Here is a 142,727-nt window from a genome sequence, read left to right as displayed (position 1 = left end):
CAAACTCTATCACTTTAACTTTGAGGATAATGATTCCGTTTTCCTCCTCTGATCTATTCATAGGTCGTTCAGATTTCCTAATATTGAACAACTCTCAGATGCTTGCAAAAACACTATCTGATTATGACGGACTATTCTTTCAAAGACACTACCAGTTTTTGTTAATACCTTATTTAGAATTTCTGTATTGCATATTTATAAGTGGGGTTGGAATGCAGTTTTCTTTTTTTGCTGTTTTGTGAAATTTTGGTGTAAAGGTTTTGCTAGTTTCATGAAACACGCTGAAAAAAATGTTATCTAAAACAGGGTCTGTTTTTGAAGCATTTGGAAGACTTGGTCTTGAAAACTTATTAAACAAACTCACTCATACAACCATCTGGGCCATGAATCTTTTTGATTAGCATATCATTTCCTAACATAAGCGAAAGCCAGTTTAGTTGTGTTCTTTCTGGTGCCTGTCCCCTCCAATCACAACTACCAGGGACCAAAAACATCACTCACGGAGGTGGTCCAGTTTCTGGCTGTGTGGTGTGGCCGAAGACGGGGAAGAAGGGAGAGAGTCAAAGGTCACGTCACTCATGTTCTCATCTCCAGAGTTTTCTGAAAGGCGAAGGAGCAGGGGGGGGCGACTCCCAGAGAGGGTCCTTACTCGGGGGCTCCCACACTTCTCCTCTGTCCCCCTCAAGATGGTCTTGGCTGATTGCTGGAGAATTAATGGACACCCATGTCACAAAGGAACCCTCTGGGGAGAGAAGGGCTCTTCCGGGAGCGTGCTGTTTACCCAAACCCTGAGGCCCTTTCAGTCAACGGCCCCCACACATGCCTGTTTAGGGACTGGCAGGAAATCTAAAAATAACCAGTGGGGGATTAACCCAAAGGCTTCTAAGAAGGGGCATCTGGTACAGGAGCTCAAAGCCAGCCAGCAATCTCAAAGTGTTAACCACACCCTACAGCCCTGAGCTGGGGCATACCTGCGGCCACACATCCAGAATCCCAAGCTGGTCTGTCCTGACAATCTCTTACATCTGGTCACGGTAAAAGCGGGGGGCCTATCCTGGACACAGCAAGGTGCCCGAAGAGCCAGGTCCAGGTCTAGTCCAGCCATTTATCAACATGCCACACAAATACATGTACCACACACCTCCCTCACTATCTCTACACACTTGGGCTCTTCACTCTGGTCAAAATAGGTCCAATCAAGCAGACCCTAGGTACTGGGTTAGTCGGGACACTCAGAAGGGCTTTGTGCACTGATCCTGGGAGGAATGAGGGCCACGGATGGGGCTGAGATCCTTCTGGCCCTGAAACTCTTCAAGTAAGCATTGCAGGACCTGGACTGCCATCACAGAGAAGCACGGCTCACTGCCTGGCAGAAGAAGGGCCCGGTCCCCCTGAGCAGGCTCTCATTGGGCACCTACCAGCAGCTTGGTGTTCTGATTCACAGTGTCCCTCTCTCTTGGTGAGAGGTCAAAGGCAGCGAGGCCCATGCTCTTGCAAATCCGGTTGCAGGCATGAGAGTAGAAGAAGAGCGCCATCCCCCGGACACCTGCGGGCAGAGCAGGGGAGTCTGGAGCAGCGCCTTGCTTTGTGACAGGGGCGGGGCAGTGCTGGGCACCAAAACCATGGCAAGGGCAGGCACTGAAGTGGCAGGGCTCAGGCTCCCAAGCTTCCACCCCCACCATCTTGGAAAGGCCCATCTACCACCTCAGCCAGTTTCCTCGTGTGCAGGGAGAGCTGAGAGATATGGGGGCACAGGGAGTGTGGTCTCCATGGAAACGGGCTGGCTTTCCCCACCTACCTAGGTTGCCATCTCCAAAGTCAGTGCCTTTCTCGGTGTGGATCTGCGGGTCGGTGTAGAGGTCGCCCACACCCTGGATGTCCACCACAATCAGCTGATGCCCGGAACGCTCAAATGTGAAGTGGCTGAAGGCCTGGGGGTCGGGTGCGGGGGAGACAGGAAGACTAAGGTGACCAACCACAAGAGACCAGGCTGTGGACTACGCATACACACGTCAGCCACCACTGCGGGGCTGCAACACCTCAGCTCTGCCCATGGTGGGGCCTTTCTCTGCAAGAAGAGGTTGCATATGGGGTGCCTGGGTGGCTCAGTCGGTTAAGCGTCCTACTTCGGCTCAGGTCATGATCTCACAGTTCATGGTTGAGCCCCACGTTAGGCTCTGTGCTGACAGCTCAGAACCTGGAGCCTGCTTCGGATTCTGTGTCTCCCTCCCTCTCTGCCCGCCCCCTGCTCATGGTCTTTCTCTCTCTCAAAAAATAAATAATAAACATTAAAAAAAAAAAAAAAAAAGAAGAAGAGGTTGCATAGAGGAAGAGATAAAGGAGGAGCCCTGTTTAATTCTGCAGGGACAGAAACTGGCTGGCATGTCTCGTTACAGAATCTACTTCGGGGCACTCCGGGAGGCTTGAGGGCCCCCTCGGGGTGAGACCTCATGCCCACAGGGACCCGCCCCTCCAGGGGCCTCACCTGTGGCGTCAGGCGCATGTTGTCATCACGGACAAAGCCCGAGTTGGAGTTGTACTTGATGTACTTGCCCTCGATATAGTGCTCCAGGTGGAAGAGAGGCTCGCCCGGTCTGTCCTTCAGCTCCACCACGCACATCTGCATGATGTCCACCTGGCGGGAGGGGAGCAGCTCAGGCAGGAGCCAGGTGGCAAGCGCCTCCGACACAGAATGCTTGGGAGGAGCCGCCTGCCTGGGCCCCAATCCTGGCTCCATCAGTCAGCAGCTCTCTGCAGGCCAAGTGTCCCCAGAATCCACTGTCCCCTTTTCTTTTGAGAATGAAAACCCCTGTGATGGCTTAACTGCGTCTCCCCCAAATTCATATGTTCAAGTCCTAACCCTCAAAGGTGATGCTATTCGGTGGGGCCCTTGGGAAGGGATCAGGTCATGAGTGAGAAGCCTTCATGAACGGGACTGGTGTCCCGATAAAAGTGACCACAGGGCTCCTTTGCTACTTCCACCATGTGAGGCCACAACAAGAAGGCACCGGCTATGAACCAGGAGAGGACTTCACCAGAATGTGACCAGGCTGGCATCTTGGTTTTGGACTTCCCAGCCTCCAAAATTGTAAGCAATAAATTTCTGTCATTTGTAAGTTGCCCAGTCCGGGGAAGCCTGGGCGGCTCAGTCAGTCAAGCAACCTCAGTCAGTTTCAGCTCAGGTCATGATCTCGAGGTTTGTGGGATCAAGCCCCATGTCCGCCTCCAAGCTGGCAGTGTGGAGCCTACTTAAGATTCTCTTTCTCCCTCTCTCTCTGCTCCTCCCCCCGCTCATGGTCTCTCAAAATAAATAAACTTAAAATAAAAAAGTTCTGTTAGAGCAGCACAAAGGGACTAAGACAGCCCCCAACTGAGTTCCAACACAATGCACAGCCGTCCAGGAGGAATGACATCACTTGGCTTCCCTTGCAGCTAGGTGTGGCCATGTGACCAAGCTCATCCAATGGGAATTGAGCATCAGTGATGATGTAACCCCAGCCTGCCCCTCCTCCTCTGGCCTTCCTGAGGCTATAGAGTGGACATCTCCCAGTGAGGCCGACCTGGCCATGTGCTCCAGGGCCACACTCTGGGGTAAGGCAGAAAAACAAGACAGAAGGAACCAGGCTTCTGGATGACTTAAAGAAGTGAGGCACCAGCCCACTCTGAGCCCCCCACCAAAATGGGACCATCAGATGAGAGAGAAAGAAACCATTTTGCCTTACTACACATTTGTGGGTCTGTATGCTAAGCAACTAAGCAGGTGTCTTACACTAATACTGTGAACATGGGCAAGTCAGTTCATCAACTCAGTTTTCTCACCTGTGGAATGGGATCTCATACGTTAGCGTGAGAATGAAATCTGCTGATACGTGAAAGAGTCTGTCAACGTTTGCTGATGTTATCATTACCAGTAGACATAACTCTAGAGCAATAAACACCAAACTATACCCAGTGGTTCTCTCCCTGCAATGGGGAATTATACACATTCCTTGCCGAATTTCTTTTAACAAGCACATGTCTAATATTGGGAAGGAAACGTTTAAGTCTTGTGAATTGTTTATAAAGTGAGGTTGGTAAGACCTGAGACACTGACTCCCCATGGCTCCCTGTCCCCCACAATGACACCCACTGTAGAAGGATCCAGGTCTGGGTTTCCCAAGGAAACAACCATCCAAGGAACCGTTTGGCTGAGTCGCTAGACAGGCAGACAACAGCTGCAGAGGCTGAAGAGGCCCTGAGCTGAGCGTTGCCCTAAACTTGGCCTCAGTTCTGAGAACCAGCCGAAAGGGAAGGAGCAGATGGTTCTCAGAGGTTCTCACCCCAAATGCTGGCTCCATCCCTACAAGGAAGTCTATGGCAAGGCCACCTGCTTGGCCAGTGGGCTCACTACAGGGATGTGGCCGGGAGGGAACAGCCTGTTCCTTCTCAAACAACTACATCCTTCTCCCTTATCATTTCAAACAACCACATTGTTTAGTGACCCCCTAGGGACTGTGATACAGAGTAAATAAGACAGGTAACATCCGTGTCCTTGGGGGAGAGAGGCAACCAAAATATTAACTACAGAAACAAGACTCTTTCAGATGGCGCCAACTGCTCCCAATAAAAGGAACCAAAACAAACAGAATGATGTGACAGAGGGAGACAGCAGAGGAAGGGCTACTTCATTCAGGATGTCCTGGGGCGGCCTCACTGAGCAGGTGACATATGAGCTGAGACTTGAACTAGGAGAAGGAGCTCATCATGCAAGGATGGAGGGGTGGGGGACACAATGATGCAGGCCGGGGGCACAGTCAGGGCAAAGGTCCTGAGGCAGGAACAAGCTTAGGAAGGAAGAGAAAGGAGGCCAGGATGGCATGCAGTGAGGTGGTCACAGCCCCGTGGGTGGGGACTGTGGTTTCTTGTGTCTACCCCAAGTGCGCTTAATCAAGGGCCCTGCAAACGGCAGGCACTCAATAAATTCTGCTGGATTCTTGGAAGTGCAGCTCTCCCAAAGCTCCCAGGAGATAGTGTCCTGTGTCTAGCAGGTGTTCAAACAACGGGAGAGCTAAGCTGCGAATTAGGCAGGGCAGAGGCACGGAGCGCTATTTCCTCAAATGCCCATAGGCAACAGGAAATTCTGCTAGGCCTGGGGTCAGTAAACACCCTGGGGGCTCCAGTGAAGGAGCCAAATGGGCAGGGGCTTGGAAAGCCTGGATTTGAGCCCTGGCTCCATTCCTGACCATTTGCACAGGTCACTTAACCTCTTTGAGCTTGGGGCTCCCCAGGGGCAGACATGCTATCCATTCTCCCCTCCTTCTACTTTTTCTTAGGAGCCACCAGTCTCAGTCTACATAGTCTAGGGGAAGGACCCACACTGCTGCCTCTATGGGTGAGCACATGGCTCATGCCTCCCCAGTCTGCATATTCCCTCCCCTGACTATTGTGATTGGCTCAGCAATAGGCACCTGACCTAATCAGAGCCAATGAAACCCAGTTCTGAGACTTAGTGGAACTTCTGCAAAAACAAGTGTTGTCATATCCCACCAAGGTTTCTGAGAAGACAGAAAGTGAGCCTGCAGCTGCTAGTGGCCGACACATCACTACAAACAGAAGCTGCCTGTGAGTGATGCCACACTGAAGAACACCAAGGCTAGAGATGGGGGAGATTCTCAATATCCTATTGGGTCCTGGATCCAGCCGCACCTGTGGCCAGCCCTATTTCTCAGTTACATAAAGCCAAAACTTCCTTTTTTGGATTAAACCCATTTGAGTGGGTTTCTAACACATGCAAACAAAAACCCTGACTAACAGATCCCATTTGTAAAGGGGATAAAAGCATTTTAATCTCAAATAGCCTCCACGCTCTGGTTTTAGGAATAAATGAGTCTGCATACAGTGTACTTGGCCCATCATGCTCAATAAATGATGATCATTATTAGCTACTGTTAAAACCATAAAGGGAGGGGCACCTGGATGGCTCAGTCGGTTGAGCCTCTGACTTCAGCTCAGGTCATGATCTCATAGTTCATGAGTTTAAGCCCCACGATGGGCTCTGCACTGACAGCTCAGAGCCTGCCTCGGATTTTGTGTCTCCCTCTCTCTCTCTCTCTGTCCCTCCCCTACTCATGCTCTGTCTCTCTCTCTCTCTCTCTCTCTCTCTCTCTCTCTCAAAAATAAATAAACATTAAAAAAATTTTTTAAAACAAAACAACACCACCACCAAAACCATGAAGGGAACCTGTGACTGGTACCACTGTTGCCCTGGTCTCCAGTCACTGTCTCCGGCTGCCTTGTGTGGGAAGGTGGCAGGTAGGGCTGTCACATACCTGCTTGGGGGGCTTGTGCCGATTATACTCCTCTCCCCAGAGCTTGGCCTCCATCTGTAGACGCACATCCTCGAAGTACACGTCCCTGTCCACAGACTCGATGTAGCGCTTTGCCACGTAGTTGGAGGCCCCCTTCCACTGCTGGGTGTGCAGGAAGTTGGAGAGCTTCTTCCTGGGAGGAAAGGCAGCAGAGGACCCACCTGGGCACCTGGGTTCACCAGGGACCCAGCCTGACTCACGGCACCCTTCAAAGAGCTGGGAAGGGGACCAAGGGACATTGTTAAAGGTCTCTTATCCCACATCTTTTGGCCTACAAACACCAGAGCAGAGGTTAGTGGGGTATTCCATGTCCTCCCCGAGACCATCCCCATAGCCAGGCCCATCATGTGGTCCAAGGGAGAGCAGAGAAGCTTGGCCTATAAAAAGCAGAGGCCACTGTCTCAGTTTCTCAACCAGAACAGTTGCATTGCCCCTGCTCTTAGGAGCCTGAGGGAATTCGGGCAGGGAGCCTGAGGGAATTCGGGCAGGGCCCCAAGAACCAGGCTGAGTCACTTACGTCCTGAAGCACTCCCTCATAGCTCCACGGCCAAAGGGCTGAAAGACACCACATAGAGGGTTATCAGTCCCCATGCCCCACCCAGAAGCAATCCTGAGTCAGGAAGAGATTTTCCCCTTGGACATCACCCACCAAATGAATGCCTGGACCTCATCTCAATCCTAAAATCCCTGGGCCCTCCCTCCTTCACCCCAGCACTAATGTCCGACTGAACTTTCAGCCTGGAGGCTTCGGGGGTGACAAGGCCTCCCTCCTCCTACCCTCACTGAGGGGAAGAACCCCCAGGGGGTGAAGACGTTATGCGGGAGACAATGCATGTTAAAGAATTTTTTGCAGCCCTGCTTTTCTGTTTTCTGTACCAGGAAAAGAGTGGAAACAACCTAAATATCCATTAACAGTGTAATGGATAAACCCATCAGGTCTACCCTACTTGATGGAATACTACAGGCGACGAGAATGAATATATTCTATTGTTCTCTTCTACTATTCTATGAAACATAGAGCTGGCCAAAACATGTATGAACATCACAGATGAAATGCTGAGCAGAAGAAGCCACACTCAAAAGAATACACCCTGCGTGGCTCCAATTATAGGAAATACACAAATATGTGAAACGAATCCAGGGAGATAGGTTCGGGATTGGTGCTCACTGTTGGGGTAAAGGAGTAGTGACTGGGGTGCAGGTGGGCTTCAGGGGGCTGCTCGTTATGTGCTGTGTTCACTTTGTGAAACTCATCAAGCCATACCCTTTCCTGAGTGTGTAATAGTCTAAAAACAGTTTTGCAAAACCATCCTCCCCCTGACAATGGAGGAAGTGCTCTATTTTCTAGTCTATTCCTTTTTTTTTACACACCCCCCCCGCCGCCAAAGGATGATTGCAAGCCACTTTTTACAGCTTAGGTTTAGGTGGTGGCCCGTAATTTCTGAAAACTGACATACACATCTACAGTCAACTGATTTTGACAAGAGTGCCAAGGATCGTCTTTTGATATATGATCAATATATAAAATGTCCAGAATAGGTTAATTCTACAGCGATGAGAGAAGATTAGTGGTTGCCCAGGGCTGGGGGAGCTGAAGAGATGGGGGGCTGGCTGCTGTTGGGTAAGCACAGGGTTTCTTTTAGAGATGGTGAAATGTTCTGGAATCGTGGTGATGGCTGGATAACTCTGTGACTATATTATATAAACCACTGAACCATACACTTTAAAGTGGGTATGCAGCATAGTGTGTGAATTCTATCTCAATAAAACTGTTATAAAAAATGAAATAAGTACACAACAATATAAAGAATGCCCCGAAGTAAAAACAATAGTGAGTGTAAAGGGGAGGGAACAGGGACAGAAGTCCGCTCACGAAGAATCCCCACTCAGCCCTGTCGTCACTGGGATGGGGACGGCTCACCTGAGATGCCATCTTGATCAGAACTTCATCTTGTAGCCACTCCCCAGTGACAGCATTGTACCTGCAGAGACAGCCACCCCAGGGCACAGCGTTTGTCACATGATCCTATTACTGGTCTTGGGATCAAGCCCACTTAACCCATAGGCCCAGCTGACCTCCTAGGTCGGGTCTGTGGACGCCCTCCCTTTGGCCTCCCTGTGGCCTCCTTCCCTTTTCTCTCCAATGTGTTGCTGGGCACTTTTTGTGCTGTGGGTGGGCTCGTTCCCCATCTGGCTCCCCTGCTGGACTGTAACTCCCCAAAGGCAGGTCCATGTCCGTTTTCTTTACTGCAGGGCCTGGTGCAGGTGGAGCCTTAATAAATGCATGTTGGATGAACTGACAGAAAAAATAAATATCCTTGTTTTAGCCCGTCTACACAACAAATGGCATGTTCCAGGACAGGAAGTGCCCTTGATCTTGACGACACCTGTGTGAGGCTCAGCCAGGTAGCTGGGCCTGTGTCCCGGTATAGGCAGGGGTAGGGGTGTGTGTGTGTGTGTGTGCGTGTTGGGGTGGGGAAGCTGCAGGAGGACACCCACGGCAGAGACAGAGAAGATTCTCGAACATTTTCATCTCTCCTTTTTCAGGAATCCTCTTTCCCGCAGCAAACCTGCCCCTGGGCCTGGCTGGGCCTCAAATAGATTTGCCTGGTAGAGAGCTCCTCAGCTCAGTAAACCCCCAAATTCTAAAACCTCCTCTTAGGGCTGAGGTGTTCTTAGCTCTAGCAGAGGCCTCCCTGGCCCACCCTTCATCAGGACAGACTCGGAGAGAACAGGCTTCTCAGAGCCTGAAACCTCCATGGGGAAAGACAAGCCTGGCAGGTAACCTCTCCTGGAGCTGGGGGAAGGGATGCTGTCTAGAGCTGCAACTTACTTGCAACACGTCCGCGGCAAGTACCGTGCCCAATAAATAACGATTATTACTACTACTGTGTAGAGACCAAGGTAAAGGAAACAGTCTACTCTCACTTCCAAATAAGACTGAAGACTGAGGGTGCCAGGGTGGCTCAGTCGGTTAAGCATCTGACTCTTGATTTCGGCTTTGGTCATGAGCTCACAGCTCGTGAGTTCGAGCCCCGCATGAGGGGGCTGTGTTCAGTGAGGGGCAGGCTTGGGATTCTCTCTCCCTCTCTCTCTGCCCTTCCCTGGCTCATACTCTCTCTTTCTCTCTCTCAAAAATAGATAAGTAGACTTAAAAAAAAAAACCAAAAAAACAAAACACTGAAGGCTGAGAGGCACCCAGAAGTTGAGGGAGAGGGGAGATATGGGATGTCAGAAGGATCTCATTTGTCCTTCACAACCATTGACGGCATAAAGGTCAGAGTTGCTCAAAGTTCACTGAGCATTCACTATCTGTGGGGCGTTTAAACAGATCTCTTCAATTAAACTCCGCAGCGCCTCTGTGAGATTGGCACAATTATTGTGCCCATTTTCCAGGTGGGGAAACCGAGGCTCAGAGAGGTGAGGAACTTGCCAGAGAGCCAGGATCAGACCCAGGTCAGTTTCAGCTGGAACCCTGCTCTTAACCGGCCTGAGTGAACAGGGAATCTGTCCCAATAAAGAGGTAGCCTGCACCAGTACTCTTGAAAAACCAGGAATAGAGGAGGAAGCCTTCCAGTTTAGAAACTGCCCAGAGACTCCAGCCATCAATGCCTGAGCTCCCTCTGCCGGCAGTCACTTCAGTTAGGAAACAAACAGTTTGGCCTGGTCCCTGGTCCCCAAGGAGCTCTGGGACACACAGAGCCGGCCCAGCATGTGCGGCCTGTGTTCCCAGGGGTTTCCCTGGGTCGCCTGGTGTCTTCAGCCTGGAGGCTATGTGTCACCAACCAGTCACCACTGGCCTTATAGGCAGGGAGGAACAGAGTCCATACCCTGCCCTACTAGGGTCCCCACAATGCTGACCTTGGCTGCCAGCACAGCCCCCAGTGCCTGATAGGAAGTGGGCCTCCAGTGGTGGGGAGGAAGGGCATGCCAGGCTCAGAGCCATCTCCTCACAAGGTGGGAGCAGGGACACGGGGCAGAAAGACATAAAGGGCTACGTTGTTTCTGCCTGCCTGTGTGGTATGTGATCTAGACATATCAGAATCAGAGCAAAGCTCCCTGGCACAAGACTGGTTCAGAGAAGGCCATATAACCAAAGCCAGGCCAATGGCATTCCATTATGGAACTTGTGTTTAAAAAAATTCACGAAAGAAAAGATGCTCTTCTGTTGGGTAAAATGAAATGTGAGGCTCTCAGGGAATATCTGTTCCACTGATATAAGAAAGTCTATCTGAGGTCAAAGTGCAACGCATCCTTGGAGCATCTGGAACCAGCCATGCCCGAAGTCCACATGCATGAGCCAAACATCCCCTTCCATGCTTAATGCTGTGAATTGGGTTTCTGTCACCTACATTTGAAACAGTGTTCTGACTAACTGAAAGACACTGAACTGAGAGTCAGAAAGTTAGCTCATTAACTACCTAGGTGACCCTGGGCAAACCTCTATTTCCCCTGGGAAAATTATGGGAAGTCAGGGTGTTGGCTTAGAGGATTCAGACTGGAGGGGTCCACAGAGGTCATGGGATGGGGTGGGGTGGGGAGCCGGGCTCCAGGGCAGGTCCAGGGCCCTCTAATATTATGAACAAAATTAGACATATGTGTGCAACTTTCTGAGATGGCTCTCATCAGATTCTCAGTGTAGTCCCAAATGCTTGACATGATTCATATTCCAGGCTTTTTTATAAGTAAATACATATAGAGGACTTCAACCAGTGCCTGTCACATGGATTCGATACATAAGGGCTACTGTTGTCATAGTTATCTGGTGGTAGTCTGTGGTTTTTGCTATTTTCTTTCTTCTTGATACCCCCAGAAATAACTCTTCTCTCCCCCTGACTTTTCAAATAGGAAATCTATATGCTCATAGCTCTATTTTGTTAATCTTCCTGGGACCAAGTCATCAAAAAGCTGGCGTGCTATTTCCATGCATTCTCCTTCCCTTTGGTGGCAACTGTAGGGACCACGTGCTGGGGCAGTGGAACCACAAGACGGGAGTCGCCTGGATCCCTGAGCAGCCCCAGGGTCCCGGAGCTCTCACCCAGCTTTACTCAAGTGAGAAGTACACCTTTGTTGCATTGAGCTCTGGACATATTTGTTACAGCAGCACGTTCAGCCTTGCCTGACGAATACATACATTGCGGGACCACACTGAAGAGGAGACGAGATAATGCACAGCGCCATAAGCACGCATAAATGCTCAAATATTGGCAGATACTATCATTATGTCCTTCTCCTTGACCTCCAAGGGTATGTAGGCCTCACTGATTATGAGCAGAAGCAGGACCCATACCCCCAAGGACTCCTTGAGGCCTGGGGCCATAGAACACACCCAGACGAGCTGCCAACCTGTGACGTGTGGCACATTCTGTGGCAATATCCTCCAGGTGGAACTCGGCCCAGGGGTCAGGCATGTGCTTGGCCTTCTCAATTGCATGCTTCCAAGCTTCCTGCAAAAGGCAAAGGGAAGTGTTAGACCAGGGCCTTCTGGGGCAGGGCTGTCTAGCCACCTCCCACCCTATGATTTCCTAGGTGTCTCCCACCTCTGGGGAGGCAGACAGCATCAGTAGTCTCAGAGAGAGACTGTACTCAGAGAAGTACTCCCAGCTATCATCCTTTGGGAACCAAGTTCCCAAAAGACCCTATTTTTTCTCAAGCGGGCATGGCCTTCCTGTGGGCAGAAGTGACATATCTTTTTTTTTTTTTAATTAAGTTTATTTATTTTGAGAGAGAGAGAGAGAGAATCCTAAGCAGGCACAGAGTCTGACACAGGGCTCAATCTCATGAACCATGAGATCATGACCTGAGCTGAAATCAAGAGTCAGATACTTAACCAACCGAGCCACCCAGGCACCCGAGAAGTAACATATCTTAACCATGAAACCAAAGAAGAAACACAATACACAGAGGAAAACACACACTGCTTCACCTGCAACCAAAAAGTTGAAAATAAAAATAAGACACCAATCCCCTTCTCCCCCCTTGTTCGGACTGGCAAGCATTTTAATGGCTGCTAATAATTAGTGCGGGCCAGTATGTAGGGGAAACAGGTGCTCTCGCATATGGTTAATGGTCTAAACGTCTTCTTAAGGCAACCTGGCAATGTACTGAGATGAAAAACTATGAATTCCTTTATTCTGACCCAGAAATTTTACATCGAGAAATGTGTCCTAGAGAAATACAAACACAAACCTGCAAACGTATATATACAAAGCGTCGCTGTGTGCAAAACCAAATCCAACCCAAATGTCCATCCGTGGGGACTGGTTAAATGTATTTTGGTTTTATCCACTTATAATGCTCAACAGCCCTTCCAAGTGACTGCACTTACCTACTGGTGGGAATCGTGGACCCTATCAGGGCCAACGTCACCTTTTTATAAATACTGTATAGGGCGCCTGGGTGGCGCAGTCGGTTAAGCGTCCGACTTCAGCCAGGTCACGATCTCGCGGTCCGTGAGTTCGAGCCCCGCGTCAGGCTCTGGGCTGATGGCTCGGAGCCTGGAGCCTGTTTCCGATTCTGTGTCTCCCTCTCTCTCTGCCCCTCCCCCATTCATGCTCTGTCTCTCTCTGTCCCAAAAATAAATAAACATTGAAAAAAAAAATTAAAAAAAAAAAATACTGTATAAATCATAAATATGCCCCATTTTACCACCCTAAATGAAAATCATAGACAACATAACCTTCCTAAACTCAGAATATCTCCAACCATGCCAAAGATATGTTGCCTTTATGTAAACACTGTGCTAAGTTCTGGGCTCAGAACAGATTCCCATGAGACATTCCAAGGTCCTGGGGATGCAGGAAAATTCATTGCACAGAACTGTTCTACCCATTTCAAACTTTTACCATCCATGCCCTCCACCTTTTCAATGCCTTAGTGCCCCTGAATCATTGTGGGGACCAAAAATGTCCCCCCAAACTTTTAAAACCTGTCGAGAAACAGGGCTTTTGGGTACTCACTGGGAAGGATGATATTATGGAGATAAGGCTGATTCTCAACAGTATCATGACACAACCCTGTTTTTTGTTTTATTTTTTTAATTAAAAAAACCCATTTACTTATTTTTTGAGAGAGAGAGAGAGAAAGAGTGCAAATGGGGGAGGGGCAGAGAGAGAGGGTCACACAGAATCCAAAGCAGGTTCCAGGCTCTGAGTTGTCAGCACAGAGCCTGACATGGGGTTCAAACCCACGAACTGTGAGATCATGACCTGTGCCAAAGTCAGACGCTTAACCAACTGAGCCACCCAGGCACCCCTTGTTTTTTGTTTTAAAAACCTCATTTTATGGGCACCTGGCTGGCTCAGTCAGTAGAGCGTGTGAGTCTTGATCTCAGGGGTTGTGGGTTTGAGCCCCACACTGGGTGCAGAGATTACTTTAAAAAATAATAGTAAAAAGCTCATTTTATTGCTTTTATAATCCCAAGGTGGAATCCTTTCCTGTCTCTTCCAAACACTCCTCCACCCACACTGGGTAGCAATCCCTTCTCCCTCTTTCTCTGAAGAAACTGAAGCTCTGCCCTGCAGCCTCTTTACGAATCGGTGAGACCAAAACTCCTTTCCAGGCCAGAGGCCTGAGCCACAGGGAGGGTGCTGGATGGTGGCCTGAACACTGGGTGTGGAACAGCAACTCTAGATTTCCTCACCCACCGTCAGTACCCCTCAGCCACTGGGACCAGCTCAGCATCCCATGGACTCAGGCCCAAACAGGACAACACCCCAAGCATGGCCCCGGCCTGAGCCTCATGGCTGGGATCCTGCTCTGAGGAGAAAGGCGCACACGCGCGCGCGCACACACACACACACACAGACACACACACGCGCGCACACACACGCACACACACACACACACACACACACACACACACGGGCCGAACAGGCCAGGGCTCCCTCTCTGCAAAGTCCAAAAATCAAGGCCAGAATTTCTTTCTTCCAATTTGGAAGCTAACTCATGCTTAACAAAAATGCTTAGAAAACAGAGAAGACAAAATTCCAATCTACCACATGTCGCCCACCCAGAGCAATGATCGTCAATGCTTCAGATGTGTTCTTTTCCAGATCCTTCCCATGCATGTTTTGTAAGACTGGAATCACACTGTAAATACAATTTACAGCCTTTCAGGAGAGTGGGCCAATGAGACATGGTACTTTATCTAGTGATCTGGATTATCTTCTGGATTCCAAATGTCTGATCTGCTTACTGTAAAAAACCGCAGGGACTACAGAATGTGAAGGAGAAAGTGGAAGTTCTTTCTGACCTGTTGCTCTGAAAACCACAGTTGACAGCTGATGTAGACAGTCTGCAAGTTTGTTCTGACGCATTTGTTAACACATGAATTTAGCATCGGGTCAGGGCCTCCTCTTCCGTTCTGCACCTTACTTTTCTCCACTTACCACAGGGCCTTGGACGTCTTTCCATGCCATGTGTACAGGCAGGCTCGGTTGACCCCATTTCCCTTCTATAGTTCTAAGACATATAATGTATAAATGTACCTTAAGATATTTCTCGAACCTCAGTGGATGGATATTTGTAATATTTGTATTCTCTCCAATAATTCCTAGTACAGACAGTCCTGAAGTGAACACCCTCGCATCTAAATCTTTATGCGATTGTGCAAGATCTCGGTAGGACATATTTCTTGGAAATGTAATTGCTGGATCACATTTAAAACGTACAAGTTTGGAGTTCTCCTCCAAAAAGTTTCTCCAAAATTATACTCCAAGAGGCTGAGGACACATCACTTACATTTAAAAAATTTTTTTTCATGTTTATTTTTTTCTGAGGCAGATAGTAAAAGACAGAGTGTGAGCAGGGGAGGGGCAGAGAGAGACACACACACACACACACAGACTCCGAAGCAGGCTCCAGGCTCTGAGCTGTCAGCACAGAGCCTGATGCAGGGCTGGAACTCATGAACCGCAAGATCATGACCTGAGCCAAAGTCCAACACCCAACCGACTAAGCCACCCAGGAGCCCCCGACACGTCACTTACATTTTTAAACACAAACGTGACATCATGAATTTACAAGTTAGCTGTAACAGCTAAGTAATCCATTGTATGGGTTTGTCATTATTGACTTAACCATTCACCTGTGGATCTCCGCTGTCAGACTTTGAGCTTGTTACTATTCTTCCCTGTTATAAATAACCCAGCAGCAGACATGTTTGTAATTAAAACAGTTCCTGAATCTCTGTAGTTAACAAAAAAGGGCCACTGTCCCTCTCATATTCCAGCTGCTGTGAATAGAAGAGATAGACTCTGACCCCTGCCTGTCAAGGAACCTACAGTGTTCTGAGCCTGTCTGGACAAGTGCCCCATTCCCTACCTGCGACACATACCTCTCCAACTGCTCCTCTCTTAACTGGTGACTCAAATGCTCCCCCAATTCCCCATTCAATGAGCAGTATCAACAGAAACTATCTCCTGGGGGCACCTTGGTGGCTCAGTTGGTTTAAGCGTCCAACTTTGGCACTTTGGCTCAGGTCAATGATCTTGTGGTTTGTGAGTTCAAGCCCCACATTGGGCTCTGCACTGATGGCTCGGAGCTGCTTTACATCCTCTGTCTCCCTGTCTCTCTGCCCCTCCTGCCGCTCTCAAAAATAAATAAGAATTAAAAAAAAATTTCCTCCTGGTTAGAGGCTATGTCTCCAACTGAAAAAATAGTCTAGAAAAAAAGTATTTCAGAATTTGAGGGCACGTTATTTCACAGGATCAAAACGACTTTTTTTTCCAAACCCAGAAAAGAATCACGCCACACCTTGTTGGCAACAGATGGGTTTAGTGCAACTAACTTTTTTTTTAAAAGCACAATATAGGGGCGCCTGGGTGGCGCAGTCGGTTAAGCGTCCGACTTCAGCCAGGTCACGATCTCGCGGTCCGTGAGTTCGAGCCCCGCGTCGGGCTCTGGGCTGATGGCTCAGAGCCTGGAGCCTGTTTCCCATTCTGTGTCTCCCTCTCTCTCTGGCCCTCCCCCGTTCATGCTCTGTCTCTCTCTCTGTCCCAAAAATAAATAAACGTTGAAAAAAAAAATTAAAAAAAAAAAAAAAGCACAATATAAAAGGTCTTGTACTAAGCTCTGTTCCCTGGACTCTGGTTCCTACCCATGGCTGACTAACTGGGGGAACCTCCATTTCCTTGTTTACAAAAGACAATGAAGAATGTTTTGACTCCTAGTGGCCAACTTTTTTCCTGGGGCAGACACATTCTCTTCAGAAATAGCAAGTGGCAGGGCGCCTGGGTGGCTCAGTCAGCTGGGCAACCAACTTCACTCAGATTGTGATCTCACAGATCGTGAGTTCAAGCCCCGCATCAGGCTGTGTGCTGACCGCTCAGAGCCTGGAGCCTGCTTCAGATTCTGTGTCTCCCTCTCTCTCTGCCCCTCCCCCATTCACTTTCTCTCTCCTTCAAGAACAAATAAACATTAAAAAAAATTTTTTTTTAATAAAAAAAAAAGAAATAGCAAGTGGCTCACTGGGGCACCTGGGTGGCTCAGTTGGTTAAGCCTCCGACTCTTGGTTTCGGCTCAGGTCATGATCTCATGGTTCAAGCGTTCAAACCCCACATCAGGCTCTCTTCTGTTAACGCAGAGCCCGCTTCAGATTCTCTGTTCCCCTCTCCCGCTGCCCCTCCCCCACGCGTGCACAGGCACACTCTCTCTTTCAAAAAAAAAAATCTTAAAAAAAAGAAAAGAAATAGGGGCTCACTGAGGTTGTAATGCTCATTACAGTTCAACAGCCCTGTAAATGAGCTGCAAATCACCGGTGTACTATTTTATCCGTCAGGCTAAGAAAAACAGGTGTTTATGGATGCCTGAGGAATGGGTACTCTCAGGCACTGAGGGGGTGGAAGCAGGTACTGCCACCTTTGAGAGGCATCTGCCAGTACCTTCACTGACTTGTGACCCAGCCATGCGGATCACCTACTCTGGTGTGCACAGGTGAGTACCCTAAAGATGGGTCCGTGCTTATAATGCTATTTAACGCTCAGGCATTGCCGACAACCTGCCTGTCCACAGGGGGATGATTCCATACACCTGGCAGACTAGTATGCAGCCATTAGGAAGATCAAGGTATTGGGATTGCCTGGCTCAGTCAGAAAAGCATGCAACTCTTGATCTCAGGGGTCGTGGGTTCAAGCTCCATGTTGGGTATAGGAATTACTAAAAAAAAAAATAAACTTAAAAAAAAACAGATTAAGATATTGAATGGACAAAATCTATGACTTATTGTTTAGAAGGTAAAAAGCAAGTTGCTGAATAATGCAAGCAGTATGACACCATTTACTGTGGAGGAAACCCACAAATCAGCACTATGGATTTTTTTTTTTAAGTTTATTTACTTACTTTGAGAGAGAGTGTGTGCGTGCAGAGGCGCAGAGAAATGGGGAGAGAGAGAATGTCAAGCAGGCTCAGCACTGTCAGCATAGGGCTCCGTCCCATGAACTGTGAGATCATGATCTGAGCCAAAATCAAGAGTCAGATGCTTAACCAACTGAGCCAACAAGGCTCCCCAGCATTATGGATTTCTAAGGATGTGTGTGTCTGTACATATACACATAAGTGTATCTTTATATATAAGTGCATAAAAGAGGTCTGAAAAGTGTTTTCTACCGAAATGATATAAAATGGTTATCTCTGGGAGATAGGTTTACCTATGTTGTTTGCATTTTCTTACTACGAGAATATTAACATATTGAATACCCTTCAGGTATTGCACTTACAAGTCAAAGTTAACAAAGATCACTGGGTTAGGTGATTCTTAAGGCCCTGCCAACTCTAGCATTCTCTAGTTCTAAAGATGCAAAAAAAATAAAATTAAAATAAAATAAAATAAAATAAAATACAATAAAACATCTGAATTCAGTTGTTGGTGCATGATCTTACACAGAATGGGCAGGCCAAGGGGATTTCCTAAAAAGGAAAATATAACCCTGCCTAGAGATCAGAAAAAACTTTGGTTCCTCAAAGACTGAGAGTACAAAATAAAAATAAATATAATCATAACAAAAGTAACAAACAACAACAACAAATTTCCTGGAAGATGCCAGGAGTGGGGCTGGGGTATGTGTTTGCAATTTCTTTGGCACATAGGATGTTATTACTGTTGGCCCTGTTTTTATATTGCTATTCTTATTATCACCAACACAGCAATCAAGGCCTCTGGATCTTACACGAGGAAGCATCTTGAAGCTGCCTAAATCCTCCCTGAAACATCAACTGTTTTTCCCCAAGTGGACATTATAAAATGTCTTTTCCCATGTCCCTTTCTGTAGACTCCAAGAAATGTCTGTAGCTCTGTGTCAGCCTGATTCGCCCCTCCTGGTTGACAGTAAAGGGTTAAGTTACACCCAAGAACATAGAAAAGAAGCAGGAAGAATTGGGGAAGTTTGCTTGCTTACTAGGGAAGAGGCCACTTCGCTAGGGAAGTGTTATGTGCCTGTCCCACTCTGAACCACATGCATTTAGAGGTTTCATGCAATTTCTGTGGATCTCAGCACTGGCTATGGCAGCAAAAAACTGGAAACCGTCTAAGTATCCCACAGGAGGAAATGTTTAAAGGAACTGGGGCACATCCAGGCTGCCATGGAGCCATTAAGAAAAAAAGATGAACTAGATCCACATTTACTAATATGGAAAGATATGCACCATCTCTTGTTTGCCAAGAAAAACTGGTTTCTGAAGACATAGATACATAATGCAATAAAAGTCCCTATTTATTTAGTCAAGTCTATATTTATAGTGAAATGCAGAAAAGACTAAAATACACACTAAGACCTTAACAGCAATTATATCTACACTTTCGCTGTTTTCTGCAAGGAACATGGATTACTTCCATAAGGAATCACACAAGTAACTGCCAAAGAAACATAGCTAAAAGTCCTAAACAAATCTCTCTGTCAAAAGGAATAGTTGCAGCTGGTCTCCCCCGACCAGTCGGATTGAGAGCCAGGGTTAGAGAAGAAAGGATGGGAAGGATGGAAATAATAATCAGCAATGCAGTAACATCCCCGAGGGTGGCATAATGCCCTTGCCCCCTGGAAGCTACCTTCCCAGACAGAATCCCAGCCTGCACCTCATGGCAGTCTTGTGAAGGGCAGCCAGGCAGGTAGGACAGTTCCCTAGTCCACTGGAGAAAAGCCCAAGGCTCCAAGAGCAAGGAGGTAACTTGCCTATAGACCTGCAGCAGCCAGGAACCGGCAGACCCCAAACTCAGACCAAGCCCGTCAAGCCCCAAGTTCCTTGCTCTTTTGTAAAAAGGAGAGCCAAACAGATTATGACCATGTGACCCAGCAATTCATTCCCAGGAGAAATGAACATGCATCTACACAGCAATTCATGTAGCATTATTTGCAAAAGCCAAAAGGGAGAAACCACCCCAAGGCACGTCAACAGATGAACAAATAAAATGTGGTAAGTCCGTGCACTGGGTAGTATTCGGCAATAAAAAAATGAGCACTGACACACGCTTCTGCATGCATGAATCTTGAAAACACTGCAGTGAGAAGCCAGACACAAGAGACCCCATGTCACAGAATCCTATTTATATGAAAGGTCCAGAAAAGGCAAATCCATAGAGACTGAAAGCAGATTACTGGTTGCAGGGGTTGGGTGGGATGGGGATGCTTGGGGGTTATGGCTGAGAGATAGATGCGGGGTTTCTTTTCAGGGCTAATGAAAACGGGCTAAAATTGATTGTGGTCATGTGGATGCAAAATTGAATAACTATACTTAAAGCTGGTGAATTGGACATTTTCAATGGTTAAACTGTATGTTATAAGAACTATATTTCAATGAAGCTGCTAAAAACATAAAGTAAAATTGAAGAAGGGAGCCCCTGTACCCCAGCACATTTCCATAAAGGATTTGAGCATTTTATATGTACATATATATATGTATTTAATGTTTATTTCTTTTCTTTTTTTTTTTTAATTTTTTTTTAACGTTTATTTATTTTTGAGACAGAGAGAGACACAGCATGAACGGGGGAAGGTCAGAAAGAGAGGGAGACACAGAATCGGAAGCAGGCTCCAGGCTCTGAGCCATCAGCCCAGAGCCCGACGCGGGGCTCGAACTCACGGACCGCGAGATCGTGACCTGAGCTGAAGTCGGACGCTCAACCGACTGAGCCACACAGGCGCCCCTGTTTACTTATTTTCAGAGAGACAGAGAGCACACAAGCAGGGAGGGGGCAGAGAGAAAGAGAGAGAGAGAATGAATCCCAAGCAGGCTCTACACTGCCAGTGCAGAGCCCAATGCGGGGCTCGAACCCATCAACCATGAGATCGTGACCTGAGCTGAAACCAAGAGTCAGACACTTAGCTGACTGAGTCACCCAGGCGCCCTGGATTTGAGCATTTTAGCCCATGCACAGACTTCAGAAAGAGGAGTCCCTGTGGTCAGGCTTGAATCTCCTCAGCCTCATCCTGTTTTTCAGACAGCAGGTCACTGGGTGGCCTCCTGCCCACTGCCAGTGTCACCCTCTTTTTCCTTCATCTGCCTAACAGGCCCTCATCTTGCTAGAAGTCCAAAGCTTTGTGGACACCGGATGCCTAACCTTCCCTGTCTGATTCTGCATTCTCAAAGCAGTGGGCAGAGCCCCAAAATGTTCATCACCTCTGGGTGTGCACAGAGCTTCCTGTGGTCACTAGTCAGGGACAGAAGCCCAAAGCTGCCAGGGTGGGGCTTCCTGGGGCTCAGATGGACAGGGATGCATCTCTTCCCAGTGAGTCATCAAAGGCTGGCATGTCCGTCTCATTCTGGGGTAATCGCTGCCTCTGACCAAGCTGTTAGAGCCACCTTGGTGGGCTGAAAAGATGTGTAATCACCAAAGTCCACCAACAAGGGCATGGGAAGCAGATGTGCCCATACAGCGTGGGGACAAACATTGGTGCAGACTCTTTGAAGGACAGCCGCCAATGTCCAGCTGTGTTCTTAAACATCCACCTCTGGGGATTTACCTGGCAGGTGCACCCTGCTTGGGCACAAGGACATATGCACAAAGATGTTTAAGGAAGAGATGTTTGTAGTAGCATAAGACTGGAAACGACCTTCCTACCCATCCATGAGGGACTGACTCAGTATATTATGGGGCGTCCAGACATGATATTCAGCCATTACAAAACAACAAAATAAGCTCCACCATGCTGCCGTCACGACGAGCATCAAGTGATTAAGATCTCAGAGCCTCAGGGGTGCCTAGGTACCTCAGTCGGCTGAATGTCCGACTTCGGCTCAAGTCATGATCTCGCAGTTCGTGAGTTCGAGTCCCACGTCAGGCTCTGTGCTGACAGCTCAGAGCCTGGAGCCTGCTTCAGATTCTGTGTTTCCCTCTCTCTCTACCCCTCCCCTGCTCATGCTCTGTCTCTCCCTCTCTCTCAAAAATAAATAAATATAAAAAAAATTTTTTTAATAAAAAAAAAAGATCTCAGAGCCTCAAGTTTACTGTCTGCAAAACGCCCATCCTTACAGGACTGCTGTGTAGATTAAATGAATAAAGAGTGCAGGGCAGTGCCTGCCCAGCCCAGAGTGGCTGTTACACAAGTACTAGCTGATGCCAGCTCATATGTGCCAATGTGGGAAGACAGCCACAAGAGCGCAAGACAGGTCTGCAGGCAGCTAACGATTCCATAAAAAACGGGGGGGGGCGGGGGGGAAGGGTCATATACATATAGATGTATATGTATATAGGCAAGGAACATTTCTGGAAGGACATCCCTAAGGGAAGCAAGTCTGAGGTGGGAGGCTGACTTTTCACTATTCCACTGATACAGTGTGAATTCTCTTTACCTTGTATACATATTATTTACATATTATAAAATATATGCATTTTATAGTAATTATTTTTTTAGTTTACTTATTTATTCTGAGACAGAGAGCACGAGTGGGAGAGGGGCTGAAAGAGAGGAAGAGAGAGAAAGAATCCCAAATCGATGTGCGGCTCAAAATCACAAACTATGAGATCATGACCTGAGCCGAAGTCTGACGCTCAACCTACTGAGCCACCCAGGCACTGCTGAAATATATGCATTTTAAAGTTTGCTTAGCTATACATACAAGGAGACTTATTACAGCACTGTTTGTAAGCAAAAAAAAGAGCGGGGGGCGGGGGTGGATAATGAAAGTGTCCCCAAGAGGCGGAGTGGCTAAATAAATCCATGAACATCATGTGATGGAACATAATTCACTTAAAAAAAAAAAAAAAAGAGGTGATCTATATGTGACTGATATAGACTGATCCCCAAGATACTCCCAGACCAGGAGAACAATTTCTTAAAATCAAATTTCCCCCTTTACTAAAAAATTAAAAACATATATGCTTATTCTAGAAAGTGGAGAAATGACAGAGCAGTAGAAAGGAAATACAATCACTCCTAGTATCCAAAGGCAATCCCGGCTGGTGTGTTGATATACTTCCTTCCACGCTTTTGTTCTGTGTGTGTATGTGTGTGCATGCACGTGCAAGTGTGTTTTAACAAAGCTATAACTGTACTCTATATTCTGCTATTTAAATTTAACTCCAGAGCAAAAGCACTTTCCCATGTTATAGTAAACTCTATAAATATCCTTGCTTGGCTGCCTGATATTCTATCAACAGGGTGGCCCCCTTAATGATTCCGCCACCATCCCCCCAACCCCCCACCCCCACCCCTCCGGGGAACTAGGCAGAAGGCAGTGACAGAACTGGACTGTTCACAATACATGCCCGGTACCTGCCAGGGTGGTGCCTCTCTGGAGGAACTCCAGGTGGCCATTTTGGTTGAACAAGCCAGGTTGCCATGTCAACAGTAAACAAAAAACACATTAGCTTTGAGGAGCGCCAGCACGAGTGAAGTTTGGAAAACTGAGCTGCTGTCCCCCTCTGAAGCTGCCACAGACCACAGGAACACCACAGAGCCTGCTTTCAGTTACCTAGGACGGTGGGCAACGAATGGGCACAGTCTTGTCCATAAATGGTCATTCTACCAAGTATAGGGAATGGGAAGTGCAATGAGACACAGTCCCTAGCCTTGGAGGCAGCGGCTGACTCAGAGGATAACAGACACACACAGAGGTCTCCTATGATCCCCAGGGAATGCACAAGAGATAGCCAGGGCAGGGTGTCTTAAGCCACACATCCTGAGGGAGCCAGGACAATCATTTTAACAGACCGGATCAACCATCAGTTTAAAGAGGTTTCAGGCCGAGGCGTGAAAAGGGAAGCCTATTCCAGGAGCAGGCAGAAGTGCGGGGTGAACAGAGCCCAGAAGGGTCCCTGGGGACCACAAGCACTCCCGTCCTCGGTGAGGATTTTGAACTATGCCTCGTAGAAGTTTTAAGGAGAGGCTATTTATTACTTTGTTTGTTTGAGGGAGGGAAGGTGAGCTGGATGTTTTGCTTTATTTTTCTTCTAAAAACACCTCTTCTGCACACAAGTAATACATATGTGTGGTTTAAACATTCCAAGTGTTTGGGGTGCCTGTGTGGCTCAGTCGGTTAAGTTTCTGACTCTTGATTTTGGCTCAGGTAATGATCTTACAGCTCGTGGGTTCAAGCCCCGCATCAGGCTCTGTGCTGACAGCACAGAGCCTGTTGGGGATTCTCTCTCTCCCCCCACTCTCTGCCCCTCCCCCTTGTGCTCGCTCGCTCTCTCTCTCAAAAATAAATAAACATTAAAAAAAAGTCCCAAATGTTTAAAAATATATATAACATAAAGTCCCCCACAGTGGCATCCTCTCCCCCAGAGAGAATCACCATTAACCGTTGGGTGCAAATTCCTCCAGCAGTTTTTGCGATGCAAATACTAAGATGTGTGTATAGTTTTTTGGATAAATGTGAGATTGTATTATATTTCAGCTTGCTTTTTTACGTAACAGTGTATAAAAATAAAAATAGCTAACATTTTTTGTGCTAATTATGGACCCATTACTATCCCTCTGCTTTTCATGGATTTTCCCTCCAAATATATATATATACATCTTGGCACAGTTTTCAAGTCAAATTACATATAAACATCATCTTTGTTTTAATGTAAATACACTATTCTCTTAGGACCATGGTTTATCATTTAAATAAGCCCCTCTTGATAGACCTCTGAGCTACGTCCATTTTTTCTTTATTACAAACAATACTGCAACATCTTTGAATATGTAAACTTGAACACTTGTACAAATACTTCTATACTGTTTTTTTAAATTTTTTTATTGTTTGAGAGAGAGAGGCAGACAGACAGAGACAGTGCAAGTGGGGGAAGGGCAGAGAGAGAATCCCAAGCAGGCTCCAAACGGTCAGTGCAGAGCCTGAAGCGGGGCTCAAACTCATGAAACTGAAATCATGACCTGAGCCAAAACCAAGAGTCAGATACTTCTCTGACTGAGCTACCCAGGCGTCCCTCTTCTATACTGGTTCTAAACTGAAGTGGGTACCTTCCCGTATGGGCTTTGCAAACACATAATGGGAAACATTTTGGATTGTCGTAAGGAACAGGGGGGAAATGCAGCTCTTAGTCGGCAGGGGTCAGACCTGCTGAATAACCTATAATAGAATGGACAGTCCCACCCAACAGAGAATTGTCCTTCCCCCAATGGCAACAGTACCCCAGTGGGAACACTTGGGCTGAGGAAGAGTCTCCAGAGATCAAATTGCCATCTGAGGTATATTTTTTATTTTAAGGACTATTGTCAAGTGGCCCACAGGGGTTTATGTTTTACATAAATACTGTCCTTTATCAAGAGGGCACCCACAGTGAAGTCAGTTGAGTAGTCTCCCACCCGTCCCCCCTGCCCAATTCTGAAGCAAGTACTTACTGTGTGCAGAGCATGGCCCCAGGTACTGGGGATGAGTGATAAACGCCACAGTGCCCTGCCCTCAAGAGGCTCACATCCTAAAGCCACAGGCAGACAGACAAACCTCCCGTCTGCACTTCCTTTAAAGGCTTTACCATACTACATTTTGTGGTCAGGGACTGGCCATCTGTGTCTGAGGCCTTTCAGTTCCTGGGCCCTCTCAGTGTCTTCCCAAAAGCCTCAACTGGGCTCATGGGGTCACTGCCAGGTCTGCCCCCTAAGGAAGCCACCAGGATCCTCCTTCCCTGAGGCAGTCCCCTCTTGTGCGACACCCCCACCCCCCCACCCCTCAATCCCATGCACTGGACAGAAGTGACTGAGTCAGAGAGAGAGAATGCCTGACCCAGGCTGGGCCAAGCAGATATTTGCCCCTTGCAATTGGGACGGAGAAGGTCAAGTCTGTCTTTGCACATGGCTCCATCTGTAATGAGGGGACACTGGGGCCATAGGGGTCTATCTTCCCACTGTCTAGAATGAGGCAGAGAAGAATAAAGGATAGGGAAAGAGAGACAGGGAGAGACAGTCCTGCTATCTCCTGGTTCCTAGACCTGTGCCCTGAGAGACCAGACATTACTTCTCTCCCTGGGTCCCCAGAAATACTCCTGGACTGTTATAATGGATATCCTTCCTCCCTTCAGCTGGCATGAGCTGGTTTCTGATTCACAAGCCCTGAGCCCTGCAGCCCCCGCTGGTTCCCGGATTCCCTCACATGTGGTACAGGATTCCTCAGGGATCCGTGTTTCCTCAAGCCTCCGTGACCCACAGTGAACAGACAGGAGTGCCAGACTGCTCTCCTGCCCTCCCTGTGCTGCCCTCCACGGGGCTGGGTGGGAGTTTCAGAGGCTGGCTCAGTACGGGAAAAGCAGGGCAAGCCTCAGTCTGACCCTTCGGGGGCCCCCAACCTCAGAGGGGACCCACAGGGCTATTTCTGGAGCTGCCTGTCCCACAGAGACTTAAGCTAGAACTCTGGCCCCGATAGGAAAAAAAAAAATCCAACTGTCCAAGAACTAGAATTATTAATTTTTTTTTTTTTTAAGAGAGCATGAGCAGGGGAGAGGGGCAGAGGGAGAGAGAGAATCTTAAGCAGGCTCCATGTTCAGTATAGAGCCTGAGGCGGGGCTCAATCCCATGACCCTGGGATCATGACATGAGCCAAAATCAAAAGTCAGATTGTTCAGCTGACTGAGCCACCCAGGAGTCACTAGAATCATTAATTTTCTAAAAACAGATTAATTTTGAAGTTACAGGAGAATGACTCCAATTCTAAATCCCAAAGTGGTAATTCGCATTTTGCTTATGGTACTAACAGATACCTTCTGTTGGTGGGCATTAAATTAAATCAGGATAACATTATTGCATTTAAAATTTGGGGGGGGAGGGGCGCCTGACTGGCTCAGCTGGGAGAGCATGTGACTCTTGATCGTGGGGTCATGAGTTTGAAATTTTTTTTTAACGTTTATTCGTTTCTGAAAGACAGAGCCCGAGCAGGGGAGGGGCAGAGAGAGAGGGAGACACAGAATCTGAAGCAGGCGCCAGGCTCCAAGCTGTCAGCACAGAGACTGATATGGGGCTCAAACCCACAAACCATGAGATCATGACCTCAGCCAAAGTGGGACGTTATACTGACTGAGCCATCCAGGCACCCCTCTGGGTCATGAGTTTGAGCCCCACATTGGGCATAGAGATTACTAATAAAATGAAATTTTTTTCATCACCAGTTATTATACAAAAGCCCGATGATGTTCATCTTTCCCCTACCCCTTTAGACCAGCTTTGCCCTGGCATGAAGACAAATCCTGAACAAAGTAAGTATGCTTTTCCTCAATCCAGAAGGTTGCCTAACCCCAAGCATGGTTTTTTAAAAAATTTTTATTAAGAGTTTTATTTTAATTCCAGTATAGTTAACATACAGTGTTATATTAAGGCAGTGGCATTTTTTTACTACAACCAACATGAAGAACTACATTTTACATCAGGTCCCTGGACCCACATACACACACATCAGGGATGAAATGCAAATATTTACATGATTAGAGCCTGGCCGACAACAACCAACTGGGTCACCACATCTACACATGTGAACATGTGTGAGCATAGGTACCAAAAAATAAGATCTTTACAATTTGCACTGGTCTTCAGGATGTCCTGGTCTATTCTCTTCTGTTGCAATTTTTTAAAAGTTGGTCAAGGTTTTCATGACCCAGCAGTGGGTCCGAAGCAGCTATTTGAAAAACACCTCTCTAGGGGTGCCTGGGTGGCTCAGTCGGTTGAGCGTCTGACTTTAGCTCAGGTCATGATCTCACGGTTCGTGAGTTCGAGCCCCGCGTCAGGCTCTGTGTTGACGGCTCAGAGCCTGGAGCCTGCTTCGGATTCTGTGTCTCCCTCTCTCTCTGCCCCTCCCCACTCATATTCTGTCTCTCTCTCTCTCTCTCTCAAAAATAAATAAACATTAAAAAAAATGTTTTTGGTTTTTTTTTTTTTTTAGAAAAACACCTCTAAAGTAATGAGACTTGTTTTAAGCCAACAAAAACCTCCCAGCCTTACAGGCGTATCTGCCAATCTCCAGGGCTCAGAGTGCTGCCCAGGGGAGGGAAACACAGAGACGACCCCAGTCAGTGACCCCACTTCCCCATCCCTTGCGGCAGGTGGGCCGGGGTGGAGTGGGTGGTCCACTCACCTTAAAGTGGAAGGAGCTTGCTGGGGACCCACTGGAGCCATACTGCTCGCTCTTCGTTAGGTTGCTGTAGTAGTTATTAACTTTGGAATTGACATTCTGGTGTGACCTAGGGTCATCAGTGATGGGGCAGATGAAGTAACTTTCCTCATCGTCGCTGTCGGCCTCGGAATCACCGTCGTGACCAGCCCGGGGGGTCTGGCCGCCATCAACACCTTCCAGGCGAAAAATGAGGTCTTCGTCTGCCATCTTCCTGGGATGCCCGTGTTACCCAAGGGGTGGGCGGTACAGCCAGAGTTATAGTGTAAATGCAGCAGTGTGGGTCCTGCAAAGGGAAGCACGACAATGGGTGCCGGGGTCCAGGGAGTCAGAACTCGCTGTGCACCTTACTGCGAATGCCCCTGGTGACAAAGAGCTGGCACCCTCCAAGTGAAAACTACAGCTATCTTTTGGGGAGGCACCTGGCAGGCGGCATCTAAGAACATTTTTAATGTACAAACCCGTTGACCCAGTAATTCCACTTCGAAGAACTCTGTGTTTGAAATAAGGCAGGGAAAATAAATGCTTCTTAAGCAACTAGAGTGATCGTTTTAGAACATAAAGTAGATTAAATCATTCCCCTGCTTAACACCCTCCGGGAGCTTCTCTCCCCATTATTAATAAAATGTAAATGACTGGGGCGCCTGGGTAGCTCAGTCAGCTGAACGTCTGACTACGGCTCAGGTCATGATCTCATGGTTTGTGAGTTCGAGCACCGCATCGGGCTCTGTGCTGACAGCTCAGAGCCTGGAGCCTGCTTCGGATTCTGTGTCTCCCTCTCTCTCTGCCCCTCCCCTGCTCATGCTCTGTCTCTCCCTCTCTAAATAAATAAATAAATAAATAAATAAATAAATAAACAAACATTTTTTAAAAATTGAAAAAAAACATAAACGGCTTTTAAGGCTACAAGGCCAGCCTTAGTCTGGCCCCTGCCCACTTATCCTCTGGCCTTGGCAGCTCTCCAAGGCCCACTGGCTTGCTTTCTGTTTGGTGAACACGGGGAGCCCATTTCTACCCCAGGGCCTTTGTACTTGCTATTCCCTGTGCCTGGAACAATCTTCCCAACCTTCCAACAGTGGGTTCTTTCTCATCAGTTGGATCCTAGCTCAATAGTCGCCTCTCTAGAGAAATATTCTCCAGCCCCTCAATTCAAAGAACTCCTCTCATATACATATCCAGTTACTCCTTAGCACATCTGCTTTATTCTCATCACAGAGATATTCCCAAGCTGAAACCTCCTTTACTTTTTTACTGTCTGTATCCCCAGTGCCTCAAAGAGTACCTGGCAGAGAGTGGGCACTCAATACACGCCCCCAGAATGGTTGTGTGCCCTAAACAATGTTCTCTTTAGCATAATCAGTAACAGCAAAAAAATGGTAACAGCCCACAATGTCCACCAGTGGAAGCATGTCAAATTAATTAGAGTTTTCTATATACCATGAACTGCTGTGTGACTGTTAGAAGAAAGGGGAAACTCTAGATACATGCAGACATGCAAAAACAATAAAAAAAAAAAAAGTTCAGCGAGATTGTAGAATACAAAAATCAATAGTATTTCTACACATTAGGAATGAAAAATTCAAAAATGAAATTAAGAAAACAAGCTCACCTATTAAGAACTTCAAAAAGAATACTTGGGAATAAATTTAATAAAAGAAGTACATGACTCATACACTGAGAAACACAGCATGTTGAAAGAAATTAAAGACCTAAAAAAATGGGAAGATATTCTGTGTTCACAGATCAGAGGATGATTTAATATTGCTAAGATGCCCATACTCCCCAAATTGATCTACAGACTCAAACCGATCACTATCAAAATCCTAGTGGCTTCTTTGAACAAATTCACAAATGGGTCCTAAAGTTCACATGGAAATTCAAGGGTCCCAAAATAGCCAAAACAGTCTTGAGAAAAGAGGAACAAAGTTGAAGGAGTCACACTTCCTGAGTTCAAAACTTGCTACAGTAGCTGCGGTAATCAAGACAGTTGGTATTGGTGTAAGGATAGACACAGATCAATGGAATAGATTTGAGAGTCCGGAAATGAGTGCTCACATTTAGAACCATTGATTTTGACAAGGGAGCCAAGACCATTCAATGCGGAAAGAATAATCTTTTCAACAAACGGCGCTGGGAGAAGTGAATATACGTGGCAAAAGAATGAAATTGACCCCCTTCCTTACACCCATCATAGGAAATAACTAAAAATAGATCAAAGACTTAAATATAAAAGCTACGACATTACTTAACCCTTAGAAAACAATATGGGAGAAAATCTTGTGATGTGGGTTAGGCAAAGCCTTCTTAGATATGACACCAACAGCACGAGCAACAAAAGAACAGATAAATTAGGCACCATCAATACTAAACATTTGTGGGACGCCTGGGTGGCTCAGTCAGTTGAGTGTCCAACTCTTGATTTTGGCTCAGGTTATGATCTCACAGTTCGTGAGATCGAGCCACGCGTCGGGCTCTGCCCTGACAGTATGGATCCTGCTTGGGATTCTCTCTCCATCTCTCTCTGCTCTTCTCCCACATTCTCTTTCTCTCAAAATAAATATTATACAACTGAACAATAAAATAACAAATAACCCAAATAAAAAATGGGCAAAGGGCTTGAATGAATTTTAACAGACATTACTCTAAACAAGATATACTCGTGACCAGTAAGCCCGTGAAAGATGCTCAACATCATTAGCCATTAGGGAAATGCAAGTCAAAGCCATCCACTAGGAGGGATCAATTTTTTAAAACCCAATAAATAACAAATGTTGGCAAGGGTACGGAGAAAGTGAAACTCTCATACACTGTTGGTAGGAATGTAAAATGGTGCAACCACTTTGGAAAATAGTCTGACAGTTCCTCAAAAAGTTAACCACAGAATTACCATATGATCCAGCAATTCCACTCCTGGGTACACGTCCAAGGGAAATGAAAACATTCACATAAAAACTTGTACACATATGTTCATAGAAGTGTTATCTGTAATAGCCAAATGGGGAAACAAACCCAAATGCCCATCAGCTAATGAATGGATAAACAAAATGTGGCGTATCCATACAATGGAATGCTATAATAGTCACAAAAAGGAAGGACTGACACAGGGTGAACCTTAAAAGCATTATGCTAAGTGAGAGAATCTAACCACAAAAGACCATGTATTGAATGAATCCATTTACACGAAATACCCAGAGAAGGCAAATCTATACAGATGGAAAGTATATGAGTGATTGCCTATGGATGGGGGAGGGGAGAGTTGCGGGGGCGGGAAATAGGGAACAATTGCTAACGTGTTTCTTTGGAGTTGGTGAAAATGTTCTAAAACTGTGTCTTGATTGCATGACTGCCAATATATTAAAAACCGTTGAATTGTACTTTACATGGATAGATTATAAGGTTTGAGAATTATATTTTAATAAAGCTAAGGTTAAAAAAAAGTCAGAAAAAACTGTGACACTTATGTTTTTTAAGATTTTACTTTCAAGTAATCTTTACACCCAATGTGGGGTTCCAACTCACAACCCCGAGGTCAAGAGTCACACGCTCTACTGACTGAGCCAGCCAGGCACCCCACAAAACTGTCACATTTAAAAAGCAAGTTGAGGGGTGCCTGGGTGGCTCAGTCGGTTGAGCGGCCGACTTCGGCTCAGGTCACGATCTCGCCGTCCGTGAGTTCGAGCCCCGCGTCGGGCTCTGTGCTGACAGCTCAGAGCCTGGAGCCTGCTTCACATTCTGTGTCTCCCTCTCTCTCTGCCCCTTCCCTGCTCATGCTGTGTCTCTCTCTGTCTCAAAAATAAATAAACATTAAAAAAAAAAATTTTTTTTTAAATAAAAAGCAAGTTGAAGAATATCAGGTCTATTATGGTGAAAAGAAAAAGGACATTTGTAGATGGGTTGAGACTTCCCTCAAGGACCCCTAGGAGCTCTACCAACACAGGGATGGCAGTGATAATGGAAGCTGGAAGGTGGGGGTGGTGGGAACTTTGAAGAACTTTGTACAGAGGTGCCTGGGTGGTTCTGTCAGTTTAGTGGTTGACTCTTGATTTTGACTCAGGTCATGATCCCAGGGTTGTGGGATTGAGCCCTACAATGAGCTCTACACTGAGTGTGGAGCCTGCTTGGTTGGGATTCTCCCTCAACCAACCTCTCTCTCCCCACCCCTCCCCCACTTGTGCACACACACAAACGCTCTCAAAATAAATCTGTAAAAAAAAAAAGAACTTTGTACACTTATACACTGTGTTAACTTTTCACAAGCTGAGTTGCTTTCAATATAAAATAATAAATAAACAAAAACACTTTAAAATTTTTTTTAGATCAAGGTAATACTTTTTTAGATCAATCTAATGGCTCCTTCCATCTGCAGGCAGCCTCCTAGATCTGAGGCTCTGGCACTTTCTTAACAGCTATCGTAGCAGGGAATATATTTCTATCCTAACTTGGTACACACAAAATGCAAATTAAAATGTGAGGAAACTGTACTTAGCCTCACTTTGTACAACGTGCTCTGCTATTTTCTACTCCACTCATTTTTGTTTTGCTTTACTTCCTTTTCATTCTTTTCCCTTAAGGCACCACCCACAGGGATTTCTTGAAAATCGGCAGCCCCAGGTGTCTACTGCAGAGTTGTTTCTTACCCTGTGGGCAGGACACAGTCACGGTCAGGAGCCAATGCCTGAACCACCTGACCCTGCTGGTTACCAAAACCTGCCCTGGGCCCTGGGCCCACTCCTCCCCCTCTCGGCGGCTCCCAGCCCCAGCGCCTGCTCTGCCCCCGTCAGCCCTTGGCCAGAACCTCTGCTGACCAAGGCAGCGTGGTGTCTGGGGCTGCCAGGGGACCCAGCCCGGTCACTGGCCTCTGGGGGCTGGGACGGTGCTGGGGAGGGGCCAGAACCTCAGCTTCAGCCCACAGGCTTCCAGGCAGTGTAGCCCAGGGGCTAAGAGCCTGCTCGCAGGTACAAATCCCAGCTGTGCTGCTGATGACCTGGACTAAACTAATTCAGCTCACTGACGTCCCCATTCGTGAGGGGAGCTGAGGGAGGGGAAGTGGCCTGACGTTCCAGAGCCAGTTCACAGGGTAATTATGACCAGAGCCACAGACCCGACATTCTCCTTGACCCTGGGAAACAAAAGGAGCTGCAGACAAGCAGCTGCGACCCTGCCTGGCACAGTGCCTTGCACTCAGAAGGCACGTGATGCGTATTCCAGAACTGAGCGAGGATGTTTTATGGTTTTTCCGTTGTCATAAATTTGCTCTTAAGGCAGCTGTGACAGTGCCTGCGAACTGTCCCCCAACAGCTGTTCTCTCCTTCTTAATAACAACCACTGGTTTTTTGGCTAAACACATGGCCACTCAAAATAAGGTCCTTTGCAGTTAGGTGTGACCATGATTCCTTTGCAGTTTCCTTCCCAGATTCCTTCCCAGATTCCTTTGCAGTTAGGTGTGACCATGTGTCCAAGTTCTGGCCAAGCAGATATAAACAGAAGGGCTGTTTTCAACTTTAGGGAAGAGTTTTTAAAGGGAGGGAGTGTGCCCTTCTGGACTCTTCCTCCTTCCTGCTGGCTGGAATGGAGGTGTGATGGCTGGAACTCAAGCAGCTATATTTAACCAAGAAGAAGAAACCATATGCTGTGGATGGCAGAGCCATGAGACAGAGGGAGCCTGGGGCAGCATTATCTTCCATCATGGGCCAGTATAACAGCCCTGGACTCACAATCTTCAGACTTAACTATCTCAACTTATAATATCTACTATAATCCACCCCCACACTACTTGCTAATTCTATCTAGTCCAGTAACCCCATCTCTCCCCCAAAAAGTCACATCACATCTCTTACGACAAGTCAAGGCCTGGATAGGATCAGCCTGGGAAAACCAAGGCCTTAGTCCAGAGTCCAGACTTGGCAACTACTCCCACATTCGCCCAGGAAGACTGGGCCCTGGAGGCTGCCGGATTCCCCTAGGCAGGCAAGGAGCCCTCAATGGCCCATAACTCAGCCCCACGATGCCTGTTCCAACACCAGCCAGAGCCCCGGCCTCCCAGGAATCTCCATCCGACTTGGACTTCCCTTGGCCCACAGGGGCCTGCTCCTGTTGGCAAAGAGGCTGAGACCAACAGCAGCACCCCAGCTAAGACATCAGGATTCTCTAGAAGGTTTCCTTTGCCCTTGCTCTGGAACCCACATCTTCCCCTCCGAGTCCCTGACACACCCTGGGAAAATATTTGTATAGAGAGGTAGTTGGGTGGAATTCTGAGTCAGACCCAACTTCAAGCCCCCACTCTGCCTCTTACTAGCTGTGTAACATTACCTCTCAAGCCTTAGCTTCCTTGCGATAATGCGGGAGGCAGTATTCTCACCGTTAACCTCACAGCACTCGCACAGAGCAAGCACTAAGATACAGAACTATTATCATCATCATCATCATTTTTATTATCCTAAATAAAGGGGGCTGAACCTTGGGTCCCAGCCACGCTGGTAACCTGGATACCTGGTTAGCAGCCAAGCCAAGCTTCTTCAGGGGTCCTGGGGAACAGGCTATTTTAGACTCTGGCCAGAGAACCAACTGCTCTTACTGAGTCTCTCTATAAAAGGTTCCTCTGGCAGTGGCTGGGACAGAAAACAATGTTTGCAATGCCCAGGTCAAGGCCTGTGGGCCAGGCCACAGTGACCTCTGGTCTTCCTTGGGGCTCCCTTCCCGCCCCCCGCCCAGGGCTGCCTCGCTACCTGTAGAAGTGAACTGCTGGCCACTCCCAGGAGTCAGCATCCCAGAGCCGATATTGTTCACGTGATGTGGCCAGCGCACACACACTACCACATGCCCAGCACGGCAGAACCCACCGGGTCGTCAATTGCACTGCGGTGAACAGGGTGACTTGGGGGCCACCTTGAGTCACACACCTGTTTCTGTCCCAGGACCTCCCCCTCCCCCCCCCCCCCCCCCCCCCCCCGCTCCCGTGTTCTGTGATTGGAGATGCACCATCAGGGAACAGGGTGTGTCACATGACCCAGGTCTAAGCCAATCACAGCATTCAGGCACCTGGCCACAGTGATTGGCTCACAGGTGAGCATGTGACTCAAGCTAACCAATCTGGCCCAATCCCAGGTAAGCCAGGGGTTTTAGTCTGAGAGACTAGAGAAGGCCATCCGTTTGTGTAGGATGTGAATCAGAGACAGGGGCTGAGGCCACCAGAGAACAAAGGTGACGATTGGCAGAAAGCAGAACAAGAGATTTAGAGAAAAACAAATAGTGGTGATATCATTTGAGACCATGAATCCAAACATGCCTGACACCGCCCCTTTTTAGGGGGTCTGGGGATGACTTAGCTGATTATACACAGGTTTTTCTCACCTGCATTATGAAGAGTCCAAAACCCAGCCAGCACTTAGAGCCACTGTGTATTATTTCTTATAATTAAAAAAGTTTCAGTAAAGCCCATGGTTAAAAATAACGGCATTTTCCTATTGAGTCCATGGCGTATGACCATACAGGTGGGGTACTGCTCAACTTTAGTTTACAACCTTTGCAAGAGGACAGGGCAGCCCTGCTTCCCACCTCCAGAGGCAACCACTTCCAATTATTTTAGATGTTACTTCAGGTAGATACTGGCACATCCTTAAATAACATGGTTTCTCTGCTATTTCTTTGCCTATTTGGGTCCTTATATATTGATTTCCTGGTGTGATAAATGAGACTTGAGCTTCCCGTGAACTTCCCACTTCCCTTCCACACTCCACCACCCCCAGACCGGCAGGTCCTCTCCTGGTTCCTTTAGATCTCATGCCAAGAATGCTGTCTTATTCCACCAAGCACAAGGAGCTATGGGTTTCTTACAGGTTAGCATGAGTTCATCTCACCAAGGGAGATAAGCAAAGATGTGGCTTTTGTGCTGCAAATGAGTGATAAGAAAGAGGAAGATACTTTCGTTCCTATGGAAGATGCGTAATTTTTACTGAAATGAGACAGATAAGTAACACACGTAGACAGCTTCCGGTGTCCCAGGTGCGATGCTATGTACTAGACATGGACTCTTATCTGGCAATGATGGGAACTGCTGGGCAAAGAAGTGACAGCCTGCTTGCGATGGGGTACCTTGGGGAGGAGGGGTGAGCAGGGGCAGGATGCCCTGGGCTGCACCTCTGGCTTGTTCCAAGGGTATCTTGGGCTGTAGCAGGAGTCCTCAGTTTCCTTCAAACCAGAAAGGAAAAACTATCTTGAAGACACATCTGCACTCTCGTGTTCACTGCAGCATTATTTACAATAGTCAACGTATGGAAACCACCTAAGAGATGGATGAATGGATAAAGAAAATCTGGCGTACATATACAATGGAATGTTACACAGTCTTAAAAAAAGGAAAGCAATCCTGCCATTTGCAAAAACATGAATGAACCTGGAGGACATTATGTTCAGTGAAATATGCCAGACATAGGAAGACAAACATTTTGTGATCTCACGAAAAAGAAAAGAAAACAAAACAAAAACACCCCCAAAGACACCAAAGTCATAAAAACAGAAAGTCAGATGGTAGTTGTCCAGGGCTGGGAGGTGGAGGAAATAGGAAGATGTTGGTCAAAGGGTACAAAGTTTCAGTTGTGCAAGATGAGTAAGTCCTGGGAATGTAATGTACAGCTCGGCGACTATAGTTAGTAATACTCTACTGTATACTGGAAATTCACTGAGAGAATAGATTTTTCTAAAGTTTATGTAAGTATCTCTACACCCAAAGTGGGGCTTGAACTCAAGACCTGGAGATCAAGGGTCCCATGCTCTTCAGACTGAGCCAGCCAGGTGCCCGGAGAAAAGATCTTAATTATTCTCACACAAACATAAAAAACTTAGGTAACTATGTGAGTCGATAAATATGTTAATTAGGTTCACTGTGGTAATCATTTCACAACGCATATGTATACCAAGCTGTCATGTTGGACACGTTAAATACATACAATTTTTATTTGTCAATTATATCTCGATAAATCTGGTGGAAAAATTTAATAAAAATCAAAGCCAAAATAGGGGCTAAGAAGCTGTGCTCTGCAGCTGCAGGGCCTGGTTTGAATCCCAGCTTCCCCATTAGGAGCCAAAGTGCTGTCCTAAGGGAAAGCTGAGCCTTCCTGGAGTCTGTGTCCCCCACAGCACCTGGCCCTGGCAGGACTCAATGGTGCTAATCAAATACCTTTCTGGGCTGGGTTTTATTTATTTACTGAGGGTGGGGATAGTAACAGAGGTGACGAGCTCATGTCGGTGTCTTATTAATGTCTATAACCCCAGCATGTGGTAGGTGCTCATGAAAAAATATTTAAACTATTGTGGAAAAATGAGAGAGTTTATATGAGAATCTCAGGATAAAAGGACTGATTTGCAGATGTCTACACCCACCTGCCCTGCCCTGAAGAACCATTCACACCAAGCTCCCACCTCCCTGCCCCTGGCACCCCACGGGCCCTCTTTCTGAAACGCCTCTCCTACCTGCTGCCAAACCCCTTGGTTCCCTTCAAAATCCAGCTCAAATTTTTACTCCTTCTAGAAAGTCTCCCCTAGGTGGTGTCCTCATCTGTGAAACAGAGGACCAACAGTACGGATCCCTGGAGATGTTTGAGGAATCAGTGAGATCCGGCATGTGATGCCTGACAGAGAACTGGAGCTCAAAAGTATTGGCTGTTATTGTGACCACCCCCCAAGCCCCACTCCCTAAGTCACTTCGCTCCTGCCAGGCTCTCCAGAAGCATTTCCATTATACCCAGAGGCTGAAAATTCTATGTGGTGGGCAGAAACTGGCCCTCCAAAAGATGTCCACATCCTAATCTCCAGTATCTGTGACTATGCTCCCTTACATGGTAAAAGTCACCCTGGGAATGTGATCTTGAGATGGAGAGATTCTCCTGGAAAATCCAACGTACCGTATATAATCACAAAGGTCCTTATAAAATGGAGGCAGGAGGGTCAGAGCTAAAGAGACATGATAATGGAAGCAGGGGTCCTAGAGAAAGATTTGAAGATGCCATGCAGCTGGCTTTGAACATGGAGAATGGGGCCACAAGCCAAGAAATGCAGTCGGTCCCTAGAAGCTGGAAAAGGCAGGGAAATAGATTTCTCCTAGAGTCTCCAGAAGGAACTGAGCCCTCGACTTTTGAACATGAAAAAAAACTTTTTTTATGTTTATTATTGTTGAGAGAGAGAGAGACAGACAGACAGACAGACAGAGAGCAAGCAGGGGAGGGGCAGAGAAAGAAGGAGACACAGAATCCAAAGCAGGCTCCAGGCTCCGAGCTGTCAGCACAGAGCCCGAAGCACGGCTTGAACTCATGAACCGTGAGATCATGACCTGAACTGAAGTCGGCCGCTTAACCAACTGAGCCACCCAGGTGCCCCTTGAACTTTTTTGTAATGTTTTATTTTTATTTTTGAGAGAGAGAGCGTGAGTATGGGAGGGGCAGAGGGGGAAGCAGAGGATCTGAAGCAGGCTCTGTGCTGACAGCAGCGAGCCCAACGCGGGGCTCAAACTCACAAACCGTGAGATCACGCCCTGAACCAAAGTCAGACACTCAACCGACTGAGTGAGCCACCCAGGTGCCCCTTGACTTTTGAACTTCTGACCTCCAGAACCATAAGAAATTTGTGTTAAGCGTGTGGTGATTTGCTATAGGAGCAATGGAAAACAAATGTAGCCTAGAACAGTGGCCCTAAACACTGGGGCACTTTTGCCCCTTCAGGAAACATTTTGGCAACGTCTGGAGACGTTTTTGGTTGTCACAACTCTCCGAGTACACCTGGTATCTAGTGAATAGTGTACCGAGTGCACCAGGGATGCTGCTAGACACTCTACAGTGCACAGCACAGGCCCCACAACCCAGAAGTATTCAGCTCAGGATGTTAATAGTTCCGAGAAACCCCACTTTAGAAAGATTCTGGGGGAAGCTCAAGGAGCTTCCCCTGACCCACTCCCCCTCCTCTCCTCTTTAAAAGCAGATCTCCATGCATACCTGTCCTGGTGTTTCTTTTGAACTGAAGAAATAAACTTACTCACTGATGAGAACAGCACCCCGCAGCTGAACCCAAGGAGAGAAGTCAACGTTTGCTCCGCTGAGGCTCATAAAAAGATCACTGCGGCACATACACTGTGCTTTGTGCATATAAAACTGTCATGGAGCAAAGGCAATTTTATTGTTTTAAAAATCAGAAAAACACAATTTAGAATACAAAGCACATAATATTGTCATTATAGCTTCGGTTTACAAAATGCACAAGAGAGCTTGAATTTAATTTTTAATCATTTGCTGGGCACCCTTCTCATGTACCCGGGACACTCTGTACTCCTGGTGGGTCAGACCAGGGATCCAGCGTGTCTCACTTCTCAGGGGAACTCTGTGTTTACATAGCCTCTCGGTGGCCAAACCATGTGAACGTTTGGAACAAAAGGGGCTGTGTCTTATTCCTCGCCAGCTCCGAGCCAAGAGCACAATGCCTGGCACACAGCAGATTCTATGTAAATGCATGTTGCGTGAATGAGTAATTAGAGAAAAGATGGCAAGTTCTATGGACATCATGGGCAGTGCAGGCATGGAGTGGAGGGACTATGCCATTATAATTACAAGGCATCTGGGGCTTAGTTAGCTTGACACATGGCTGAGATCCTGATTAGGAAAACCTGGATCATAGGGAAGCCCTTAAAAAGCACCCAGGACTATGATCTGGACCAACAGGCTTCGAGGACAAAGAGACCTGGGTTCAAGTCCTGTCTCTGCCACTACTAGCTGAGTGACATTAGGCAAATTACTTAACCTCTCTGAACCTCAGCTTCCTCATCTGTAAAATTCACTCATCCTACAAAGCGGAGCAGAGTAAGCAGAGAAGGAGAGGTAAGAGAGGTGGCCAAGGGTCATAAAAAGCTGCTGTGGCACAGACAGCTAGCTCTCCACCACAGATTTGTGCCCCCTGCCCCACCACGGACTACATTTCCCAGCATCCTGTGCATCTAGGTGGGGCCATGTGACTGCATTCAGGCCAATGGAATGTGGGCAGGAGTAACTGGCGCTGCTTCCAGGCAGCCCATTTTCCACAACCTGGTCAACTCTCCCTCAACTGCAATCCTGCCCTGAGACACGTAGCACAGAACAGATTTGCAGCATTTCGGTGTCACTTACAAAGCACTTACACCATAGTTCCTCTCAGTTCCCTGGAGGACACAGGTTCCCCATTCCCTGTGCCCTCTGCCTGGCACACAGCCAGGCCTGCCCTCCCTACCCAATCCCTGGCCAACTGTTCTGCTCATCCTTCAGGTCTCAGTTTAGATGCCGCCTCCTCCAGGGAGCCTCCCCTGAAGCCCAGGAGGTAGGCACTATTAGCTTCATCCTACAGACAAGGAAACTGAGGAACAGAGAGGTTAAGTGACTTCCCCAAAATCACATGGCTAGAAAGTGGGGTAGTTGGGTGTGAAGACAGTGTGGGCTGAATCCAGGGCTTTTACTCGCCATCACTTGCTAAATCAGTCCTTCTCAAAGTGTGGTCATGGGACCACCAGTAACAGCAGCAGCAGAACATGGTATTTTCCAATTCTCGGGCCTCACTCCAGTCCCACTGAAGTCAACTCTGGAGGTGGGCCCAGCAATCTGTGTTTAAACAAGCTCACCAGGTGGTTCTGATAAAGTGCAGTTAAGTTCCAGAACCATGGCTTAGAGAAATTCTCCGCAGCTGACTCCACCTGTGGAGTCCTTGCTAGGGCGAGAAAGTGTCACAGCTGAAGATCTGAACACTTGTCCACCCCTCTGACTTTCTAGCCATTTGAAATGCTTCTCTGGGTGTTCCCAGCCCTAGGGTTTTGGGGACCCAGAGACCGTCATCTCCTATTTTATCATCAGCATGTTAGTAACTCGCTGTTTCCTTTGTTCAGAGCCTTCTGCTTGTGCCCATCAGTCTTGTCTACAAGGGTTCAATCCAGCAACATTCAAATACCCAAGGCACTTTAGGGGCACCTGGGTGGCTCAGTTGGTTGAGCTTCTGACTCTTGATTCTGGCTCAGGTCATGATCCCAGCGTCATGGGATCAAGCCCCACATCGGGCTCCATGCTGAACATGGAGCCTGCTTAAGATTCTCTCTCTCTCTCTCTCTCTCTCTCTCTCTCTCTCTCTCTCTCTGTCTCTCCCCCCCCCCCCCACTGTCGCTCTCCCCCACTCACATGCTCTCCTCTCTCTCTCTCTCAAAAACAAAACAAAAAACGCTTTCATCCTGTGGTGGCCACCATAATCACCTTCTTCTAGAATATTCTCAGTTTACTAAGGCAACAGTCTGCAGCCTCTTGGTCAGCAGAACTGATCTCTCCAACACAAAACTTTTATTTTTTAATCAGTCCAGCCAGCCGCCATTACTTTAGATATAGTCCCAACCATCGATTTTTTTTCTGCTTCAGCTTTAAGAACTGGGTCAGAAAGAGTGATTCCTAGAGAAGGAGCTTGAACAAATCCAAGTTTCTGCCGTTGACCTTCCATTTTCTCCCACAATGTTCTCCGTGTCCCGGCAACTGGCTGTCAATCCTGCCAAAGACTGGACAAGACTTCTTTGGGGAATCTGACCAGTGTGAGAAAAAAGGCCTTAAAGACGCCCTTCCCCAGGGAAACAGCCCAGCCAGATCGCCCGGATGCAAAGGCCACAGCCAACAAACCCCACGCACAGCCCCAGACCTTCCAAAGAGCTTACTGGAGCCCCATTCCCTTCAGCAGACATGGACCCCCAAGGGAGGCAGAAAGGGGGGTGGGGCTCTGCTCCACAGTCATTCAGGGGCCCAGACTCCTCCGGTCTGGTAGCTCTGCCCTCTCCTAGGCCCTCAGAGCCCTCGAACTCCATTGGTATATATGGACAGAGGGGGCGGGAGGTTTTTGGGCTTCAAGCTCAAGAGGGGCACTCACCATTTCTGCTCACATCCCATCAGCCAAAATGCAGTCACACAGCCCACCAAACTGTAAGGGAGCCTGGGAAATTCAGCCAGGTGATACCCCTGGAAGAGGGGACTAATCGCCATCTCTGCCATATTATACATTAAAAACGGTTTAAAATAAACTCAGGGCTACATCCTCAATCAGCCAAAAAGCAGTGTGCCGTCACCGAAAGCACAAAAGAGAGAAAGTGTACACCACAGAATGTACACAATCGATCCTACACAATCTGAAACCATTTTAAGTGACCGTTAGGCTCTGACTTTCTGCCTCCTCTGACCCCTGCAAACCCCTCTTTGAGAAGGGAACTCAAAGGAGGGAGGATGGCCATCCCAACTGTGTCACACCTGAATCCACATCGTCTAGAAGCTTTATCGTATTTGTTGAGTTAATACATGAACAAAGGAGTGAATGTGTGCATACGCTATCTCTAAACCCTACCTTCTTCCACAGGCATCCTTTCCAAATCAGCTCAAACATCACCTCCTCCAGGAAGCCTCCCAGTAACCTCTCCCCCTCCACGCACCTCCACACAGCGGGCACAACTGGCTCCCACCTGCTTGCTCTAAGGGTCCGCGCTTAGTCCCTTTTGCGCATTAGTTGGCTGTTAGACAACCCTGGGCTTCGGTTTCCTCCTCTATAAAATCATAGGGCTGGACTATGTCACTCCACTTCCTGGCTGAAACTGTGGCCCCAGGCAAGCAGCGTCCCGGGCCAAGGGCCCAGAAGTCAGGCTCCCAGAGTGTCCCCACAGCACATGTAGCGGCCCCTTCCCATGCGGTCCATCTGTCACTCTAGGGGCTCAGCCGAGCTGGCTCCCCTCAGTCCTCCGCCCGGGTGCTGGCCGATCTAGGCCGGGACTTACCCAAGAGGCCTCCACCCCCGCGCCGCCACTCGCCTATCAATGCCCAGCCCTCGGCGCACATGTCGGCGGAGCCTGCCAACACCCAAACTCCCTCCCGCAGTCAACAATACAGCAAGGGCGCGTCTACGCTGTCCTCGGGGTTCCAGGAATTCAGGCCTCTTGTTCAGGGGCCAGGGTAGGGCATGCGGCTCGGGGCCCCCCGCAGGAGACAGGAAGGCAGCACTGCCCCCACCCTCTACGGGCTCTGAGGAGCCCGGGGCGGAGGCCCCCAAACTGCCTCTCCCTGCCGACGGCGTGCCAAGTGTTTTCCCAAGTGTTTTCCCAACAGACACTGCCGTTAATCTGCATGACTCCCCGCTTTTACAGAAGCAAACACAGAGTCCCAAAGAGTTGAACCCACAGAAGAAGCGCTTCACACACTCTGCGCCGCCTCCGCCCCACTTCCAGGCTCGGACCCAGCGCGCTCCGGGAGCCGGTGCACCGGGGCGCGCCAGGCCTGCAGCGCCGGATCCCGGCCCCCCATCCGCCTGGCTACACGCGGCCCGCACTTACCTCCTTCGGGCGGACAGGCACCGCAGCCGCTGCCCACGGCCGCGAAGAACCAGAGGAGTTGGCAGAGGCTCGCGGCCCGGTGCTCCAGGGTGCAGGGCGGGCGGGCCCCCCGAAAGTCCCGGGGAGCGGCGAGCAGGGCGCACCGGCAGGCGCTCCTGGGAGGCAGAGAGGGCTGCGCAGGGCGGTTGGATAGATCTCGGGGCGCGGCGGCCGCCGGCACGATCCCAGGGCGCGATGGGCCGCTGGAACGATCCCGGGGCGCTGAGGACGCGTGTCGGGGGCGGGAGCGCCGGCGACAGTCAGCGGAGCTGGGGCAGCTGCAGCGCAGGGAAACGGACGTCGGATCCCGGCAGGAGCGGGGCTGGGGCACCAGCCGGCGGGCAGGGGCGGGGCTCTGGCCCGGCGGGCGCACCGCGCAGCACTTACGTGCCCGCCCCCCGGTGGCCGTCACCGCTCCTGCAGCCGCCACGCAAGTCTCCAGGCCCCAGTGCACAACCCACGCTGAATGCCAGCCTTCCCGCCTGCTGACTACACGGCGTCCGGACCTAATGTGGGGGGCGGTCCTAGCACCCACCCGCGAAAGGGGCGCCCTCCCGGTGGGTAATTCGAGAAGTCCTTTCCAAAATCACTAGAAATCCATCTCATTGTTTGAGTCTCCATGTGTAACCTTAAAATATTTTTATCCGAAATTGTTTTTTTCCCTGATTTCTTCTTTGTTAAAACGTAGGCACTTACGACAATTGCAGCTATTTGTGTGATTATTTGATTAGTATCCTCTGTAGACGTTCCTTACCATTCCAGTAAATTGCCGTATTCCTAACTCTCAGGGCTCGGCATATAGTAAATGTTTAATAAACACCTGTGGAATGAATGGATAAATATAGAAAGGTATAAAGAAGAAAGGATACAAAACGTGTGATAACTACTGTGAACATGCTGATACTATATCCTTCCAGATACTTTTCTAATAAACTTTTAGAAATTTCACAGCTCTTATTTCAGATATAATTTCAGATATAAAAATAATAAGTGATATTTATTGAGTGATTTATCTCATTCCAGTTTCACACCAACCCTGTGAGTAGGTTGCATTAGCTCTATTTCACAGATCATAAAACTGAGGCTTACATAGATTTTTTTTTTTAAGTTTTACTTATTTAAGTAATCTCTAACACCCAACATGGGGCTCAAACTCACCACCCCAAGATCAAGAGTGGTGCACTCCTCCAGCTGAGTCAGCCAGGCACCCCTGCCCAAGAGATTTCTAAGGTGGCTCCTCTTGGCAAAGGGCATCTATATTACAGGAGCTGGAGGGCATGCTGAGTCTTTGCTCAGGTGAGGCCCAGCAAACACAGAGACCACAGGTGCAGGCAGACCAGAGACAGACAATGATATCTGGGTATACATGTAGGTATATTCACATTTTTCTAAGGAAGAGTGACTCCTTTCTCTTGCTCCTTTCCCTGGGTGACACTAGCTTGTGAACATGTTTTCGTAGTCAAGAGCCACCTGTCATTTGTAACGCTTGCTTTGGTATATGGGGGGATGTAGTAGGCACTGATATTTTTACAGGACACTCACTTTGTGCAAGTGACTGTGGTAAGTAACTGCTTTACAGGATTAGCTCTTTGATTACCATCCCAATGCTCTTATTGTCCCCACTTCATACACAGACTGAGACAGGTTAAAGGACTTTCCCAAGGTTACACAGTCAATGGCAGACCCAGGATTTGACCCAGGCATGAGTATACACTGGCCCCTCAAGTGTCCTGTCCCTAAGCCTTGACTCTTCAGTTTTTGAGGTCCCTGAAAATTCAGATTCCCCTGAGAGAGCAAAGGCCTTCAGCTTACCAGGTGCCATGGCCTCTGTAGGGAGCAGGTTCAAGTTTATGTGGCTTGAGGAAGGGGGATGACATATGGCAGCATCTCATAAGGTATTGTGGGGGGGGGGATGAATAAAATGAAATGGTCTTGAAACCTATCACTGAGTGTTGTAGCCTCTGGCCTCTGTACTACAAGTTTTGGAAAATACCAGAGCCAGTAGACATCTTGGTTTGATGTTTTGGGAAAACTGGCTTTTGGCAAGACAAAATTGCACCTGAAATTCTGACGGTGGGAACGTTGGGCAGAAACAGAGTCTGAGCTACTCTGTCCAAGTCCAAAACCAGACAAAAAAAAAACAAAAAACCCACCAAGACTGCATTACTTAACTACGTAAAGCTCTGAGTGGTGTTGGGCAAGTTATTTAACTCCTCTGAGCCTCTGTAAGTTTTGTCTGCCCAGAAGTCCCCTTCTTTGCAGGAGGATCTTGATTTGTCCTCAGGAAACCAGCTCACCCTATTCTCAGTTTGTGAGGATGGCCCTTCCCACTGACGTGGGGCCAAGTGTGAACACACGAGAAGACCTGGCCAATCAGCACATTCCATCCTTTTAGCCACACTGATTGGTTCTGGGATGAGCATGTGACCCAAGCCAGGCCAATGAGATACTTATCTGCATCTTTTCTAGCAAGCATAAAAACGAGAATCTCTTTTCCAGAGAGTTGTTAAGCTAATAGGATTTAAGCCTAGGGTTTCTGGACATTCATTCTCATGGCAAAATTTTATTAAGCCCCTATTGTGGGCCAAGTATTGTGCTAGGAGTTGGGGGAAAGGCCTGCCTTCGGAGAACTAATGGGGCAAGAAATGGGAGAACAGCAATTTTTCTCATAGTCATTATTCCATCATACCATTATAAACCTCCAGGTGTGCCAGGAACGAGAGGTATGGGCAACAAGGAGAGATTATAAGGCAAACCTGCTCAGAAAGGCTTCTCTGAAGAAATGGCATTTGAGCCGGGCTCTGAAGGAAAAGTAGGCATCGCTTCCAGTAGCTTTAGGAAGACAGTGCCTGGGTGGCCTCAGCAAGGAGATGTGGGTCAGAACCATTCTTGGTGTTTACTCAGTCCTTGATCACCTCCTATAACCATCGCACAAAGTTGTTCAGACTTTACTGAAAAGTTTGGGGTAACAAGAATTAAATATAGGACGGAAAACATTAAACCATACTAGCAATGTTACAGTATCCAAGAGGAAGAATAAACCCTTCCCAGGGCACTCTTCATTGGCCCACTCCAGTTCCAAGCGTTGCTCCCCTGTCCTAAAGCCTGCCCCTCCTTCTGTCACACAGGCAGCCATCTCCTCTTCGAGCTCTGAGGGACAAAATCCCCGCCTCTATTGGAAAAATCCCTCTTCTCACCGACAGGGAGTTGGGTTTCTTCCCCCTTTCCCACCAGAGGAGTCCAGAGTAAAGGACTCAATAACCCACAAGATGCAAAAGATACCATCAAGAAAGTGAAAAGACACACCTGAAGCTAATGTAATACTGTGTGGTTGTGACGAAACAATACTTAAAAAAAAAAAAAAAAAAAAAAAAAGACAGTGAGAAGACATTTCGGATAATGGGAGAAAATATTGACGAATCCTGTACCTCATAAAGGATTCGTAGCTAGAATATATAGAGAGCTCTTACCACTCAAAGAAAACCCTTTGGGTTTAACCACTTTGAAAACATTTGCTTCAAAAAATTAAACATTGGGTTACCATACAACCCAGCAATTCCATTCCCAAGAGAAATAAAAACATATGCCTACACAAAAACTGATACATGAATGTTCAGAACAGTATTAGTCATAATAGCCAAAATGTGAAACCCGACTATCCATCAGCTGATGAACAGGTAATTAAAATGTGGTATATCCATACAACGAAATATTATTTGGCAGTAAATATGAATGAAGCACTGACACATGCTACAACATGGATGAACCTTAAAAAAATTATGCTAAGAGGTGCCCGGCTGGCTCAGTCGGTGGAACGAACGACTCTTATTCTTGCGGTTGTGGGTTCGAGCCTGACATTGGGTGTAGCGATTACTTAAAAATTAAATCTTTAAGGAAAAACCATTATGCTAAGCGAAAGGAGCTAGTCACAAAAGGCAACTTACTATATAAATTTATTGATATAAAATGTCCAGATTGGGGAAATTCAAAGTGACAGAAGGTAGATTATTGGTTGCCTGGGGCTGGGAGGGGAGTTTGGGGAGAATGGGCAGTGACTACAAAAGGGTGTGGGGTTTCTTTTTGGGGGCTATGAAAATGTTCTAAAATTAATAATCCTGGTGATGGTTGCAAACTTTGAATATAGTGAAACAAAAACAAAACCTGAATTATACACTTTAAATGGGTATAGAGGTGCCTGGGTGGCTCACTGGGTTGAGCATTTGACTCTTGATTTCAGCTCAGGTCATGATCCCGGGGTGATGGGATTGAGCCCCGCATCGGGCTCTGCGTGGAGTGTGGAGCCTGCTTAAGATTCTCCCTTTCTCTCTCTCTCTCCTTCCCTCTGCTCAGGTATTCTCTCTTTAAAATAAGCAAATAAATAAATGGGGATATTGTACGGCATGTGAATCACATCACATTAGAGGTGTTAACCCCCCCCAACACACACACACACAAAGTGCTCATGGAGTCTCCATCTCACCACGGTGCTTTGGGGTGTGGCAGCAGAAGAAAGGTCACCAGGAGCAGTAGCCCAGCTCTTATGCACACTAGCCCCGTCGCAGATACATGGCTGTTCTCACCTTCCAGGAGATGGGTATAACCCTCACAGAGGCTCAGAGAGGATGGAGAACCACCCTAGCCCCATATGCCACAGAAGGGAAATGTTCTCCAGTGTTAAAGGCTCAGATCTCCTGTCCGTAGGAGCCTGCGTCTGCAGCGGTTATAGAGCGATTTTAGGTTCACAGCAGAACTGAGCGGAAGGTCCGAGATTTCCCATATCTCCCCTGTCCCCACACAGGCACGGCCTCCCTGTCATCAATGTGCCCCACCAGAGCGGTACATTTGTTACAAGTGGTGAACTTACACTGACACATCATTATCACCCAAGTCCATTGTCAATATTAGGGTTCGCTCTGGGTGTTGTACATTCCATGAATCTGCACAAATGTATAATGACATGTACCCACCGCTGTAGTATCATATACAGTAGTTTCTCTGCCCTATAAAATCCTGTCTCCCAACTTTCGGGAACCACAGTGAGATGCTTTAAAGCAGTAGCTTCAAAGTCCTTCTTGGCGCACTTCCGTGGCTCAGAAGGTCCCCGGCCTCCTGGGCATAAAACATGAAGTGCATCACAGAACCATGGCATAGCCCAAGTGTAGCTATAGGAAGACTCACACAAAATGACTACACTTGGGTCTTTTGGGTGGTGCATTTCTCCCCTTGCCTTGTGCAAAGCAAACCCCAGGAACAGAGTGGGGCATTTACACACATCTGCATAGGAAAAGATCTGGAAGGTCACTCTTTACAGGGTAAAGAGCTCCTGCCTGAGCTGTTGGGATTCAGTTGTAAAGGACAGCGATGGTGAGGAAGAGAACTTCCCTCCAACTTTATACATATGATATAACATTTGAAAAAAAAAATTACAACCTGCATGCATTACGTTACATTTCCAATTTATTTTTTAGGATTTTTTTTATTTAAAAAATGTTTTTAATATTTATTTTTGAGAGAGAGAGGGAGAGACAGAGTGTGAGTGGGGGAGGGGCAGAGAGCGAGGGAGTCCCAGAATCCCAAGCAGGCTCCAGGCTCCAAGCTGTCGGCACAGAAGCCAGAAAGAGACAGGAGATCATCCCCTGAGCCGAAGTTGGACGCTTAACTGACTGAGCCACCCAGGTACCCCCTATTTTTTTTTTTCAAGATTTAAAAAATAATCTCTACACCCTAGGTGGGGCTTGGGCTCAAACTCAACCCTGAGATCAAGACTCAGCACTTTCCATTAGCAAACCGCTGACAGAGTTTAACTGGGTAGAGAAATTCAAGGTGATTTTATTTCATTTTTGCTTTTCTTTCTTTGCTCGAGTCTCAACAAGGAACACATATTACTTTTACAAACGTTATTTTGAAACGTCACTCGGAACCAAAACAAAAACCAAAATGAAACAAAACCTCAAAATGAAGCAGTCTAGCTGCTTTGGGTTCTGTGGCCTCCCCACCCTCGCTGTGCTGGGGCTGGCTTTGCACAGAAGCTGACCTCTCTCAAGCGGCACCCTTGAAGACAAAAATCACCGGGGAAGCCGGGTCAGCAAGTCTGTGGGAGGCCACACGGGCCAGCGGGGGAGAAATGCTCAGATGAGCTCATGGCCTTGCTTCCCCTGGATTTTTGTTCTTTTGAAGAAGCACCTCTTGGCCCGAGGGTATCTGGAAACTCCTCCCAGAAGACCTGCTCTTTGCCTGATCAGGTCTAGTAGGTGCAAGATTAATGTTCACTTGAATTAAGTTATCAGAGAGAGAGAGAGAGAGAGAGAGCGAGCTGGGGTGGGGAAAGGTTGCTCCCAGCAAATGGGAGTCACGACAGGGATGGGTGTGTGTTTGGGGGTGGCAGTAGATAACCTGAAGAGGTCTCTGTTTCCTGCTTGTGGCCACAGGTGATCTTCCAGAAGAATAGACCACAGTCTGGCTACGTTCAGACAAAAGATCTACGAGCTAGCTCTCATGCTGGGCAGGTCCAGCCCAGAAGCATTTGCCTCTGACTTTGTCAAAGCCCACATAGCAAGAGGGAGCGGCCTCGACCAAGGATGCAAAACCACCAGTATAAGGAAGAGTCTTACTGCCAATACTGTTCTAGGTCCTGGGGAAATAGCTTTGGGTGAACAAGACCTGCCCTCCCGGAGTCGACATTCCAGCCGGGCCCATTATAGTCCTCAGAAAAAGCCAAATACCAGCTCGAGGCAGTGGTGGGGAGATGTATGTGGAATAATACCACCAAGTGGTCAGCACCCATGTAAGAACTCTGGTGGTGAGCAAACTGAGGTACTGGGAGGGAGTGGGGAGCTCAGGCCGCTGGAGTTACCACCACCACACCACCCACACTATGTGCCAGGGAGGTTTGAGTGCACGACGCACATCACCACGTTTAACCTTCCTCCGCTTCACTCCAGTGTAGCCAAGTACACGGAACAGTGCCCGACATGTTGAAGGAGCTCAAGAAATACCTGCAAAATGAATGAATGGGATTCCCATAGCAATCCTGTGAGCTGGGTATCATCATCGCCCCATTATCACTACAGACAAATAACTGAGGTCCAGAGAGTAGTTTTCCTAGGGTCAAGGCTCAGGCTGTGTTCCCAAGCCCACGGGTCAGTTTATACACTGTTTTGGTTTTCTATTACTGTTGTAACAAATTACCACAAATTTAGTGGATTGAAACAACACAATGGTTTTACGGTTCCAGAACTTAGAAGTCCAAAAACCAAGGTGTCAGGCACTTGTGTTCCTTTTCATAAGCTGTAGGAGAGAATCCGTGTGCTTACATTTAACAGCTTCTAGTTCATTCCTTGGTTTGCGGCTGTATCACTGGGACCTCTGTTTGTGTCTGCACGTCTCCTGCTCTAATTCCTACGTCTCTCTTCTAAAGACCCTTGTGATTACCTTGGGCCCATGTGGATAATCCAGAACAGTCTCCCTACCTGAAGATCCTTAATTTAATCACACCAACAAAGTCCCTTTTGTCCCATAAAGTAACATACTCACAGGTTCTGGGGATTTGGATGTGGACGTCTTTGGTGGGTGGAGGAATTATTCAGCTTACCACACCCACCTGTCTAGCTTTACTGTAGTTTTGTTATTTTCCTTAAATATGCAAGGAAATGGAGAAGTCTATGTGTAGGTAAAATTCGAAAAAAGTGGACTAACTAAAAGCATCTGAGACTCCTGAGCAAGGAGGAAGGGGGATTGAACTTGCAGATGTCAAAGGAGACTTGAATCTTACTTACAGCTTAGTTCAGTTTATTTTTTATTTAAGAATATTTGAAGCAAATACACAAAACGTTAACTAATTACGGATGACGGCAAATGGAAGTTTGCTATGTACTTATGTATTATGTATTTGATCTGTACTTATTGCATTAAAAACAAAAAAACACTGAAAGAACCTACATAGAAGAACACTGGGGTTTTGGGAGGCTGGAGAATACTGGCTCTGCCTGGGGCAGCTGAGACAAGTTACTTCGTCTCTCTGCGAGTCAGTTTCTCCCTCTCTAAGATGTGGCCAAGAATTATGATTGAGGGAGACCAACATACAAATAATCTGTAACAATATTCATTGACATTGTAACGACATTCACCTAGACCGGTGATTCTTACCTCGCAATGGCAGGGACCAGGCCATGGGGCCACCTGGGATTGCAGAGATGACGTGGAATAGGGCTGGGAAGTCCGCAGGATGGGGACCTGGCCGGCTTCTGTGCATAGCAGGGTTCCGCGCGGGACCCCCCAGCCCAGCAAGGGAGGAAGCGGCAGCGCGGCACCGTCCCCTGGTGGCCGTAGACAGTATACGACGCACACGGCAAATCGAATGCGCACACGTGAGGACTGAATATTTATGTTTAACACTCAGGAACTCTTCTTTCCCTTTAAATGTGGCATTCTGACCATAGTTATTGCTGTCAATCATATAAATACTGTGATTCCAAAGCCCCGAAAGAAGCCACAGATCAAGATACCCTCACAGGCGCAGGAGAATCCAGGTTGCTATTGGGCATGCGCAAATCTAAGAGGGCGGGGTCACAGAGTGTGAGACACTACGTCATTAGACTAATATAGTCTCAGCGGAAAGCCTTGCGACGGGCGGTAGCGTGGCCGAGTGGTCTAAGGCGCTGGATTTAGGCTCCAGTCATTTCGATGGCGTGGGTTCGAATCCCACCGCTGCCACACCCCTTCATGGTCTCACTTTTTCTTGAACCCTTCAATTTGTTTACCATCTCCTAATCCCTCTTCCTCTTTTCTCCTTTATGACTGTTTTTACAAATGAAATGGAGAGCAAGCGGGAAAAGCAAGAAACTGCAGCCCAGGCACTGCCTTTCCCTAGCCCAGTACACAAACCCACCAATCCTGCTATCTGAAAAACAAAAACAGAAGCGTCTCCTTATGTCCAAGGGGAAAGCATCTGAAATAACTTTAATAGTTCCCAACAGACTGCCTACATCTCTAATGCTTCCAGGGGTGGCCAGAGTGAGCAGGCCGCTTTACCCCTTAAGGACAAAGGTTAGGTGGGGGTGATTTTAATTATGACCTGAGTTGGGAGGTTCCCTTCCCCGCACGCTCTGTATCCTATGGAGAGCTCCGGCTGACTCCACAAACCTCTGTTGGTAGAAAAGGTGTCAGGTGGCCCTGTGGAAAGGTTGAGATTTCACGGGGCCTGCCCCACGTGTGCTATCAACCTTGAAGTTCCAGCTTCATTGATCCACCCCCTATTTGGCCTTCACGCTTGGTTCAGGGGCCCCTTGTTTGTTTGTTTGTTTGCTTGTTTATTCAATAACTATGAAGGGCCTACTATGTGCAAGAAACCAAGTTCGTCTTGAGGCTACAGAGCACACAGGCAGATAAGCTTCTCATCAGCTTTCCAGCTGTGGTAATTTCATTAATTACACCTGTGCGGAGTGTTACGCAGGGCACAACATGCTCACCTGGCTCAGGGTCAACCTAGGATGTGTCATTTCCCTGGGACTTGAAATTGAGAGATTAGGTATGTGAAGTTGGGAGAGAGGAGCTCAGGAAGAGGAATCAGATTGTGGAAAATCCTGGTGGCAATCAAGAGCCTGGTGAGTTTGAGATGCTTTGAAGGCAATTCAGGGCAGCTGAGCAGAGAGCGGCAGGGACTAATGGCAAGAGATGAGGCTGAGTGTTAGGCAAGCAGGGTCATGAATGCTAGGCTAAGGCCCTGAACTTGGTCCTGAGGGCAGTGAGAAATCATCAAAAGGTTTTAAGATGGAGGGTGGCATGTTCCAATTTTCGGTTTAGAAAGTTCCTTCTGGCAGCAGGAACGGGAGGTTCCATTCAAAGCCTACTTCAGTTGTCTAGGAGAAAGGAGAGTGGCTTGCAGCATGGTTGTGACAGTGTGTAGGACAGAGAGATGTTTTGGAAGTGAGTCTGACCAGACTCACTGAAGAAGGTATGAAGAAGAAGGACATGTCAAAGTGATGACCAGGTTTTGGACTTGAGCCACTGGATGGTGGCTCTGGTGGTGCCTCTTCTTTCCCTCGGAGGGAATATAGGATGAAGAGGAATTTGTGTAAAGATACTTTCAGCTTGATTCACAATGAGCGTGAGATGTGGGACATGGGCTTGAGGAGGAGGTTGGACATAGAAGTCTGGAGGTCAAGAGAACACTCTAAACAAATGATACAGACTTGGGAGGCAGTGGAATAGACGTATTTGCTCAGGAAGAGTGCACAGGGGCAGTAGAGGGGCCAAGACAGAGTCCTGAGGAACATCATCTTAAATAGAGGGCAGTAGGAGGGGTGCCTGGGCGCCTCAGTCAGTTAAGCACGGAGTTTGGCTCAGGTCATGATCTTGTGGTCCGTGAGTTTGAGTCCCGCGTCGGGCTCTGTGCTGACAGCTCGGAGCCTGGAGCCTGCTTCAGATTCTGTGTCTCCTTCTCTCTCTGCCCCTCTCCCGCTCACACTCTGTCTCTCTCTCAAAAATAAATAATAAAACATTTTTTAAAAATGGGGGACAGGGGGCACCTGGGTGGCTCAGTCGGTTGGGCGGCCGACTTCGGCTCAGGTCATGATCTCGCGGTTTGTGAGTTCGAGCCCCGCGTCAGGCTCTGTGCTGACAGCTCAGAGCCTGGAGGCTGTTTCGGATTCTGTGTCTCCCTCTCTCTGACCCTCCCCCATTCATGCTCTGTCTCTCTCTCTATCTCAAAAATAAATAAACGTTAAAAAATTTTTTTTAAAAAAATGGGGGACAGAAGAGAGGAGACAAAGAAGGACTGGTCAGAGACATAGGTGGAAAACAGGTGTGGTGTCACATAAGCCAAAAAGAGTATTGCAAACAGGAAGTAGCCAACCATGTTGAACACTGCTAAGAGGCTTGGCAAGATAAAGACTAAAAAATATCCATTGGACTTATGATTTATGGACAAGGTCATTGACCCTGATTAAAGGCATATTGAATGAGTTGAAGAGAAGAAACAGAAACATATGTGTGGACAACTGAACACAAATTTTGATTTTGAGGAGGAAAGCCGTAGGAGCACTAGTGAGAGAGGAAATGGGGAGTTAAGTGAGGATATTTTTCAGATGAGAGAGACTGGAGGATAATTTTTATTTGTTTTTTAGTAAACCCTACAGCCAACATGGGGCTGGAACTCAGGTCCCTGAGATCATGCTCTTTCCACTGAGTCAGCCAGACACCCTGAAACTGGGGGGATATTTTAGACACCTGGCCTTGCATCTACAACAGGGAATAGTTTCACCGATGATTTTTTTTTTAAGTTTATTTATTTTGAGGGAGAGAGAGACAGCGTGCTTGGGAGGGGCAGAGAGAGAGAGGAGAGAGAATCCCAAGCAGGCTCTGCACACTGCAGAGCCTGATGTGGGGTTCGAACTCACAAAATGTGAGACCGTGACCTGAGCCAAAATCAAGAGTCAGATAAATGCCTAACCAACTGAGCCACCCAGGCACCCCTTCAGGGTATAGTTTCAGCACTCACAGTGGAAAGCTCATGGATTTACCTTTGATGATCCATTCTGATTGGCTGCTCACACTGCCAGCTCTATTTTCTGCATTCATGTTGCTTTTGCTCAGTGTTTCCAAGTAGGCTAGGCCCTCCTACCTCTCTCAGAACCTCATGCATGGAGGGCTGGTTATCTGAGCTGCCTCTAAAATCCTCACAGGAACTCTGTCTGTTGGGTGCAGGTGCTACCTCCTTTTCCTTTGGGTGAAAACACGAAAGGAGGGAAGGTTTCTTGGCATAGTGACCCACACAGCCCCCAGGCCCAGGGTGTAGATGTTCAGAGCCTCAGGAAACAGATGACTTAGAGAAATGGAGAGAACGAAGGAATTGATTTTCCTTTTGTTTTCTGAAAGCTGTTTTGGCAGTAGACAAAAGGTGTAGAAGATTATGCGAACAGTGAAAGTCTGTTTTCCTGGCTCTGGGAACAGATTTCTCAGGATTGATAGAGGAAAGTCAAAGAAGAAGGAGGTGAGTTTAGATGCAAATATGTTACTGAGAAGAAAGGGAGCCCAAGGGCTGCCAGCCCCAAATGGCCTGAGGTAGATACCAGAGCTCAAACTAAGCCGTGAGATGGCTGAGGTGCAGAAGAGCAGAAATAACCATGGGCGTTGGGCCAGTGGGCCTTGGACAGCGCCTCCAAATTACTTCAGCTGCAGAGGAGTAACCCCCACCCTTTTTAGTTAGACACCCCCCCAGATTCCTCATCTGTAAAATGGGAATGATAAAACCTACTGTAAGGGTAGCCCTAAGAATTAAATAAGAGCATACAGGGATGCCTGGGTGGCTCAGTCGGTTGAGCGCCCGACTTTGGCTCAGGTCATGAGCTCACAGCTTGTGAGTTGGAGCCCCGCGTTGGGGTCTGTGCTGACAGCTCAGAGCCTGGATCCTGCTTTGGATTCTGTGCCTCCCTCTCTCTCTGCCCCAACCCACTCGCATTCTGTCTCTGTCTCCCTCAAAAATAACATCAAAAAAAATGAAAAGAAAAGAATTAAATAAGGGCATACAGATGAAAGCCCTTTCAAACTGTCAAGCATCAAAACAGACATAAAGGATTATTACTGAGCTTTGAAAAATTATATGCACACAAGCAGTTCAACCTATCAAAGAGGAGCATACAATTTTTAACTGCTTCACAAACTTTCTTAATTGTTCAGCAGAGAGGGATACACTGGGGATGGTCATGTTGGCTCTAATACATTCGTTCCCCTCCACCACAAGTTTTGTTAGGCTTGTGATGGTTTTCTTCTCTGCCAGTATCCATTGTTTGATGGGCCAGTTCCACTTGTACACATTATGATATATACATGGATATATTTAAACACTGATATCTTGATACAATCAATACCAAGACAATGTGGAAGGGGGCACTGTTTCTGTGGAGAGCAAGGCTGGATTACGAAGTTTTGTGAGTTTAAACATTAAAGATTCTGGTGATCACCACTGCTCCCTTATTAATATATGGAAGAAATAGGGGCACCTGGGTGGCTCAGTTGGTTAAGCATCCAACTTCAGCTCAGGTCATGATGTCACAGTTCCTGAGTTCTAGCCCCACGTCGGGCTCTGTGCTGACAGCTCAGAGCCTGGAGCCTGCTGTGGATTCTGTGTCTCCCTCTCTCTCTCCCCCTCCCCTTCTCATGCTCTGTCTCTCTCTCCCTCTCTCAAAAATAAATAAGCATTAAAAACATTAAAAATACATATATGGAAGAAATACCAAATTATAAAGTATGCCCAAAATAAGTTCTAATTCTTCCCATTACAATTATATTGGTACTTTTTCAAAAGGCCCAATTCTTTAAAAAATTATTTTTGGGGATATAATTTACATAGAATATTAGCTTCAGGTGTACAACATGATTTGATATATGTATACACTGTGAAGTGAGCACAATATCCAGTTAACATCTGTCACTACATATAGTTATAATTTTTTCTTGTGATAAAAACTTTAAGTTTTTTGTTTGTTTGTTTGTTTTGAAAGAGAGAGCGATAGAGTGAGCAGGGTAGGGGCAGAGAGAGAGAGAGAATCCCAAGCAAGCTCCGTGTTATCAGCATAGAGCCCAACATGGTGCTCACACTCACAAACCGTGAGATCTTGACCTGAACTGAAATCAAGGGTGAGACACTTAATCAACCAAGCCACCCTGTGTTCCTTGTGGTGAAAACTTTGAAGATCTACTCTCTTAACAACCTTCACATATATAATATAGTATTATTAACCATAGTAACCATTATATCACCATAACTCATTTATCTTATAACTGGAAGTTTGTATCTTTTGACCACCTTAAAAAGTTTTGTTTTGTTTTAGATCTTTTCTGACACAGAAGCCTGTGCTTATTATCAGCCCCAGACTCATAAACTGGAAACCCAAAAGGCCAGGTCTGGCTAGGCAGAAGCCTGGGTCTCCGGTGTCCCTCCAACCCTGGCTACCATCACACAGGGAGAAGTGCATGACTGAATGAAACCAAAACATCAAGGTAGCAGATCAAAAGCAATTCTCCTAGAATCGGTCTATTCCAAGATCCCAAGACTGTCTCAGGACAAGCAGAAAGGAACTTGGGCAGTGAGGACGGTCCAATGTCTCTAGAGAGGCAACAGCTGCAAATGCCACCCCCGCCAGCACTTAGCCGCTAGAGATGACTCCGGCCAGGCCCTAAGCGCCCACCTAGGAGGCGTGGCTGGGGAGGGGGTGGAGCCAGAGAGGGAGAGGGCGGGGCTAGGCAGAATTACAAGCAGGAGAGGGGAGGGACCGGATCCAGAAGGAGGAACAAGGCCAGTCCCGGAAGGAGAAACCAAGGGGAAGGCTCAGTCCTACCGGTAGGGCCAGAAACAGGGCGGAACCAAAGCAGGGGAGAATCCGGGGTCGGGCTAGGTCTGGGCAGAGCAGAGGGAGAAAGCCTAGAAGGCGGAGGAGGCCTTACGGCTACCTCCTCGGTAACCCCGCCAGGCCAGGCCTGAAGCCTGGGCGACCCAGAGGGCGGGGCCAGGGCGGGGCCGTGGCTCAAGAGGAGGAGCAGAGGCGTGCCCAAGCCGGGGGGGGGGGGCGGGGGGGCAGGGCAGGGACGGAGTCAAGACCCAGCGGGTGGGCCCAAGCCCAGGGGGCGGGGTGTGGCCGGGGCAGTGGTTCGGGGGCGGGTCCAAGCCCAGAAGGTGAAGCTGGGTAAGAGGAGGCAGTGGCCAGTGGCGCAGGTCAGACATTGGACGGCTGCAGGCCTACGAGATGTAGGGCCAGGGCGAGCAGCCCGAGCAGCAGCAGCAGCCCGAGCAGCAACCGTAGGAGTGTTCGCGCGGTGGAGCCGCGGGACCGCCGGCTCGTAGACCTCACGTATTCCTCGACGACGTCGGCGAAGCGGAACTTGTCTGGCGCGTAGCCAAGCTGGGCGCGGGCCTTGGCGATCTGGAAGGTGTGCGTCACGGCCACGCTGCGCACCTGCGGGGGGGGGGGGTAGCAGAGTGGCGGGCCCATGAGGGTGGGAAACACATTCCAACTTGTGTTACCCACAGGGAAGAGAGGGCAGGGGGTTTCCCTTCCTTCGCACATCAGATCCCATGTGCTGCGTCTCGCACCTCCTCAGGGAAGATTTCCTTTCTCCCTTCTCCCATTTTCCTCGAGAGCGAGGCTTCCAGGAGGCGCTTTCTGCATCTCCCCCACCCTACTGAACTTCTCAGTCCCCCCCAAAATGACGGTCCCACCTCTGCACATCCCTTACCGGGCTAGCGGCCTAGCACAGGGCTGAGAGTCAGGTTCTTGGCTATGTTCTAAAAGAAGCTGACCGCCCTGCCCGGGCCCCGGGCGCTGCTCTCCGGAAATGTCCCCAGGAAACACGCTAGGCTTCTCTGGCTACAGCCCCAGGACACAGCCTTCACACCCTCCCTGGTTAAACTTCCCTAAGAGAGGAATTCAATTATGAAGACATGATTCTCTCCAGCTTCTGGGCTGCCTGGGGCCCCATAGGCTTCAAGGGCAGTACTGACAGTTATGAATAACTGAACAGGCCCTGTGCCTGGCCTGGGCTAAATCCTTTCTAGGCCTTATCTCGTTTAATTCCCTGAGGTGGCACTAACACTGTCTCCTCTTTACAGAGGTTAGAGGACTTGCCTAGACTCACAGGGGAGCCACATTCCAGGCCCCGCACTTCCTGGCTGTGCTGGGACCGGAGAGAGGATGCCCTCCCACCTCATGTCTTCCTCTGTTGTTCCTCAGCCGGACACTTGGAGGGGGTCTGAGAGAATGGCTTGATTCTCCCATGGCACTGAAACAGCCCCTCTGGCCAAGCTGCTGGTCTTGGATACTCGTGGGAGAGGGGAGAGGCCAGTCTTGTTCCTTTTTGCCCCAGGTAGTAAGTTCAAGGCTTTGGGGGATACAGCGGGGAACTAGATCAGCAAGGTCCTGGACACAGTGCTCTCAGATCTCAGGCTTAGATGTTACCTTACTTTGGGAAGTCTCCCTAACTGCCTCAGACCTAGCTCAGGTGCCCCTTCTGTGTGCTCTGAAGTTCCTCATAATTTCCTTCAGTATAGGCCTCATACTGTGTTAGGTTTCCCGGTTGTCTTCCCCTTTGGACTGTGAGGTATTCGAGGTAAGGGCTGTGTCTTGCCTTAGTTACTCCACACAGTTCCTGGCACACAATAGGGGCTCAAAAGATGTTGAATGAATCGGACTGTAACTAGAGAGCTGGTTGGGTATGTCACAGTTTGACCAGCAGAGGGCGCCAGAGCCATAGTGCCCAGAAACTTCCTTAGCTAAGTAGGGATCCTTTGCCCCTTAGCTGAACAAGGAAACTTACAAGTGAAACAAGAAGGAGGGGAGCTAAGTCCCTTCCGCAATTCAGCAGCGACTTGGTAACTAATTTACATTAATGTGATTCCTGATTTGCTTTGAGCTTGAGATCATTTAGGTCTGGTCTGGGTTCAAATGCCAGCTCTGCTTCTTAAGTGCATGTTCATGGGCGGGTTTTTTCACCCCTGTGTGTCTCATTTCCTCTGTAAATGAAGGTAACAATCTACAATTTCGAGTAGCATTGAAAACTAAATGATATAAAGCACAACACCTGGCATATCATCACCACTCAGTAGATGGCCACTATTGTCATTATTCTCTTTCCTCTGCTAGTCTGGATAGTTCAAAGGAGAAACCACAGGGAAGTGCTTCTTGCTGTGGCCCATTCCCTATCCTCTGAGTTAAACAGCACTGAGCTTGGAGTATGAAGTCAATTCCCAAAGTGTGTGACCTTGGACAAGCACTAACTTCTCCAGTGTTCAGTTTCTTATAACGTTCAGTTTCTTATCATAAAACACCATCATAATCTCTTGCCCTTCCTAACTTAGCAGGACATCAGAGAGAATCAAATGCAGAGTGAACTGGAAGGATTTTGCAAGTAATGCCAAACACTACTATTTACAACCTGCATTAAAACATCTTCTCTTTTAAACTGTATGTACAAAGAGAAATCTGCATCATCATTTGGGAATAGTATTCTGTACACAGTAGGCACTTGTATACTTATTATTCAGTAAGCGTGAACCGTGAACCTAGAACCACCAGGTTCTGTGTGCATGTGTCTCAAGTGTCGGTGGCACTGGTGGGGAGTGTTGGCATATTCAAAAATGTGAATGTCACAGAACCTGTCTTTGGGAGCTTCCGGTCTGGCAGCGAAGATAAGCTGCTTATGAATGAATGACAGGGATGAGGGACAGGATCAGAGCTAATCACATTTCAGACCAAGAAAGCACAGCCTAAGCAAAAGCCCAGAGGCTGGGATGATTGTAAAAAGCTAGCACTAGATTTGGGCCCACAAGGAAGGTTCTGAGACCACAGACAAGGATCCAGTTATGGTGTCCAACGGGTGAGGGGTGCTGGCGGTGGGGCTGTGGTGCAGGGCACCTCCCCCCCTCCCGCCCCAGCAGCCCACCTACCTCGCTCCGGGTGAGCAGTGGTTGGACGCTGCAGATGGGCCTCAAGGCCAGGTGCACATACTCCATCACCGCAGCTGTGGGGGGAGAGAAGGGCCAGTGACCAGGGGGCCTTGCTCTGCAAGCTCTGGGGAGACCCTCGGGGACAAACGAGTTGGGGGCATTATTTGCTTTGCTAGGGGGAGTCTCTTCATTTTGCAAAATTCTCCTGTCCCTGGGTTCCTTTAGATCAGCAGTTGTCAGCTCGTGCCGGGGAGGTGGGGGTGGGGGCTTGTTTGGCTGTGAAATGTGTCACAAGTACGTTGTTATTAATATTAAAGGACTGACATTTGAAAACAAATCAGAGCAGATTCAGAGTTATCTCAAATCATGTCTCCTTCCCCCCCTCACTTCTATTCCAATGTGGTCTCTTGAGTATGAGAGAAAGAAGTTGCAACGGTGGTTCTCAACCGGACCACTTTTAAAAATGCTCATGCTTCCCCCACCCCCTTGCTCTTGCTGATGCTGATGTAATTGGTCTGGGATGCGGCTGAGGCATTTTTATGTTTTATAAGCTCCCAGGTGATTCTAATGCGCAGCCAGAGTTAAGAACTAGGGGGTTATAGTTAGCTCGCTAGGAACACTATACAGTCCTATATAACTGTCAGAACCTGTAGCTGCTCTTTCCCCAGCTGGGGGGTCAAAGAGTGTCAATCATTGTGGCAACACTGTGCGTGAGAAGTCACCCCACGTGTGGCCTAGTGGGCATAAGTTTGTAAATCCCTGCTTTAAATGTCAAGCACCCCAATGCATTTAAAATACAACAGATCTAGCTAAGATTTTCCAGGAACGCAGCTCTTCGTGTCATGAGGATCACTTGTCCCTCTCGGGCTGACCACTCCATGCCTGATGTCTGCATTCCAGCTGGAAGGAGGCCAGCAGAGGTGATGATGGGGGGTGCGGATGAGAGTAGAGACAGCTTCAGGGTGCGGAGGAAGCTCCACCTGCTCCGAGGCAGACTTCTCTTCAGCCCCAGGGCCCCCTGTCCCCCTGACTGGTGTGATGCCTTCCAAGACGGGCCACAGGACTGGGTGTGGGTTTTGAAGTCAGCCAAGCCCGGGTGTGAACCTGCCTCTCCCGCTTTCTCACCGTGGCTCCATGAGCAGGTCACTAACCTCTCAGGGCCTCAGGGGCCTCATCTTTACTTGGGTCCAATCATACCCACCTAGAAAGTAGGATAGGGTTTATTCAGGGTCAGGACTATAGCAAGGAGGTTGCCAGGCAAATGCAGATCGGGCTTGGAGCACCTGACCCCTGAGAGTGACGGTCTCCTTAGATTTTGTGCCCTCAGTGCCTCACTCGTCTCCACCTACTCCTGGCCCTGGGCTTGAAATAAGGTGATGCATGTGCACCTGGTACATGGAGGGCTTGTAATACACACACCCCTTCCCTTACCTGTTAGGTAAACCCAGGAAGTGGGCACCTGGATCCAGGGCTGGCTGTACCCTAGCTTCTCAAACTGCAAGAAAACATGGCCTGAGATGAGAAATGGTCTTTCAGGGGCTGGTGTGGAAAGGCCACATGTTCCCTTTGCCCTCTGTAGAGGTACCACCCTGCCCTCTGCCTGCCCACCCAAGAGGGCAAACCCAGCAGCCAGCCCCAACCCTGTGCCAGTCTTGAAATGGAAAGCTTTGATCTAGAAAAATCAAGCAAGGCATGGATGCATGGGTAGGTTTTTAACCTGGGATCATTCACATCATTTAGTTATTATTTCCATCTGCCTACACCCAAAGACATTCCAAGGCACTTAACGTAAAACCTAATTTTTCTAGAATTGACTTTTCTGCTATTAAGGAATAATAAAAAAAAAAAATCCGGCATGTGTGTGGAGGGTGGTAGGAGATGCATGAAGAGATAGGCTGGCACAAGATGAAGTGTTCACTTGTATAAAAACTGTCTGGGTCACAAGAAAAAACAAAAAAAACCAAAAAAATGGCAATAACAAGTGTTGGCAAAGATATGGAGGAATGGAACCCTGTTACACTGGTTTTGGAAATGTAAAATGGTGCAGCCACTTTGGAAAACAGCCTGGCAGTTCCTCAAAAGGTTAAACAGAGATACCATATGATCCAACAATTCCACTCCTAGGTAAACACCCAAGGGAAATGAAAACGTACGTCCACAAAAAATGTATATACAATCTTATTCATAATAGCCCCAAAGTCAAGAAAGCCCAACTTCTATCAACTGATGGATGGATAAACAAAATGTAGTCTATCCCTGGAATAGAATATTTTTTGGCAGTAAAAAAAAGAATGAATACTGATATGATGCAGGCTACACATGAACTTTGAACTCATGATGCTAAATGAAAGAAGCCTAACACAAAAGTTCACATACTGTACGATTCCATCTATACGAAATGTCCAGAATAGGCAAATCTATAGAAACAGAGAGTAGACTCGTGGCTGTGTAGGGCTTTGGGGTGATGGTTGCACAACTCTAAATATACTAAAAACCATTGAATTATGTGCTTTAAATAGATGAATCAAACAGTATATGCTCAATAAAGCTGTTGACATTGACATGTCTGCATGCCCCACAGATGGATCCTCCAGCAGAGGGGTTCTGGTCAACCTCTTCCAGGCAGGCCTGGCCCCAAGAAGGAGTCTGCAGGGTGCTGGGTGTGGAGGCCAGGGTTCTCGGAGGGGCTGCAGCACAGGAAGCCCTAGGGCTAACAGCTTCCTTCGACTTCAGTCTACCTTCCACTTACCCCTTACACAGCTTCATCACATAGTGTGGGGGCATCATGAGCAAACTTCCACAGGGCAAGTCGACATAAATCAGGAATCAGGGAGCAGCTGAGTGGTTCAGTCAGTTGAGCGTCTGAGTCTTGATTTCAGCTCAGGTCATGATCTTATGGTTTGGTTCATGAGATTGAGCCCCACATTGGGCTCCACACTGACAGCATGGAACCAGCTTGGGGTTCTCCCTCTCCCTCTCTCTCTCTGCCCCTAAGCCTGCTTGGGATTTTTCTCCCTCTCTCTCTCTCTCTCAATCAAAATAAATAAATAAACTTAAAAAAAATTAGGGGGCACCTGGGTGTCTCAGTCGGTTAAGCATCCAACTCTTGGTTTGGGCTCAGGTCATGATCCCAGGGTCATGGGATTGAATTCCACCTCAGGCTCCATGCTGAGTATGGAGACTGCTTGGGATTCTCTCTCTCTCTCTCTCTCTCTCTCTCTCTCTCTCTCTCTCTGCCCCTCTCCCGTGCTCTCTCTCATAAAATAATTTTTAAACATTTAAAAACAAAAAAAAAAAATCAATAATCAGACTGGGAGAGGCTAAGGCAAACCAGGAGAGTACATGGTTCCCCAAAGGGGGAGCCACAACCCAGCTCCAGCCAGTTCCAATGTTGCCCAGTGGACACTATTGCTAGAGCTGTTTTTCAATGTGAAATCTTCCGATTTTCCGGAAGTAGGAAAGGATGACAAGGAGAGGAGATGTGCAGAATCCTTTAATTCTCACTTGGGGTGGAGGCAGGTGGACATCTGGGCACCTACCAGTGGGGCCATCCACTCGAAGAGGTTGACACTCTCCCCGTCATTGATATAGTACGCCTGGCCACTCTGAGAGGGACACACAGGGAGGGGGGACAGTCAGGCATCTGCCCACCGCCTGACCCCACCCTTTCAGATGGCTAGCAGCTGCCCTGACTCCCCAGTTCTCCCGAGCAGTCATTGAGGAGTCATGGCCATTGTCTAACCCTGGGGACAGACCTGGGTAATTCCCTTGGAATTCTGAGACTGCCACACTGAAAAGCTGTGTGACCTTGGCAGAGTCACTTAACCTCTCTGTACCTAAATGGGACGAAAATAATGGGATCTCCCTCTTGGGCTATTGTGAAGAGTAAATGTGACAGCATAGGTAAAATGCTTAGCATTTGGTTACCATTAGTTCAGGATCCACAACACCTACATCACAGGGTTACCGCAAGGAGTTAGCGATGCCCTATAAAGACACCCCACCCCTGGCTTCCCTGGGCCCACAGTCCCACCGGCCATCTTGAGTTGGGGAGAAATGTGTGTGAGCCAGGAACCCCCTAGGGATGGGGCACCCCGCCTGCCGTCTGCTGGGGGGAGGTGGGGACAGCATGGCAGGAGACTCACAGCTACATAGCCCTTGGCCACGGTGAGGGCCTCGGCTGCCAACACGTGTGCCTGCACCAGATTGTGCACGTGGACCCAGTTCATCTGTGTCCCGCGGTCCCCAAATCGGAACATGAATAGTCTCTTCTTGATGTGGCTCTGGAGAGGGTGATAAACACAAACCCAAGTCTGGAGTGGCTTTGAATACCATTTATATGATGATGGCTCCCAAATTTCTAGCTCCAGGCCAGACCCAGGTCCCGACGCCTCCATGTCCTGGAGCGTGCGCCTGACCTTCTAGCTCCTGTTCACCATCCCCCCCCAGGCCCCCCACATCTTACTAGAGAGCACTCTGTGGCTCAGGCTGAAACCCTGGAGCCTCCGCTGGCCTTCCCTTCTCTCCACTCCACATCCAAGCCACCTGCAAACCCACTGGACTCAACTATTAGAATCTGCCAGAATCCAACCACTTCTCATGGCTGTGACCGCTGCCCGGCTTCTATACCTGGACACCGAAATAGCTTCCTAGCCGCTTCGGCTTCCACCCATGGTCCTTGCTGCTGTTCTCCACACAGCCAGCGGGATCCGTCTGAATTTGAAGTCAGATCCTATGTCTCCCTGCTCGGAGTCTTTCAGATGCCCACTGCCAAGTTGAAGGCCAAAGTCCTGACAACGGCTCAGGAGGCCCTTCTGACCTGGTCCCAGCTACTCTCAGACTTCATCTCCTACTAACTCCCTTGTGCACCCAGCTCCTGCCACACGGCCTCCTCCTGGAATGTGCAGCAGGCTCCCATCTCGGGGCCTGCCCCTGCCTGGAAGGTCCTCCCCTAAACACTCGTGTGGTGCACCCTGCCAGCTCCTTCAAGGTGAAGAAGCCTCAAGGTACCCCTGTCCCCTGCTCGATGAGACTCCCTGGCTGCCTGTGCGCCCAGCTCCCACACCTTGCTCCCCCGTCCTCTTTCTCCATCGTACCCGGCACCTTCGAACACTCTTTATCATTTATCATGCGTATTATCCATCTCCTCCTGTGAAAATATAAGCCCCACAAGGATAGGAATCATTGTCTGCTTTGTTCACTGATCTGTCCTGAAGCCTGGAATAGTGATCTAATTTCCAGGTTTGTACCCAAGCTGGCTGCTCTATTTGGACCACCTTCTCTCTACCACCCCATTTCCTTGGTTAATTCTTTCTTCTCTTTCCAAACAGCATAGGCATCACTACCTCCAGGAAGTCCTCCTGGACTGCCCCTACCAGGTTGTCTCTGCTGTGCTCCCACATTCTCCTTCTTTCCTCCACATAGCCCTTACCACACTGACTCTGTGACCGTGGCATCCATCTCCCTGACGTGGCTGTGAGAAATGTGAGGACAGGGCCTCCAGTCCCTCATAGCTATACTGCTGGCACCTGGCTTTCTCTGGAGAGAGGCTTTCTATATGGCAGCACGAGATGAGCCATCTGGCCATCTTTGAGCCCACATCTGAGTAGGGACAGTAGGCTCCCTCTGCCTCTTTGGGGTCATAGCTCTGTGTCTCTCCAACCTGTGCCTAACCCTGGCTGGCACACACTGAGACCTTTGTTCCTTGTGGGTCTGATAGGGGTAGGGACATCTCCCAGAACTAAGAGTCCCAGGCTCAGGACATTGCCCCAAGACTGACACAGTGACTGTAGACTGGAAGAGCCCCATCCATGCACACATCAGCCAGACTCCTCCTGTGCCTTGTGCACAGGCCTGGGTTGACATACCGCCACACGGGGCAGGTGCCTCTGCTCTTCAGGGCCATAGATCCCCGGGGGCCGGAGCACACACGTCCGCAGAGTGCCTCCTCCTAGGACACAGGGAGGGAGGTCAGGGCCTGGGGAGGGGTGGACCACAGGGAGAGACACAGACATGCTGTCCACATCTCCCGGTCCTTACCTGGATAGGTCGGCAGGGAAGACAGCCCCTTGGGCTTTCCTCATTGAATTACTTATTCTCAGTCCATCAGTCAGTCATTTAACAAACAGCGTTGAGGGGTTCCCCAACCTCTCCCCCTTGCACTGGGCCCTGGGATGGATGCTGTGGAGAACCCAAGGATGACCAAGAAATGGTCCCTGCCCTCATGATGCTCACGGGCCAGTAACAGAGGTAAGACTGAGATGCAGATATGTACGTGGCCCATGACAGTTCAGTCAGCACTTGGCAGACATAATCTCCTTTGGCTCCCCTGAGAGTCCTACTGTGCCCATTTTACAGATGCACAGAGAGACCCTCACTCTTTTGTGCCAATAGCTGTAGCTCTTTCCTTTTTCTGATCATCAGCTAGATAAGGACTCTGGTGGCTCTCAGGGAGAGCCTACTATGTGCCTGGTGCTCTGGTAAGCCAGGTTTTTTTTTTTTTTTTTAATGTCTATTTATTTATTTTTGAGAGACAGAGAGAGACAGTGTGAGTGGGAGAGGTGCAGAGAGAAAAGGAGACACAGAGTCTGAAGCAGGCTCCAGGCTCTGCGTTATCAACTCAGGGCCTGATGCGGGGCCCGAACCCATAAACTGTGATGAAGTCTGAGGATTAACCAACTGAGCCACCCAGGTGCCCCCAGGGTTTTTTCCTTCAAGGCAACCCTATGAGGTGAGAACTGTTACTATCCCTGCTTCTGGATCAAAGAACCAAGCCTCAGAGAAGGGACGCGATTTGCCTAAGGGCACACAGCTCAGCCCAGTAGAGATGAGATGGGGGACCAAAGCCCAGGTTCTGATGCTACAAACGGACTCTGTGTTTCTGCTCTCGCAGCCTTGGTCTCCTTGGAAAATGGGTGCTTTGTAAGTAGTGGTAGCGATTATACTTTTCAGGCAATCAGTGGAGAAGGGAAGAGACTGGAGTCATCAGCACAAGAGCCTGGAGGCTGTCCCCCTCACTCTCACTGCTCTGTGCCAGCAGAGTCCCCCAGACCAACAGGGAGCTTGGTCCAAAGCCCCCCAACTTCTCTGGCACGGGTCTCCCCACATTGATGGAAGCAGTAAGCGAGTCTCCTCTGGAGAAGTCTGGGGGTACAGCCTGGAGGCTGCCACAGACATATGTCTGTCAAGTCTTAAGAAACCCTACAAAAATTTCAATTTATCTCATAATCTATTTAAGATTAAAAAAAATTTTTTTTAATTACTTATTTGTAGGGGCGCCTGGGTGGCTCAGTCGGTTAAGCGTCCAACTTCAGCCCGGGTCACGATCTCGTGGTCCGTGAGTTCGAGCCCCGCGTCGGGCTCTGGGCTGATGGCTCAGAGCCTGGAGCCTGCTTCTGATTCTGTGTCTCCCTCTCTCTCTGCCCCTCCCCCGTTCATGCTCTGTCTCTCTCTGTCTCAAAAATAAATAAACGTTAAAAAAAAATTAAAAAAAAAATTACTTATTTGTAAATTATTTGACTTTCAATCCCAACCCCTGGAGATGGAACCTTCTGGAAGATGTTCCTACTCTCCTGAGGCTCAGGTTCCCCAAGGGACCGCACCCCAGTTTGGGAAGCCCCAGTGTACCTCGTCCTCTGGGACCAGAAGCCCACCTTCCTTTGGGGGTCCCTCCTCCTCTGCACAAGGTCTTAGGGGACCATCAGTCTAGATGCACCAGATGTGTCACTCTCCTCTGAGGTGGTGGCCACGGGACCCAAGCTGGGCCAGTGACATGTTCTCACCCAGGAATGTGACTCTCAGTATCACTGACACCGGGCTCTAAAATCCTCAGGGTGGGTTCACCCTGAAGAGACTGGTCACCAGCTCCTGCCACCCAGGTCCCCGGAGCTGCCCCAACCCTGTCCTTTTTGCAAGCTCTGGTGATCATTTTTCTGCAAATATATTTTCCAGAAGCTATCCCACATCCTTCCGTAGTAAGTTCCTTTTCCTCGCAAACTTTGCCAGGGCCAATGTCCTGGGTCATAGCCAAACACCCTGACTGCCTCTCCACCGATATCCTCACTTTACAATGAGGCCAGTGCAGCGGACTGAGTGGTAGCCCCAGAAAAGATATGCCCACATCCCGGAACATGTGGATATGACCTTATTTGGACGAGGGCCTTTGCAGATACAATTAAGGCTCTCAAAATGAGATCATCCTGGATTATGCTGGTGAGCCCCAAATCCAATGTCAAGTATCCCTTATAAGGGACTCACAGAGAAGAGACACATGAACCGCAAGGAATGAGTGGGGCCATAAGCTGGGAAATGATTCTCCCATAGAACCTCCTACAGGAAGTGCAGCCCAAGCCACACTTTGATCTCCAACATCTGGCTGTAAACCACAAGAGAAGACCTTTCAGTTTTAAGCCACCAAGTTTGTGGTCACTTGTCCCATCACACTGAGCTGAGATCTGCACTCTCAGGGCTCTGCTTCAGGGACCAGGGCTCTCCTTGCCGGGTTACAGGCAGAGTCTCAGGGACCAGCTTGTGCTAGCAGGGACTGGAAATCACCCAGCGTGACCACGGTTGGACTCCTGGAAGGCAGGTATCAGGTGAGCTTTTCTGTAAGCAGACTGCAGCTAATTTTAAACTCTGGGTCACCTGGGCATGGTCAGGGGAGCGGCGGGGAGGTCAGGTTGCAGCTGACATTGACTGGCGGGGCACTGGGCAGCCACGTCACGGAGGGGCAGGGCCCAGGGTATCCATGACTCCCGACCACGAAGAGCTGGGGATGCTCGTATAAATAATTCTTGTCCAAAGGATTAAGTGTCTGTTTTGCAGGCTGCTGGTCCAGCAATGGAAGGCTCCAGGCAGAAAAGACAGTTCAACCGCACAGGGTCAACCCCCTGGGAAAACACAGCCGGATGTATGTTCCCACTGGGATCAGGGGTCAAGGCCTGACAGGCCCAGGGTGCCAGGATGGAGTGGGAGGATTTTAGGGAAAAGAGCCTGTGCTCAGTGGCCTGCCCAGCTGTGGCTGCAGTGAAGCATGATGGTTCAGCTCCAGGCTCTGGTGTTAGACGCCCCCTGGAGTAGGGGTGGTGTGTTCAAATCCCACCTCTGCCACCTAATAGCCAGGTGACCTTAGCTAAGTCAGTTCAGCTCTCAGCCTTAGCCTCCTCCCCTGTAAATCTGGGGATTATAATTGCAACCAGCCCTCACTCTCCAAATCTACTTGGCTCCTGAGTTTAGATACTTAAGGTAGTAAGAGAAACCAAGTTTTCTGATTCTTTTTTAGTTTCTGAATTTCAGAAAGCAGAAAGTGATCACTTGAAGAGCAAGGGATATATCTAAATCTATCTGACTCCTGAGTTTGGAAAGCAGGGGATCCTTAGGATTCTTAGCTCATATGGATGCTGTAAAGAATTACTGAGACCTTTGCATATAAAATTAGCATGTAAGGGACACCTGGGTGGCTCAGTCGGTTAAGCATCCGACTTTGGCTCAGGTTATGATCTCACGGTTTGTGGGTTCAAGCCCTTGTCAGGCTCTGTGCTGACAGCTCAGGGCCTGGAGCCTGCTTTGGATCCTGTGTCTCCCTCTCTCTGCCCCCCCTCCCATCACTTGTGCTCTGTCTCTCTCTCTCAAAAAATAAATAAACATTAAAACATTTTTTAAAAAAGTAAAAAACATCCTTAAACTAGATCTACTCCTATGTGACAGAAGAAAGATCCACTCTTATCTGTCTCTTCCCTCACCCAAGATGTGAGCAACTTGAGGGCAGAGATTGGACGTGACTTTCTCCAGACTATGTCCCTGATGGGGTTTGGGCACATAGCAGGTGCTCAGAATTTGTGGAATGATGAATGACAGAGGCCCTGGGGAACTGTCCTTTGGAAGGAAGGTGAACCTCAGAAACATAGAAGCTGAAAGCTAGACTCGCACATATATTCTGGGAGGAGGCAGCGGGGGGCATGTGTATTTGCCCTGGGTAGGGCCCCACGACACTTACCTGGGAGAGGTGTGCCATTGGCCATGAGGGTCAACTGGTCAGCGATGGCTTTGGTTCGTGAGTAGTGGTCCATATGCTGCCAGAGGACAAGGAGAAGAGCACCACCAGGTAGGGGTCAGCGGCACTGCCCAGCCCCTCTGGGCCCAGGGCTGCCCTCCCTGCTTCAGACTACATAGGGGCTGGATTCTGGGGGCTCCCCCTGGGAAATGGCCAGCGCCCTTCTTTTCCCTTGGGGTAGGAGCCATGGGAGCAGAGTTCAGAGCAGTAACAACGACCAGAGCTCCTTCACTCGGGGAGGGTCTTGCTGGCCCCCAGCGCAAGCCCCGGGATGCAGATGCTGCGTGTGCACTGGATGAACTATTTCCATGCAGTCCTCCAGGTGTTCATGGCATTTCACACGCATCAACTCGCTGCCTGCTCTCCACACCCCACCGGGGTGGTGTTTTCACGCCCAGATGAAGAAACAGTGGCTCAAAGTGACTTGCACAAGGCCCCACAGGTAGAGAGTGGCCTGGCTGGCTCAAGGCCAAGTCTGTCTGATTTCAGAACCCCTAAAATAGGAGGCTTGTGCTACCCGGTTTTGGGGACCCCTTCTTCATGGGACTCAGCCTGAGTTGTAAAGCTGACCCTGGTTTCCACGCATCCCTACCCTTCGGGCTGTGGATCCCAGGCCCAGTGGCCCTGCCCACCTCTCCTGGAAGCCAGGTACCTTCTCCAGTGGGAAATATGGCACAGAGTCCTCATCACCCTGTTCTATGGGCTTCCCGCCGAACACGACATTGACAGTGCTGGTGTAGATGAGCCTTGGAACTCGCCGACGGACGCAAACTGCAGTGACAACGGCACACACACGCGCGTGCGCGCGCGCGCGCACACACACACACACACACACACACACACACGGGGCCAAGATGAGTAGAAGCTGGAGGAGGAGGTGCCCACTGGGACCTCCCTGGGGGAATCCACTGACCTCCACCCAGTCTTTGCCACACATCCTGGCCCCTGGGGCCCTCCCAGAATACAGAGCTGCTCAGGAGGGAAGGGGTGTGGGTCAAGTCCCTGCTCCGTGGGGCCCTGGGAGCCAGGCTGGCTCACTCCTCCTTCTCAGTATGGCTGTGGCCCCTGAGCTACCTTGCTGGGGGCAAGTCAGAAGAAAGTTTCAATTGATGGGGACATAGGAAAGAGACACTCTAGAATCAGAGAAAAGACCGGATGCAGGACAAAGAAGACATGCCCAGAGCCCCCATAAGTGGGTCTTCTATTTTGGTGCTTCAGCAACTTATTCTAACTCTTGATCCCTGAAATGTAAACTCCGCTGCCCGTGTCCCCAGACATGCTGTGGCCACACTGACCCATCCCATGCAGGGGCCTGGGCAGGTCTGCAGTTTAGGAAGGATGTGCTGCCCACAGGCCCTACACTGGGGTGGGTGGGGGCAGGGGAGGAGGGTCCCACCTCTGTCCCCCTACCCTGTCCCCAGGGCCGGGCCTGTGGCAGGAGAGGGGAGAGAAGCAGGAAACACACAGCAGGTCACACGGAGCTCGGAGCGCCTACCATTGATTACTAGTTTGGTGCCTCCAACATTTATAGACTCAATCTGCTCTTTTTGCAGCTAAAAGACAAGACGGAGGTGGGAAGTCGTGGTGCTGTCATGCCTCGTCGCTGAGGCCATAAGGCTGGGCGTAGGGTCGGGCAGGACAGGGCCTACAGAATGTCCAGCTCAGAAGCAGGGATCTGGGAGGCCCACAGGAGGTGCAGGAGCCCTGGGTACCAGTGCCCAGCTCTGTCAGCAACCCCCTGAGCGCCCCCCACCTCTGCCTGGCCCTCAGCTATCTCATCACCTCCCCTCTGGGTGGTCAGCAGGATGAAATGCACCCTATGGGAGGACTTGGTACAGTGTTTGACCCAGAAAAGGGGCTCAAAATGTTTGGGTCATTTCCTCACTATGGAAGTCTCAGTTTCCTTATCTATAAGACAGACAAGAGTAATACTGTCCATGCCCTCGCGAGGTTGGGGTGTGAAAAATAAAAACACCTTGTCTGCAGAGAGAGAGCTGCTCATGTGCCCGGGAAAGGGCGAAGCCTGTGCATCTTAATCCTTCCGACCAGACTAGGAGATGGGTTCTATCTTGATTTTTAAACTATATTTATCCTCATTGCAGTTGCTTTTAAATAGATAATACAATCACATGGTTAAAAATATCTCAAACAGGCGTGCCTGGGTGGCTCAGTTAGTTGCTTGAGTGTCTGGTTCTTGATGTCAGTTCAGGTCTTGATCTCAGGGTTATGAGTTCAAGCCCCATGTTGGGCTCTGTGCTGACAGTGCAGGGCCTGCTTGGGACTGTCTCTCTCTCTCTCTCTCTCTCTTTCTCTCGCTGTCTCTGCCCTTCTCCTACTTCCACATGCACATGTGTGCGTGTTCTCTCTCTCAAAAAAAATAAATAAACATTTAAAAAAATCACTCAAACAGTAACAAGGGTATATAGTGAAAAGGAAATGTCCTTCCCATTCCTGACTCCCAGCCTTCCTCCCCACCCCCCACAGAGGCAACCACTGTTCCTATTACAGGCCGGTGTATTTCTAGACATAATCTATACTTATTCATATCAGCACATACACACGTGTGAATATCCTAGCTTCTTTTTTATACAAACAGGAGGATATCAAACACTGTTTTTGCACCTTGGAAATTGTTCCGTTATCAACACATATTGAGTTACTTCCTTCTGTTGAATGGCTGCATAGAATTTCAATGTGGGGAGACTTTACAATTTATTTAAATAGTCCTTAACTGATGGGCATTTACTTTACTTCCTGTTTTTGTTATTTAAAACAATGCTGCAAATATACACACAGTGTGATTTCTGAGTCAAAGGGTGTCTGTTTTGATGGCTACCTACGGAGGAGGAAACAGAGGCTCAGAGAGGTTAAGTTAACTCGCCCTGGGTCACACAGCGAGAAAGTGGCAAAACTAGCATGTGGTCCCATGGATGCAAAAGGCAGGCTGGGTACAGTCTGAGTCCTTCCTGGATTAGGTGAAGGGCACGTAAAGTTGGGGGTGCACAGAGCCCGGATCTGAACCCCGCTCTAACTCCAGGTATTGTATGTTGGGGTGCTCACCTTCTCAACACCGGACATCCCATAGGATGCCACGTGGAAGACGCAGTCCACCCCTTCGAAGGCACGATACAGGGCTTCTTCATCTCGGACATCGGCCTGAAACACAGAAGGAAGAGATGGGGCTAGGAGGTTTGGGCCAAGGCAGAGATACCAACCCTGCTCCTTGCCAGCTCCCAGAGCTGGTCCCCTGACCCAGGCCGAGCACCGTGGGAGAGGCTGTGGGGCAGGATTTAGCGTATGATTCTACAGGGCATCATCGTCTTCATCATCATTGGCGGCTCCATTTATCAAGCCAATTCACAGGGGCTGTGCTCAGTGTTTTACGTGCACAGTCTCATGGCCTCCCCAGAAGACCCTCGTGAATCCTGCTTTCTATGGACGGGGACACGGAGGCCCAGACATGTGGAGCCTTGTGGCCATGGTTGCCCAGCTGGGAAATGCCAGAGTTTAAATAGTCTGATTCCAAGAGCCTGCTCTCTTCAATATCACACCACGGGTTTCACATCAGACACTGTCCCCAGACCTCCACCAGCACCCTGGGCCCCCTCACCAGTCCCCAAGATGCTCATCACCGCACCTGGATGAACTCGGTCCCCGGGGAAAGCTTCCACTGTGGTCGGCGGAGGTCGAGCAGGATGACAGAAGTGCCACTCTTGGCCAGGCTAGAACCCAGGCTAAAGCCCAGGTAGCCTCCTCCTCCAGTCACCAGAACCTTCTGCCTAGGGGCCTGCATGGGTGTGGCCTGAGTCTTCTGCTGTGGTGCTAGTGTTGGGGCTGTCTCTGGCTCACTGGGTTTGGGCCCAATTCCAGAACCCTGTCTGGGCCCAGGCTCTACCCCTGGCCCAGGTAACGGTGCAGCTCCTGGCCTAGGTACTGGCCCGGGTACTGACCTAGCTCCTGACCCAGGCCCCAGACCTGGCTTAGGTCCTGAAGCAGCACCAGGCTCCGGCCTAGGTCTGGATACAGCACCAGACCCTGGTCCAGGTCCCGGAACAGCACTAGACTCTGGTGCAGGTAGGGACACAGCACCATGCATTGGTCTGGGTCCTGAAATAGCACCAGGCCCTGGTCCAGGTTCTAGAACCACACCAGGCCCTGGTCCAGGTCTGGTCACAGCACCAAGCCCTGGTCCAGGTTCTAGAACCACACCAGGCCCCGGCCCAGGTCCTGACACAGCCCCAGGCCCTGGCCCAGGCCCCAGAACAGTAGTAGGCCCTGAAACTGCACCAGGCCCTGGGCCAGGCCCTGACTCAGACCCCAGGCCTGAGACTCCTCCCCAGGCCCGGCAGACGGGGCAGCTCTTCTCGCCCTGGCCTGCAGCTCTGCAGGCCTCTGGGGAGGAGCCTGCTGGATTGGGCTTCATTCTCTACTGAGCCATGCAGACCCAGCATCTGTCCACCTGTAGAGAAAAATAGAAGAAAGAACATTCTAGAGTTGTCTTAAGTCATGTGGATTATCAGACTAAGGGGAACTCTTGGGGGTGCTTAGAGACCCCTTTCAGAATTTTGAGAACTTTCAAGGTGGTTGCTGCCTCCCTTGTGTTTTACAGCTGGGGAAATTGAGGCCCAAAGTCACATTGCATGGCTGAGGTTTACACCAAGCATTCCTCACTTCTCTACCAGTTCCTTAAAATCCCCATTCCCATGCAGTACCAGAGGAAGGCAGAGTAAATCATGCCCAGAGGAACCCCAGCAGACTGGAGGTGACCGCTTCTGACTGGGAAGATGGGGAGGGTTTCCTGGAGAAAGAGATAGAAGGAAGAGGAGGAAGAGGAGAGAAGGGGAAATAAAGGGAAGAGATGAGGAGGAGGAATCCCCATGGGGTCTATAAGGGCTCTGTGCTTGGGAACCTGCACGGAAGAGCTGCACCACCCCCACCCTGAATCTGCAGCTCCTGGTTCTCCCAGGTGCCCCAGCAGTGCAGGTGGCTGGCAGTACAGGTCTGCCCAAGCCCTCTGCTGGCTTCAGGGTCAGGTCGGTGAACCGCGGGGTCCAGCACTGAGGATCCTGTCGTCCTGACTCCAGACTTAAAGTGACCCAGCTTCAGTCACTGTCACCATCTTCATCCCACCCCCCCCCCCCCATCTCCTGCTCTACCTGAGGCTAAGGCAGCACCAGGGGCCAGGTGATCATCGTCACCATAATAATAGCAGTGACCATATACCGTGGGTCAACTGTTTGCCAGGCCCTGTGGATACAGAGGCAGGTGTCTCTGCTCTGCATGATGCCTACTGGCTGTAAAAAAAAAAAAAAAAAAAAAAAAAAAAAGGACGGGCACAGGGCACCTGGGTGTCTCAGTTGGTTAAGAGCCTGACTTTTGATTTCGACTCAGGTCATGATCTCACGGTTCGTGAGTTCGAGTCCAGCGTTGGGCTTCCCTCTCTCCTTCTATCTCTGCCCCTCCCCTGCTCATGCTCTATCTCTCTCTCACTCTCCCTCTCTCAAAATAAGTAAAATAAACATAAAAAAAAAAAAGAATGAGCACAACCGAGTGACTGAGTGATGAGCCCCATGGTTGTCGCTGGGAGTGTCAAGGGGCAGGGGCCCTGACAGATATAGGGGCTGTACCTTTTGGTCTCCCCCTTATCACTGCCCTGCTCTCCAAAGTTCTAGGTCAGGGACACAGTCACATGCTGTATAAACACTGGCACTCATGGGTTTAAGAGTGAGGAGACATCCCAAATCTGAGTCATCACTGGGGATGAGTTTAATTCCCCAGTGGGGATGCAGCCCCAGAGTGGAGCCCTTCTCTGCCTAGGACTCTGTTCTAGGGACTGGAGCTTTCTATCCTATGGGGATGTGTGTGTGTGTGTGTGTGTGTGTGTGTGTGTGTGTGAGAGAGAGAGAGAGAGAGAGAGAGAGAGAGACAGAGAGACAGAGAGACAGAGAGACAGACTGGGTGAATTCCTTACAACCTCCCTGTACCTCAGTATCTACAGCTGTAAAATGGACCCAAATAACCCTGGCTGCTCTACCTCACCAGGTGATCGTGAAAACGCAGATGCCGGAGCCCTTGGCAAACCACTGGAAAGCATGCTCCAGTAGGGCTTTGCTCACAGCAGCGTCCCCAGCACCTAGAACAGGGCTGGCGCCAAGCAGGTGGTAAGTAGCTGCTGACTGCATGAAACCACCGGGAGCTGTTCTGCATCTGGGAGTGTTGCGGCCAAGCACCTGCTGAGCGCAGCCAGGGCGGCATTTAATTCTCCTGGCAGTCCCGTGCAGTACAGGATGCCGCTCCCATCACCCAGCGATGAAAACTGAGGCTCAGAGAACATTCGCTAACTTTGATGGAGTCTCAGTAAATGGGTCGGCCTGGGTCCAGGTCCCTGGGGGCCCAAAGTGGAGTTTGGTGCAAGCAACTGGGGAAGGGGCGCCAGGGACCCACCCCGGCCTCAGCGCGTCCCGGAGGCGGGCAGGAGCAGGTGCCCCTCGCCCCCCCCCCCCCGCCTCCACTCCGAGAGCAGCCCCAGCCCCGGCCCCGGCAGCTCGGGCGTGTCCTCGGCCCCCCGCCCCGTTCCCCGTCCCAGGGTCCCCAGCTGTCCCCACCCGCACCCCTACCCCCCAGCTCCCGCCAGCGCCCGGCTGCGCTCACCCGGCTGGGCTCCCGCGGCGCTACGTGCTCCCGGCGCTGAGCCCACCTTCTCCGCGTGAGGCCTGGGCGCTGCTGGGCGGGCGCCTCCTGGGGCGGGGCGGGGCTGGGCTCCGGGACCCGCCCCGCGCCCCGCCTCCCGCCCCGCCCACACGCGGCTTGGGAACACCCCCGTTTCTCCAGAGCCCGGTGCAGGCTCTCACAGAGGGGAAACTGAGGCCCGCCGAACAGGGATGGGGTGAAATGGGCTTAGCTGCTGGTAGGGAAAGGACGCAAAGGCCCTGCGTGCTGTCCTGTCCTGCCGCAAAGTGGTCCTGGAACCCCAAGAAACAGTGTTTCTTCCTTCACCCCCTTACCCATCCATCCGCTCCCCAACACGTTCCTGTCTGTGCAGGATGCCTCCTGCCTTCCCTGCCTTCTTCCTCGTCCACCTGTTCATCATCTCACCTGTTCTTCATCCACCTCGTTGTCTCTTCATCCATCTTCCCACACAATTTTGTTTTTGCTATTTTTGTCCACTCATCTATTCATCTTATCCATCCATCCGTCCGTCCGTCCGTCATTCCATCCTTTCACCTTATCCATCCAGCCTTCCATCCATCTAATTCGTTCCATGTATCTTTCTTGCCTCCTGTCCACCCATCTCTTTCTCCTTCCTTCCTTGCATTCTTCCACCCATTTCTGGGTTCATCTGTCCTTGGGGGGGTCATTCCACGTTTAGGGGTGCTTCTTCAGTGCTGGTCCTTCCCTTCCGCTGAGGACCAGCTGGATCACACCATCCCTGGAAAACCCCTTTGCAAGGCGCAGTGACAGAGGGGAAGGCATGTGCCCGGCAGCTGGGTGCTTCTGAGGGCCGACTCTGAGCCCTAAATGCCACCGACACCTGGTTACTTTGGTCTGAAGAGGCTACTGGGAAGTCTTCGCCCGTTGGAGCCTCCTCCGTGGGCATAGGTGGGTGTGGGAAAGAGAAAAGAAAATCTTCGGCAGAACATGCCAGGTGCCAGGTGGTAAGGTATCTTGCTTGCTTAATCCTCACAACTCTGTTTTGGCCCAATTTTAGAGTCAGGGGGACAGGTTCAGAGAGACGAAAAGAGGCTTCAAAGCCTGGCGGGAGAAGGCCATGGAGTCAGCCCTGGCGTTAAATCTTGGCTTTGCCACTTTCTTGCTATGTGTCTTTGGGCAGCTACAAGGCTCAGTTTCCTCATCCGCAAACTGGAAATTGTGTGTGTTGTACGGCTGTGACGTTGTTGGGCTTGGGGCACACAAGGTATATGCCAACAGTATGGTGCCTGCCCAGTCAGGGCTCAACCAATGGTAGGGGTTATCATTATATGAGAGGTTGGGGTTCACACCCGGGTCCTGTGCTTCACCGCTTCCCCAACCACATCCAAACTGTGTGCATCATTCCGTTTACCAAAACCAGCCTGTCCTCTCCCACCCGCAGGGCCACAGGACTCCTATCCCCAGGTCCGGCTGGCGGCTGTTGTCCTGCTAACAGCATAGTTTACGATACAATAGTTATGAGTTGAATTGTATACCTCCTTGGCCCCCCAAATCCACATGTTGAAGTCCTAACCACCCAGTACCTCAGAGTGTGGCCTTGGAAATAGAGTCATCTCATATGTAATTAAAGATAAGTAATATAGAGTAGGGCCTGGTCCATTATGACCGGTGTCCTCATGAAAGCCGGAAATTTGGACACACACATGCACACAGGCAGAGCATCATGTGAAGTTTGGAGTTCTGCCGCTCCTTCAGACTCGGACTTGCAGCCTCCTGAACTGGAAACAATACATTCCTGTTGTTTCAGCCACTCAGTTTGTGGTACTTTGTTACAGTAACACTAGCAAAGTGATAGAAACACCACAGGCCATTTTCTCTGTTTGTAGAGGTGAGTGAAACGGCAGCTATCCAAGAGAGTGACCAGACTGAGATCCACTGGGGCAGGGGTTATGGTCACTGCTGCCTCCCTGAGCCCAGCACCGAGCCTGGCCAAAGCCTGGGCTTGTCAAGCCTTAGTGAATTGTGGGGTTTTTTTGGAAACACCTTGAAGTTTACAACTTTGCCTAGAGGAAGATATAGAATATTTCCAGCACTTCAAACGTCCCCAGTATGACTCTCACAGTCACTATTCTGACTTTTGTTGCCAACAAGAGTTTTGCTTGTTCCTGGACTTCATATAAATAGAATTACTATGTATTTTTCTTTTGCCTGACACTGATCATGAGATGGATGTATATTTTTGAAAGCAGTTATAGCTCATTATCTAATTATTTATATTATTTATTTATTTGTTTATTTATTTATATTTTTAGAGAAAGTTAGGGGGGAAAGGGCAGAGGGAGAGGGAGATACAGAATCTTAAGCAGGCTCCACACCCAGCAAGAGCCCAATGTGGGGCTTGATCTCATGACCATGAAGTCATGACCTGAGCAGCAATCAAGAGTCAGGCACTTAACCTACTGAGCTATTTAAAAAACTTTTTTGGGAGTGCCTGGGTGGCTCAGTCGGTTAAGCAGCCGACTTCGGCTCAGGTCATGATTTCGCGGTCTGTGAGTTCAAGCCCTGCGTCTGACAGCTCAGAGCCTGGAGACTGCTTTGGATTCTGTGTCTCCCCCGTTTGCTCTCTGTCTTTCAAAAATGAATAAATGTTAAAAAAAAAAAACCTTTTTTTTAATGTTTATGAGAGAGAGAGAAAGACAGAGCACAAGTGGGGAAGGGGCAGAGGGAGAGGGAGACAAAGAATCCAAAGCAGGCTCCATGCTCTGAGCTGTCATCATAGGGCGGGATGTGGAGGAGACCCCTGAGCTGAAGTGGAAGTCAGACGCTTACGCGACTGAGCCACCCAGGGGCCCCTACTGAACTATTTTTGAAATGGATGTGTAGAAATGTACACTGTACATATGTACAAATGTATCATAAGTGTATCAAACTGTACAAATGTACAAATGTGTCACAATTTATTTGTCCATTCTAGCATTGGTAGGACATTTAGGTAGTTTCCAATTTGGGGCTCTTATGAGTAAAGTTGTTGTGAAGACATTCTTGTGTATGTCTTTTATGGAATCTATGCAACTGTTTCTCTTGGAGCAGAATTGCTAGGTCGGCAATCCACTGGGTGGGGTCCCCATCCCAGCAACGCCGGAGAGTTCTAGCTGCTCTGTATCTTGGAGAGTTCTAGCTGCTCTGTATCTTGATACTGTCAGTCTTTTTACTTTTCGCCATTCTGGTGGGCATGCAGTGGTATATCATTAAGGGTTTTTGTTTTTTAAGCTTGTTTATTATGAGATAGCATGAGCAGGGGACGGGCAGATAGAGAAGGAGAGAGACAGAAAATCTCAAGCAGGCTCCACACTGTCAGCACAGAGTCTGACGCAGTGCTCGAACCCACAAACTGTGAGATCATCACCTGAGCCAAAATCAAGAGCTGGATGTTCAACCAACTGAGCCACCCAGGCGCCCCTATCGTGGTTTTAATCTGCATGTCACTGATGGGTAAGCCTGTTGAGCACCTTTTTATATACCTATTGTCTATTTGCACCTGTTTGAGTGTTTTGTCCATTTCAAAACATTAGGATATTTCTCTGTTTCTTATTGATTTGGAATTCTTCATATATTCTGCATGAGTCTTTTAAAAAAAGTTTTATGTATTTTTGAGAGAGAGAGAGAGAGAGTGCATGCACCCATGTGGGGGAGGGGGACCCCCCTGATAGAGAGGGGGACCAGAAGCTGGCTCTATGCACTGACAGCAGCAACCTCAACCTGGGGCTCCAACTCATGAAACATGAAATCATGACCTAAGCTGAAGTCGGACGCTCAACTGACTGAGCTACCAGGTGCCCGTGCATATGAGTCTTTTACTAGCATTTTATATCACCAAAAATTTACATACACACACAAAGCATCACTTCAGCTTAAAAGTCATTTTGATTCTATTTAATTAAATAAAAGCAATTTTTTCTCATCTCAGGAAATCAGACCACATAATACATGAGACAGTCATTTCATATGTACACAGCAGGGCCGGGCCCAGTGGACCCAACCCAATTTTCACCCGCTTGAGCAGGGCAGACCTTAATTCAGTTTGGTTGAACAGGTAGGGGGCAGGTGGTAAGGCTCACTGGTTTTTGCTCCCAAGATGGGCTGATGGTGAATCTGCATCACCCCCCCTGGACCAGGGTGGTAGGAAGCAGAGGGTGAGGGGACCAGGGCAGAAATAACATGCTCTGGCTGGTTTCCAGAGCCGGACTCCCACAGCTAAGTTGGATGCTCACAGTTTACTACGTCTGCCCCTGTGGCAGGTTCTGGGGACCTAGGACACCAGCCTCATCCTGGGGGAGCTCACAGCCAAGAAAAAGAGTTGGCAAAGGGAGTAAGGAAGCATGGTATGGAGTGCTAGGCATCATAAATGCTAAGTGTCACGGCCGTGAAAACAGATGTTTGGTCCGGATGCAGTGGGAGGAAGGCTGGAGGCTCCCAGCTCTTGATGGGTCCCAGGGACATCTTCACAGTGGAGCTGATGCCATATGAGTTGTGCCTTGATGGATGAGCAGGAGTCACCAGGCAGAGGGTGGTAAGAAGGGCGTTTCCAGGCAGGCTTGGTGCAAGGCTTCCTAATGAGTGATAATTTTGTTGCTGGAGTGTAGGGTGTGCTGGGGGACAGGGCAGGAACATTAGAGTGGACCTGAGATGTCAGAGCCTTCCCTCCCTCAGCTTCCAGAGAGCCCCAGTGCCTGGGATCATGTTTCCTGGGGATGAACTCTGGGTTACAGCTTTCTAGGATACCTCACCCTCAGGGCCAGTGTGTGCTGAGCGAGTGATTATTTGTAAGACGGCCTTTCAATTTAGAGGAATCATTATTTCCAATCCCTCCCTCCCCCCCATAGTTACTACTACCCATGACACTGAGCATGCTGCCTCGTCCTTGGTGGATACTTACGAGACAGAGAGCTCATCACCTCCTCTTACCTGAGAACCCTTCTCTAGAAAAGAGTGACATTTGGTTCTGTGTTGTTTTTCTTCCGGAGTTGAGACCTAGTGGACAGGAGATGAAGCGAGGAGGTCCCCCTGACGCCCAGATTTCTGGGCCTGGTGGGGAGAAGCAGGCAGGAGCTCTTGCAGGAACGCTGTGTCATCAGCAGGATGGGCCCAAGTCTTGATGAGGCCCGGGGTCTGGGTGGGCTAGAGCCACGAGGCAGGTGTGAGGGGCTGCTCGAAGGGCATACCTGAAGGATTGGGCCTTCCAGAGGAAGCTTCTGGCCTTGGTGATCTCCTGGGCCAATCTTCTCAAATCATCTCCTTCAAATAGTGGCAATACGGGGTCCTTGGAAAGGGGAAATGAGTGTGAAATTAGATTCATTCAATGACTGGGTGCAACCTGAAAATCCAAAATCTCAGGGAAAAAAAAAAAATTAGACCTAATCAAATGCAGCCTCCCACCCAGTGCAGGCAATCTGTGGGCCTCGGTTTGCATACCTCCAGAGACAAGGAGCTCACCACCTGCCAAGGTAGCTACTTTGCAAGTGGAACACTTTGAGGTAAGGTGTCTGAGAGTCAGCGGAGTGGGTAGTGGCGAACCAAGGTGTTCATTGGACTTCACGGCAGTCGGCGCCTCTCTTCTCAGTAGAACAGAAGTGGCACATGCTCCTTATCTCACTGTTACCCAGTGAGATCTATTCTGCCCTTTCCCTATTGCTTCTAGTAAAACAGCTGCACAGGCAGCTTTTCTCTTGTGTCAGCCAGTGGAATTCCAGAGGCTAGAGTTAGAGACACAAGTGCTCACGATCAGCAAGAGAATGTACAAAAGAAAGAGGCTCCCTCTGCCCTTCGCAGCAGGAGAGGAATGATCCCATTCTGCATCTGGAGGCTATTCATAGAACCTGATTTTTTGTGGCATCAAACTGAGGATTTTCGCAACATTGTCAAGTTTGTTTTCCTGGGTTATAAGGACGGGTGAATATTTGTTACTGTCACTTGTGCTGTTCTCTGAACTATTTGTAGTATTTATCCCTAGAAGACGTATTTGAACGAAGGAGTCCTGCAAAGCACTTGACCTCACAAATTAGGCCATGTCCTGTCATCTTTAACCTCCAAAAAGAGGTTCTGGAATTCTGGTTGGTTGTCTTACGTGATGATTTGTTGCCTTGAAAATGTTCTGAGAGCACCATGCTCCCAAAAGGTATAAACACGTGCCTAGCTTTTCAGTCAGACCGGGAGAGGATCTTTGGCATTCTCGTATCTGGCATGTGTGATAGAAACTGTGACTTTACCAGATTTATTACTTAGATCATTTGAATATCTGTGTTTCAATGAATTGAACACAGGGACACAGAAATAAGCAGGACTTACAGCAAAGAGGTTAAGAGCATGAGTGTCTGGGCTGACTTTACCATTTGCTATGTCTTTAGGTGTATTCCTGTCCCTTACTGAGCCTATTTATTCATCCATTTAATGGGTATAATAGTGGTTAAGGGGATTGAAAGGGGTAGTCTGTATAAAGCAATGGACCTGCACAAGTAAGTGCAATGAATGTGAACTGTTCTGTTAGTAAATAACACCTCCACGGGCACCTGGCTGGCTCTGTAGGCAAAGAATGTGACTCTTAATCTCAGGGTTGTGAGTTCAAGCCCCGTATTGGGTGGTTGGGTGTAGAGATTGATTGATTGATTGATTGATTGACTTAAATAAATAACACCTCCAAGCTGTGTTGCTTTCCCACTCCGAGGAGAGCCAGCCTCGAGGAAGAGCAGCAGGGAAACACAGCCCTTTCTAGCCAATACTTCGTATTCTCACAAGAGAAGCAGAGATCTTTTCAGGTGGGGGGAATGACGTTATATCGAGACATCTGAACAGACCTCACTCAGTCGCTCCACAACCTACCCTTTCGTCCACGAAGCCCTTGGTCAGCAGGCCGTGGATTTTGAAGAGTGTGTCCTCATCAACAGGGCAGTGATAGCGGGCCCCCGTGAGGGAGGCTAGATTTCTCAGGAAGTCAACCGCCGCCCTAGTTGGGAGAACAGATGTTCTGAGGCTGGCCCGCTGACTGGCCAGGCAAGTTCCCTCTGCACCCCTAGCCTGTGGGGAGCTTAAGTCTGTGCGGCAGTGGGCCCTGGACCCTGAGGCCCTGTGCCACTGAGACCACGTTGGCATCACCAAGCCCACCCCCGTCAGTTTATGGGCGAGGCAGCTGCTGCATGAAGCAGATTCCCTGCTTCAGGGTCACCAGCTAGTGGGAAAGCACACAGCCAGCACACGTTCCTTAAATGGACACGGAGCCAGTACCTGCTACTACGTGTTGGGGCTGGCAGGGACACAAGCGTGGCCTTTATGAAGCTCGTGGTTTAGACAGATCAAATATGCACCAAAGCGGGGCGCCTGGGGGGCTCAGTCGGTTAAGTGTCTGACTTTGGCTCAGGTCACGATCTCACCATTCTAAGTTTGAGCCCCGCTCAGAGCCTGGAGCCTGCTTCAGATTCTGTGTCTCCCTCTCTCTCTGCCCCTCCCCTGTTCACTCTCTCTCCGTCTCTCTCAAAAATAAACATTAAAAAAAAATTCACCAAAGTAATCACAGTTTTGCCAAAAACATTCAAGTCTTTTTCTGAAGGAGCAGAATCTCTCTTTTCCAACACATGTTGCTCTGCGGTGATCGTTTATAAAAAAATAACCGTGGCAATGCTACTTTAAACGTTTTTCCCATCAATTTTCACAAATGTGCTCCGAGAAAGATTGGGAGGGCGAAGACCACACGTGACCGTGGGAATGGACGCAAATCCATTCTCATACTGGAGAAAGTCAGGACTGCGGTGCCTGAGAGGGGCAAGCTGGAGGTGGAGGGAGGGCTTTCACTCTGATGTAACGCCTGCCTGCACCCTCCTCATTTCTCACTCACAGAGTTGGGCCCCAGAGAGATTGGGGTCTAAAGTGAGTCCCTGGACTGGGCCAGCTGCTCACATGTGTACCTCACACACGCAGCCGTGGGAAAGGCGTACAGCTCAGCCCCTGCTCCTTCTTGCCCACCTGCCTGAGCAGTTCAGGGAAATGGTGTGCAGTTTCAGATCTCTTTCCTCCTTGAGTCTTTGGACTTCATTCAGAATAAGGCTGCAGCTTGTATCTGGCTTCCCGTCGGTCAGGAGGTACAATCCTTCCACATCGTGAAAACTGAAGGCTTTCTGAAAGAGAGCGGGAGGGTGGTCTGGCTCAGGGCTAGGCACTAACCAGGAAGGGCAAAAACGAATTGCCTGCTGTCCCCAAGGGAAATAGTTCTGATTGGATCCCACTGACTTGTCCATTTAGAGTGAGAGACCCTCCCTTCCCCCCTTTCATCTATCACAGACCAAGGAAGCTGCCAAGGTCTAGGAGAAAGCATGGCGTACTTCTGGGCTGGTTAATCCCAGCAAGTCACTTAACCTCTCTGAGCCTCTGTGCCTTCAACTCTAAAGTGACAACGAGGATCACTTTCTCACCAGGTTGTCGGGACAATGAAATAAAGTAACACTTCGTAGATCTAAGAGGGCTCTTTGTAATTTGAAAGCATAATGCGGGATCGGTAGAAGGGGTGATGGTATTTCTGTTTTGTTACGGAGTCGGGCTCGGGGGCAGAACTTGCCAGTAATGCTTGCAAGACTGAGGTGCTCCCCTGAGCACGCAGGTGGGTCACCCACTGCATAGCCTCGTGACAGGCTGCATCTGTGGTCTCCACCAGAGTGTCCCTCCACAGTTGTAGGTCCTCCGCAAAGCTGAGCAGGTTAAACCTGGGGAGGGGAGTGGAAAAGGTAGGGGCAGAGAGAAGGTGAAAGAGATGGGTTAGAAGATGCCTGGGTGAAGTAACCTCTGTGAGGACCATGCAAGCCTATCAGTGTCAAGACCCTACATCGAGCCCCGGGGCCCCTTGGGGAGAATGAGAAGGAGGAGGTACGCGCTGACGATTCTAGATGCAGATGAAATAGATCGGCACCCCACCTCTGTGCCACTTACAGGTCATGTGATCTCTGGCAAATTACTTAATCTCTCTAAGCCCTAATTTCCTTTTCTGAAAATTGGGGATAATAATGGAAATACCTCATTGGGGCACTGTGAGGATTGAATGAAATCATGCACATAAGGTGCTTGGCACACAGCAAGTGCTCAATAAATGTTTACTGTTATTAAGGCAAGGATGAATCCCAGTCTAGGACCAGTCTCCTACTGTCTCCTAGGGTCAATTTTTCTGGGTAGAGAAAACAACCCCAAACCCCAATCTCTTAAAAAATCAAGTTGAGGGGCGCCTGGGTGGCTCAGTCGGTTGAGCGTCCCACTTCAGCTCAGGTCATGATCTTGCGGTCCGTGAGTTCGAGCCCTGCGTCGGGCTCTGTGCTGACAGCCCAGAGCTTGGAGCCTGTTTCAGATTCTGTGTCTCCCTCTCTCTCTGACCCTCCCCCGTTCGTGCTCTGTCTCTCTCTGTCTCAAAAATAAATAAATGTTAAAAAAAAATTTTTTTTTAATTAAAAAAAAATCAAGTTCAGCTGAAATCTACAATTGAAGGCCACCTGCTGGTTCCTTTGCTCTGTTTGCAATGGTCCCTGGGCCAGAGATGGATTTCTGAAGGCTGCTTTATTTCTGCAACAGGATGCAGAGTTACTGCTCAAATAAGCTACAGCTCCAGGCTTGTGAGCGGTGAGGAGGGAAGCCCAATGAACTTCCCCTTTGATCTTCCTGCCTCACAGCCACTCACCCCCTTCCCTCTCACCTGTTACAGCGCTTCCTGCCACGCACCCACTCACCCCCTGCCTCTCACCTGTCACAGTGCTTGCGCAGCTGTTCCCAAATCAGCAGAATCAGCTCCGTCTTCACCTGCTGCAGGTAGGGGCCCATGGATCCCGACGTGTCCACCAGGATGCACACTTTGCTCTCCAAAATGGTGCCAAATAATCGGCGGCTCCCTGCTCCGAGGGCGTGGGGGCAGAGGCAGGGAAGGAGTGAGGGGTCGCTCCTGCCACTGCTGGCTTTTCTCACGGCAGCTATCAAATACAAGGTCTACCAAATACACCTGTTGCCTCACTGGTCAACAATCAGATGTTAGCCCACTGGGAGATGGCCTTTGTGATGTTGTCGAGGGGTGAGGGGCGTCAGTTGTCCAAGGGCAGAGTCGGTCAGTGGCCTGGGCTTTGGGACATCACAGTTTCAGCTGTGTCTTTGCCTGTGATCTGTGATCACCTGCACAAGAGGTTGTAACCACTCTGGCCCGAGTTTCCTCATCCCTACAGTTAAGCGCCTGGACTAAGTGGTGTTACGGTATTGTTTGGGGCTGGAAAAGATGTTATGGAGCACGGAGTCCGTCAGCTGGTCAACAGACATCAGCGGAGCCCGGCACTGTGCAAAGTGTGATGGAGAGAGGCTGCCTGGCCTCCTGGAGCTGAGAGTTGGGCAGGCAAGACAGATGTTAAATCCATAGCTATGGCTCTCCGAGGGTCATGACAGAGCAGTAGTGGGAAGAATCTGAGTTCGGTGGGTGAGCTACCACTGCAGGATGGGCAGCTAGCGGAGGAAAGAGGTGAAGGTGTGGAAGGAACAGCCTGGGCAAGCCTGGGCCTCTCTGCTCAAGGACAGAGAGAAAGACTGTGGAAGGAATCAGGAGGACTGGATGGAGACCCTTGCCAGGGTCACACAGACTGGCAGTGACCACTGAGAAACCCATGTCCTCCAACCCACACTTTAGTCAGACAACCACTAACCCTAGCCTTTAGTTTCACGAGGCTAAATACAGAAGTGACCCAGGGGAAAGCCGAAGAACAGAAGACAACGCATCCAGCGTTCTTGAATCACGCCTCAGCGACCTTCCTGGAGGCAGTCGTAGAAGAAAATGGAAAAACTGCCACAGAAAAGATCGGCTGCTTTCCAGGAAAAGATGGACTGAGCTGGCTGGACCCACTGGCCAGGAACCTTCCAGGACTCATCTGGGGTGTTCCCTGGCAGTGCTCATGTCCACATGACAAGAGAGGGGTCATCCTGAGGCATGGGCGACGTTCCATGAAGATGGCCAGCCAGCCAGTTGAGTCGAGGAAACTCCAGCTGCAAACGGCTGGCCGATCCGTCTTAGGAACCAGATGGTGGAAACAGTGCGAGCCACCAAGCCCCGTCGTTTTGACCTCCTGCATCTCTCTGACTCCGCCCACTCCGTCCATCTCTACCATCCCCACCTCTTCCAGCTAGCCCAGTCTTTCACCCGGGCTACTACGAGCTCTATCCCCTCAACAATTTGTATTCCATGCAGAACCAGGGCGATTATTGCCAATGCTAACTTGATCATTTCCCCCTATTTAAAACATTTAGTGGCTTTGATTGCTCTTAGGATAAAGGACAAAGACTGGGCATGGCCTCATCTCTCTGGGATGGTCTCATTCTTACTCTCCCTCGTCCTCAGCCACACAGGCTTCCTTTTAGTCCTTATACTCAGCACCGACCCCCCCCCCCGACCCAGCCCCCAGCACCTCAGACATGCCTGTCTTTTCTCTCTTTGCCCAGGTAACATCTATTCACTCTTCGGATCTTGGCTCCTCAGGGAAGCCTCCTGTGATTTTCCTATCCAGGCCCGCTGCCCCTCTTAGAGGCTCTCACTGCCCATACCTATCTCCTCCCTACACACGTCACCACCGTGACATTAGACTTGTCTGTGGGACTCTTTGGTTAATGTCTGTCTCCTAGACCATATGCTCCACGAGCTCAGGGACCGTGTTGGGTGTTGCCTTCCACCATCTCCCCAGCACCTGGTGGGAGAGCAACACACATTTGTTGAATAATGAACGAGTGAATAAGTGAAGCAGCCCTGGGTTTGGAAGTGTTGGTGGTGTTTTGAAGTACTGGGTGGCACTGGGGTGGCAGCATTGCTGATCTTCACACCCTTCCCAGCAGCAAACGTGCATTGCGATTGGAGAGAGGCACACAACCTCTTTGCCCCCGTGTCAGCCTCTGACGCGACGACTACACGTGGCTCTGGCAGTGCCCTCCGGAGGCTTTGGAAAGCAGCAGTCATCACTATACCCCACTGCACATGGTCTATTTTACCAGGTTCTACTGCAGAGGATTGGATCTAATGAATCTGTGTGGGACCCTGAGGAGCCCACATAGGGACCTCTATAAAAGCCTCCCTCCCTCCTTCCTCCTGTTGTCCCAGGAACCCTCCAGGCCCCAAAGCCTAAACACTCTCCTGTCCAGCTCCGGCTATCTGCCTGGCCTCTTGAACTTGATGCTTCCGGCCGTCTCTTGATCTCCAGCCCACCCTCCTCTAGGGTGTGAGCCTGGCTCTCCTGGGCCAGCCCTGCTGTCCACCTGCCCTGAAGGGGCCTTGGTGCCCTCTGTAAAGAAGAACAGGGGATTCTTCTCTGTCAGGACTTCCTCTCGTTTCTGCCTTTGTAGACAAGTTCTATGGGGGTCAAATCAATGTTGAATTGAGCCTCTTGAGAGAAAGCCCCTCAGTCACATCCAGGAAGGCAAGGGGCGGGACATGGCCTTGCAGGGTGGGCCTGGACAGGCCTGGTTCCCTTCTGGTGCCCACCGGCCCATGCTCCACCTCCCTGTCATCCGGCACCTTGCCTGACCTTGGAATCCAGAAATCATGTTGTAGCTGGATGACCTTCCTGGCCTCATCCCTGACCTGTGCACCTGGTCTGGGAAGGACTGACCCTCATCCCTGGGTTGACCTTGCACTTCCCCTCATGCCCCTCCACCCTCCAGGACAGCAGGCAGGCTCACCAGACAGCAGCCACTGCAGCCTCTGGACATAGCGCCTCATCACCTTCTCCAGACATGTGATGTATGCTTCCATTTCCCTGGGCGTCCACTGGATATGTCTCACTACCCCCTGGATTAAGACAAGCCAAGGCAAACTTTGCCCCATCAGCTTTCTTCATATCTCCATCATCTCCTTAAATAGTTTAGTTGGTTGCGGTTAATAATTTCCAAAAACCTCTATTAGGCATATATATATTTGCTTAAAGGCTTTTTCTTTGACCAAACCACTAGATTTATGGTTCTAGAAGGAGTAGGGGAATTGGGATGATGGTTTGGTGGCACACGCGGTCACTGAAATGATAAAAAACATAGCATCTCTAAATTTTAAATTAGAAAACCCTTCATGGTAGGATGGGAAGTCCATAAATGTCAAACTAAAAGATGACCTTAGATGGAGAAGGGCACAGCATGATAAAACCCCCATAAAATCCTTCTGGTGAATAATTTTGCATTGGTGGTACTTTTGGCTTTCTAGTTTCCCCTAACATCAATAACGTCACATAAAATGGCAAGGATAGAAAATGGGGTCTTCCAAAAACAAAAAGAAAAGCAGCATGATTCATTTTTCATTTGTACTAAATTTACTTGTTCCAGTGTTTTAGCAATGAAAAAATTATCCCCAAACTAGAAACTAGAAAACACTCCCCCCCAGGGGAGGAGGGAACCCCCCGATGCTCCCCATCTTAACAGAATCATCAGCAATATTGGGGTACAGAGTTCTGCTGAGTTCTTCAGCCAGTACCCTATTCTCAGCAACTATTTTCTGTGTGTGTGGTTTTTTAAAATTTTTATTTTAGAGACAGACAGAGAGAGAAAGAGTAGGGGGAAGGAGTAGAGGGAGAAGGAGAGAGAGAAAATCTTAAGCAGGCTCCATGAGGGGCTTGATCCCACGACTCTGGGATCATGACCTGAGCTGACCTGGGATCATGACCAGAGTCAAAATCAAGAGTCAACCGATTGAGCCATCCAGGCGCCCCCCTCAGCAACTATTTCTAATTCTCACTCCATGGAGCCCTTCTAGCTCTGGAAGATGGTGTCAGGCGCCCTAAGGAGTTGACTTTTCTTCCAACAGTATCTGCATCCCTATGTGCCAAGAACAGTCCCAATTTTGGATAGAAGCAGGAAGAGAAGCCATGTACATTCACATGGAGTTCTCACCAACACATTGTGCCATTTGAAGCTGATCACAGGCAGGAGGTGGGAGAAAGGAAACAATAGCAACAAAAACCATGACTTACATTGATCTCTATACTGGGCAGGATGTTGCAGTATTTGGCTGACGCCAGCCCCTGGGCTGACTTCTGATGAGTGCAGCTGGGACCGATGTATCTGGAGATTTCCATCCTCAGTTTTTTGAGCCCATAATTTGCTACCCACTTTAGAATAAAAGAAAGAACTATTATCTTGGGTAATGTAGGCTTAATAGAATGATGGTCTGACTCATCTATTAAAATGTTGTATTTGAAATCTGTCTTGTGTTTGCAGTGTGGGGTTTCTAGGTCTTCATGGAGCACCCAGGGCATGTAGATTCCTTCCCCTGCACTGGGGAGAGATGCACAAGAAATACCGGCAACAGGGAACCTGCTACTTTCTAGTCTGGTGGACGCTGTTGCTTTTCCAATAGCCATTTCAACTCTCTCCCACAAAATTTGAGTGGAAAGCCATGACTAGTCTGAAGTTCAGACTCTAAACCAATTAGGGTGATCTCTGTCTCCTTGTCACGGTGAGAGATACAAGAACGGGCAGGCTCGCGGCAATCAAGCATGGCTCCAGGATCGAGTCAGGCTCCAGTCAGAACCAAGCTCAGACTCTTACTGAATGGTTGTGGAAAGAGACTCTCATTGAATGTTTGTATCTTCAGGATATGAACAAGAAGGGGGATTTGTCCTGCCTGCAGCCAGAAGGTTCTGACACCACTAAGTGCTTTACCCAAAATATACTTCAATTAGTCATCAATCCTAGCAGATATACAACTGGATTCATTTTACAAACGGGGACGCTGAGATTGGGTGTAGCTAAATGACTTGCCCAAGGTCACCCAGCTAGGAAGCAGCAGACCCAGGTTTCCAACACAGGTCTATTTAAACTCTTTCCCATCTGCCATACTAAGCAGCCATTGTGAGCACATGCGTCTCCACGTCCAAGTATGTCCACCTACCTACGAGTGGAAGGTTGGCGGAAGGGATTATTGCTTGAGGGGTGTGTGCAGGTTCCAAGAACTTAATACCTCTTGGCTTGAGCAAACTGCATCCTTCCTGGGCAACTGGATAGAAGAGCTAACCCTTCGTATTCCCCTTCCCTGAGGGTATTTCTTGTAGACCGAGCCTAGGAGAAACAGAGTGAGGTTACCTCGTGCACCTCTCTTCCCTCTCGCCTCCACTCCCCTCTTTGGCTTCCTTTTGCATTTAATTTCTCTGTCAATCAAATCAGCTGGAAAATTCCTTAGGCCAATTTGCTGAAGGGTAGAGGGAGGCTGTTAGGTGGATCAGGGGAAGCGTTGGGACCTCGCCTCTCTACACCTCAGTGAATCATTACTGGGGGACTTGTACCATTTTGCAGCAATCAATTGTGGGGGTGGGGAGTGGGTAGGGACCCGAGGACACTCATCTCCACTCCCTTCCCAATTTCCCAATCAGCCTCAGAGCTGAGGACACTGCCTCTGATGGAGGATGAGCAGTGTCAAGAACTCGCATGCCCATTTCCCTGGACTGGGAGACCTGAATGGTTTGAGGATACGCCTGCTCTGGAGACACTGCTGCCCACATCCTGGGACAGCTGGAGGGGTCTCCCTACCCACGGGCCTGCTGACCTTACAGTTCTTCCAGGGCCATCCAGACATCTGTGTAACCTCCTGCTTACCCACATTATTCCCCGTCTCCGTATAAAACAGTGAGAGAGACGTCTCTGCTTCCCTCCACTTGGTCTTCCTCCTCCATTCTGTGGTCCCTTCTTTCACTGGCTGGGCTGAAGCTGGAGGAAAATTGGCCTGTTGGCTGGAGCAGCCTGGTGGGGTCATGCGGTGACGCTGTCCAGCTTGTCTGGAAGATTTGTCAATTTCAGCTATGCTCTGCCCTTGAAATAGGCCTTCAAGATGGCCTTGAGGTCCTCAGGGACTACCCCCAAGTCTTCTGGCCTCACCTGCATCGGCAACAGCTAAAGCTGCCATTTACCAAGTACCGATGTGTGCCAGGCGTGGCGCTAAGTGCTTTCCGTAACCCGTATCAGCTTATCCTCAACGTGCCCCAGTTTATAGTCAAGGTGAGTGGGGCCCAGGATCCGTAAGGGCACAGCAAAGATTCTACCCAGGTCTTGCTGACTCCACAACTCTGCTCTGAACCATTCTGCTATGTCTTTGACATTAGAAATAAGATACACGGGGGTGCCTAGGTGGCTCAGACAGTCAAGTATCCAACTCTTGATCTCGGCTCGCATCTTGATCTCACTGATCGTGAGTTCGAGCCCCACATCGGGCTCTGTGCTGGCGGCACAGAGCCTGCTTGGGATTCTCTCTCCCTCTCTTTCTGCCCCTACCCCTCCCTCCCTCCCTCCCTCTCTATAAACTTAAAAAAATTAATAAGATACATGGTCTTGCTTCTATGAGCTGAATACTTAAATAAAAATACTGAGGCCCTGTCATGACCAGCTGGCACTGGTCATTATCCTTAGCCGGTCTTGGGCCTAAATTTCTTTATCAGTGAAATGGGGAACTAATAGATTACCTGTCACACAGGACTGATTATGGTAAGCTTTACTTGGGACAATCTTAGCAGAAGGGTGAGCACATGATAAAGACTCATGATCATCAGTCATTTTGGTTACCATTATAATTAATACATGTCTTGGCCATGCCCTCCACCCCCCTACCCACCAGCCTGAGCACGGTCACGCTTACCTGGTGGGACGCCTGCTTTGCCACTAAGTGGCTGCCATGTCAGAGCTTCCAAGGGGGAGCTCTTCTTTCTGTCACGGTCATCTTTAAGGCTCTAGAAAACAGGCCGTCTTTCCTATCAGTGGCCTGTTCTCTGTAGCAGGCCCAGACCATGTGTAGCTTACTCCCATCCCAGGGGCTGTGTTTCTGGAAGGTTCTGCCCAGCCTAGAGCCAGCCTAGAGGCATCGCCTTCCCCTGCCTTCCCAAATTCTGGGATGAAACCCCAGTCTCAGCCTGTCCGTTAGGAAGCCATGCAGGGAGGGGCCTATGGGAGTCGATTCCTCTGACATGTTTGCCCCATCTCCTGCAGCAGATTCAGAGGCGACTGGGTTTTGAGGTGAAAAATTGTGTGCGTGCGTGTGTGGGTGTTTAATAACAGGGAGGGAGGGCATGCTAGCATACCCGTGGGATTTGCCAGAACTTGCTTCAGTTACCACCCTTCTTCCTAGGACTGGGATTTTTGGGCCTCTAGCATGACAAGCAACCATTTGGGTAACTTCTGTGCCTTCTTGGGCATCTCAGTTTTAAGGGAGGAGTCCTTCATTACTGGGCACAAGTGCAATGTGGCAATGGCTGAACAGAGTTACCCAGGGCCTTGGACCAACCAGCTCACACCACTGGGTGAGCTGCTGTGAAAAGGCCTGGCTGCTGCTACCTGGCCCTCATTCCAGGAGCCTCTTTGGAGGCCTTGGCACAGCCCAAGCCTCTTCACTCTGAATCTGCTCGGAAAGCACCGAAGGCCCAAGACACAGCCCCTGAGACTCCGGGATTTCGTCCCAGAATTTGCATCTGGGCTGGTTCCTGGAACCTGCTTGAATTCTTTGAATGAGGGCAGAACCTGTGTGGACAGAACCTCCTGGAAGTGCAGCCCCCGGGCTGAGAGTAGACGACACAAGATCCGGACTGGTCCCCTCATTCTGCAAATGCATTATGTTTGCAAGGATCTGTCCATCAGTGAAACACTGAAGAGCTCCAGGTATTTGCTGCTTCTGCTCACAAGCACTGTGGAGTCCGGAGTCATTCTGAGGTCTCTCTGATTTCTGCAGTGGGGTGGATATTTTAGGTAGGACAGGTTGGATCGGCTGTGACGGGGATAAGGCCCTAGCAGGCACAGGTCTACCCTCAGGGTCCTATCAGGCCCCTGCTAAGCCTTGGGCAGCAGTGGCTCCCATGGCAGCAGGAGCCCATTAGATACCCTTTGCCCAAACAGACCCTCCAGGATAAGCCCTCCTGCCTTACAGCCATCAGATGTAACAGTGGGTGCCAATTCCATGGAGTCCTTAGTACCCGGCACAGGAATCAAGCTGAGATAGCCAGGCAGAGCCAAAGGTGGGTGGAGAGGAGGCCAGAGATGCCCCCAGAGCTGAGAAGCAGATCCCCCAGAAGAGGGGGAGCTGGAGGTACCCCCGGGACATTGACCACTGAGCACCCTGCCCCACCCTGCTGGCCCTGGGGTCTGGGAGAGTGGCCTGGGTCATTTTAAGATCTAGGAAAGACTAGGAGACAAGGTGGCAACAAAATCCACGCTGTGTTATTAGGGAGGGGAGTCAAACCATTCTGGCCACCGAGGAAGCTGTGGGCTTGGAAGAATAGAGTTTCCTGGGCTGACTTCTTTGCTTGAACATCTTTGGTTTTTCTTTCAGGAGGGCTGAGCTTTCCACTTCTTTCCCAGACTGGTTCTTCAGTGAGGACACCAGTAAGGCACACTGCAATGGGGACTGGGCAGGTTAGCAGCACCCCAGCCACGGTGTGCCTCCAAGCAGGGGGCAGACAGAGTGCACATGCACAAAACACACACACACACACACACACACACACACACACACACACAGCAGGAGAGACTGGGTCCATTGGCACCTCTGGGCTCCTGTTTCTGGGGCCATAAGCACTGTGGATCAAAACTATTAATTGTAAGTCCCATGTATGTAGGGTGTGGGATCCCTCAGGCACTGGGCTAGTTAATTCCCTGGGGGTCCCAAACCCTCGTGCCAAGAAAGCATGCCAACTATGCTTTTAGGGCAAGTGCTATTTAAAAAAAAAATAATGTTTACTTCTTTTTCAGAGAGAGAGAGGTGGGGACGGGAAGAGAGGGAGAGGCAGACACAGAATCTGAAGCAGGCTCTAGGCTCTGAGATGTCAGCATAGAGCCCAATGAGGGGCTTGAACTCACAAACCACAAGATCATGACCTGAGCTGATATCAAGAGTTGGACACTTAACTGACTGAGCCACCCAGGTGCCCCCCTTCCTTGCCATTTTAAACAAGTATCCAGTGCAATTTTTAATTTAATTTTTATTAAAAATTTTTTTATTAAAAAATTTTTTTAACGTTTATTCACTTTTGAGGGACAGAGAAAGACAGCACAAGCAGAGGAGGGGCAGAGAGGGAAAGAGACACAGGATCTAAAGCAAGCTCCAGGCTCTGAGCTATCAGCACAGAGCCTGACGCGGGGCTTAAACCCACGAACTGTGAGATCCTGACCTGAGCCCAAGTCGGACGCTTAACCTACTGAGCCAGCCAGGTGCCCCCTGTGCAATTTTTTCAACACCAACCAGCACTGACAGCTAGGAAGGGCTACAGAGGGATTCTACTCAGAGACCTCAGAAGGAGTATGGCCCTTCTACCACCTTAATCGCGGACTTCTAGCCTCTGAAACGGTGAGAGAATAAATGTCTATTGCTTTAAGCCGCCTAATTTGTGGTACTTTATATGGCAGCCGCAGGGCACAAATAGAGAAGGGCAGTCGTTTGCCCACACGTAAGGCATACCTTTTGGGAGTAGTTGAGAGCCTTTTCCATCTCAGACACGATGGCATTGATGTCATCGCTTTCGTAAATACCTGGAAGCAAGGCACATCATGAGCATGGAGGAGGGGTGTAGATCATGGAGAGCGTCCATATCTCTTTACATGAGGGCTGTGTGGAGGTGACCTGAGCCCGAGGGGCAGGAAGGGGTCCTGATGGGCTGTGCTGACCAGGTCCCCCACCCCCCACCCCCACAGCCCCACCCAGTGGTGAAGGGGATGGGCAGGTACATTGAAGTTACCAGTAGTGGGGCCGGCCCCAGGACCCAGTGGCTTGCACGCAGCTGACTGCCTTCACCCAGAGGAAGGACAGGCTAGGAGTGATGGTCCCGCTATTCCATTGAATAAGAAGACCCACCTTAGGATTAAACTATCTAGTGTCTGAAGTGAATATTGGTGACTTATTTGAGAGGGACTGGAATGTAATGACTAAGAAGACAGACTCTGAAGTTGGCCTGCCTGGGTTCAAGTCCTGGTTCCACCGCTTACTAACCACATGCTTTTGGATTCTGTCTCAGCTTTCCCATCTGTAAAATGGGGATAACCTACTTCAGAGGATCATTGTGAGGAATCAATACTAATACATGCAAAATGCTTGGAACTGTGTCTGGCATATGATAACTATTCTAGAAGTGTGTCCTGTTATTAGCAATCATCACCGACAATAACTTCTATGTATATGCCCAATGCTTTTCATGGAAAGAGCTGGGAAACAGGGCCCCAGGGTTCCAGCCCCAGCTATGCCACTGATTTTGTACCACAGGTAACTCATGTCCTTGGGAGTCATTTCTTCATTTCTAAATCAGAGAGGGTGGAATGTACTAGTGGGTCCTGAGCCTCAATCACTCCTGTGTCCCGGTCATGATTTTGCCTTATCTCCATACCACCTAATCCATTATCTGTATTATCGCTTTTGTTACTTAAAAGCATATATATGTATATATGTAATTGAGACATATATTATTGACATAATGTATCACATAATATGACATGATATTAGTTTCATGTGTACAACAAATCATTTTGTTATATACATGAATATTTATATATATTGTGAAATGATCATCATAATGTCTATCTAACATACTTAAAAGTATATTTTATTTTATTTATTTATTTTTTTTAAAGTATATTTTAAAAAAGAAAACTTATGGGCATCTGGGTGGTTCAGTCGGTTAAGTGTCCAACTCTTGATTTTGGCTCAGGTCATGGTCTCACATTTCATGAGATCAAGCCCCATGTCAGGCTCTGCACTGACAGCACAAAGCCTGTTTCGGATTCTCTCTCTCTCTTTCTGCCCCTCCCCCACTTGAGCGCGCTGGCTCTCTCTCTCTTTCTCAAAAATGTATAAATAAGACTTTAAAAAAAAAAGAAAAAAGAAAATTTATGTCACTTTAGAAAAGAGAAAGTTAGCACTTTTTTTTAAAGTGTTTATTTATTTTTGAGAGAGAGAGAGAGGGGGAGAGAGAGAGAGAGACAGAGCGTGAGTGGGGGAGGGGCAGAGAGAGAGGGAGACACAGAACCCGAAGCAGGCTCCAGGCTCCGAGCTGTCAGCACAGAGCCTGATGCAGGGCTCGAACCCACGCACTGTGAGATCATGACCTGAGCCGAAGTCGGACTCTCAACCGACTGAGCCACCCAGGTGCCCCTGCACTTTTTTTTTTTTTAAACCTAATTTATTTATTCATTTTTAACTAGGCTCTAGGCCCAATGTGGGGTTTCAGCTCATGCTATGGATATCAAGAGTTGCTGACTGACCCAGGCAGGCATCCTAGACAGTGAGTACTTTTTTTTTTTTTAAGTTTAATTATTTTGAGAGAGAGAGGTAGGCACGAGTGGGGAAGGGGCAGAGAGAGAGGGAGAGGGAGAGGGAGAATCCCAAGCAGGCTTCATGCTGTCAGCACAGAGCTGGCTTGATCCCACAAACACTGAGATAATGGCCTGAGCTGCAATCAAGAGTTGGACTCTCAACTGACTGAGCCACCCAGGCACCCCAACAATTTCTTTTTTTGTGATAGTTGTAGGGGATCAGAATATGCATGCCATCCCAAAATATGCCATTTTGGCATAGGATTATTTTGAGCTGAAGAGAGTTGAGAAACAGTCAAAAAGTTCTCTACCCTCCTCCCACCTCCATTTGCCTAAGAGCAGGATGTAAATTTCCATTTTAGGGTGTCTCCCTCTGCCTTGCCAGGAAGAGGAGGAAAAGCACCGGAAACAACAAACAACCCTGGTTGTTACTAAAACAACCCTGACCTTATGTTAGTCCCCTCCTTCTGTTTGCCTTCCCACAGTCTACCGCCCCTAACCCCCTTTCCTTTGTCTTGTCATTTCTTTTTTTTTTTAATTTTTTTTTAATCTTTATTTATCTTTGAGAGAGAGAGAGAGAGACAGAGAGAGAGAGAGACAGAGCGTGAGCAGGGGAGGAACAGAGAGAGAAGGAGACACTGAATCCAAAGCAGGCTCCAGGCTCTGAGCTGTCAGCACCAAGCCCGATGCGGGGCTTAAACCCACGAACTGCGAGATCATGACCTGAGCTGAAGTCGGACGCTCAACCGATTCAGCCACCCAGGCGCCCCTGTCTTGTCATTTCTTTACAAATGCCTTGTCCTTGGTTAAGACCCGATATTGGCCTTAACATATTTTTAAGTCAGGGCACCTGGCTGTGTCAGTAGGAAGATCCGTGCGACTCTTGATTTCAGGGTCATGAGTTCAATCCCCACACTGGGCGTGGAGCTTACTTAAAAATAAATCACTGAATAAGTAAGTAAATAAAATATTTTTAAGTAGGCTTGCTTTTTTTTTTCCTTTTCCTCTAAAAAATTGTGATAAAATATGCTTACCATAAAATTTACCATTTTAACCATGTTTTAAGGGTACAGTTCAGTGGCATTAAGGATGTTCATATTATCTTGCAATTCTCACCACCATCCATCCCTAGAATAGGAATTCTGCTTTTTCAAACGTGATTTTCACACGCCCTTTTTCTGGAACATATCTATGGCACAGGGAGCTATGTTGGTACCAAGACAACTTTCTGGAAGGAAGGAGGTACAGGGGCCTGCCAACACTCGTTCATGCACCTGTGTCTCCAAACCAGTGGAAACGTCCGGCCGTGGCCTGGGTGATCTCCCGGTAGGCGGCGGCTGTGTCGGTGCGGCTGGCATAGCGGGCAGGGGGCATGATGTCCATCTGGGGCTCGCCCACGTAGAAGAGACATATGTTCAGCTGGAGATCGCAGCCCCCACAGGCCTCAGCCATGTAGGCGCTGAGCATGGGCTGTGAGGGGAGAGAGGGCAGGAAGGCCTCACAGCTGAGGGCTCCTGTAGCGACTGGTTTCAGGTCAGTTGAGCCTAATCCTCCTTCTTCAGGGCCTGTTGTGTGCCTGGTCTAGTACTAGACGCTGAGGACAGAAGGATAACTGAGCTTGGGCCACAATTTCTCTGTCTTAATAGGTAAGGCCAGGGGGGTGGACCTGAGAGCCTGGCCATGCCGAGTGTGGTCTAGGGACCAGAAGCATGGATGTCTCCCGGGAGCTCGACAGGAAGGCAGACTCTCAGGTCCCAGGCCAGGCCTTTGGGAACAAGGTCTGCATTTTCACAACATCCCAGGTGACTTTTCTGCACATTAAAATCTACTTTGTTGGGGGGGGGGGGGGGCCCTGGGAGGCTCAGTCGGTTATGCGTCTGACTCTTGGTTTCAGCCCAGGTCATGATCTCACGGTTTGTGGAGTCTGCTTGGGATTCTCTCTCTCCCTCTCTCTCTCTGCCCCTTCCCTGCTCTCTCTCTCTCTCAAAATATAAATAAACTTAAAATGTTTAAAATAATAAACTTTAAAAAGTAAAATAAATAAATAAAAAATAAATAAACTTTAAAAAAATTAAAAATAAATAAATAAATACATAAATAAAATCTCGTTTGGAAAATCATTCTGGGGAAACCCGTCGCTAGGCGTCCACCTAGGGGAAGATGTGGGGTCAGAAAGGATGCCCAGGACGAGGCCTACCCACCACGTCCTGGTCAGGGATGCCACCCGTGAAGAGGTAGATGCCCTGAGATTGGTGACCGTCTTTGTCCTTGAAATCCACTTCCACAGCCTTCCGCAGAGCGCTGAGGACGTTCCTGCTGCCGTGACACTGCAGAGTCAGGGCCCAACTAGGAGGCAAGGAGGGCCTTGCTGAGGGAGGCTGGCTGTGAGGCCCTGGAGGGAGGTCAGGGATTCTGGTGGAGAGGGGGACAGAGAAAACAGCACCGCAGAGGCCGCCCTGAGACACAGCAGGGGCCTCTGACAGTCACCTACCGCCAGGCGCTCTGCAAGTTTTCGTGGTTCACGGCAACCATCTCTGGCCTCCAGCTTTCTATTGTGCTTCCAAACCTTGGCGGGGAAGGAAAGAGGGTGTGTTCTTAAGCAGGAGATCTGGCCACTCTACACCCCAGGTCTTTGGGCTCCCAGGTCTTTTTGGGGAGCAAAATTCTGACTACACCGAAAAATGCTAGGATGTCCCTGGCCTGGGCCAGCCGCAAGATTTCCTTGCTGGTCCTGAGGTGTCACAGTACGTTCCCGGTATGAGCAGAGCTGAGGGGCTCTCAGTGGAGACACAGAGCCAGGACCAGCTATGGCCAGGGTTCCTTTCTGATACCAGCTCCCTTCTCTGGGTGAACTCCCCAGCCCCAAAGGAGAGAGTCATTTCCCCCTTTTTAAATCCCCCTAGCACTGATTCAGCCCCATAACTCACTTTTTTCACTCTGTCTGCACGATAGTTTTGAATTAAGAAAAAAAAAAATGCATCATCTCATTTTCCCATGAGGCAGAATTTAAATCCTTGAGAAGAGGACTGGGTTGCCTTTCTCAAAGGCAATCCCTTTTCTAGCTCAAGATTAAGTCTTCTACCTGATCTTCTGAGACCTGCTGCCCACAGACGTCTCCCTCCCCCTCAAACTCCTTCCTCTTCTCTATTCCACTCTTCCCCCTTGTCTCTGTGAATGCTCAAGCCTATTCTTTTTTTTTTTTTTTAAGTTTATTTCTTTATTTTGAGAGAGAGAGAGAATCCCAGGCAGGCTCTGCACTGTCAGCACAGAACCTGATGCAGGGCTGGAACCCATGAACCATGAGATCATGACCTGAGCTGAAACCACGAATCAGACACACTTAACCAACTGAGCCACCCACGCACCCCAAGCCTGTCCATTCTCAAAAATAACTTCCTCTTTCTACCAGGGACTCTCAATTAGCTACTTCTCTTTTGTATGTATGGACGAGCTCCCTGGAAAAACAATGTCCCAGCATCTCCTTACTCCTCAACCCACTGTAGTTAAGCTTCTGGTAGGTTCTCTGGCAAATATTAACAATGACTTTGGTCATGATCTCACCATCCTGAGATGGAGCACTGCCTCTTCAGCACGCCGACAGTGCAGAGCCTGCTTCAGATTCTCTCTCTCAAATTCTCTGTCTCACACACACCGCCCCTTGCACACTTTCTCTTTCTCTCTCTCAAAATAAATAAAACTTAAAATAAAACCAATGACCTTCTTCCCCCTCATGAAAATATGTATTGTAGTTGGTAATAAATCCTCTATTACAACTGGATAAAAATTTTAACAACATCCAGAGAGTGAAAATTTGTCCAATTTTATTCCTCAGAAAAAAATTGTTAACTTTTTACTCTATATTCTTTCAGATTAAAAAAAAAAAAGCACAGGTGTGCCTGGCTGGTTCAGTCTGCAGAGCATGCGACTCTTGATCTCAGTTGTAAGTTCGAGCCCCATGATGGGTGTAGAGATTACTTATAAATAAATAAAATCTTTAAACTAAATTTAAAAAATAAATGTGTAAAACTTGTCAAATCACTGAGTTGTACCCCTGAAACTAACTAACATTGTGTGTCAACTATACTTTAAAAAAAAAACCACAGAAGAGGTAAATATATATTTACAGAAATGGAATTATACAGTACACACTATTTGTAATCTACCTGTTCCCTTTCGTTGGGACTTACGGAGGACATTTTTCTAAATGCACACATGTAACTCTCCCTCATTCTTTTGAATAGTTGCACTGTCAGGATTGTTTTACCAATTTTTCCAAGGGTCATGCAGTTTGTTTCCAGGTTTATCCGTGTTAGACTCTGTACTGAACAACCCAGCATGGTTATCTCTGTACACTTGGCTTTGTATTCCCTTCAGATAATATATAAAGGTTTAATTGAAGGAATGAAGAATATATACTTAAAAATTTAATACAAGGGCTATACCAAATTACACTTCTACTGACAGTTTCCAAGAGTGCCCTTCTTACTGCATCATCACCAGCACTGGGCACTGTTATTATTTTAAACCTTTTAAATATTCAGTTGCCAAACTGAATTCCAAAATCCTGTATCTCATTGTTTTGTTACCAGTGAGCTTTACTGTCAAATTCAGTAGATTCCTTCATTCTTCCCCTTCCTGCTTTTCTTCTGCAGGATCAAACTCTGTTTCTTTCTGAGACCTCGCTTCTCAATGCTACTCTCTCCTCGTTTTCCTCCTACCTCTCTGCTGCTCCTCTCCTGTGTTTCTCTGGTGGTTCCCTCCAAATGTCAGTGCCTCATCAGTTCTGTCTTTGGTTGTCCTCTCTCGCCTTCACATCTCCACAGGTGCAATTCATGCACTTTCGTGTGTGGAACCACATAACCAGAATACTGATGGCTTGCAGACCTGTGCTTCCTGGCTAGACCTCCTCAATGGAACCCCTACAAGGACATCTCCTCTTGGAAATCTCTAACTCTACATGGTTAAAACCATCTTCTACTTCCAAGATCTGCTCCATCTGGGCTATCCTCTCTTCACTGTTCTCTCACCCCCTATAGCCACATGGTAACGACGCTTTGCGGATTCTAACTCTGCAATGGCTCTCACACACATCCCTTCCTCCATCACCATGGCCAACAGTTCAAGTCTACTCCACACTAGTGCAGACCACTGGAGCGGTCCAAATGGCCTCCATCCCTTTAATGCGTCCTTCACACTGTGACTTGAGCATTCAAGATCCGCTCATCTTATGACCTTGCTTAAAATCCTTTAATGCCTATATGTCCTGTAGTACAAAAGCTCCTGAGCACATCCTCTATGTATAAATTCTCCATCATCTGTTTTATTCTGTCATGTACAATCTCTCTTTCTCACCCTGTAACCTACTGAACTCCCTGATGGCCTCCCAAATTTCCATAGTCTCCGTTCCAACACAATATACAACGTTCCACAGTTCCAACACCTGTATGCCTCATGTTGTTCCCTTTGCCAAAAATGCCTTTCCTCCCCACTGCCCCCATCATTCAAATGTGCTAGGTAAACACCTGCTCACTTGGTAAGACTTGGCAAAAGGGTCACTTCCTCTGTGAATATTTTCTGACCTCACTCTGCTCAGGCAGGATGGTCTGATCCTGCTTCTACGTATTTCTGTAGAAAACAGTTAATAACACTTATTTCTTAACATGCCTGTCTCCCTCTACTAGACCCCAAGTTCCTTGAGAACAGGTATTATGTGTATGCACTTCTGTATCCCCAATGCTGAGTGTAGTGATTGGCACAGAGCAGGCTTTCAATAAAAGTTTGTTGAATGAATGGATGGGTAAATTAATGAAAACATTGCCTAATATGTATCTCTAAGCATTTTTTTCTGTAACATTTATTAGAAAAAGATTAGGCTCTGGTACAGAATAATATATAATATTAACCGCTGTCTTAATTGATTTAGAATACTCTCTATTTGAGAGGCACCTGGGTGGCTCAGTCAGTTAAGCATCTGATCTCGGCTCAGGTCATGATCTTACAGTTCCTGAGTTTGAGCCCCGCATCAGGCTCTTCACTGACAGCTTGGTGCCCGGAGCCTGCTTTGGATTCTGTCTCTCTCTCTCTCTCTCTCTCTCTCTCTCTCTCTCTCACCCCTTCCCTGTTCACGCTCTCTCTCTCTCTCAAATTTAATAAACATTAAAAAAAAATACTCCCTATTTGATATGAAGTGATACAAAAATGTATAGTTCAAGTGGGTTCCTTTTCTTTGTCCCCTAATTAGTGAAAAAGGTATGCCATTAAAATAAATATATAAAACTATATATATATTTGAATTATATATAGCTATATATATAAATTAGATGTGACTATATATAATACATAATTTAAATATATGTATAGTTATAATTTAAATTATATATATAATTTAAATTATACATATAACTATACATACATATAGTTAATTTATATAACTATATATATAACTGCATATAATTTAAGTTATATATAGTTACATATAATTTTCTTTAAGATTTTATTTTTAAGTAATCTCTACATTCAATGTGAGGCTCAAACCCACAACCCCAAGATCAAGAGTTGTATGCTCCACTGACTGAATCAGCCAGGCACCCCAGTTGTATATAATTTTTAAAATATATATGGGGGCACCTGGGTTGCTCAGTCGGTTGAGCATCTAACTTTGGCTCAGGTCATGATTTCACAGTTTATGAGTTCGAACCCTGAGCTGGGCTCTGGGCCGACAGCTCAGAGCCTGGAGCCTGCTTCGGATTCTGTGTCTTCCTCTCTCTCTGCCCCTCCTTTGCTCATGCTCTGTCTCTCAAAATTGAACAAATGTTAAAAAAAAATGTTTTTCGGGGCGCCTGGGTGGCTCAGTAGGTTGAGCGCCTGGCTTTGGCTCAGGTCATGATCTCACAGCTCTGTGGGTTCGAGCCCCACATCGGGCTCTGTGCTGATGGCTCAGAGCCTGGAGCCTGCTTCGGATTCTGTTTCTCCCTCTCTCTGCCCCTAACCCACTTGCATTCTGTCTCTGTCTCTCTCAAAAATAAATAAACATTAAAAAAACTTAAAAAAATTTTTTTTAAATATATATTTTAAGGGCACCTGGGTGGCTTACTAGGTTAAAGCATCTGACTCTTGATCTTGGCTCAGGTCGTGGCCCTGAGGTCATGGTTCGTGAGATCGAGTCCTGCATTGAGCTCTGTGCTGACAGCATGGAGTCTGTTTGGAATTCTCCCTCTCTCCTTCTCTCTGTCTCTCTGCCCCTCCCCTGCTTACTCTTTCTCTCTCTTAAAATAAATAAATATGTTTTAAAATATGTCTATTTTATATATAATATTGATATTTTAAAGTATATATCAAATTATTTATATATATCATTTAAATATATAGAATTATATATTATATAGTTACACATAATTTAAACATATATAGTTATATATATAAGTCTATATAATTAACATTTGGGATTGGAATCCTAAACGTTTGGCATATTAGGTCTTGCTAGACATGTACCGAGACTGGGGCATGCCCGGGGCCCTTCTTTTTCTCTTTCATGTTTATCAGCTCAGAATCCAAATGGGGCAATGGGCTGAGTTACTTTATCTTGGCTGATCAAGCTGTGTGTTTTGGGGCCACTTACACCTTCGCCCCAGTGGGACTGTCCTGCAACCATTTAATTATTCAGTACCGCAAACAAGATGATTCAAATCAGATAAGCTGATGGCCATCCTAGGATGCTGGGTGCTGGTAACATCTGTCATCCAGCCACCTGCCGGGAACCTCAGCCCAGCAGTGGCACAGAGCACCCGCACCCCCTGCCCCCAGCCCCCCATCGGGACCTAGGAGCCTACGCGATGAGGTTGAAGCAGTCCTTGTTGGACAACTGCTCCTCCAGCAGAAGCCGCAGGGAGTGCTGGATATGAATAATGTACATGGAATTGGTCACAGAGATATCCAGCAGTATAACCACCCTAAAAAGAAACACAAGCTTTAAGAAGAGAACCGAATCTCTCAGATAATGTTTATTTTGTTCCATTTTACTATTTAAAGTTTTTTCCAGGGGAATTCTACATGCCAAACTTACAGCTGGCCAAAATCTTTTCCATGGTGTGAGGTCAATAGGAGTGGGTTTACAACAGTAGACTAAGGGGATCGTGGAAGCTTCTCTCCCAGGGGCTCCCATCATGGAGTAAAGTCACATCAGGGTGGAGATGGTTTAAAGGGCAGGGGATGCCTGGAAAGCAGGCATTTCCCTGCTTTAAAGCCCTAGCATTCAATATTATTCTAGATTGGGGTCTCCGTAGGGGAAACAGAAACAAGGTAAGCAAATTAGATGGGGAATTAGGTGTATCTGAGCCTCTGGGGAAATAAATGCATCTTTTTGTGACCTTTCTCTGTTTTAAGATCCTTAGCCCCATCTGGTCTTCTTTCATGACCTCAAATCAATTCCCAACTCCACCCTCTACTCTCATTTTGAGACAGCAATTATGGATAGCAGAAGCAAATCCTCTGGATTTAGAGTCAGAGTTCCACTTCCTGTGTGACTTAGGCAAGTCACAAAACCTCTCTGATCCTTCATATATTTAACTAGGAACTATTTATAAGACTTCTCATAGGTTAGTTTTGAGAATTAAATGATTGAATAGTATAGTACTTTGTAAGTGGGAATGCATCCAATAAGGTAGGGAACGGTAAGGATGGCTATCATGGTTGCCAACTGTTTCTCCCCATGCAGAATCTATTACCTCCTGTCACGACAGCATCTTGATTTTCCTTTGGAAAACTCCTCTGCCTCTTTCAGGCCATTTGAATTGGGTGAAACAGAACCACCCTAAGCTTGAAGGGTGGGCATTTGACTTTTGGCAATTAGAACATCATACCTCCCAGGCCAGAGTTGAATAGCCCATCGATGGACCCCTACTCCAAGCCTGGGAGTGCTAAACTGGTAGAAAGCAAGTCAGGAGTTTCAGGTGGCTATCCTGCTACCTGGATGGGAAAAGCCTGCCTGAAAACAAAGCCAAAAGGGAAGGAAGTAGAGCCGAGAGACAGAGAAAGATTCCTGACACAGGTGAACCCCTGGATGGAGCCATACCTGAAGACAGCAATCAAATCTATTTTAGAATTTTCAGTTACCTTAACCAGACTTCCCTGTTTTGCTTAAGCCAATTTGCATTTAGTTTCTGTGGCTTTTTAACTGAAAGAATCCTAAGTAAACACAACGATGATACACAATTATTGATATTGATGATGGTAGTGGTGACTTTTTCCTCCAAGGATTCTGCTGAGTGATTGTTGATCCTTATCTAAGTAGTGGTTTCTGATGCTACCAACAGGGAATTCATGAGCTGGATGAGTGTGTATGTCACACACCAGACTCACAAAGGAGAAGAACACTACTTTGAGGGAAGGTACCTTTTTTCACAGACGGTGCCCCAGATTCTTCTGCTGGCCAAGGAGAGCCACTCGATCCGCCTCTCATACATCCGCATAGCTCTGCTGAGCTGTTTCTGTAAACCCACAGGCCACAGAGTGAGTGACAGATCAAAGGATGGCTGGTTAAAGGGTCTGTGTGGGGAAGGTTGGCTTCTGGGAATGAGGTGTCAAGGTCATGGGTATCCAGGCAGTATAAACATTCCACTAAATCATTGATGAGTCTGCCACAAGACCAGGAAGTTCAAATATTTCATTGCCTCAGACGGGAGAGGAAGTAGATATTGCCCCAAAAGATTAGAGACTTTTGTTTGACAGGTTCCTCCCTGGGAAACAAGTGTAGAAAGCTCCAGCAGTGCCTGGAGGCAGAGAACAGTTTCTGTTTATAAGAGGGAGTTCAGCCAATGGTTTTGGGTCTCCACATTCCATGGTGCCTTCCTCACATTCTCTCTTCTCATACCACATATTCTGACCTATTGGACCCATTACTAACCTGGTACTCATAGAGGAAGGGCGGGTCCACATGAACATTCTTCACTGTCCCGTCATGCCATTCAAATTGTACCATTGCCTTCTGCATTCAGGTGTTGCCAGGATGGGCAGGAGGTGAACAGAGCATATGTGGGGAATGACTGTAAGTTAATTTGGGTGCTGGGCTCTCCAAATCAGATGCATAAGAGGGAAGTGGGCTTTGAGCACATCTGGGGGTGGGTTATGCCTCCCTAGTCGTTGCCATGCCTGGAGCTGGTGACAGAAGTCCTTCAGGACAGTGGTCCCTGAATGCACCATGCCTGACAGCTAGCCAGGCTCCCTTCTGGGGAGGCTCTTACAAACAGCAGGGTCTTGATTACAAGATATGGCTGGAAGTTTTGTAATAGGATAGTTGGAGACCTTGAAACATACTGGCCATGGGCTCATAGGCTTAGAAACCCAGATAGACCTTCATGGACCCTTCAAAAATCTAATTTTTCGTCCTCTGCCAAGTTGTCTAATTTTTCATCCTCTGCCAAGATATCCATCCACCCGGTCATTCATTAATCCATTGCTACAATTATCTATCCCACTTCCCTCTCATTCTTCCATCTTTTCAATGATGTTTCTCTTTACCTATTATTCCGTCCTTCCATTTCTCCATCCTTTCATTGTACTTTAATCCTTTCACCTTTTTTAATTCTGTCATTCATCCTTCTACTTTTCCCCTTCCATACTTCCATATGGAAGTTTACATTTCCATCCATCCATCCATCCATCCACCCATCACCCATCCATCCATCCATCCACCCATCACCCATCCATCCATTCATCCAACCAACCAACCAACCAAACATCCATCCATCCTTTTATCTATTCATTCATCATCACCATTTCTTTCTATCCATCCATTCATTCTTCTTTTATTTCTTTTTTCTATCCTTCCTTCCACCCAGTTAGCCATCTGGGAAATATTCATTGACTGCTTAGTTGTACTAGATAATGGGGATACAGGGTTGGAGAACAGAGTTTGTTCTTTTGGTTAATGTTTTTTTTTGTATTATTTATTTTTGAGAGAGAGAAAGAGAACACAAGTGGGGGAGGGGCAGAGAGAGAGGGAGACACAGAATCTGAAGCAGGCTCCAGGCTCTGAGCTGTCAGCACAGAGCCCAATGTGGGGCTCGAACTCATGAGATCATGACCTGAGCTGAAGTCAGACTCTCAGCTGAATGAGCCACCCAGGCACCTCAAGAGTTTGTTCTTTTAAAGGCTCATATACCATTGGGGGTTTAGACACATAACAAGTACACGTATTGATACATTATAAGAGCTGGAGCAGAAGCTGTACCAGGTACAGTGAGGATACAAGGAAAGTGAGTGTGTTCTGAGTGCACGGAGGAAAACCTTCAAGGAGGAGGTAACTATAGTACCTGACTTGCTCCCTCTTATCCCATCTCCCAAGTGCATTTTTCAAATCTTTGCAAAATAGCAGTTGGGATAGATCTGATGAGAGTTCTACAGTCCTGGGTGGAAAGCTTACAACCTACTCCAGACCTTTAGACCCCTACTCCCTGTGATCTGACTTATTACTCTTATTTCTTAAACATTTAAGAAGGGAAATGTCACAAAAGCGCCCCCCTGCAGAAGACTGGAGAGAACTCTGACTCTGAGTTACCTCATAGATAGATGAAGATACTGTTTTCTGGAGAATAGGCACAAATTCCTCCACGGGAGAGAATGCATTGGGTGCCAGAACCTGATAAAGGCTTAGTTTTCTGGCTGTAAAAATAAATAGTGGGGTGTGAGATACAACCCTTGGAGCCCCAGAGGATTCATGACTTTAGTTAGTCACCTGAGTCCTGGGTTCTGCCCTCATTGGGGACTTACCTTTTAGGCCATTGATCTTTAGCCATTCTGCAGAAGTCTTCTCCAAGTTTGGGAACTCAATTGTGAGGGGACCCTCATGCTTTGGAGGTTTAGGCAAGAGACCTGTGAGTGGCCCTTTTGCAATCTCTGTGGAAATCTAAATTAAATTTAAAAGGCCTCATTACAAAATCACATTTTAGAGCTTGGAATCCCTAGTCTCCCTGACCCACCCCATTCCCCTAAGTGGAGCATCGGAAAATATTACCTGGCAAATTAAGGCAGTTCTGCCTTCCCCTCCCACGATCCCCACCCCCTTCTCTGGAGATTGCTAGAATTTCCAGAGTAAGAAGATGTCCCCAGCAATTTGCTTCCTCTTTGATTTGTCCATCCTCTTGGCCCCTTCCCCACCCTTACCATCAAGATCGGCACCTTGGACTTCAAGATGACAGATGGCCCTTCTGTGGGCTCCTAACACAAGGCTTTGAAGAAGTAAAAAGTAACTCCTACACCAGATCATTTCAGGAGCCCTGATCTAGCCTAGCTTCCCCTTACCCACATTTACAAACTGAAAACCTGAGGTTCTGAGATATTAAGTCATAACTCATGTATAAATAAGACACAGAACAGCAATTCCCAAACTTTGGACACTTGAGCACTGCCTTCATGAATTTTGCTGTATCTGAGTACCACTGTCCTGTTTAGAATTAAAGAAAAAAATTTATTTTAAAGTAATCTCTACACCTAATGTGGGGCTCAAACTCACAACCCCGAGATCAAGAGTGGCAAGCTCCACTGACTGAGGTAGCCAGGTGCCTCTAGAATTTTTTAAAAAATAAATCAACCATGGGGGCACCTGGGTGGCTTAGTCAGTAGAGCATGTGACTCTTGATGTTGGAGTTGTGAGTTGGAGCCCTACACTGGGTGGAGAGATTATTTTAAATTTATTTATTTATTTATTTATTTGTTTGTTTGTTTTAATGAGCGTGAACAGGGGAGGGGCAGAGAGAGGAAGACACAGAATCAGAAGCAGGCTCCAGGCTCCGAGCTGTCAGCACAGAGCCCGATGCAGGGCTCGAACCCACAAACTGTGAGATCATGACCTGAGCCCAAGTCGGATGCTTAACCGACTGAGCCACCCAGGAGCCCCTAGAGATTATTTTTAAAAACTAACTCTTTTGGGTGCCTGAGTGGCTCAGTTGGTTAAGTGTCTGACTTCGGCTCAGGTTATGATCTCACGGTTCTGTGATGGTTCTGTGGGTTCAAACCCCGCATCGGCTGTCAGTGCAGAGCCCACTTTGGATCCTCTGTCTCTCTCTCTCTCTCTGCCCCTCCCCAGATCACACATGTGCATGCTCTCTCTCTCTCTCAAAAATAAAATAAACATTAAAAAATCTTTTTAAAGAATGAAATAAATCAAATATGTAATATTAAAGCCTTTAAATTATTAATTGGATTTCATTTAAAAAATTAATTCCCTTTTTGTACCTAAATAATTTTAGAAAGAAGATGTATTACAACAATAATGAGCTTGTTTTAAATACATATTAGAAAAATTAAACCATGTACCTTGCAAACCGTAAGTAATGCATGTATTGCATTTTGGGAAACTCCTGGAAAGGTTGTGGTGTCAGACAGACCTGGGTTTAATTCAAACTTGATCTGTCTCTAATCTCTCGGGTCTGAGGCAAATTATTTAGCCTTGTAAGTTCAGTTTCCTCATCAGTAAAATGGGGATAATAATACATCTGCAGCAGACTGTTGTTTTTAAAATAAGATAAGACATTTAAAGAATTAAGCATGGTGCCTATCTTAGAATGGGCACTCTGTAGAGAGTTATTCTAATTATAATACAAATAGCTGTTATGATTTATAGAGACTAAATAGAAAAGCTGGAGCTAAAATGTAAGGTTCCAGTTTCTAGGTGCTGTGTTTCTTCCATTGTGTCCAACCAGGCCAAGATGTCTTCTATGACACAGCCACATGTTCATTTGGTGAAGCGATAAATGCATTCTCCGTGCCTTCTGTTCACAGTTAAGTTTCTGCACAGTCTAAACAGCTCATTGCTTTTTTTTTTTTTTAAGTTTTATTTATTTAAGTAATCTCTACACCCAACATGGGGCCCGATCTCATAACCCTGAGATCAAGAGTCGCACGCTCCTCTGACTGAGGTAGCCAGGCGCCCCTCAGCAGCTCATACCTTTTATGGTGCTGTGTCCATGAGCTGGCTGCGTTACTTTACTGATGTTACATTAGTGAAGTCACCAGGCAGGGACGTTTACCCTGAATGAAGTGCTGGGTGCTAAAGACTGTCTTCAAGATGGCCCACTCAGTGTGGCTGAGGTTTCTGTCCTTCTCCAAACTGGGGTGAAGGGAGGGGACAGTGATAGACGGGAAGGGTGGCAGGGGCCTGCTGGCCTTTCTCTGAAATCAATTTTTCAGCTAGAAAATCCATCAGGATCCTTCTAGCACAGTGGAAGGCCCACCCGGCTCAGGGGTGTCATGTACAGCAGAGGGCACGGCTTTGCCTTGTTTTTCTTTAGCACATGGGGGCCTTGGCAGCCATGCCCTCAGGGAGACGGGTGAGAAAGGAGAATGGAGTGAGGCCAGTTCCAAAATCTTCACCTACACCACCTACCTCCTTCATCATGCCCGTTAGCTCCTCATTGGGGGTCCTGTTGCGCAAGGCTTGGATGTGGCTCAGGAGGCTCTGGGCCTTCTGGATTTCTGCCAGGAGCTGGTCCATGTCCCAACTGGTATAGACCTGGGAGTAGCAGGAGTAATCAGCCATTAGAGGTCATTTGGCTACTAGCAATGGCCAAGGCAGGTCAAGCAGCCATGTAATTTCCCAAAGCTAAGTGTCAGATTGTTTAAACCAGACGTTATCAAGTAGGGTCCATTGGGGTGCCTGGATGGCTCAGTCACTTAAGGGTCTGACTTCAGCTTAGGTCATAATCTTGTGGCTCATGAATTCAAGCCCTCTAATGGGCTCTGTACCACCAGTGCAGTGCTTGGGATTCTCTCTCTCTTCCTCTCTCTCTCTGCCCTTTCCCCACTTGTGTGCTCTCTCTCTCTAAAAATAAGTATATAAACTTTAAAAAATAAGATAAAATAGGGTCCATGTGTTAGATACAGCCTGCAAATGTGTTGTATTCCATTTCTACGGTATTCTGCAGCATTTTAATTTTATTTTTTAATTTTTTTAATGTTTATTTTTGAGAGAGAGAGAGAGAGAGAGAGACAGAGTGTGAGCAGGGGAGGGACAGAGAGAGGGAGACACAGACTCTGAAGCAGGCTCCAGGCTATCAGCACAGAGCCCGATGCGGGGCTCAAACTCACATACCTCGAGATCATGACCTGAGCCGAAGTTGGAAACTTCACCAACTGAGCCACCCAGGCACCCCTGAAGTATTTTTAAATAACTGAAGGGTTTTCTAACCTTAAAGATACGAAGAAACACTTTACACCCACTGGGTTGGCCATAAACGTAATTTAAAGAGGACTTGAGCAAGCATTGGTGAGGATGTGGAGAGTTGGAGCCCTGTGCACTGCTGGTAGGGATGTAAAATGGTGCAGCTTCTGTGGAAACCAGTTTGGCACTTCCTCAAAGAATCGGACACAGAAATACCACATAACCCAGCATTTCCACTTGTAGGTCTATAACCCCAAATAATTGAGAACAGGAACTCAAGAGACTTGTACACCAATATTCACAGCAGTTCACAACAGCCCAAGGGTGGAGACAACCCACATGTCCATCAACTGATGCATAAACAAAAGGTGGTACATCTAGCAAATGGAATATTTTTCAACCATGAAAAAGAATGAAGCTCTGAGACAAGCTACAGCATAGACGAACCCTGAAAGCATTACACTAAGCAGGGGTGCCTGGGTGGCTCAGTTGGTTAAGCTTCTGACTTTGGCTCTGGGCATGATCTCATGGTTCGTGGGTTTGAGCCCTGCATCGGGCTTTGTGCCGAAAACCATAACCTGGAGCCTGCTTCTGATTCTGTGTCTGCCTCTCTCTCTGCCCCTCCCCTGCTCACACTCTTTCTCACTCTCAAAAATAAAAAAAAAAAGAAAATATTATGCTAACTGAAAGAAGACAAATACAAAAGGTATATGATTCCATTTATATGAAATATCCAGAATAGGTGAATCCATAGAGATGGGAAGCAGATTGGTGGTTTCCAGAGGGCTGTGGGGGAGGGGAAAGAGGGAGGAACTGCTTAATGGGTACAGAATTTTCTTCTGGGGGGGGATGAAATGTTTTGGAACTGGATAAAGTTGGTGGTTGCACAACATAGTGAAAATACTAATTGTTCACTTAATTTTTTTTTAAGTTTATTTATTTATTTTGAGAGAGAATGAGAGCAGGAGAAGGGCAGAGAGACAAGGAGAGAGAATCCCAAGCAAGCTCTGCACTGTCATCATGGAACCTGATGTGGAGCTCGAACTCATGAACTGTGAGATCATGACCTGAGCCAAAATCAAGAGTTGGACACTCAACTGACTGAGCCCCCTAAGTACCCTTAATGGTTCACTTTAAAGTGGTTCACTTGATGTTATGTAAATTTCACCTCCAGTTTTAAAAAAATGTAAAGGAGTCACACATACACACAAATCCCGATTTCCAGCTCTTGAAAAATCCCAAGACCTGGCGGCACTGGGGTCACATTCCTCCAGAGCAACAGCGGGCTGGGGCTGAGCAGAGGCACCTCTCTAGACAGGGCATGTGCTGCCTAGTCCTCCGAGCCCCACACACTCTCTGCTCCCCGCCCCCCACACTCCATCGGAGTCAGCTGTAGGGTTTTGTTATCCTTCTATTGTTGTTTTGCTCATATTAAAAGAAGACAGGGGTGCCTCAGCGGCTTAGTTGGTTAAGCCTCCTATTCTTGATTTCAGCTCAGGTCATGATCTCACGGTGCCTGAGATCAAGCCCCACATCGAGCTCTGCGCTGACAGCGTGGAGCCAGCTTGGGATTCTCTCTCCCTCTCTCTCCTTCTCTCAAAAATAAATAAACTTAAAAAAAAAAAGAAGAAGACAATGAAATTTGTTGTAGCCATATCTCTCTCAAGGGCAGAAAAACAACAGAGAAGCCAAGAGGACTACAGGTTTTAAGATAAAGGAATTTATTTTTAAGTTTGTTTGCTTATTTGTTTGTTTAGAGAGTGCAAGCGCCTGACACAGGGCTCGATCTGACAAACTGTGAGATCATGACCTGAGTCAAAATCAAGAGTTGGACACTTAACCAATTGAGCTACCTAGGCACCCCTCTATTTTTTTTTTTTAAGATTTTATTTTTAAGTAATCTCTACACCCAACATCGGACTTGAACTCACAACCCTCCGATCAAGAGTCACATGCTCCACCAACTGAGCTAGCCAGGCGCCCCAAGATAAAAGATTTCTTAAATCAGCCAGTTTCATTAATTTACTGTACCGTCCTAGCCCCTGTAGTCCATGGCCTCAACAAACAGAGTCTGGGAAATGACAGAAATGACATAAACAGAAGGGGTGTTACCCAGGAAAATGTTGCCTGACCTTGGCTCCTTGGTGTTAAATGCTAGACATGGCGACACTTGAACACTGAGATGCAAATATTCGTTTGCTTATGGCTATTCATGGTTACAGGCAAGACACAGCCTGTTAGCTGAACAGATAGTTGGATTTTCAATCCGCCAAATGGCTCCATACACATTTGCTAATTGTTACCTCCATTGTGGACACAGGTGGCACCAACGGATGGATTGGTACAGAACTGATGGCTCACTCACAGTTGACCCTGCAGTAGCAGGGATGTACTTGGAGAAAGACCTGAGACAACTGTTTCAGACTCACAGCTTTGATGGGAGCAGAGGTGGGGTGGTGCCCACGTTGTTGGTGACTGGATAGAGATTCGGGATTCTACCAGCAAGGCTTTAAAAGGCCTCTAGGCACACTGGTGCACAATCAACTCAGCGCGCATGCTGAGCAAAGGATCTCCTGTGACTTCATGCTGTCCCTGCTATTCCCACATATTCATCTTAACCTGATTATACTGAGCATGGTGGTGGGGGAGGGAAGCAAGTACAGATCCCCCAGAAACAGCCTTGGAGCCAGGCAGGGAGGGAGGAGAGGGACACCGCGTGTTGACAGAAGGGCTTACCTCCGTCTCTGTGCTATAGCAGTGGTAGTAGCCCCCAAGAGCTTCTGCAAAGTTCTTTAGGACAGCCTGTAGGGAGGGAGACAGGGTCAGCTCTCCATAGGGCAATGCCAGTAGTTTGACAAGCCTTCTCCTTGACTGAGCCTCCCAACCGCCCAAAGGGAGAATTAGGTACAAGGAGAGTTGTGTTCTGGTCCGTAGTTTGGGAGGGGGTCCCTGTCCATGCACGGAGCCCCCAACGCTGGCCCAGCTAGCTCCCTATGGCCAATCCAAGGGAAACATTGGAGAATCCCAGTACTTACAGGGGGCACCTGATCATTGCATTTGTAGGTGATGACGTGGGTGATGAGGTCCCGTCCCACAGTGGACTGTTGGATGTAGTTGGACAGAATTTCAGAAGGCTGATCTGGGCTGGGGAGAAGACAGAAGAAAACGGGGTGCCCCAGGTCAAATCACTTTGAGGACCATCCAGAGAAAACGGGAACATCTACCAAATCGAACTGACCACGTGTGTTCCAGGTCACCTGGGGAAAGTGTGGGGAGGAGTGGACTGCAGGTCTGGCCTGCCCTGGCTGCCCCCTGCCCTGACACCTGTGGACAGATGGCCTGTGAACGAAATCCTTCTCTCAAGCGTGTGTGAAGAGTCATGCTTGACGGTCTTTCCTCTAACAATGGATTGGTTCTCCAGCCCCCTTGATGTGGTCTGTTACCCACGTAGGAAAGGAGACCTACCAGCTGCCCATTATGGTCACCAGAGAATTCAGTCCCTTCAGGGTGAAGATTTTCCTCAGGGCTTGTAGCAGATTGCTGCCCCCATCAGGCTGGAGCTTCTTCACCCAGAGCTTGAGTTCCTGGAGGCTGTGTAGACAACAGACACCTAAACACAGTACTCTTTCAGGGTGCCAGGCTCAGCACAAACACAAGCTCATTTCAGACTAACAATAATTCTTTTCTTTTTTAAAATTTTTTAAGTTTAGGGGTGCCTTGGTGGCTCAGTCGGTTAAGCATCTGACTTCAGCTCAGGACATGACCTCACGGCTCATGGGTTCAAGCCCCGCGTCGGGCTCTGTATTGACAGCTCAGGGCTTGGAGCCTGCTTCAGATTCCATGTCTCCTTCTCTCTCTGCCCCTCCCCTGCTAATGCTCTGTTTTTCTCTCTCTCAAAAATAAATAAACAAAAAAAAATTAAAAATAAATAAAAATAAATTTTTAACATTTATTTATTTATTTATTCATTTGTTTATTTTTTGAAAGAGAGAGAGACAGAGTGAGCACACAAGTAGGGGAGGGGCAGAGAGAGGGGGAGAGAGAGACAGAATCCCAAGCGGGCTCTGCACCATCAGCGCAGAGTCTGATGTGCGGCTTGAACTCATGAACTGTGAGATCATGATCTGAGCCAAGATCAGGAGTCGGATGCTTAACCAACTGCGGCCTCCAAGTGCCCAGACTAATAATAATTCTTGAGGTGGATACCTTCATTCCAATTTTATAGATGAGAAGACCCAGTTAGGACTTGCCCAAGGTGATACTGTAAGCAACTGGCAACACTGGGATATCAAGCCAGGCCTGACTCTAGGACCTGAGGTTCAAGTGACTCTGCCCATCAGGGGGTCTGGGCTAAGTTCCTTCTCCTCGATCCTGCCACACAAACCCCACTCCAAGTTCAGAGTGAATGCCCTGACCCCAAGAGCACTCCAAAAGGAGGCACCGTGGCTGTGTGGCCGCATCTCACGTGGACTGGGATATACTCCGGCCCTAAAAGGGAAGAAGATGTGAAGCAGTGCTTTCTCCATTAAATACCTCACACAGTACCAGTGAGAGAGTTCTGTTCTTTCTGTTTCTCTTTGACCAAAAAAGTAAAGAAAGAAAAATAAGAAAAACAAAAATAAAATAAAAAACTTCAGCTCAGAGCTGGTAAGCCTGTCTTTCATTATGCTAAGTGTTGAGTCTCCCTTTTAAACAAAGGGAAAGAGGCGCCTGGGTGGCTCAGTTGGTTAAGCATCCAACTCTTGATTTCGGATCTCACAGTTCGTGAGTTCAAGTCCCTGCATCGGGCTAAGCACTGACAGTGTATAGCCTGCTTGGGATTCCCTCTCTTTCTCTTTCTCTCTCTCTCTCAAAATAAATAAGTAAACTTAAAAAAATAAATAAATAAACAAAGGGAAGGCAAATCCTAGGCCTACTGCCTTCTCTGGCCGATAGGTTTCAAGTTAGAATTTAATATCATTGTTTTGTTTGCTTTCATTGTATTTATTGTTATGGCTGCATCCTAATTACGGCAAGTGATATGGGCTTTGTGATTATGGTACTGATAGTTTCCTTCAATAATCCATGTAGAATTGATGTTTTAAAATAGTACACGTGGCAGAGATGTGACAAAAATCACCAGGGTCATCCAGCAATGACTGCAGTTGAGAAGCTCTTGCCTATGACCTCATGGTGACTTTCAGATCTAACATCCCATAGGTGGGGTCTAACTGGAGTGGGAACCACAGCAAAAAAAACACTCTCATTCACTGAGTGCCCTCATTTCATGTTCACGAGAGTTCAGTGAGGGATAGGTATCTCTGACCTCTCTCTGCTGAAGACAGTTGAAGGACTGGTCAAGGTCACCTGCTCTGGGCTTTGGCAGCCAATCCTGGCTCTGCCACTTTGGGCACGTGCCCTAACACGAGTCCCAGTTTTTTCATTGGCAAAATGGAGATAAGAATCCTATTCCAAGTGCTGGCCCTAAGTATTAAGTAAGATAGCTCATGCTAAGCGCTTAGCATCGCACCTAACATGTGGTAGGTGATCAAGGATTTTCTCTTCATGGAAAACACATTTTTATTTACTGCCATAAGTAAGTAGAAATTCTTACACATCCTCCTTTTTCCCCCTCTACACTCCCCTCCAAAACCCCAAACTAGAAGCTTCCAAATAAAGGACTAGTTAACTCATAGTACATTTACAGTGGTATACTAATGTAGCCATTAAAAAAGAGTAAGGTTGGGAGAGCCTGGATGGCTCAGTTGGTTAAGTGTGTGACTCCTGATTTCAGCTCAGGTCATGATCTTGTGGTCTGTGAGATCAAGCCCCACGTCTGGCTCCATGCTGTGAGTGCAGAGTCTGCTTGGGATTCTCTCTCTTCCTCTCTCTTTGCCCCTTCCCTGCTCGCACGTGTTCACACACTCTCATTATCTCTCTCAAAAATAAATAAAAAAATAATAACATTAAATAAATATTAAAAATAATAAGGTAGATCTGTGTGTACTGAGAGAGAATGCTATGCAAGATTAAGTGCAAAGTCAAAGTACAAGACAGTGCAACGCACTCCTGTTTGAATAAGCACACTGATGCGTGTATGCGTGGAAGTAGGTAGAGGAAACAATTACTGGGAGGTGAGAGAGACTCTATTATTTATCCTTTCATGCTGTTTGAATTTCTTTAAATGTTTATTTTTGAGACAGAGAGAGAGAGAGACCGCACAAGCAGGGGAGGGGCAGAGAGAGAGGGAGACAACAAAACCTGAAGCAGGCTCTAGGCTCTGAGCTGTCAGTGCAGAGCCCGAAGCGGGGCATGAACCCACAAACTGAAATCATGACCTGAGCCGAAGTTGGACATTCAACTGACTGAGCCACCCAGGCGCCTCCATGCTGTTTGAATTTTTAAAAATGAACACGTATTATCTTAAAAATAACAAAACTATCTTTGCTAGTTGGCTAGAGAAAAATGGCACCTTGTGGTTGTCTTGTCTTTTCATTTTGTGGATTGCTCACGACGCTGGCCACTTTTCCAAAGGTTACTGGTCCCTGCGCTTCCGCTCTGTGAGTTGACTCTTTGTACTCACTGACCTGTTGGGGTCTTGGGTTTGCACTGTGCTCATTTCCAAAAGACACTACCACATAGAGAGGAAAATGAAGAAGCAAACATTCTGGCCAAGGTCGGGTAGATACTCACATGGAGGGGCTGACTTCCACGGGGTCTGGCCAGAGGGCGCTGGTGCTGGTGCCGAAGGACAGGACATACAGCTTCTCCTTGTGGCTCAGCTGCTCATCAATGAGGCTCTGGCAGACAAAGGGACATCATTGGCTCCTGGAGCCGTGGGCCACATGGAGCCTGGCTTCACTCCTCATGCTGGGGCTGGGCCCTCTCAGTTGGGGTGTGAGCCGTGCTGAGACAGGGTTGCTTAGTGGCCCCAAGCTGACATTTGCTTCCTGCCCACTGAGTCGCAAGGAAGTGTGGGATGAGTGCCCCTGGTGACCCATCCCAGCCTGTGTGTGTGGTGGAGCCAGGGCACCGGCCTCAGCCTACAGATTGGCACACCACCCTGGGAGGCTGTGTCCTGACTCACTCCCAGTGACTGCAGACTGACGTGGTCTTCCGGAGCAGCTCCTCAGGGTGGCCACACACTTGGGTCATGGACTATGGGGGGAGGGGATGTGAGCGTCTCAGCTACCCATCTCAGCATGCGCTATGGTTGGACCCTTAACTGTGGCACCCAGGGAGGGGTGGAACAGGGGTCAGGGGGCAGTGGCTTCTCGCCAAAACATGGTGGTTATGCGATGGGCACAAGGCCAGCCTGTTTGATGCTCTCAAGCTGCCGCTGATGAATCCCCAACAGTAAGATAGCTTCTCCTCTTCTTCCTGGCTAGTTAGAGTTTCATCTGTATGCCACCAACATGACCCCTGCCACGGCTAATATTCGACCAGCCCACCTGGGGAATCTTTAGAAACTCAGCCCCGAGGACGTGTCATGAAGGGGTCTGCGCTATTTCCTGACATCCGTTGAGACAAGGAATGGGGGACAAGCGTGGACAACAAGTCCATGTTGAACCCTAAGAGTCCTCAAACTGACTATTGCCTCCAAAATTCTAGCGGTTCCCATAAGAAAATAGCCTCTCCACATTAGTTCACAGAGGCTACAGAGGTTTTATTTTCCATGCCAGACTTTGTACTGAGCACTTAACTTGGGTGAACCCCTTTCATCCCAAGGCAACCCTGTCAGGTGGCCACTGTTATCATCGTATTTTACTGATGAGGTAACCTAGGCATAGGGAGATTAGGTAGCAGGTCCACAGCCTCCAAATGGCAGATGTGGCTGGGAGTTGAGCCCAAGTCATCTAACTCTGGAGTTCTTAGCTTCTTTGTTATGGACAATGCCAAAGAAAATGGGATAGCTCTTGGGTCCAGAAAAGACCAGGAGACTGGGGCTATGCTATGCTGGGGTCAGTCCAAGTGATTAGTCTTCCCGTCCTCTTTCCGGGGAACTCGGGGGCTCTTGTGGACAAGTCTAGCTAGCAGGGACTGCTGTGGTAAGAATATTAGAAGCTCACACTGGAACTGAAAAGGACTCCATGGTTCGGTTTCACAGAAACCTTTGCAGTTGCTATAAGGGAATCCAAGGAGCAAGCTCACAAAGGGGAGGGGGTGATGGGGGTGGTTCCAGGTACTTCTCTGTGCCAGAGAGACTTACCAGGAGGTCATTTTGGAACTCCTCTTTTTGAGAGCCACTGCCAATGGCGGACACATCAACAATGATGCCAACTCTGGCTCCCTTGATGAGGCCAAATGCCTAAAACCAAAGAGGGCATGTGGAAATAACCAGCACAACTCTGTGCTTCTCTGAAGCCTCTTCCTGGGCATCTCTGCATGATGCAGACATTGGAACATACCCCCCGACCTCAAAAAGCAGCAGAAGGCAGGCCCATTTTACAGAGGAAAAAGCAAGACCCGATGTCCTGACTTTAGATCTGGGCAGTATCTGTTGTTATTTCTTTCTTTAAAAAAAATTTTTTTTTAAATGTTTATTTACTTTTGAGACAGACAGAGACAGAATGTGAGTGAGTTAGGGGCAGAGAGAGAGGGAGACACAGAATCCGAAGCAGGATCCAGGCTTCGAGCTGTGAGCACATAGCCCGATGCGGGGCTCAAGCTCATGAGCTGTGAGATCATGACCTGAGCTGAAGTTGGCTGCTCAACCGCCGAGCCCCCCACGCACCCCGTATCTGCTCCTATTTTGTGGCAGCCTCCTCTTCACAAGGGTTTTTTCCCTCACGTCCACTCTTATAAAGTAACACATGTCCGTTAAAGACAATTTGGAGACCAGAGGAAAGCATCCTTTGTAAGATACAAAGTCGGATATCTAATTCCATCAGCTGATTTTGTTCCATTTCTCTAGATCCTTATTTATTTTTCACCCACTCTACCAATCAAAGGTAGATGTGTCAAGCTCACGGCTGCCATGGTATTTCTGGGAGTTTCTAATTCTGTTTCTAGCGGTTCTCACATTCTAATTTTTTTTTTTTTAATGTTTATTTATTTTTGGGACAGAGAGAGACAGAGCATGAACGGGGGAGGGGCAGAGAGAGAGGGAGACACAGAATCGGAAACATGCTCCAGGCTCTGAGCCATCAGCCCAGAGCCTGACGCGGGGCTCGAACTCATGGACCGCGAGATCGTGACCTGAGCTGAAGTCGGACGCTTAACCGACTGCGCCACCCAGGCGCCCCATCTCACATTCTATATGTCAACGTGGTTTGACTCTGCCCGGGACTTCATCCTGTTACAGCTGCATCATGAACCGGGATTTTCATTCATGCAAAACGGCTAGTTCTCTAGGGACAGTGGGTTCCATTTGATGCTTTTGGCCTGAAATCTCACTTTCCTGCACGCCCAATTTTCCTGCTTGATTAACTTCTCCTCTCAGAGAGGTGTGTTTTATATCTCTCATATCCCAACATTTCCTTTCTACACTCCCTCAGCAAGTGATTTTTGCCTCCGATTTCACTGAGAAAAGAAAAATGAACCAGAGTTTTGTTTTGTTTGTGTTTTAAGTTATTTTTTATATTATTTATTGTTTTAAGTAATCTCCACACCCAATGTGGGGCTTGAACTCCTGACCCTGAGATCAAGTGTCACATGCTTCACTGACTGAGCCAGCCAGGTGCCCCTGTTTTATTTTTTAATCTTTCCTTGCCTGCCTGCCCACCTTTGCCTACACACTTAGGCTTTTCCCCTGTTACAATGTATCTATGGCAACTACCAAAGCTCCAAGGCCAACCCTGTGGCTTCCATTACTGGCTCTTCTTTGGTCAAATAGGGACTTTGCTACCGTAACCATCCCTTCTCCTGGACTTCCTGTTCCATCACCACACCATTTCCATCACCATACAAATAGGCTGTCCTGTTGCCCATCTGAAAAAGGAAATAAACCTTCCAGGACCCCACCTCTCCCTCCTGCTACCCCACCTCATTTCTCTGCTTCCTATTTTAGAGTTGCTTCCTTACCCCCCATTTCTCTGCCACCCCCTGAGTTTGGGCTCTCACCTCCTCACTCCCCTGAAGCCACCCATGACAAGGTGATCAGTGAGCTCACTCTTACCAGACCCAATGGGCAAATGTAAGTCCTCAACTTTCGCCAGTTCTGAGGGGCACAGGACACCATTTGGCTGTGTCAAGAACATGACAAGTTGAAGCATTTAATGAATACACTTGTCTTTCAGGACATCACATTTTCCTGTTTCTTCTTCCACTTGCTGGCCAGTCCTTCTTACCCTCCACCCTCTCCTCCCAAAGTCTAAATTAGGGGACTGTCCTGGGAACTTGTTAGATGTAAAATCTCAAGTCCCACCCTAGATTTGCCTAATTAGAGTCTGCATTTTAACAAAATCCACACACCCCCGCCCCCACCACCACCAAAAGGGATTTGGCTGTCATAAGTTTGAGAAGCACAGGGTTAGGGGTCCACCATCCTTTAGCCTTCTTACCTACACCAGGGTTTGTCAAACCCCAAACTAGTGACATTTTTTAAAAAATGTTTATTGGGGCGCCTGGGTGGCGCAGTCGGTTAAGCGTCCGACTTCAGCCAGGTCACGATCTCGCGGTCCGGGAGTTCGAGCCCCGCGTCAGGCTCTGGGCTGATGGCTCAGAGCCTGGAGCCTGTTTCCGATTCTGTGTCTCCCTCTCTCTCTGCCCCTCCCCCGTTCATGCTCTGTCTCTCTCTGTCCCAAAAATAAATAAACGTTGAAAAAAAAAATTTAAAAAATGTTTATTTATCTATTTTGAAAGAGAGAGAGACAAAGATCAAGGGGGAAGGGCAGAGAGAGAGAGAGAGAGAGGGAGTCAGAGAATCCCAAACAGGCCCCAGGCTGTCAGCACAGAGCCCAATGTGGGGCTTGAACCCACCAACTGTGAGATCATGACCTGAGCAGAAATCAAGAGTTGGACGCTTAACCAGATGAGCCACCGAGGCACCTCCTGAACTGTTAACATTTTGAGCTGGACAGTCCTCTGTTGTGGGGAGCTGACCAGACCATTGTAGGGTGTTTAGCAGCTTCCCTGGCAAGCTGCCCTCCCAGTCTTGACAATGAAACATTTCTTCAGACAACGCCAAATGTCCCCTGGGGTGAGGATGGAGGGACAAAATCACCCCCCCCCCATTAAGAACCACAGTTCTGCACTCAGCCGCTAAGTGATCTCCCGTGTCTCAGGGATTTGAATACCATTGGTACACTGATGATAATCCAGTGCCCATCTGCAGGCAGAGCTCTTGTAGTTCCAAACTTCTGCATCCGACTGCCTGCTCGCGTCTCTGCCTGGGTGTCTAGCAAGCCTCTCAGACTCCATGTGGTGAAACCAAGACCTCTTGATTTTCCTCCTCACACCTGGTCCTCTCGTGAACAGCCTTCGACACGCACCCTGCTGGCCCCAAGCCCATGCGATCCACCAGCCCTGCCGGCTCTACCTTCAGGCCACACCCTGAGTCCAACCATTTCTGGTTCCATCCACCTGAGCGCTTGAGCCTAAGACACCACCACTCTGACCTGACCTTTGTTCTCTATGGTCAGTTTATGAAGCAGGCGCAATGGCTTTTTTGAAACTTAAGTCAGATCATGTCACTCCCCTGCTTAAAACCCTCACCTGTAGAATAAAATCTGAACTCTGCAAGGACATTCCTGATTTGAGCCTCCTCTCCTCCCCTTCTCCTCCATGTTGTTCACTCTGTGCTTGCTGCCCTGACCTGCTTGCTGCTTCTAGAATATGCTAAGCTTGTTCTTGTCTTAGAGCCTGGGCATTTGCTGTTTCCTCTGCCTGGAACATTCTCGCCTAGATGTCTACATGGGAATGCCCTTATTTCCTTCAGGTCAGTTGCCTGTTCAAAGGCCTCCTCTTTGACCCTTCTATTTCAATAGTCCCCCTTTGGGGCCCCTGGGTTGCTCAGTCGGTTAAATGTCTGAGTTCAGCTCAGGTCATGATCTCACAGCTTATGAGTTCAAGTCCCGTGTTGGGCTGTATGCTGGCAAGGAGGAGGCTGCTTTGGATTTTCTGTCTCCCTCTCTCTGTCCCTCTCCTCCTCCCCTCCTCTCAAAAAATAAATAAGTAAACATTTAAAAGAAAAACAGCCTTCCTTCTATCCTACTCTCGATTCCCTTACCCTGCTTACTTTTCTTTAAGCACTATCACTAACTTGACCTTGCATATAATTTGCTAAATTATTCATTGTCCTCTCGCACTGGACTATAATCTCCACGAAGGTGGGACCTTCATATTGGTCATGTTTCTAATCCTTAATCCTGGACCAGTGCCTGATATGTAGTAGTCTTCCAACCAATATTTGCTGAATTCAGGACCCAAACAAGGTCTGAGGCCTCCCAGGACATTACCGATCCTCAGGGGCCGAAAGGAGCTCAAATCAAGGGCCAGTTTTATTCCTTTTAAAATTTGAGGAACTGCCCTTAGAGCATTTGTTATTGAAAACATTCATCCTCTTACACTTAGCCATTGGAATTCTAGACGTTTTTCCCATAGAAATAACTGGAAAAGTACATAAGAGGGGACTGGAGCCTGGTGATGCTAGATATTCCCATTTTTCAAGCGAGGGCTAAAAAACAGACATAAACATGAAACGTCAGGATTTTCAATCTTGGCAACTAACTCGGGAAACATTTAAACTGTGTGGGCCAAGAAAAGCATGGCTGTGGGCCACTAGTTTATAAGCCATAATATCCCCCATAAATATGGAAACAGACACCCAGAGGAGTGAGGCCACTTGCCTATGGCCTTGCTGACAGTAGTTGGGAAGCGGGCCCAGTGATGGCCTGTCCGGCACCCCAGGCTGCCTCAGCACCCAGAGGACCCACGAGTCGGTTTATGGGTGATCGCTTCCCTGGGATCCAATCCGGGCTTGTTTCATGGTTCCTCTGTAGCTCCAACAGAAAAGGGTACAGCAGGGCCACCTGGGTGGCTTGGTCAGTTGAGCGTCCAACTTCGGCTCAGGTCATGATCTCACGGTTCGTGAGTTTGAGCACGATGCTCGCTGCTGTCAGCACAGATGCCACTTCGGATCCTCTGTCTCTCTCTCTCTCTCTCTCTGCCCCTCCCCTGCTCACTCTTTTTATCTCAAAAATGAACAGGGGCACCTGGGTGGCTCAGTTGGTTAAGTGTCCGACTTTGGCTCAGGTCATGATCTCGTGGTTTGTGAGTTCGAGCCCCACATCTGGCTCCAGGCTGTCAACATAGAGCCCGCTTCAGATCCTCTGTCTCCCTCTCTTTCTGCCCCTCCCCTACGTTCGCTCTCTCCAAAATAAAATGTAAAAAAAAATTTTTTTTTAATGAATAAACATAAAAATAAAGAAAGAAAGAAAAGGCTTGAGCAAAGAAAGGCCCAGCAATCCCTGCCTCCTTTGTCAAAAGTGCCAGGACAGGTGTAATAGAGGTGGGTAAGTATGCAGAACATTCCCTGAACAGATGTTTTTGGAGTGTGTGAAGATTTCATCCCTCTGGGTTTTTCCTGCCTGTGTTATCATGTGCAACCAGAGGGGGCATGCCACAGCTGGAGTCGTACATCCACTGACCAGTCTAAGGGAGTGAAGAAGGTTCTGGATCTGAGACACAGATGACACCGGGGAATTAGCTGTGACAGGCAGCCTCAGCACTATGTTGTCACCTACTGGTCTTGTGTAGGGGTGGGGGTTGGGAGCAGGGAGCATGAATTTCAGCATCTGCCTGTCCCAGGGTTAAAGCAAGAACTGAGGATTACCTAAGGTGAAGCAAATGGTGAGCCAGTAATGTATCAGCTGGAGGAAAATAGGCGGACACAAATAAGAAAGCAAAACAAAGGTTAATTTGCCCAGGATCACTTTTCAACCCTTTGGATCTGAGGAAAGCATTTATTCAAACTTCTCAGAGAAGTTATGTCCAGATGATCAGCCTTAGTCATGACTTTCACTGTGGGTCTGAGATTAAATGGCTTAGGGGAACATCTGTTGTTTTCACCTGCCCAGGATCCATTTTCTGTTCTGGTAACAGCACCCTGGGTTTCCACGTGCAACCATCTATCCCCCTTTCTCAGTCTATGAGATTTGGGGGTATGTACCCAGTCTCCCTGCATGTCCCCCACCCCCTAGTTCCAGATCTACCTGTTAGTATATCTCACTCCTTGGCTATGGTGATCTAAACTGGCTATGGTCTAAATTAGCCCGAAGAGAGTCAATTCCAGGACTTGGGAGGGCACAGTGGGAAAGGAAGGTGAGGACCCTTTCAGAGTGTCACTTCAGCTGGTGTCATGTAAGCCTAGAGCTGCTGGTGACCACTTTTCCAAGCTGGGGAGAGCCTTCCTAAGAATAAAACCCAGAGGAAAGCAGAGCTCAGTGACAAAGAGATGACATCATCTGAGCCCATGGATACAGCTGTGTTTGGGTTTTTCATTTATGTAGGTCGAGAAATTCCTTTTTTTAGTTTAAGCCAGTTTAAGTTGGAGGTCTATCATTTGCAGCTGAAAGGACTGTGACAAATACAGATGGACCGAGGAAAAAGGGGGAGGAGAATGAGATCCTTGTCTCTTACCTTCCTGCTGCTTTCTGTGAGCCACTGGATTCTCTGTTGATAGAGTTCAATAGCTCTGCCAAAACATCAGAAAGACTCATCACCCAAGGTCACCTTCATCAGTGAGCAACAGCCACTTAACATGCATGGGAAGAAGGTGTGGATGGGATTTTGGGGTAATGTCTTGCTTGCTCTTCTCAAATCTGTGTCTCCTCAGGTGGGACTTCCCAGTCACCTGGAGAGGATCATAATGCCCAATGGGGGCATTTCAGCAGCATGTTCTCAGTGGACTGATTAACAGAAAAAGACTTAGTTTCCAAAAGGTAGCTGGGGGAACTTCTTGAACGTGCCTTATTGCAAACCATTCCAATGGCTGGATGGAGACAGCATGTAACAGGTGCTCCAGTTAAGGACTCATCACTTGAATGTAACTGTTGCCCTCATTGAGAACTCGTGGGATTAGGGAGCCTACTGAAGGGCAAGCAAGACCTTTGATGTGAAATCATGGGGCAGTGGGTGGTGGGGAGAGTTTTAAGGTACAAATAGAGCTTGGAGCATGAACTTCATAATGGGACAGGCTGGTCCTTGAGATTCAGCTCTGCCGTTTACTAGCTGTGTGACCTTCAACAGGTGTGGTAACCTCTCTGAACCTAAGCTTCATCATCTCCAACAAGAAGATAATACCAGGACTCCACCCAAGTCAACTTGCCAGAAGTCAACTTGCTGAAAATCCAATTGATTCCCTGAAAATCTATTTGAATTAACCGAAGAGGCTTGAACATTCCTTAACATGCTCGATTCACAATTAAAACCAATCAGCCAAGGGGTGCCTGTGTGTCTCAGTCGGTGAAGCCTCCGACTTCAGCTCAGGTCATGATCTCAAGATTCTCACGGTTTGTGTGTTTTGGGCCCCGCATTGGGCTCTGTGTGGATGCTCAGAGTCTGCTTCGGATTCTCTGGCTCCCTCTCTCCACCCCTCCCCCACTCATACTCCCTCTCTCGCAAATAAATAAATGAACATAAAGAAAATCAGCCAAAATATTGCAGAATTCTTTAAAAACCTGTTTAAACTTTCATATCCAATATACATTGTTATAAAAGTTAAAATGTTTTGATAAATCTGGAAAATTGGTCAGTTAGCAACTGAATTTTGGATAACTGACTTGAGAGTGACACTATGTTTCCAGTTGTTGTGAGGTTTAAATAAGATAATACATGTAGCCCTCAGCAGAATTCCTGACACGTTAATAAATGATGGGTATTTGTTATTATTATAGCCTTTTAGGAAACCTTATGCAAACAGTAATCATGGATCATAGATTGCTATAGCAGGGATGGAATGTATACATGTACTATGAAAATCTGGTTTTGACATGCAATTTGCAAAAGTATAAACTCAGTCTGTCATTGAAAAAGTGGTCACTCTTAACTATTTCACATCAAATGAAGGTGTAAGGTTTTATGTGCTCACCTCAAGGGCCCATGGATTTTATTTTATTTTTAAATGTTTATTTATTTATTTTGAGAGAAGGAGAGAAAAAGCATGCATACTGCATTTCTTTGATTACTAGAAAGAGTGAACACTAAAATATATATACTTTTAGGGGCACCTGGGTGGCTCAGTCGGTTAAGCGTCTGACTTTGGCTCAGGTCATGATCTCATAGCTCGTGATTTCGAGCCCCTTGTCTGGCTCTGTGCCGACAGCTGGGAGCCTGGAGCCTGCTTCAGATTCTGTGTCTCCCTCTCTCTCTCTGGCCCTCCCCCACTTGTGTGCTCTCTCTCTCTCTCTCAAAAGTAAATAAGCATTAAAAAAATTTTTTTTTATTATAAAAATAAAAGAATATACTTTCAGTGTTTTGTATGCCATCTTCTATGAATTGTTTATTCATCTTCTTTGTCCATTTTTCAATTTTGGTGTTTCGTTTCATATTGATTAGTTAGGCCTCATTATATAGAATATTACCCTTTCTTGTGTATTTTACAAAGGCTATTGTATACCTTTAAAATACAATCCTGGTCTTTTTATTAATAGAGTCTGACTTTGCATATATAGACAGAAAAGTCTTCTATTTCTAAGACCACACAGTCAACTTGAATATTTTCCTTTTTTTTTTTTTTTTGACTTCAGTGATTTTAATTTTTATATTCATTTGCCATCTTATTTTGGTGCATCAATTCATTTCTTCTTTTCTAAATGATAAGTTGACTATCCAAAACAGTTTACTAAATAATCCATTCTTTCCACTGATTTCCACCCCCCCCTTTTTTTTTTCATCTATTTATTTTGAGGGAGAGAGTGTAAGCAGGGGAGGGGCAGGAAGAGGGAGAGAGAATTCCAAGCAAGCTCCACACTCAGCACAGAGCCTGATGTGGGGCTCCATTTCATGAACTGTGAGATCATAACCTGTGCTGATATCAAGAGTTGGACGCCCAACCAACTGAACCATCCATGTGTCCAAAGGGCTCATGGGTTTTAAAAGGCTGAGAAAAATTGGTACGGTCCAATCTCTTCATTTGAGGAAAGAGGCAATCAGGGCCGGAAGTGGGAGAGGCCCGGTCAAGAACCCAGAGATTTTTGTCTGAACAAAGTTACTTTCAGGCTGCTGAAATGAGGAAATTCTTGAGCTCTGGGGTTTTTGAGAAGATACTGAAAAACATACTTACCCAGAAAGCTTTGATTCAAATTGGTGGATCATCTGGGTGGAGAAGTGCACTTTCCTCATGACATCGCTGCCCTCCTCCCTGAAGAAGCAAAGTCTCATGAAAGGGTCTCTCAGGCCCGGGGGCGGGGTGTGTCATTACAGGCTTGGGGGTGAAGGGAGTGGAGCTAGACTTACAGTACTGTGGTGCCCTGGCTAATCAGGTCAGCCAAGGTGAGCCTCTCAAACTGTAAACTGTGTGTGGAAAGCCAGTCTTCCGGGTCCTCCCAAGCTGAAGGTTGGGTCTTGTCTCCCTGTAGCCTCTGTGAGACAGAGCCAGAGTCAAACAGAAAACTGGGGAGAGAGATGGCAAGGCTGAGGATGCCCTAGGTTCCCTCCACCCGGATGCCCAAGGGTTGCCAACTCTGAACGCAGTCTGTTTGAGAACTCACCTTGCCGAGGGAACTGAGGAATAAGGAGGCCTGTGTCCTAAGCCAGTTGCTCTGGGAATCCCCATTCTCATCCGTCACCTCATCCCCACTATGTGGGTACAATTCAAGGGTCACTCACCACATGCTGCCTCAAGAGAGACTGAATATACAGACAGACGGTGGCTAGACCATATATGACAATACAACTCCGACCCACGACCTCTGTAGCCACCAGTCCATGAAGCCAAACCACAATTGTAGCCACTGGTCCAGAAGGGTCAGGACTTGGTCAATGACTGCCAGCTTTCCTATTTTTTATCTCACATCCAGCTCAGCACCCACCAGAGAAGGCCGAATATGCCCTCAAAACCAATCCTATGAGATGCCCGCCTCCAAATTCCTTAAGCGAACACCTTCCTTCAGGGCACACATGAAGCTTTCCCCTTTTTCACCATAAAGCTTTCCGGCTCCCTGCGTTTGAGTCTCTGCCAAACACAAGTGAAGGTGGCTGACTCCCTTGCTAGAGCAAGCTCTAAATAAATTGCCTCTGTTCTCATATGGGTGGTCTTTGCTTATTTCTACATTTGGATTTTCTGTATCTTCCCAGGTGTATGAATTTTGCCTTCTATCAGTCTGAAGGGTCCTCAACAAACATTTGTTGGCTGATGGGAGGGAATGGATTTATCCTGTCTAGTCCAGAGAAGACAGGAGCAGCAGGTAAGTTTTAAATATAGAATTTCCCCACTATTGTAGGAGTCTGGCCATGAAAAGGACTCTACCCCTTGCTTATACCTAGTGACATAGTTACATAGTCCTAAGCTCAGGATTTGGGTGGTGGCCTTGGTGGTGGAACCGAAGTTATTCATGGCAAGCATTCAACACTGGTGATGCTTTCCAGGAACCAGAAGGTAGAGAAAACTGACCAGAGGCTCTGAGCCCATTTGGCCTTGATCAGCCTCTCCTGGAGGTTGGCATTTCTTCCTCTTCCCGGTGGGTGTTCCTGAGCTCTTCTATGCACTAGGCGTGGTCAGTGGTGGTAGGGCTACAGTGTGAACAAGACAGAAATGTTCTTGCCTTCTTGGAGCTTACATTCTAGAGTGGGCAGGGGGACAGAAGAGAAGAAATGAAATCTATGTACATAATTTCAAAAAGGAATAGTTCTAGTGAGAAAATGGAGCAGGGGAATGTGATATACAGTGAGTAGGGTAGAGATGGGGAGGTCACTTCAGCTGGGGTGGGGATCAGAGGAGGCCTCTGTGAGCCATCACCTGGAGGTCAAGAAGGAACCTGCCCTGTGCATGGCTAGGGAACACACATTCTGGGCAGAGGCATGGAGCGGGGAAGGAGTCAGAGTGTTTGAAGAGCAGAAAGGTGGCCACTGTGGTCGGTGTAACATGACACGAGTAGGGGCTGGGTAGGTGTGCAAGGCCTGGTTCAGGCCGGGCTTCCAGTGCGATCACTGTTGTTTGTGTGATACACCTAGGATGTAAATGTTGCCAGAATTGGTCATGACTCACTCAGGGTGTGGAACAGCATCATAAGGGAGGCCGGCTCAGTCCCACTATGACAGAAACTGCCATGCAGCATCTGATGACTGGGGAGTAGGTCTACACACTGTTTATCCCACCAAGACCCCCATCTACATTCAAAAATGGCTGCGCCCATCTCCCGGGCACTTGCTTGAACCTTAAGTTATTGGGTTGTATTTGTCAGGGCTTTCATTGTACTGGATGAGGTGGAGGACAGGAGGTTGAAAATTCTGTGGATAGCTGATTGAGCTCCACTAGGCAGGGTGGAAGACACAGGAAGAGGAAAGTCTAAAGAAGAGCAGGAGAGGAGAGAGTGCAGTATGTGGGGTTCTCCATCCACTTGCTTTGTGATGCTGGCCCAGTGGGTGCGGCTCTTTTCTCACCTGGGACACAGGAATGTGAAGCTACGGCAGCACCCAGCTGTGCATGTTGCTGCATTAACAGATCTCGACAATGGGGCACCCGGGTGGCTCAGTCTGTTAAAAGTCTGACTCCTGATTTCGGCTCAAGTCATGATTTCACAGTCATGCATCAGGCTCAGTGTGGAGCCTGCTTGGGATTCTCTCTCCCTCTCCCTGCCCCTCCCTCGCCCACTTGTGCTCCTCCCATGCTCTCTTTCAAAATAAATAAATAAAACTTAAAAAACAACAACCTTTAAAAAAAAAAAAAACCCAAACCAGATCTGAACAATGATCCTTATTTCCCCCCTCAATGAAAATGAAATGTTATTATATTCCAGCTAGATAGCATTGTATGCCCTCAGTTCTGTGCCTGAAGCCTGCTCACTGCCCTGTTTCTAAAGGAAATTAGCAAAAGAAAGAAGAAAAAAGAAAGAAAGAAAGAAAGAAAGAAAGAAAGAAAGAAAGAAAGAAAGAAAAGAAAAGAAATTAGCAAGTGTTAAAGAAGTGTGAACAACACTAAGAGCAAACACTTGAATAGCACTTATTATGTGTCAAGCACGGTTCACACATTAACTCATTTAATTCTACAAAGGTGTTACTGTCATTACCCCATTTTACTGACAAGAAAACTGAGGCACATGGGGCACCTGGATGGCTCAGTCGGTTGAGTGTCCAACTTCAACTCAGGTCATGATCTCATGGTTCCTGGGTTCAAGCCCCGCGTCTAGCTCGTTGCTGACAGCTCAGGGCCTGGAGCCTGCTTCAGATTATGTGTCTCCCTCTCTCTCTGCCCCTCCCCTGCTCATGCTCTATCTCTCTCTCTCAAAAATAAGTAAACATTTTTTTAAAAAATTAAAAAGAAAGAAAACTGAGGCACAGAGAATTTAAATAGTTTTCCCAAAGTCACACAAGCTGGTATGTGGCACAGCTGAGATGCAAACCCAAGCTCAAGTTAGCTCCAAACTGTGACTATTCTAATAAAGGATTGAGGGAGAACTGATCAAAAGGTAAATTTCTCGTGTGATTTTATGCTAATTAAGTCCTGCCCTTGAACAGCATCAACTAAAATCATGGTCCCCTCCATCTCACATTTAGGGAAACCCTGCTTTACATAGTATGAACACTAGATGTCACTCTCTTCATCTTTCAGGACTCAACTTGACTCCCTGGTTGAGGACTCCGTGCATGGTGGATTGAGAATTCACCTTTCTTCCATTTCACTTGAATTTGAAATAAAATATCATGTTTTGGGGCATGGATTTTGTATCATTAATATTTGAAGGTCCACCATTAACACAGACATTATAGATTTTGATGGTAGGGCATACTGATCATATAATAAGGTATGTGCTTTACATAGAGAGTCGTAAGCTCTTTACGTTGGGGTGATCCTTTCCATCTTTCCCACTGCTATTCATTTGTGAGGTATAGGAGGTCCCAGCTGTGGCTGATGATTGTATGAGTGGCCCTTGTACACCTGGGAAGTCATGTATTTGACATGAAATTAGATGAAGCAAAGACCCATATTATCAACATCTGAAGTCATTGAAAGAATCCCCCAGAATCTCAAGACTCTACTGACATTTCCTCATATTCTTTTCATTAAAATTGCTTTCCTATTAGTGACAATACTTGAGAAAAGTAAAATAGGACCATTTTCCTGATTGTTTAATTGCCAGCCTTAAAACTGTATTGTTTTTGGACTGATTATCGTTTCAAAGGTATCATCTTTAAACTCTTGTGTAGATGAGGTCGATGATTATAGGCCAGGCTTGTACCTAACAACTCCTGATCACAATAGTTTCTGTAGTAGAGTGAATTCTGAGTTCTAGACACTCTAGCCACCATTGTGGGAAAATAGTTCATTGACATGAACTAAAACCTAAAAGTCAGTCTAAAACCACAGTTCTGGTTATTCTAGAAGTTAATTCTCCTGCCATAATGCTCTTGCTCTGATAGCACTTCTGAAATGGATTTTTGGATCTAGGTTTTAGGGAATCCTCACAGAAAGACAAATCTTAGAAAGGGGAATTTTAGAATTACATTCCTTAGTCTTCAGGCTTTGATAATATAGACAATCTTCATATACTCCTGAATATTTAATGATATGGCCAAAAAGGCTATAGAATTTGCATAAAAGCATAGATATGCCTGTCATTTCTAAAGGCAGAGGATGGGTTAGATGGTTAAGCATCTGTCTCTTGCTTTTGGTTCAGATCATGATCTCAGGGTTGCAGGATCGAGCCCTGCATTGGGCTCCATGCTGGGTGTGGAGCCTGCTTGAGAATCTCTCTCTCTCTCTCTCTCTCTCTCTCTTTCTCTCTCTCTCTCTCTCCCCCTTTCCTTTACCCCTCCCTCCCCCCACTTGCACTCTCATAAATAAATAAACAAACAAACAAATAAATAAAGGCAGAGGATTAGAGATGAATGCTTAACTAATCTTTTTAACCCCAAGATCATATGTGAAGAAAGAAATAACACATTCTGCATTCCCTGACTATGACTTGTAAGCACTGTGACTCACTTAAAGCACTATGGTTTTTACCAGTAAATCCTGTGTCTGGTTAACATGTGTAACCAGTAGTCCATTGTCTGGATTTTGGCCGAGTCCATGGATATCCTTCTGGTCCAAGTGCTTCTTTGAATCTCTGTCATTGTTTCTCCTTACACTACAAAACACACAGTGAGCGATTGATCAATGTCCCAGCACTAGACATTGACTCCACATTGTCAGGTTCTCCAGAGACATTTTTATTTCCCTATGGTAAATGGGAAGGGTTCCTGCAGAGTCCTGATAAGAGGTGGGCTCCAGGTTCATAAGACATTTTATTCTATGGTTCTGGTAGTGAGAAAACTGAAGCCCTTGGGCATAAGATGATGCCATGACCATTTATCCAGTCTTGCTTCGAGACAAGTATTCCCCCATCGACTGTCTTGAACAAAATGTTGTTACTATTGTTTTCATTTGAAAAAATCAAAGATCCTTACCAGTGGTTTTCCAGAAACTTATCATCTTGACCATGGAAGACATGACTAGTATCTGTAGCCATTATAAAAACACCCAACACTTATTTTCCTAGAGAGAAAACAGAATACCAGAAAAGAGAAAGATAAATGCAGCATAGAGATAACAGCCTTGGGGTGTCTATAGTCAACTCAATTCTCCTGTCATTCATCCATTTAATAAGTGCTTATTGAACACCTCCTAGGTATCAGGCTTTGTGTGCTAGGTGCTGAGGATATGGTGAACAAGGTAACAGCGGCTTCTCAACTTTAGCACTGTTGACATTTTGGACAGGGTCATTCTTGGTTGTGAGGCTGTGGGATGCTGCTAAGCCTCGACCCACTAGATGCCAAAAGCATTCTTGCCTCCCGAACTGTGACAACCAAAATGTCTCTATGGAGCGCCTGGCTGACTCTGTTGGAGGGGCATGTGACTCTTGATCTCAGGGTCATGAGTTCGAGCCCCATGTTGGGTGTAGAGATTACTTCAATAAATAAAACTTAAAAAAAAATGTCCCAAGGGGTGCCTGAGTGGCTCAGTGGTTGAGCATCCAACTTTGGCTCAGGTCATGATTTCACAGTTCATGAGTTTGAGCCCTGCATCTGGGCTGTCCGCTCTCAGTGCGGAGCCTGCTTTGGATCCTCTTTTCCCACCCCCCACCCCACCTCTGTTCCTACCCTGCTCATGCTGTCTCTCAAAAAGTAAATAAACTTAAAAAAAAAAAGTCTCTAGGCATGGCCTAACGTCTCATGGAGGAGCACAGTTGTCCCCAGTTGAGAACCACTGAGCTAGATATCTGTCTTTGCCTCAGAGAGCTTACATTCTAGAGGGGGAGACAGATGTTAAAAAATTAAATATAGACGGGGCACCTGGGTGGCTCAGTCAGTTAAGCTTCCGACTTGGCTTAGGTCATGATCTCGCGATTCGTGAATTCAAGCCCCACGTCAGGCTCTGTGCTGACATCTCGGAACCTGGAACCTGTTTCAGAATCTATGTCTCCCTCTCTCTCTCTGCCCCTTCCCTGCTCATGCTCTGTCTCTGTCTCTCAAAAGTAAACATTAAGATTTTTTTTTTTTTAAATTAGAGTATACAGGAATTGTGGCAAGTGCTAGGAAGGATGTGAACAGGATGATATGATGGAGACTAATCAGGCAAGGGATCTATTTTTGGATAGCTAAGGTCCTCAGTGGCCATGTAAAGAGCATGGTGAGGGCTGAACTGGGTGGAGAGGGCAATGAGTGACCATAAGGACTTTAAGAAGAGAGAGATGAGGGGCAAATACTGAGATGAGACTGAGTTCTTTTCTTTGCGAACTCCATCTACACTCAAAGAGGTGACCCTGCAGCTTTCTCTTCACAGCTGATCAGCAAGTCAGCAGTGGACAGGAACAAGATGGATCCATCAGATCCTCCCTGGGAATTCGGAATTACGAGCTATGGGGCCACCATGTACATTTAGAAGCAGGAAAAGCCTGTCTTCAGATCAAGAGTAGTGAGTGGTCGTGGTTTTCCCAGGGCTATTTTCTCCTGCCTTCTTCCTTCTCTGCCGGCTCCTTCCTGGTCTCCCTTCGGGGCTCGCTCTCCTCTACCTGAGCAGTTAAAGTGGTTTAGGTCGGTGTTCCTTGAGGCTAAATTGTGCACTCTCTTCCCTTCTCTCTCTATCTGCTTTTCCAAGGTGGTCTTACCCTTCCTTGCCCGTGGCTTCAACTACCACCTACATACATCAATGACTCCCAAAATGTATGTCAAAAATCCAGACCTCCCACTCTAACTGCAGACCCGTGTATTCATCGACACTGGATATTTCCTCCTGAAGTACCTCAAACTCAACGTGTCCAAGACTGAATTCATTTATTCCCTACAGACCAGTTGTCTTTTCATTGTTCTCCAGCTGAGAGAACACAGCCACTCTCCATCTATTCACATGGGTCAGAAACCTAGGAATTTCTCCTGACACCTCATTCCCCATATCCAATCCATCACCTAATCTTGTTAACTTTCCTTCTCTCAAATCTCTCCACTTATCTGTCTCCAGTGACATTCGGTATCCAGGTCACTGTCATCTCTGCCACAGACAACTGCAGTAGACCCTCACTGGCCTCCCTACATCCCCTCAGACGCCCCCTCCAGACCCCCATCCTGTCTGTTCTCACTGCAGTCAGAGTGAGCTTTTAAAAACACAAATCGAATGTCATACGCCCTCTTCTCCCTAAGGCTTCCCTTCATTTCTAGGGTGAAGGTCCTCAAGATGGCATTTGAAGTCTTGCATGATCTGGCTGCTGTCCACCTGTACCTCTCCAGCTTTCCCACTTTATTCCTGCTCCCTGCCCCCCTTCTGTGCTCCACAACTCCTCCCTTCAGTTCCTAGAATGGTATACATTTCCTTTAACCCCAGGGCCTTTTCATGTGCTGTCTTTGCTCTGGAGCATTCCACCTCCTCCTCACCTTCCCCACTCATTCTTGGTATTGCAGCATAAGTGTCAATTCCTCTGGGAAGTCTTCACCTTCCCACTTTATTTCCAGTTTCTTTGTGTTATCTAAACTTTCATAGATCTGTGCTTTCTTTTGGAATACTTTAATTTTAATTTAGAACGATACATCCATTGGTGTGATTTTTTAAAATTGTGGTGTCTCTCTCCCATTAGACTGTAAGTTACATGAGAGTAGGGACTGGCTAGCAATAAATATTTGGGGGAGGGGAGGTGAAGGGAGAGGAGGAGGTCAAGAAACTGCCTTGGTTCTGGAACTTCTAAATGGTAATCCCAGGCACCTGTGACAGCTGCCTTCACCTTCTGCTCTTGGCTTCCATGAAAAACCCCGTTCCTTATAATTCCCAATATTTCTGCTGAAGCTAGCTCATTTAGGTGTCTGTTACTTGCAACCAAAAAAACATTGGCCAAGACACAGCAAGTGAGAAACTCCAAATGGAGTTGCAGCTTGAAAAATAAAAGCGTGTGTTCTTATGAAATCATTAAATAAAATAGCCTAATGATGGTTCGGCAACTTGCTTTTCTCTCTTGGGTTTTTAATCTTTTATTGAGAGGATGCTTTGTCATCTGGGAAGCACCAAGATAATGTGGCAGTGTTAATGCTAGAAAATGTTTAAAAAACAACTGGCTTTCCTTCAGTACGCCTGGCTGAGAGACCAGTGGCAGGGACTGTTGAAATAGAAATGCCTTGCGAACACTGGATGCCCCACAGTGCTCCGGTTCCTTCTTTTCAGTGAATGATTAACAATCATGAACTCAGAGGCCTACTTGAGGATGGGATTCTAGGGCGATCGATGTGGTCACTGATGGAGGAGGGTGTGGTGTTTCAGAAAGCACCAGAACTTGGGTTTCTTCAATCTGCTGAATGGAATGGGGTTACTGTTAACTGCTTGGTCTGCTTCAATTCAATTGTCAAGGGGTCAAAGGAAATTGAGAATATCAGAGAGCTTTGTAAATACAGAGTACTATAGAAATGTAGAACAGCATCAGAATAACATGCTCCTTCTTCAAGCACTTCAGCATAAAGTGATCATTCATACCACGAATGTTTTTAGGGTGTTTGCGGGGATGCCAGAAAGAGCTGGTACTGGGGAGGCAGAGAGAACTGGACACAGCCCTTACCCTCAGGTCTTTGCTCAAATGAAACCCTTTTCAAATGGGCTCTTTTGATTAGCCCATCTCAAAGAGTACCCCCTCCACCCTGCCTTGTTTTCTCCAGAGCCCGTTTTGTTTTATAATCTGACAAGCTCCAAATTTGCTTATTACTGTTCGCTCCCGCCCATCAACCCACTAAAAGATCCACGAGGGCAGGGACTTAGTTACATTCATTTCTATTAGACTTTCACCTAATCAGTGCCTAGAACATAGTAGCTGCTCAAAAAAAACATTTGACTAAATGTACTCAGGGCAGGTCCAGAGTTCAGACAAAGGTGGGTCACATTACCCTGGGGGACCGGGCTCAGGTGGGGAAGAGAATATGGAAGCTGGCCCTTAGAAGATGGCGTTGTGGGGCGCCTGGGTGGCTCAGTCGGTTAAGCGTCCGACTTCGGCTCGGATCACCATCTCGCGGTCCGTGAGTTCGAGCCCCGCGTCAGGCTCTGGGCTGATGGCTCAGAGCCTGGAGCCTGCTTCCGATTCTGTGTCTCCCTCTCTCTCTGCCCCTCCCCCGTTCATGCTCTGTCTCTCTCTGTCCCAAAAATAAATAAACGTAAAAAAAAAAAAAAAAGATGGCATGGGGCGCCTGGGTGGCGCAGTCGGTTAAGCGTCCGACTTCAGCCAGGTCACGATCTCGCGGTCCGTGAGTTCGAGCCCCGCGTCGGGCTCTGTGCTGACAGCTCAGAGCCTGGAGCCTGTTTCCGATTCTGTGTCTCCCTCTCTCTCTGCCCCTCCCCCGTTCATGCTCTGTCTCTCTCTGTCCCAAACATAAATAAACGTTGAAAAAAAAAAAAAATTAAAAAAAAAAAAAAAAAAAGATGGCGTTGTGGGCAAAAGGAGATAGCTCTGGTGAGCGGATAAAAGAAAAGCTCCCCCTAACTTCCCGGTTTGCTAATAGCTGGATTCTCCTAAACATCCAGAAGAAACCATCCCCAGGGTTTGTATTTTGAATGGCCAAATAACTGAAGTCTTGCCCCCATCCAATGCATTTTACATTCTACTGACAGAATGATTTTTCCGACGTGCAGTTGTTCACCTGTTCAGAAACTGCCGTGGCGCCTGTGGATAATCAAGCTGAACCTTCTTTGCAAGGTTTACTTTCCCTCAGGACCTGTTCTTACCTCTTCACATCATCTCTTACCCTTCTATGGCCCCTGGCAACCCCTACTTACATACACCTTGCTGTTGCATACCCTTCTTAGCTCCAGTTGGATCTACTTCTAGAAACGCCCTTTGCCCTTTTTGTTCGACAAGAAAACCCAGCAAGTCTTTCCTGAACCCCATTTGCTGCCTTCCAGGCCCCAGGAAGGAAATCATTTCCTCCCATTGCCACCCGCCTGGGGCTGCCTCATACCAAGTTGTCACCGTCCTTCTCCCAAGCAGCCGGACTCCTTCCTTGTCCACTGTTGCACCTCCAGCACCTGGAACAGTGCCTGGTTTGTAGGGAGTGGAGGCCTAAGGGCCCAGGCTCCCTAAAGCTTTCTCACTCGGTTCTGAGCTTAGCGTCTGAATGTGCCTCACCCTCTCTTGCCACCCTGCCAACCCTGTGACACTCACCCTCACCTGCATTTCTTCATTTATTTCTCCATCTCTGGGAGAGGAGAGGTCTCTGCTTTTCCTGGCTCCCACTTCCTCTAAGCTCCTCCAAGCGACTCCACAGTGAAGCTCGCCCTGCCAGGAAGTGTTAGCTGGTCTCCAAGGTAACAGACTGCACCACTTTAGCCTGAGGCAGGGACAGGGGGGAAGAAAAACCCAACAACCAAAAACCAAAAAACCTGCCCTCACCCCAGGGAGGACATTACCACTTTGTCGTTGATAACAACCTCTCCCCAGGCACTCTGCTTTTCTCCACCTTTACAAAAGCCTGGAAGCAGGGTTTGGACTTCTTTTCTATTTCTAGTTTAGACCAGTACAGAGCCCAGGTTACATCCTGTGGTAGGAACTGAAGACAGATAGCAGAGAGCCTGCAAGGCGCTAGGTCAGGCGTGAAAGGTGGTAACTGTCTCTACTCCTCAGATTCTCTGGGGTCTCCCCAGCACACACCCTGAGAGAGGCCTGGCATTCCTTCACCCCCACCAGGTGTGTCCTCATCCAAACCTGGCTAATACAGCTGCGGGCTCAGTGACCTCTCAGTGTCATAAGATATCATCCACTGCAGTGGTTCCCAAACCCAGGTGCCCATGGGTTGTTTGCTAAGAAAACATACATACATTCGCATTTGGGAGACTGGTACAGAACTGTGGTAGAGTGTGGGAACAGGAATCTTTAACAATGGTCCCAGGTGATTGTGATGTAACCAGCCCTTGACCCTTAGTTGGGGACCTCTTCAACTCAACTCCTTTTATGGAAGTCAAGAGAGAAGTGATGTACCCAATGTCTACCAGCTTGTAAAAGGCTAGGAGATCTCTACTTAGTTCATCTAAGTAATTTCTCAAATCACTATCTTCACTTTATGAACCTTTGATTTTATAATTTAGAGCATGTGCTACTTGTGGTAACCATCATACAGCAGAGTACCTCTTCCAATGTTGACACTACTAGTGGTTCCTTTAGGCCAGATGGGAAACAAAAAATCCCCCCCAAATTGACATTGTTTACCTACCTGTTACTGTGGGCAGAGTAGTCATGGGTTGAGAGTAGCGTGGCATTTGGAAGGGCATTTTGTCGACACCCAACAAGGCA

General features: G+C 47.9%; 3 protein-coding genes and 1 non-coding gene across 5 annotated transcripts in view; 1 reads left to right on the top strand and 3 right to left on the bottom strand.

Annotated features, from left to right (window-relative positions):
- Nucleotides 1-43,540, bottom strand: part of EEF2K (eukaryotic elongation factor 2 kinase) — a 54,663-nt gene extending 11,123 nt beyond the window's left edge. The window contains exons 1-10 of one of the 2 annotated variants that reach the window (XM_030301034.1): nucleotides 43,225-43,540; nucleotides 27,843-28,164; nucleotides 11,694-11,794; nucleotides 8,269-8,329; nucleotides 6,865-6,902; nucleotides 6,309-6,480; nucleotides 2,486-2,635; nucleotides 1,799-1,931; nucleotides 1,419-1,546; nucleotides 502-703 (exon numbers count right to left, since the gene is read on the bottom strand). In XM_030301034.1, coding sequence (XP_030156894.1) covers nucleotides 502-703; nucleotides 1,419-1,546; nucleotides 1,799-1,931; nucleotides 2,486-2,635; nucleotides 6,309-6,480; nucleotides 6,865-6,902; nucleotides 8,269-8,329; nucleotides 11,694-11,794; nucleotides 27,843-28,088 — 1,231 coding nt within the window. In that variant the 5' untranslated portion in view covers nucleotides 28,089-28,164; nucleotides 43,225-43,540. Of the gene's footprint in view, nucleotides 1-501; nucleotides 704-1,418; nucleotides 1,547-1,798; nucleotides 1,932-2,485; nucleotides 2,636-6,308; nucleotides 6,481-6,864; nucleotides 6,903-8,268; nucleotides 8,330-11,693; nucleotides 11,795-27,842; nucleotides 28,165-38,900; nucleotides 38,974-43,224 lie in introns of those variants that run through there. The other variant, XM_030301035.2, reaches the window with a different exon arrangement.
- An 8,353-nt stretch (nucleotides 43,541-51,893) lies between these two features.
- On the top strand, nucleotides 51,894-51,975 carry TRNAL-UAG. Its single transcript has one exon. It is a non-coding gene; the product is annotated as a tRNA-Leu (tRNA).
- Nucleotides 51,976-57,776: 5,801 nt separating this feature from the next.
- SDR42E2 (short chain dehydrogenase/reductase family 42E, member 2) lies at nucleotides 57,777-77,456 on the bottom strand. The gene is made up of 12 exons (XM_030301037.1): nucleotides 77,403-77,456; nucleotides 74,389-75,210; nucleotides 73,812-73,907; nucleotides 72,247-72,304; nucleotides 71,404-71,522; nucleotides 70,695-70,770; nucleotides 66,568-66,650; nucleotides 64,846-64,983; nucleotides 64,240-64,305; nucleotides 62,132-62,195; nucleotides 60,701-60,774; nucleotides 57,777-58,214 (listed from the first exon to the last, which is right to left on the bottom strand). Exons 2-12 carry the CDS (start codon nucleotides 75,172-75,174, stop codon nucleotides 57,975-57,977), a joined length of 1,800 nt encoding a protein of 599 aa, XP_030156897.1. The 5' UTR covers nucleotides 75,175-75,210; nucleotides 77,403-77,456; the 3' UTR covers nucleotides 57,777-57,974.
- A 3,869-nt stretch (nucleotides 77,457-81,325) lies between these two features.
- Nucleotides 81,326-142,186, bottom strand: VWA3A (von Willebrand factor A domain containing 3A). Its single transcript, XM_030300248.1, is given in 35 exon segments — nucleotides 81,326-82,051; nucleotides 82,368-82,433; nucleotides 82,625-82,722; nucleotides 84,279-84,402; nucleotides 85,416-85,567; nucleotides 86,005-86,149; nucleotides 87,172-87,316; nucleotides 90,126-90,234; nucleotides 91,403-91,540; nucleotides 92,392-92,489; nucleotides 93,024-93,134; nucleotides 94,057-94,147; nucleotides 95,647-95,799; nucleotides 96,862-96,932; nucleotides 99,980-100,175; nucleotides 100,907-101,051; nucleotides 101,197-101,271; nucleotides 106,535-106,654; nucleotides 108,096-108,190; nucleotides 108,607-108,687; nucleotides 110,260-110,363; nucleotides 110,472-110,607; nucleotides 113,086-113,211; nucleotides 116,596-116,661; nucleotides 116,895-117,003; nucleotides 117,325-117,450; nucleotides 120,532-120,638; nucleotides 122,048-122,146; nucleotides 128,419-128,473; nucleotides 131,063-131,140; nucleotides 131,236-131,360; nucleotides 135,944-136,067; nucleotides 136,387-136,454; nucleotides 136,456-136,474; nucleotides 141,609-142,186. Coding segments are annotated over 34 exon segments (3,555 nt in total). The 5' UTR covers nucleotides 141,623-142,186; the 3' UTR covers nucleotides 81,326-82,051; nucleotides 82,368-82,381.
- Nucleotides 142,187-142,727: the final 541 nt, after the last annotated feature.

Source organism: Lynx canadensis, chromosome E3, assembly GCF_007474595.2.
Source record: "Lynx canadensis isolate LIC74 chromosome E3, mLynCan4.pri.v2, whole genome shotgun sequence".
Taxonomy (NCBI): Eukaryota; Metazoa; Chordata; class Mammalia; order Carnivora; family Felidae; genus Lynx; species Lynx canadensis.
The sequence above is the reverse complement of the archived record's forward strand: the minus strand, read 5'-3'. Positions and strand labels throughout refer to the sequence as shown.

Excerpts from the sequence above, each read along its gene's own strand:
- SDR42E2 (XM_030301037.1), bottom strand. The coding sequence starts at position 75,174 with ATGAAGCCCAATCCAGCAGGCTCCTCCCCAGAGGCCTGCAGAGCTGCA. Across the intron at positions 71,523-72,246 it reads CACCAAACTAGTAATCAATG|TTTGCGTCCGTCGGCGAGTT; the intron begins GTAGGCGCTCCG and ends TTGTCACTGCAG. Across the intron at positions 64,984-66,567 it reads GGCACCTGCCCCGTGTGGCG|AGCCACATCAAGAAGAGACT; the intron begins GTATGTCAACCC and ends CACCCTCTCCAG.